The following is a 144179-nucleotide window of genomic DNA, read 5'->3' on the forward strand; positions in this document are numbered from 1 at the left end:
GCTACCTCCGAGCGGACGGCACACCAGTGCAGCACGCAGCCTTATTGGACAGGGTGATTAAGGCACTACAGCTCCCAGTGGGCATAGCGGTCGTGAAATGCGCCACCCATACTCACAGGACAGATTTTTTGTCGCGCGGCAATCACGCAGCAGACACGGAAGCCAAGCAAATGGCATCCAAGAGTGAGACGATCATGGAAGTGGAAGTGGCATACACTCAGGAAAGAATGATGGTAGCACGAACCACACAAGAAGCCTATAGTAATATGAGGCAGACACAACTAATGGAGCTTCAAGGGGAGGCACCGCAAGATGAAAAGAACCTTTGTAAATATCGAGGGTGTTCTTTAAACCCCTCTGACGGATTGTGGCGGCAAGACAGCACTGGTAAACCAGTCATGCCTGTAGCCCTACTAAATATAGCATTGGAGCAATTGCATTACCCAATACACATGTCAAAAGAGAGTCTAGTTGCAACGCTCGTGGAAGACTGGTTTATACCGAATTTAGAAGAGCAGGTTGCTTTCTTTATGGTGAACTGCATAATCTGCCAGCAATTCACTGAGGAAGAAGGACGCATGAGCAGCAAAGCCAAGACAAAGAACCCGTTTGCAAGTTGTGGCTTAAACTGGACAGTTCCTCTAAGCAAAAAAGGGGATAAGGACATAACGGACACTCGATGCATCTCAGTTGTAGGGTGAAGAAGACAATTGCGCATCTAAGCCACAACACGTTTGTTACTTCGAACTTGTAAATCGTTGGTGAGAACAAGACTCAAATAAAGCATGATCAAGGACTTTCGCCCTAAAAAAGAGCTAAAAGATAGCATCCTGAACTTTAATCAAAACATTGCTTTGCAGCATTTATGGTGTCACCTAGCAGAAATATCACAAGGGATGTGCTGTCCTGTTTCCAATTAGTGCTAGAGACATATCCATCACTTGTAAGGAGAGTCACCAGTATCACAGACTTCATCCACGATCCTGCCAACAAGAAAGTAATTTGGCAACTGCTTACTGACATCTCGGAAGCCTTCATTGTGTTACCAGAATAGAGCGATAAGGAAACAAATGCTTCCACCGCAGGCAATTATAGATGAACTCGTCAATACACTCTTCTTTCGCATCATAGAGGAGTGCCCAGCTATTGTCGGAAGAACCACAGACACGCCAACTTTCATTAGAAATCCAGCAAACCCTGAACATTTGAGTCATCTGTGGACTAAACTAAACTACTAAGTAGCAATCCATGCAGCAGGAAAGTGCAGGGACTATTCACGTCACTGACTTTCCAGAAATGGTGGGGAGACCTGCCGAGGTTGATGTCATCACCTTCATCAGAGAACCAGTTAATGTTGCGCATCTGGGAACGCTCCTCCGTGGCATCATGCTCCAAGTGGAGCTGTCCAACTTTTAAAGAGAGTATTTGAGGAGATTCCAGTGAACTTTCCGCCGAGGGACAGATCGAAGGAACAGAACCAACCAAGTCATCTTTCTGCCGAGGGACAGATCGAGAGGACAGAGACAAGAACTTCACCTTTTATTTTTTGATTAACTGCCATTTTTTCCATTTTGCATCACACTGAACAGATTTCAGCATGTCTTCAGGATTGAAGCAGATTCGGGGGGTGGACTGGGAACTCACCTATTTTGAATATGCCCAATGAGTGTGACTCGTCGAAGGTGTTAGGGTAATCTATTTTCCATAATCTAGCATGGGAACTCTATCCTGTATCCAAAGACAATCATCACCCGCAAGAGGGGGGACACTTGCGAAGCACCAGACACTTTATGATACAAACTTTCGAGAAACAATAATGGAATGAGCGAAAATAATAAAACATTGACATTTTTGTTATGATTGAAATGGGGGCCCAGAACAGTAACCTGGTCATCCCACCAGCAGGGGGGCGCCCCCGCTTCCCTTGAAGGAAATGCTGCCACCTGTCGTATCGTACGATTATATGATATGCACAGTGATTATCATTGTCTTTCTGTCATTGACAATCAGGACTGCATTCTTCATTGGTGCACAAAACGGTCTCATTGCAGTGTATCCACCTGATGATCTACACTTAGGTCCCACAAAAGCGCCTAGACCCTATGTAGTTATTCCAGTCCGGAGAAAATCTGATGGTATGGTAAACGAATTAAAATTGAACTTGATTAGCAGTGAGTTAACGAGTAAACAGAAAAGCTGGAGACAGGGTCAGCATGGAATGAATCAAAATATAGCAGTGACCACTACACGCACCCACACACTAAATGCACACGAACCTGGGCAAGTGTCAATGGCTGCAGAACCTCAAGCAAAGGCAGAAGAAAGCACAAGACTGCCTACCAAGCAATCAGCCCCAGGAAACAATGAGAGAGACCGAAAGGAAACAAGTGAAAGGTCGACTAATGTAGACATACCAAAAGCCCTCGAGAAGATAGAAGCGGCTACGAGAGAATTCACTGCAAGGACACAAATGTTGATAGATCATTTATTCCCGTTCATAGCTAGAGCGAAGAAACTACATGAGGAACTGAAAAAATAAACCCGCAGAGACTGTATCGACAAACACACAAGTTCTAACCCAAGGGACAAGCATCAGACCTACCATACAGCCATATACATGAGAAGTGTCATGCTGGTTAGCATGGGCACTTGCACACAAAAAAGAACAGATGCATGAGGACCAGGAAAGAGCAGACAGAATCGTGTCCACTCGAATGGCACAGAAGAAAAAGCCTGCACCATGGACTGAAATGCCCAAGAGTCTTCCAGCAAGAAAGAGTCACATAGACGCTTTTAGGGATGTAGTGATAGCAAACTACAGGAAGACACTAAGAATCAAGAGAAGCCCACATGAAGATAACAATGTACTGAACGAATTCCTGGACAGCACAGCACATCTGGGGAACAACATTTGGTACCAACACATGAAAGAAGTTGGGAGAAGGAAATCAGAAGGAGATTGCTTCGTGTGTGCACTCCTACCGTACAGCATGGGAAAATCCAAGATCTTCGTGGCTGTAGAAATTGTTGTCCCGACAGCGCACTGTTTGTCACATGTGGCAATGTGCAACACCAGAAGACAGTTCATGGGAAGTGATGCCTCACTGATATGGGCAACTGAAACAGCATATCCCGATGAAGATGATTATGTCCAGGACATTAAGACAAGAAACAGAGCTCATACTAGGAATCATGTGATCAGGTATGAAAAGCCAGAAGTGAAAGGAGCAGGAACAAGATGGGAAATTAACCCGGTACTGAACGTCCAAGGAAAAACCTGAGAAGAAGCCCAAATTTGGAAGATCAGAGGCCAAATGCAGATTTGGGGAACAGTGCTTTCACCAGACGGATGGGAAGAAGGAGTAGTGATCTGCCGAGCCTGGATGGTCTTTGGAGCCTGCAAGGAAGCAATAGAAAACTCACAAAAATTGTACAAACCTCTACGGCCAAAGTTGGTAAAGTTACTAACATGGGTCGAAGACAGAGGAGAACCCTTGCAGATAGTGCTACTGGAAAGCCCAAAATTGTGCTTCAGGAACAATGGCACGAGGATGATGGGAGAGAATCAAAACCGCCGGAGAATCTTTGAAGCTCCAGGAATGACTGACGGAACTGCAGTAATTATGGACCATTACTGGGCGTGTGGATCCAAAGCATACATAAGGCTGCCGAGCAACTGGGGAGGCATATGCACAATAGTGAATGTCCACGTTCCTGCACTAGTGATCCCGAAGAGTGACCTGAACATTGACAGTTTTCCGAAAGCAGATGGCCACTTGAGGAAAAGGAGATCTGCAGAACTGATATCCCGAATGAAAAGAGAAAATTACTTCTCAGCCAAATCAGAAGAAGCATTCCATGCTATCCCATATGTTCAGCCTCCCCTCATCAGTGTTCACGAAAATCATCATGCCAAGATTCCAAGTTGGAACAAACACTAAATGTTTACAGATAACCAGATGGGAGTTTTTGCACACCATTAACACTGCCATAAAAGGATTCAATGCTATTAAGGAAGGACTAAGAGCAATCCGATTAATGACCCTCCAGAACAGGTATGTACTTGACATGATCACAGCGATGGATGGAGGTGTTTGCACAAAAATCGGAGAATCAAGTTGCACATTTTATACCTTCGTATGATGAAGAAAATGGAACCTTAACAGAAGCCATAAGTATGCTGACAAACCTACAGAACCAGATGATCAATGAAACTGATGAAGTTGATGATGACAGCTGGTTTGGGACACTGTTTTCATGGGTCCCACAATGGATGGCAGACATATTCAAGTTTCTGGGAGCCCTGCTATTGATGATACTACTAGGGTTTTGTGGTATCAGGATAATCATCACACAATTCCAGGAAAGTGCGAAGAAAGCCATTGGGATGAAGATCATGATCGATGTCAAACCAGGATGGAAACCTAGAGACCTGACAGATGAAGAAATAAGAGACTTTGTGAAGGCCAGCGAATTTGCGCCAGAAGGAACAAAGTATGTGTATCCTACAAGACGTAGACATTATGACGGAAAACGGATCTAGTGGAGCCCAAATAGACATTGTCAGCTAATGACCTGGAACAAGGACGAACATGTAAAAACAGCAGGAAGTCTGAAAGGAGTGATAAAAATATGGACTCCAAAGAAACACACGTTCACACCATCATGTACAAACCCAGAAGACGAAGATTTGGATGCAGAAGAACCAAGTAAGAGTAATCCAAAGGAGGAAGCAGAGGTGGTCGATAAACCGACCAGAGGGGGTGTGTAGAGGAGGTCCCAAATATGGCCTGCACTCCAGCCACCCATTTTGAGATACCAGAAGCATGCTCGCCAAGATATGTAATGTATAAGGAGCAAAATAAACCAACAGAGAGCCACAGTAGGGCTCTGTCCAGTACCCATCAGAAGGACTTGTATACCTATTGAGGCGCCAATAACCATACAACCGAAATGAAGACCACTTGCAAACTGTCCCTGAAGAGACCAAAAGAGCCCTTATTGAAGGCGAATGGTGCCGACACAATGGCCGGGACAGATGTTCAGATGAAAGAAATGACAACCAAAAAGGTGATAAACAAAGACGAAATGTTGTGAATAATGATGGAATGGATATAGAAGAAGAAACGATACTGAACTTTAAAGAAACATAACCATTGAAAGCAGGCTGGAAATATGTAACTGGCTAAATGCCTGTAAATAGGCTTGGAACGCAAGAAGCTAAGGAAACGGTACCGCTTGCAATGCTTAGTAGAAGGATAGAGCAGCAAGCGCCAACTCTATATCTACCTCAAGAAGCACAGTATACAAATGCGACTCCATTTTGCAAAAGCAGAATTACCTGGATGGTAAAGGACCAACAGGCCAGGATTCATAAACTAGCTCAAAGTCAGACGAAAGAGCGGAATCGAAACTCAGTAAGAAGCAGCTCAGGGCTAGGATTTCAAGGTCAACCCAAGGAAGGGAGGAGAGCAGAAACTCTGAAGAATCGAAACTTAAGAGCATAGAAGCCTGCCCTGTGAAGGTCGAGATAAAGAGGCCCATGCAGGTGGCGAGGCAGAGCAAAGACTCAAATACACAAATAGAGGGAAAATTAATCCGAATTACAGTGTAGAGACACGTGACCAGCCTGGCGCGTAGAGGTACCCACATCTGATGTCATCCAAACCCAGAGGTTGCCATAACCTTTCCGGATAAGAAGCTACAGTTTGAGGCCACTCTCAGCCAACTAATTGACACATAGGCCTAAGGATGTTGATTGATGGAAGGGAGGCAGGGTGAATCTTGGGCCATCCCGCACCTGGTTGACCATTCTGCATGCTGCTAATTAAAGTGGAGATTTATGCCTAGGGGTGTAACCGACCCAATCACAATGGACCAAATAATCTAGGGTCCTATAGCTAGTAGAACCAATGAGACGTCGTACTTTTAGTGATTTCTATCATGTGTAATGTAGAGGGATGGGCGTAGACGCCCACCCGATAAGAGTTATCCAATCCCCACACTTTGTTACCATATACAGATATAGCACCTATACTTAAGTTACCTTTTCCAACCAATAGAATTGCACGTCAAACTTATGAGTTTTACACATCAATGATGACAAGAATTTGCTATAAAAGTTACTGTTTGCATGAAGAAGGGGGAGTTGAAACGAGACAGGCGATCGCAGCTCTGATGATTTCCATTTGTTTCCCCGTTTTTTGTACTTGTCATTAAACGGACTTCCATTTGCCAAACCATTGACTTGTCCTTATTGATTGGTGTTGGAGTAAGAGAATCCTGCACCCCATCCTCCTCAAGGTGCAGCTATCTCATCTTAAGGTGCCGGAGGGCGAGCTCCGAATCTCATGGGCCCATTCAGAGGTTGCTCTGCCCTCCTGTACAAGACGATTGATACAATATATGATGAAATGTGGCTAGAACAAGTACCCCAGGGGGAGGGGGAAGACGAGCGCCTGGAGAGCACTCAGCTTTACAACACTGAGGACGTCTCCTGAAGTAGTGGGAATAGAGAACTGTCCCTGGACAGATTGTAAATAAGTAGGAACAAAAATGATGCAAGAAGTTGCACGAGTTGGGCGCAGACAATGTCTGATGCTGAAAGAGAGGAGCAAGAGGAAAAGGAGAGAGAAAGAAGGCACGGAAAACGAGTCCCAGGAGGGAAAGGGATATGATGGTCAGACTCTAGGGGGCCTGCATCAAGGGCGTCAGAAACAGCCGCACAGTCAGACTGACACAAGGACGTATCTCACGGTCAGAGGGGGGTGTCGCCACCACCCTATATGAGCCGACTAAGGTCATTGCCCCGTAGGCGGTGATGCGGAAATATTACTCCTGCAATAGACAGGAGAACAATGAGAGAAGAGAGAGAGGGCTATGCATCCCAATTTCCGTTACTCGAGAAAAGTGGAGCAAGACCACAGTATATTCCATAGCCACACATGGATCGGGAAAACCTGAAAAATAAGCTTCCTATGCTGATATCGGGAGCCGGAAAATGGATACTCGAGCTAGAAAAAATGACAGGAGGGAACACGTTAGCCATAGGGGATATCAAAGGTCTCTTAATCGCCATTCTTGGTGATAGAGCTGACGATGTGTGGACACGGGCCGGTTACCCTGGTGTGACCACAGTTAATACTGCTCATGACAGAGCTCCATTTAACAATTGCAGAGCCGCAGTATGGAAAGCATTATGATTATTATATCCGGATACTTCCGACCTGGGAGCTATAATGACATGTAAAATGAAGGAGTTGAAAGACCTGTTGATTTACATTTAGAATTTCCAAGACGTGTGGGTACTCGAGATGCGGGAATCTTGGGGGAAATCTATAGCCGTGTTCTACCGTATATTATGCCATGGATTACCAGAGCAGGTACAGAAACAGCTCAAGAAATTGGTAGGAATTGAGGCCAAGCCGTGGTCGGAAATACAGTTGACCATCGCGCTCTATTGCAGGCTGCTGCAAGAAAAGAATCGCAAAAAAGATGCAGCATGAAAGGGTGAAGAGGCAAAATTAGTACAGAAAAGATTGTCAAAATACGCCCTTGAAGGAGCAATGATAACTAGCACAGATGGATCGAGCACTCAACAAGTTAATAATCCACAGCAGAATAATCAGGGAAGTATGGGGTTTTATCCCAGGAGAAGAGGATTTAGAGGGAGAGAATGGCAGAGCAATCAGGGAGGTTTTCAGAGCAATCAGGGAGGTTTTCAAAACATACAAAATGGCAACCAAGATATGTCAAATGGGCAAATGATCAGACCACCGCCAGTATGTTGGTTGTGTGGGATGACAGGACATATAGCATGCACATGCAGAAAACAAGGCATGATGCAGAACGGCCAAGGAACAGGAGCAGGCATGATAAATCCACAAGTGTTTACAGCAGGGAGGAAATGGAGTTGCACAGAATCACACGGTGCAACAGCAAACGCCAGGAGCACAGCAAGGCTCACAACCCCAGAATTTGATGAGCTTTCCACAAGGACATTTTCAACAGTCACTGATGCAACTGTCACAGACAGTAAGTATAGCACAGGCCATGAACCCTGGAATGAGGAATAACACTGGTGATGGGGGAAGTCCATTCACACAAGGTGGGACAAAATTATATATGGACTAGGATAGCTCACTGGGAATCCTGATGTGTTCTATCCTATCAGTGACACCAGACCCTCACCAGGAACCAAAGGTGGTTGTTGTTGTAGGGGATAAAGAATATTCCTTCCTAGTTGGCACGGGTGCAACACGCTAGTGTATAAGTGAAGGTAAATTTTCCTTGTCCGGCGAGGCTATAAATACTCAGAGTTTCACAGGAGCTGCTAGTCGTGGTCCTTTTACTAACGCACGTCCAGTCTCTATGGGAGAATGTGACATGAATGTACCTTTGTTATATTCATGACAAAACCCAGTAAACATCTAGGGTCGAGATCTAATGACGAAGTTGAACATGACGGTCTCGTTCACGGAGGAGGGCATAGTATGTTCGACTCCAGGAATGCATTATTTGAACGTATGCAAAATTATTAGAGCATGCGCAGGACACACAGCTATGAGGGCTGTACCATTAGAGCCCGAAATATTTGCATATGGAATATGTGTGCTAATGAAAGGGCTGCCAGGCCTTGCTGAGAAAACTATGGGGAACCCAGGTGAATTTCTGTTCAGGCCAAGAATACCTATGCACGAAGAAAAGGGATGAGTATTTCCCTTAGTGATACACACAGCCGCGATACGAGGGAAAATGGCTCTGAACGATGGTTGTGATGATGAAGGCTGACAATGGTGCACAGTAATCGCTATTGAAGAAGGATACAGATTGACTGACGTCACTGATGACAAATTAGGTTGATGAGCACACAGATGAGGGAGAAACAGCAGTTGAGGTGAACCTCACCTTTTGGGTAAAAATTATCAAAAGAGAAGTGCCTCAGAGAATGATGCTAGCACAGAACCGTCCTGAACATTTCGAGGATGACATGGCCCAGGTGACTGTCTCAGTGTGGACCACAGGCCCCTATGATGTAGGCTTACTGAAAGGGGTTGGAGAAGTGAAAATCAAACTGAAGCCAGGAGCAATTTTACCGAAAGCACGACAATATCCCATGTCAAGGGAGGCAGATGAAGGAATTTGTAAGGCAATTTCAGCTATGATGAAGCAGGGCATCTTAGTGACGTCCGAGTCACCATGTAATACTGCAGCCGATAAATGATATTGTTGATGCCGAGTTCACTTTAGTTCCGAACCCGGCTACAATCCTATGTAATATACCTGTTGAGGCAAAATATTTCACAGAGATTTACTTGAGAAATGCATTTTTCGCAGTCCCACTGCAAAAAGACTCACAGGATCGGACATCATTTACTTTCAGACAAATGCATCTGAAAAGCACAAGGGTACCCCAGGGGTACTGTGAGTCTCCTTCTATCTTTAACAGAGTCCTGCAGATGGACCTAAGCAATATTGCATTAGAAAGTATTGTCCTACAATATGTGGATGACATCTTAATTTGCAGCACGACGGAGGGGAAATGCAGACACGATTCTGTTCAGCTACTAACTATATTAGCTGAAAAAGGATATAAGGTTGACAAAGGGAAGTTACAATAGTGTCAACAAGAAGTGCTGTACATAGGCCAGCTGATCTCTCATGAGGGGAAAAGAGTTACCCTGGAAAGGGCTGAAGCCATATTAAACATAGCCAAGCCACAAACGGTAAAGCAGATGCAGAGTTTCTTAGGCCTTTGTAATTATGTCAGGGCATGGGTCTTTGACTACAGCTCGTACACCAAGCCTTTGCTTCAGGCCCTAAAGAAGGCACAAGTGACAAAAGGAAAAATTGAATGCTCTGAGATCATGGAGGAAGGATTTGCGGAACTCAAAAGAACCATTTGCATGGCACCAGTTTTAGGGATTCCCAATTATGCAGAGGTATTCTACTTGTTCTCACACATGAATGGCAGCGTTATGACGGCAATGCTCACACCGAAAACCACATTGGGGTACAAGCCCATGGAATACTATAGTGGAGATTTTGACCCAGTGATGTGGGGCCATTTCCCATGCGAACAAAGTTTAGCTCCCGCAGTGTTCGCCATCGAGAAGGCTACTACCATTGCAATGGGATGCTCAATTACGTTGTACGTCGAGCACTCGCTATTTGCTATTCTAGAGAAACCGAAGGGCACACTGACATCTCAGAGAGCTTCTGCCCATGAAGTGATCATATCAAATCCATCGGTTAAAATTGTCTGATGCAAAATAGAGAACCCAGCTATGTTCATAGCCGAGCCAGTCACTGAAGGAGAGCCAATGACTGTGCGAATTATGAAGAATTCTATGATGAGATTCCCAGAGTGAAAGAAAATGTGTTGGCAGCAGGAGAAATTGTCTTCATTGACGGTTCTTCAAATAATCGATCAAAATGATGGGCAAAGATATACAGGCATTGCTGTGATGAAGCACACAGCAAATGGAGAATTTCAAAGTACTTCTTAGTGCACGTTTACCATTTCATTATTCTGGGCAATCTGCAGAATTATTAGCATTGATACTCGCTGTTGAGAATCACGCCGATCAGGAAGCAACTGTGTACAGTGACTCCGCATATGTGACATCAACAGTGCACGCAGTTTTAGCGCACTGGGAATGGAAGGGCTACCTCTGAGCGGACGGCACGCCAGTGCAGCACGCAGTCCTATTGGATAGACTGATTAAGGCACTACAGCTCCCAGTGGGCATAGTGGTCGTGAAATGCACTGCCCACACGAAAGGGACAGATTTTATCTCATGAGGATATCAAGCAGCAGACACAGAAGCCAAGCGTATGGCATCCAAGAGTGAAACGATCATGGATGTGGAAGTCACTGACACAAATGAAAAAATGATAGTCGCACCGAGTACACCTGAAAGCTACAATGATATGGGACAGATGCAGTTAATGGAACTCCAAGGGGAGACACCACAGGAGGAAAAGAACTTATGGAAATGGCAAGGGTTTTCTTTAAACCCCTCCGAAAGCTTGAGGCAACAAGACAGCACGGGTAAACCAGTAATGCCTATAGCCCTGTTAAAAATAGCACTGGAGCAGTTACACTATCCAGCACACATGACTAAAGAAGATCTAGCGGCAACGCTCGCTGAAGACTGGTTCATACCGAACTTAGTGGAGCATGTTGCATTCTTTATGGTGAACTGTATAATTTGCCAACAGTTCACAGCTGGGCACACATTAAAAGTAATTAGAGGAGTTATCCCAAGACCCAATTGACCTTTTCAGCGCTTGCATGTCAATTACATCAATATAAATCAAGTATGTAATGGGTACAGGTATCTAATTGTTGTGGTGTGTCAATTCTCTAGATGGATAGAATCAGGTATATGTACACACTCAGACTCTACCTGTGTGGCCAAATTTCTAGTGAGAGAGGTATTTCCCAGGTGGGGGGTATGTGAAGTCATGAGATCAAATAATGGGACTCACTTTGTAAACAAGGTTTTTGAGCAGATTAGCTTGTTGCTTGGTATAAAGCACATGTTCTGCTCAGCGTATCATCTGCAAGGTAACAGGATCTGTGAGAAGCTCAATGGCATGAATAGCCAAGTTGAAGCTTACTGTAAGAAAGGGATGGTTGAATTACCTTCCCTTGGCACTGTTTGCACTCAGAAACCACCCTGGTTCTGACCACCATCTTACACCGCACGAAATAGCGACAGGTAGAAGAATGTGCACTCCACTGACACCCCAAGACAGAGCTAGATGTGATGCCCAGTCGACAGGAGAAATATTAGGGTCTGAAATGCAAGAGCACTTGAATTGCATGACATCTTGCCTTACTGCAATTTCAGGCCAGCTGCAGCGATGACGAAAAGGGTGCAGGGCAGCACAGAACACAGAAGGAGAAACTACTGCCGACACAGCACAAGGATTACGTGTACCATCCATCTTCCCTGGAGATACCGTCCTGGTAAAGAACCACACGAGAAAAAAGTGGGACAAGCCAAGGTTTAACGGTCCCTTTACAGTGGAAGACCGTACTCCCTCTGTAGTAAAACTACAGGGAAGAAGAGCTTGGATCTTTTTGGGTGACATCAAGCCATACATCGGAGAAGATGCCCTGCCTGCACCCCTGTGCGAAGAGACTACAGACAACGGGGAAGAACCACAGCATGTGCAGACGAGATCCATGACGAGGAAGAATGACGCATGAGCAGCAGCAAAGCAAGGATAAAGAACCTTTGTGTAAATATTGTGGCTTCATTTTGGACATTCCTCTGAGCTAAAAAGGGAATAAGGACATAAAAACGGACACTCTGTGCATCCTAGTTGCAGGGTGAAGAAGAAAATTGCATTCATTAAACCACAACATAGTCTGTTGACTTCGAACTTTGGACTGAGGCACACTGAAGCCTTGATTAGAAAAGGATATGCCAAATTTTGATCTAGGACACATAAATTGGAAGAAAATACAGTAGCCAGATTCCTTCCACACAGGGACTTTGTTCGGACTCACTCATGGTGTTCCACATTAGTGACGTCACTAAGGACATTTTAAGATATTTCGAGCTAGTACTGAGGTCATACCCGTCAGTGGTGAGTAGGCTCACCAGTGTCATTGACTTTCTTCAAGATCCTGAAAACAAAAAGATTATAAGGTGGCTGCTTACCGTAAATTGCCGAACAGTTCCTCCTAATTCCGGAATACAGCGAGGTAAAACCAAATGTCCCAAGTGGAAGAAGAAGCGAATACACTCATCAATATGATATTTTTTTGTCTAATTGAAGAGCACCCAACCTTTGTCGGGAGGCACACCGATGTATTATTATTTCTTCGAGATCTGGCAAACACAGAAGGCTTCAGCATAATTTTGAACGGCATAATAATCCAGGTCACTCTGCACATCAACCTAGGTCATAGATGCCACTCACAGTGAGTACCAAACTGTTCCAAACCTCAGCAAAGACAGGACAAATGTCCCTGTCACCAGAAGATAGCAGATTGGCGAACGTCTTCTTTCGCCTTATTGAGGACTTTCCAGAGCTTATGGGGAGACCTGTCGATGTTGACGTCCTCACGTTCATCAGAGATCCAGCAAAGTATACCCAGCTAAGCATGCTCCTGCATGGTATTGTAGCGCAAATTAAACTCTCCAATCTCCATCAGAGGCTCCGGAGGAGACAGTGAAGATTTCCGTCAAGGGACAGATCGAGAGAGTAACACCGGAAGGTTCTATTTTTTATTTTGGCAAAGACACAGCATGTCTTTGGGAATGAAGCAGATGAGAGGCATGGACTGGGAGCTAATATATTTTGAACATGCACAGTAAAGAGACTTATCAAATTATTGCTTGATTTTGGCACTTCCCATAGCCCGACAAGAGAACTGTGTCCAGAAATAATAGACAATGCAGTATTCAAACAAAGAGAGATAATTGGGTAGTACCTACAGCCCACAAACAGAATCCAGAGATAATATTCTGTAGAATGTATATATTAAAAAAAGAAAATTAGTATTTCTCAACAGATGATCGAGATGGGGATTCAGAGCAGCAATCTCGTCCTCCCCCAGGTGGAGAGACGTCCGTCCCTTTCTGGAAGTAAATGCGCCGATGGACTTACAAGGGCATAATGTATCTCTGTATTATATTTATCATTATTTTGCTGTCGCTGACAATCAGAACTGCATTTTTTATTGGTGTACAAAGCGTTCCAATCCCAGTACCTCCACCTGATGTTACATACATGAAACCTACGAAAGCACCCAGACCTTACATAGTCATTCCAGTCCGTAGAAGATCTGATAATGGAGTGAGTGAACTTGAGATGGATGTGATTAGCAATGACACACACACACTTGTGGTAGAAAACAAATCGAAAATCCAGAGACAGGGTTGGCAGAGTGTGAATGTAGAAAGGTGACTGACAACCACACGCATGCTAACATTGAATGCACACCAGCCAGGCCTAGTGTCAATAGCTGCAGAGCCACAATCCGAAGCATGGAAGAAGAAGAGACTGCCCACTATGTGAAGTTCCACTACAAGTGAAGTGAAAAGACAAAGGGAAAAAAACAGAACTCCTGAAGAGACAAGAGGAGCTGGAGAATAAACCACCAGAGACAACATTAACAAACACATATGTTCCAGTGAAGGGGACAAACACATGTTCTACAATACAGCCATATACTAGCCCAATGACTGAGTGAATATGGACACTCTTGACCAAAAGTGAAGGAATGCAAGAGAATTTGGAGAAGAAACCAACCGAAATAACATTAATGAACACACCTAATGCGACACCGATGGAGGAGAAAAAGAGCTTGAGGGAAACTTCACGAGCACAGCTGATAGCAGAATCGATTTGGCTATCATTAGCCAGAGCCGGGAAGAGGTAGGAGGAAATAGAAAGGATCGCCAGACTTTCCTCCACTCAACTAGCACAGATGAAGGTACCTGCACCATGGACCAGGATACCCGAGAATCCTCCAGAAAGAAGGAGCTATACAGATGCATTCAGAGATGTAATTATAGCAACCTACATGAAAACTCTAAGGATCAAGAGAAGCATACACAGAGATGACAGTGAAATAACCGATTACTTGGACAGTACAGTACATTTGGGAAACAACATCTGGAACCAGCACATGAAAGAGGTGGGAAGACGGAGTTCAGAAGGGGAATGCTTTGTTTGTGCACTCCTACCGTATGGCATGGGAAAGTCCAAGATCTTTGTAGCTGTAGAAGTTGATGTCCGGACAGCATACTGTCTCTCGCACGTAGCAATGTGTAAGACCAGAGGCCAGTTCATGGGAAGTGATGCTTCATTGAAATGGACAACTGAAGCAACTGATCCTGATGAAGATGATTATGTCCAGGACATAAAGACAAGGAACAGAGCTCATACGAAGAACCATGTGATCAGGTACGAGAAACCTGGAGTGAAAGGAGCTGAAATCAGATGGGAAGTGAACAAGAAGCTAAATGTCCAAGGGAAAACTCAAGAAGAGGCTCGTGGATGGAAGAACAGAGGCCAAATGCAAGTCTGGGAAACAGTAAAACAAAGGGGGGTCTGGGAATCTCTCTACCAGCACGAACCCAGCCCAATGACCTGTTCTTGGGTGAATAACCCCTGGGAGAGACTCTACCAAGTCTTTAGCTCACTGTCCCTTTCACAGAGAAGACATTTCCCCGCATATCAGTCTTTGTCCTGCCCAGGGGCAGTCCAGCACCGAAATGCTAGGCAATTCTCCTCTGAACAAGAGTACCAACAGCAACCGGATACACGTGTTTCAGCCTTGTTGGGCATCATCAGTGAGGTGATGCTGTGTCTTTCTAAGAACAGTGAGCAAGGGGTCCACGTCTGGATCGCCCTGTGAACTTAGGGTGAGACCCAAAGTTAATTTATGCAAAACAAAGGGGGGGTCTGGGAATCTCTCTACCAGCACGAACACAGCCCAATGACCTGTTCTTGGGTGAATAACCCCATACACGTGTTTCAGCCTTGTTGGGGAACAGTACTTTCACAAGATGGATCGGAAAGAGGGGTGGTGATTTGCAGGGCATGGATGGTCCTCGAAGCCTGCAAGGAAGCGATTGAAAATTCACAACGGATATGCAAGCCATTATGGCCAAAGCTTGCAAAACTATTGACATGGGTCGAAGACAGACGGGGACCCTTGCAGATAGTGCCATTGGAGAATCTGGAACTGTGCTTCAGGACTAATGCCACAAGGAAGATGGGAGAGAATGATAACTGTGGACACATTTGTGATGCTCCAGGGATGGTGCATGGAACTGCAGTCATAATGGATCATTATTTGGCATGTGGACCAAATGCACACATCAGACTGCCGAAAAACTGGGGAGGTATATGCACACTAGTGAATGTCCACGTTCCAACATTTACATGAAGATTCTGATGGTACCAGAATGCCTCTCTCAATGAGGGCATTAATTATCTCATAAATGCCCTCATCTGCCTCCTTGGTTAGGGGATACTGTTTTACTCTTGTCAAAATCGCTCCTGGTTAAGTTTGATCTTGACCCCTCCTATGCTCTCTATGCACCCCGTGTCATTAGGACTTGTGGTCCAAAAACTGTTCGGTACCTTGGCCATGTCCTCCTCCCAGAATGGGATTGGCGCCTCCAGCGCCATTGCCATTCTCTGTGGCACCTCTCTGTATTGGATCTGTAACCAAAATGTTAAACTCATTTCAAACACCATCTCCAATTCCTGTCTCTCCTCTCCAAATAATTCATCATCTGTCACTGTTGTCAGCCTTCACCCTTCTGCAACTGCAATTATTGATCTCCATGCCATTCCTGTGTCATCCATCGCAAGTACTGCAATCCAATCCTCTCTTGCCAACACTGCCTTCATTTCTATGGACACTATTGTTCCCTCTGGCTCATCCAATGGTGTCTCTAGCCTGAACAGGTATTCGATTGGAACCCGCCACACCTTCCCTGCAATGCCTGGCATCCATGCAATGGCAATGTCAGTCCCTTAGTGAAACGTCTCTGGGTCCACTGGCACCCCTCTCTGTACCGTGCATCCACAATATGCTTGAACAATCTGTTTTACATATAACATGTGTATGCCTGGTGTTGAGCACACTATGCCCTTGTCTGTGAATGAAATGGTCATGTTTAGTCTGCTCATGATGTCTCATCCCAATATGTTTACAGGTGTCTGTCGAGAGAAAAGTAAAGATAGTGATGAGTCGTGATCTCCTATAGATAGTGAGATGTTATCAGTAAAAGTAACCACTTCTCGAGCCTCAGAGAATCCAGAGTGTTCATGGCATTGCCTGACAACTTAAACATTCCTTCCCTAATACATGGCCTAGTCACCCCAGTGTCAACAAGAAAGGAAAACGTTTTGTCACCTATCACCAGTCCTATGCGAGGTTCCTCTGCAGGGTTGGGTGCGACCAACAGGATGGGACACATCAGGTTCATCTGTGAGCTGTCCTATTGGGGATACATGGATAGTCCGTTTCCTGTAAAGGGGGTTTTCCCCACCATGGTAACGTGTGCTGGTGTGTCATCGTCCTGTATTTCTGCTAGAAGTGTGCTCCCCCTCATCTGTGGTGCTTGTAAATACTGTGGTATTGGTGCTCCCATTTGTGGTACTTGTGTCTGTGCCAGTGGCGGTGCATGTGCTTGTGCTTGTGATTGTGATTGTGCTTGGGGCATTTGCTGATATGGGCCTGGCATCTGCCCCTGTTGCTGTTGATCCTGTACATAATAATCTCCTTGTCCCCCTTGATATGGCTGCTGGCCTTGCTCTCGCCAATTTTGTTGTGTCCCTCTAAATCGGAATGCTCTTAAAATGTGTCCTAGCTGGCCGCAGGTCCAGCACCGTCGTGGCTCTCTTACTTGTTCTTGAAAAACCCCTGAAAAATCCCTTGGGTTCTGCTGCATCTGCTGTCCATACCCTCGAAATCCTCCTGAAAACCCCCCTTGGTTATGATGCATCTGTGGTCCAAAGCCACGCCCCCTTGGTAAACCTCCCCTTCCTCGGAATCCCTGCTGTGGGCTGCCACGCCCCATGTACCCTCTTCCCATAGGTGGTGCAAATTGTTGTGGTTGTTGATACTGTGGCTTTTTTCGTGGGGTAGGGTTGGTTATGACTGCCCCTTCCATTGCATATTTCGATAGCTTCCGCTGCACCAGTTTGGCCTCATCTGCCTTCCTATCTTTTGCCTTTTGTTTAACCTTCACCTGCCACAATCTACAATGGTGTACTATTGTGAGCTGTATTTCTGGCCATCCCTTCACTTCCATCCCCACTATTTTCTTCAAACTCTTCTGTACTGGCTCTGGTAGTCCCGACACTAAAATGGTATAAAATGTTGCTATTATTTTGTCCCAAGGCTCTTGTGTTTCATGGCACCAAAGCTCTTGGATCTCCTGAATGTACTGGATGAGGTCTTCATCTTCCCTCATTTTGCATGACGTAATTGCCCCAATGTCTGACATGTCCGGTTTTTGTGTTCGTAATGCTTGCCATACTGCTGCCCTGCAGTTCTCAAATGGTTCCCCATCATGCTCTGTGTTCTGTGTCATAACTCCTGGGAAACCCGCCCTCTTCCATACATCATCAGCTACATATCCTAGTATCGATACCAATAGTCCCTTTACGTCACCCACTGCTAGCCTATGACCATCTGTCATCATCTCCATTCCCTGCTCCTGTGCTCAATGATGGTAACCTACACTTCACGTTCTCCTTGTCTGTGTGCTTCCAATGCACATACTGAGTTCTCAACCCTTCCCTCTTTAGTAAGGGCATCTGTGAATATACCACCCTCTCCTCCAGTGGCCTTTGGTATAGCCTAATTTGTCGAGGGCCCTCTCTCGTCCTCAATGTCTGCTTGTTCTAATGTGGATGCTCTTCTGTTATCGTAATAGGCTGTAGATAATTGTCCTCTCAAGCAAGCCATCACTGTCTCCCCCCTTCCTATGTCCTGAGAGATCCCCTAATCTATTAACATAGTTGTTGTGTGTGGTGCGCATGTTTGTTCGTTGTGCTTGCACTTCTGCATCGGCCCCTCTTTCTCTTTGTCCTTCAGCCCTTCCTTCCCATGGTGCCCATCTGTTCATCCCCGTGGACTGTGACCGACCTTGCTCCCCCATCTCATCCCCACTGTGTTTATTGTCATTGTCAGATCCTGTGTCCATGTTACTACAAAGATCATCAGCAAAACATAGTCTTCTCGATGCCGAGTCTGCATTAGATTTTGTGCTAAGATCGATGTCCACTAAATTATACCTGCTGCCTTCTGCCCTTCCCGCTTGGCCCGCTCCACATCCTTCTTTCATGCTCCTGCCCCATGAATTTGTGCTATCTGGCTCAGATCATCTGTCCATCTCGCACCTCTTCTTTTCCCTATCCAACTCTGCCTGCATCCTTATTGCCCTTAATGCTCATTCATCTTCCTCTCTGCATGCTCGTTCTCGTGCCAGTCTGTCCAACCGCAACTTTCTCTCTCGTCCCTCTCTGCCAACTTGTGTTTTTCTTGCTCTGTGATCTCCCTCTGCCTCTCTGCCTTCTCCAGTTCTCTCTCCCTTTTCTCCCTCATCTCTCTTTCCGCTCTCTTCTGTTCTTTGAGATCCCTCTCTATCCTTTCATCCCATTCCCTTTCCAACTGCTCTTTCTCTTCTTCCGTTCTTCATTCCCTGTCTTCCCACTCCAGTTTCTCTTCTCTCCTTTCCTTGAGATCCCTCTCTATTATTTCTTTTTGTTCCTATACCAAATGTTCCCTTTCTTCTTCCCTTCTTCACTCCCTGTCTTCCTGCTCCAGTTTCTCCTCTCTCTTTCTCTCTCTGTCCTCCATCTATAACCTCACTTCCCTATCCTTCTCCCTTCTGTCTTCCTCCTCCATTAGTTCTGCCTAGTCTGTTATGTCACTGTCCCTTTTCATCTCTTTATTGCCTCGGTCGCCCCTCCTGCCTCCACATCTGTCTTCCCTTGGAGTTTTAAAAGTACCTGTGCTGCTATCCATTTGTTAGTGCGTATGTCCTCAAATTCCTCCTTTGCACACTGCTGGGCCTTGCTGCTTGCCCCTGCATCACTAGTTGACTCTGCAGTGCTCTTCTGCTTGTCATCTTTAGAGTATGGTGGTGGCTTATATGTCCGATTTTAGTACCCTCTGCTGCCCTTAGTTCCCTCATTGGATACATTCCCTGCTCATCGTCTGTGTCATCAGATACTACACTTGGAGGGGCAGGGGGAGGTGCGGGTTTGATGGGTCCCTTGATCCATCACCTCCTGCTGGCTTAGCATCCACTGACGACTTGCGGTGTCTCCCTCTCCTTCCTGAAAAATAGACAACAACTTGAATATGGCCATGCGTTTGGTTAATTAATTCCCCTTGTAAGCACCCTATCTGTGTGTCAATAGTGATTGCTGCAGGTCTTTGGAGAAACTTCCACAGGAGTGGGTGTGGTTTTGTTAATTTACCTTCTGTACTTTTGGACCATTCTATGCTATATTTGTGAATGTTCTCCCTGTAAGGTGGAAGTGTCTTACACAAATGCAGAAGGGGACTAACCCGCCAACTGTTACTTTGATACATTTCAATACCTCTTACCAGACTTAAAGTCGAGGGTTTTGATAATCTGCTGTTCAGGGGTAAAAAAGGTCACAATGCAAGGATAATCCAGGTTCTACGAGCCTCTACAACTTATCAGGCGTGCTCCACGCACCGGCCCGCCTTCACAATCAATGCCTCCTCAGGCACTCCACCACAATCCTGCGTATGAGCCTTGCACGCATCGCCACTGGTTCACCATATCGGCAAATCCGAAGTTCCCAACATTAGCTCCTCACCTTCTCAAATTGTCTGTGTCCTATGTGCAAATCTAAGGGTGCCATCACCAAGCTATCAATACAATATAGGTAAATCAAATATCGCGCGCACATTGTAATAGCCTGTTAATCCCAAACCTACACAACCCCCACAGCTGTTCCTGCTCTCCTGGAAGATTATATATATATTCTCTTGTGACCGAATTGCACCCGTTCCATCTCCTAACGTGTGAAACGCCTCTTTCCAGGAGACTTAACCTGTCGATTCACCTTCCGCAATCTAAGCTAGCACCAGCTAACTGTCGCAGGGATACCGTCATCTATGATCGAGCTAAAACGCCCAACCCACAGGAATACCTTTTTTACACAACTTTTTGTTATCCAAGTCTTTAAGTCAATAGTCTAGGTTATTCACCAGAAGCTTTTACCTTGAAGATTGGGGGTGCCCTAAACACAGAAAAGGGACTTTTACCTCTGTTCCTTTCCCTATTCACTACAACAGTGCTAAACGATGCTATGACACTACTAAACGATACTCCATCAATACACGACTATACTCCACAATACTTAATACACTCCCTGAAACAAACAATTGCTGCCGGTCTGGATCAATACTTACGTTCTGTGCTGTGCTGGCGCTGCTTGGCTGCCGGCTCCATGTCAAGACGCTCCCCTCCCCGTCCTGATCTGCATGGACAACGCACCGATCTCGGCGGGATGATTTCCAAAGGGGCTCGCAATGACCTTTAAACGGGCACGCGTGTGAGGGTCTTACCATTGGTTCTTGCCCATTGCTACCCACCTCTAGGAGTCTGAACTTTGATTAGCTAGAGCTGATCTGCCCAGGCCTGGGATCCATAATGATTCTCAGCTCTTGGTGTACCTTCTCAAGGTAATAAGAATGACTATGTGTCTGCATTGTAACTTGTGTCCACCACCTTAGACTGTGAGAGTGCCTGTTCACATTGTGCAACACTTGTCTCACGTTGTAACATCTTTGTTGCAAGCTTCTGTCGGCGGTGTGAGATCGACTCTCTTTCCCATCTCTGGTTTTGATTCATCATCTGAGTCGGCCGGGTCACGTATTCAGAGACCATGATTTTAAGCTTCTGCAGCTCCGAATTATGAGGATTTATTCATGTTTATTGCAGCTGGTGTTACTGTCGTTCAGGGAATGGAATCATTCATATCTGGTGGCCTTGGCAGTGAGACTTGTCTCACACGCTTGCTCTCTTGATCAGCCTGAATTCACCTCAGCTCAGCTATTGCTGAGAGGCTGCTGGCCTGCTGTAATTTTTCTAAGACATAGCATGGCTTCTACATTGTTTGTGCTATTCTATATTCTCCATATGTTAGTCACACTAAACTGTCAGGTCCCATAGGTGCTCCTGCAGTTCCATGAGTTTAATTGATTATAAGCATCTGCAAGCCTTATTCAGGATCTCTTGCTTCTTGAAGTTTCTGCGTTGCTGCGTTAAGCTAATGACAAAATAATAAAAGCAAATGGCAGTATGTATATGTTTCTGTCCTCCAACTATAGGACGGTACGCATGTGTTCTTCATGTATTCGAGTGTGTGTTTGTGTCCCGATGTGCAGATGGCACGTGTGCTCCCTGTCTAACTCTGATAAGTCGTGTTTTCTCTAACGACGTCAAGGACTTTGGCTTCTCAGCGTTTTAGTCAATACTGTCAATTGAGGTTTCTTTAATTGCAGCCTAAGGGGCTTCATCCACTCTAGGTAAGGTCTGTGCCGCCCCTGGTCTGTAGGGTTGGCTGAGTGTGTACCTCTCGACATACATATCGATTATTGGAGCACTAGGAATTGGTCCAAAATAGTGTGGGTGTTCACAATATCTCCTGTTCTTCTTCTGTGCCATGTACCTTATATGAGGGGGAGGAGGGGCAAATTTGACCATCCCTCTTCAGTATTGTAGAGGAGGAGCCAAGTACCCCCACCTCAACCGACCCACCCCTTTTACCTGTATGCTGGAAACCAGAGTATGTGACCTACACAGAACAGTTGAATCAACAAAGAGCAGAGTATGGACTCAGTCCAGTACCAGTGAAAGTGCCAGCACCTAAGAGACTCTGGGAGCCAAGTTACTCATTGAGAAAACCATATCTGTATACAAGGAAATATGATAGCCATCTGAATGGAATCCCTGAAGAAGCAGAGCCAATAAGCAGCAAGGATGAATGGTAGTGTCACTAACCATTGCCAGTATATATTACATGGAGCTGAAAATGACATACGTAGAAGATATGCAGTGACTAGAGAATGCCGATATTATATAAGTCATCAAGAAAGTAATAAGGATAAGTGACATCTTGGGATCAAGGTGAAGAAGTTCATGCCGCAGAAACAGGTGAAGATATCAAGTATTTTTTACATGTGTACAGATTCAAAAGAAACGCAAGCAGCAAAGTAATTGTGAAGCTAGCTTTAAGCTTATAGTGAATAGATTGTGGCAAGCACCAACATATACACTAACAGTGTATATGTAACACTAAACGTATTATAGCAGGTTGGACAGTAGCAAAGAAGGCCTCATTTTAGTGTATTGCAGTTAAAAAGCAAGTTGAATTACAAGTGAAGTTCAGAAGGTGAGGCTGGACGAACCAAGAAGCCAAGGTCTTATCAAACTGGAGGGAACTGACATTGGCTACAAAGTTGTGTGAAAGAACAAGACTCCTGTTCAGAAGGCACGAACATAACAAGGAAGACGTCAGAGGTTTATTAAAAAATAATATTAAATGCACGAAAAGGCTCGATTCCATGGTCTCCAGTCACCTGGAAGCATGAAGTTGGATGAACGAGGTGGTCACACCGACGCATGAAGGCAGACTGTGCTCCTCACTCCCTAATTTTCTCAGAGCTAAGAACACTTTCAAGGACGAGCTTGAAAAGCCTGAATTAACAGTAGACCACTGAGGTGATGACAGATTGTTATGCTAATTGGTGGGAACCTAAAGTTAAGGCGACCTCACCAGCACCTGGATGGCCAGCCTGGAGGCTGCTAACGTAGGTGGAAAAATACTGAAGGAGGAAAGAGTGCCAACCAATTGTAGATGACCTGTGTATGTAGGGGTCCTATAGTGTTAAACCAATGGGACGTTGTGTATTTAGTGACGTTCATAGTCATTTTTAGGGGAGAGCTTATATGCCCCACCTGATGTTAAGTAATCAATCACATAGGTACACTTTTTTAGACTAGCATGGATCATATTCTTAGATGTTCACTCAGAGCCACTCACTAATGCTTATATGTTTTTGGAGTTTGCCACGTAGGATGACGATAGCACACACGTAGGTTAACGTCATTGATGATGAATATTGCTTATAAACGTTCCGTTTTTTCTTAAATGCATTGAGTAAGAGGACTGAGCGATTGCGTTGATGTTCGTTAGGCTCCCTGTTTTATAAAATTGATATTAAACCACTCTTCCTTTTGTCAACTTCCTGAGTCGGCTCTATTATTGATGTATGAGTAAAGTCTGCAGCCCCATCCATCTCCAGGGTAATTTCTACTCATCAAAGGGGCTGGACTAGCCAGTTCACTCGAATCAATATGAAATGTACAGCTTCACATGCCCGGGGGCTGCCATAATATGCCACCTACAACTACACATGCTAGGTATAGTCAATATGAAATATACAGCTTCACATGCCCAGGTGCTGCCATCATATACCTGCTATAACCACAATGGCATGGTAAAGTCAATATGAAATGTACAACTAACGTGCCCAGGTGCTGCCATCATATGCCACCAATAACCACACATGCTAGGTATAGTCAATATGAAATATAGAGCTTCACGTGCCCAGGTGCTGCCATCATTTCCCACCTATAGCCTCACATGTTAGGTATGTGTGAAATGTAAAGCTTCACATGCCCAGGTGCTGAAACCATATGCCACCTACAACCACACATGCTGGGTAGTCAGTATGAAATGTACAGCTTCATGTGCCAATGTGCTGCCATCATATGCGAGGTACATCCACAAATGCTAGATATAGTCAATTTGAAATGTACAGCTTTGCATGCCCAGGTGCTGCCATCATATAATCATCACTCTACTCCAGAAAGCCCCTGCCACTCTCCCTTACCTTCTCAGAGCAAGCCTAATGTTGCTTCTATTAGGCATTCTGACAGACTGTCCCGTCCTTTTCAATCTTTGATCTCTTTCAAGATGGCTCCTATAGGCAATAGGGATGCCACGCCACCTTCTTATACTGACAACCACAGCCCCGATTTAGTTTCTTTCTGCATACAGAGGAATGGTACTCAGTTAATGGGTGATTTCAAGGGTTGAGCCAACGTTGCGAATTTGACTAGTGAGGACAGACCTTTGTATGTAGACGAACCTGTCTACTTTGTTTGTGGTAATGTAGCATTTCCATGGTTACCCAGGGATTGGCAGGGAACCTGTTATTTGGGGATTCTGTTACCCGGGGTATTCATTGCTAGCACTGTAGAAATTTCAAAGGCTCGTCCACGGCGGGACGAGAATGGCGATACCTCAGCACAAGTTCTGGGCGATGTAGCTAAATCCCTTGTGCCATTTTGGGGACAAATTCTGAACTCAGAAGATATCAGGAGACTAGTGAGAGTACTGGAGAGGACCATCAACCGGACCACTGACATACTCTATAATATGACGTTAGAACAGAAAGCAATAAGGTTAGTGGCACTTCAGAACCGGATGGCATTAGATGTTATTCTGGCTGAACGTGGTGGGGTATGTAAATTAGTGGGGTCCACTTGCTGTGTTTTTGTGCCAGATTCCTCCCCAACTATCTTTAGGGCGATTCAAAATCTGCTTGTTCTCAGTTCAGAAGTGCATGTTCCCGAGGGAAAATGGGATCTTAGTGCTTGGTTCTGGGACTTCCTACGATCTTGGGGATGGAAGCTACTTTCGGTCTTGCTGATTATTTTAGGTATCCTGGTGTTTTTCTGCTGTTGTATACAATGTCTTCCTGGTATGTGTTCGATGTTAGGAGGATGTTGTGCACAAGCGATGGGTACATTAGGGCACAAGGTATACGCCCCAGAGAAAATATCCAATGAATTTGTGCTGAAGGAAATCTCAGTATCGGACCTCATGGCAATTGACATCTCCGATAGTGATTCAGGATGTATGGACATTGAGACGTGGAGTTACTCATAAAGTGACTAGAAGTAGTTTAGCGCTTGGCTTAGGCCAAAAGGAGGGTTTGTTAAGTGGGATATGATATTGTGCCTCCTTTATTGTATATATTGGCATAAGCCCAGTCGCTCTGCAAAGAAATCTGTGTTACAAAGTTCCGATCTTAGATCGATTTAGCCGCCATTTTAGGTCCATTCGCCATTTTGATTTCCACTCCAAAGTAATTCTGGGTTCTAAAATGGTGGACAGTGTTTCCCGCTTGTAACTCAGCCGTCCTGACCTTTGTACACAGGTTAATGTCTAAACTGTCCGTTGGCCGAATGTTTAGGTCGAGTAAAGAGACCTTGCTCCATGCCTGACTTGTAGACAGAGGATTAAGGGCGCCAAAAGTCTGATCCGCGGACATACATCAACTACAATGCTCTCTAAATACTGAATGTGGACACTTGCTGAACTACATTGTATAGGACGCTTGTTAAGGCTTAATGTTAGATCCGAGAATACACTGTTGCCATTGTGACTTGTTTACATGTAGACTGAAGATGATCCACATGCATGTAGTTGGACAAACGAGAAGTGGACTCGGCACGAACCCCAGACCGAGTATCATTGACCTGTGGAGGGGCTGTAGATTATGACTGGAAATGTATAAAATGAACAACTGTTTAGACGTCCAGTACCTCTCACTTCTCACACTGAAAGGGCTGGTATTCGCTGTGATGTACTGAGGGCCAGATAGCTATCTGATACTTTGTTTCTTTGTAACTGTACAGTTTTAGAAAAAAGATCTGTGAATCTTTATAAACCCGTGTTTGGTGTATTTCCTTTTGGGGTACTCAGCCTCCATATTTCCGTTTGCTTACAAATGGGCAACTTGAGATTTTAGTGATCTGCTCTGTGCTGTATTATCCAAATAAAATCCTTGGTTTTATCATTGTTTTAAGCATGAATTTGGCTGGTTGGTGCACATTTTAAGAATAAAGTGTGCGGTATCACAAAGTAAAGCTTTTTTTTATTTACTTTAAGGGCAGAACGCTATGGAAAGTGCGGTAGTTATTTACCCTGCGAGCTGCAAATTCATGAAGTGCAGGCGGCCCATCACACGGTCACAATCAGCGTGTTCCAGGAAGATTTGCAACTTAACATGCGCAGGGTCAGCGAAGAGGGCCGTGTCTCTGCAGGCCTTTCTCGTTCATGCCAGCCTCAAAGATCACAGCATGAAACTTGAACATGGGTGCACTGCAGATGCGCCCTGAAGGAGCTCACGCTCGGCCGAACCAATCTTCCCCACACCTCACAGAGGAGCAGCTGCGCCCTAGATCGCCACAGCAGCCACACCGACCCGTTGAGTTACCTCGGTGGGATGGTAATATCTGAAGCGCTGGGCAGAGACACAGCTGCGCAGTAGTGTCTTTAACACGCGGGGCTATCTTCGTGAATTGGAGCGTGCATTCCCCTATGCTTCTTTGATTTCGTTTGTTTCTTTTATGTGAATGCTTTTATATCAAGTTTTCATCTCGCTCAAAGCGCTGCTCAATACCTCCCCTAACCCACATCCCCTAACACACATCCCCCCACCCGCGTGCCCCCGGCTGTCTGTGTCCGTGAGAACAAACAAAATCGAGCTGTTATACGGAAGTCAGAACTACTGGTGCGTCAGTGTGTCTCCGCTCCTCTCACTTTCTTACCGCAAGTTGGTTGTGCAAAGGCTGTTGCCTGGGGAAGGCCGTGTCTTCCTTGTCTTGAAGGACAGCAAACCAAACACAAGCTGATTTGGAGTGCATTCTTTTTTCTGCAAGCTCGTGCTGCTGGTTAGTGCTGGTTTTTTAATCTGAAAACAGGTGTAATTCTCGCCTGAGGCCAGTTTCCCGCTCAAGCGATTGTATTTTTAAAGATGCGGAGTTGTTCCCTTGAACTTAAACTCTGCCCGGCGCTGATTGGCGCGGAGTCTTCAAAGGAAAGCCAGTTTTTCCGGCTCCTGGTGACCAGAGGAGGGGGCGCTGGGGGAGGGGTGGCGGGAGAGGCAATAATACCGCCTGCCTCCTTTGCCCGGACACATTTCGCGAGGTCTAACAGGAGAGGCATCAGCGGCGTCAGTCAGGAGCTAGAATCAGGCGAGGAGCTACAGGTAAGCCGATATTAATTGCTGGGATATTCTGCTATAATATTGGCGTGCACGTCCCTGCCAGGTGCAGTGCCTGCAAAGGGGGTGCTCGGCTGCGCACCTGCCTTCAGACTAGGTTAACTATACATATATATATATTGTTTTTTTTATTTAAAAGAAAGCGTATTTGAAGAACCAGCCGCGTGATTTCAAAAATGTACGCCTGGTGTTTCACAGTTTGCAGGAGCAGGCGCTCAGTTTACTGAGCTAACTTACCAGCTACTGAAGCCCACGCTCCAGTTCTTCGGGTGGGCTCGAGAAAGGGCGCCATCGTTTGAAGTGGGCGCTATCTTGTCCCACAAGCAACAGAAACATGTATTTTATTCTAATTGACCTCCGTAAACCTCCAGCGGTGCCCCTCTCCCGCCGCGGTCCTTTACGTCGCATTAATGCCAGGCAAAAAACTACGAAAAACGGAAATGTGGATTTCAAATTCGCTAACATCGAGCCTAGACCCGGGACAAGAGCTTCGTGGTCGCAGGCCCGTCCAAGGGTCTGCTGTTGTCATACAGGTAGGGTCCGTCTGTCACGGCGATTGTATGATGTCACGGTCATGTAATGGCTTTCTTTTGCCTGCCTATCGTATCCCCTGATTGGCAGCTAAAGTGATGCCCACAAGATCCTCTAATGTGCTTATTAGTGGGTGACAGAGGCTACTGGGACCCGTGTGAGTTGCACGGTATTACATTTAGTAATACCGCCCAACACGTTTAGCTTTGCCGCATGCGGTATTAGCATTACTGCATACGGTCACTTGGCGGGCCATGTGGACGTTTCATCTATTACCCACTTTGGGTTTTTACATGACCCCATGTGGAAATGCCATATTACCGCATGTGCGGATTACCGCGTCCGGTAATCTCATATGCGGTAATATAGCCTTGCCTACAGCAATGCTTTTGTATCGGGGATATTTCACCCACACGAATCCATGGGTACATGTAGAGTTGCAGTAACGAAACGTGACGTTTGTTGGAGTGGTATTACGTGCAATATTACCACTACCGCCACGCTTTAATCACCCCGTATGCGATTAGAGGGCCGCTGAGCTGAGTGATTGCCCGCTTGGAAATGTGTCACAGGGAGTGCTGGAACTCGAACCCGGGGTTCAAGACACTCACTTCACGGGGCAGCGAGGTGGGGTCACCGCGCAGAGCGGCGACACTCCCATCAGAGTGTCAGGAGCCGCCGCGGTGCGTCTCTGCACCGAGTGACAGCTCGGCGAGTTCATGTCTCTCTGGAAGAGAGGGGCTGGAATGTTAAGGGGTGGCAGGAATAACGTTGGGCGGTGTTCAGTAACTATACTACCACATCTTCCCTGTTTGTTTGTTTGTTTGTTTATTTGGTAATGCGCTCCGAGCCCGTGGGCATCTGGGCGCAGCAGTACAAGAGGACTCGAAACTTAGTTACAGTGCCTGACACAGGCTATTACAGAAAAACAATGATTGCTTACAGTGGGTGATACAATGCATATAAAATATCAAGTTTAAGCGCATAAGAACAACATTTTAACAGGTTGTGCCGTTTCCACTAGGGTGAGGGTCGTTGCATGTCGTTGTTGTGCAGCCATTTGAGAGCGTAGGATCTGAATCTTGTGTAGGGTAAAGGGCATCTAAGGTCGGGTGGGAGTGTGTTCCATGATTGTGCAGCTCTAACTGGGAAACTAGCACCGCCCGCTGTGGTAAGTTTGAATCTGGGGACTTCCAGTAGGAAGGTGTTGGCGGATCTCGTCAGTCGGTTAGAGGGTCTCCAGTTGATTCTTTCCGCTAGGTAGTGGGGTGCTTGAATGTTGAGGGATTTAGAAGTGAGGGAAATAGTTTTAAGTAGAATTCTGTCCTTTATCTTTAGCCAATGGGCTTCTAACCGGTGTTTGGAGATATGTTCTCTGCGTGGGATGCTCAGAGCTGCTCTAAGAGCGTTATTTTGCAATCTCTGGAGTTTGTCAGTGACCGACATGTTGGCACCTGAGTATAGGGCGTTGCAATAGTCGAGTCTGGACATGACAAGGGCATTGGCCAAGGTGAGGCAGCTAGCACTGGACAGGAAGGGTCTGGCGGCATGGATGAGTTTACACGTGTAGGTGGTTGAGGAGGCGAGGGAATTCACTTGCTTTTTGAGGGTGAGGGCTGAGTCGAGGTAAAAACCCAGCGTTTTGACCTCGCGCATAACCTTAATAGTATTGTTATCAATGTTAAATGAGGTGTAGTCCGGGGTGAGTTTGGATAGTTTGTGGTCTGAACCAAGGAGCAGGATTTCAGTTTTATCGTCGTTCAGGCAGAGGCCATGTGTGGCCATCCATGCTTGAATGAGGATGTAAATTTTATTCACCAGAGCCAAGTCCACTTCATAGTTGCCCGAAAGGGGTATGAGGATCTGGGTGTCATCTGCGTAATTAGTGTAGGTGACGCCCAGTCTGTCCAACTTGTCGAACAATGGCTTGGTGAAGATATTGTACATAGTGGGTGAGACACAGGAGCCCTGTGGGACTCCACATGTGATTTGGATGGGGTCAGCACAGGTGGTGGAGGAGAACACTCTCATAGTCCGGTTGGCTAGAAAGGATTGGACCCATGCTATAGCATCTCCTGTGAAGTTGGCAGCCAGCTTGAGGTGGTTGCATAAGACTGCATGGTCCACCAGATCAAAAGCTGCTGACAAGTCCAGTAAGAGTAGCAGCGCTGTTTTCCCATTATCCTTAAATTCCTCCATTTTGGTTTTGAGATCTATCAGGGCAGTTTCCGTGCCATGGAGAGGGCGGAAGCCCGATTGGCGCGAGCCTAGTAGATGATTAGCTTCTAGGTACTCTTGAATTTGGAGATAGGCTACTCTGTCGATAATTTTTAGTAGGAAGGGTACCGTGGTAATGGGCCTATAGTTAGTCGGGATAGAAGGATCGAGGGTTTGATTTTTGAGGAGGGGGAGGACCCAGGATTCTTTTAAGTTGGCTGGCACTGTGTTAGATTTGAAGGATGAGTTAATAAGCTTTGAGATGAAAGGGGCTAAGTCTCTGGCAGCGTCCTTTATTATTTGAGCTGGGCAGCTGTCGCCCTTACAGTTAGAGGGCTTCAGTGAGAGGATGGCCTTTTCAGTGTCGATGATGGAGATGGGTTTAAAGCTAAAAGGGGGGATAGTGGTAGGTTCAGTTACTGGAGGCAGTTGTTGATCAGTAAGAGAGAGGGTGTCTTTTTTGTTCATTATTTTAAGTTGGAGGGTGGAGATTTTGTTTGATAGGGCATTCTGTATATTAGTGCACCATATCTTGTCCTTTGGGACCGTGTCAGATGGTTGGATAGGGGATTCCATTTCCCGGAGGATGGCAAATAGTTCCTTGGTATTCGATTTGGCATTGGTAATTCTGTCATTGAATACGTTTTTTTTGGTGTTGATAATTTCAGACTTGTAATGTTTTGTAGCTTGGGTTAGCTTGGCTTTGTTGTCGTTAGTGGGCGAATTACGCCAGATGGTTTGGAGTTTTCGTTTCTGCTTTCTAAGGTCCTTAAGCTGGGGGGTGAACCAGGCGTTGAGGTGGGCTTCTTGCTTAGCTTTGCGTAGTTTTGCAGGTGCAATGGTGTCTAGTGCGTGAGACATAGCTTTGTTAAAGGTGTCTACTAGTGTGTCTGGGTCGGTGTTGTCCTTTAGACCGTTGATAGTGGGCAGGAGGAGGGGGATAAGTTTTTCTGTAGTAATATCTTTTTTACTTCTGGTAGGGAGTGGTGGTATCATTTTGATAGTCTTGGGGCTGGGGAGGTCAAGTGTGGCAGTGAAATTTATTAGAAAGTGGTCAGTCCATAGTTGAGGGGTGATGGAAGTGATGACTATGTTACAGTTGAGTTCTGAGACCCAGTCAAGGGTTCTGCCTTTGGCATGTGTGGGGGAGAGAATTTTTTGGGTAAGGCCTTGGTCATTTAGGATGGCTGTTATAGAAAGGGCATTTTTATTGCCTGGCTCATTGAAGCCGATGTTGAAGTCGCCCATCAGCAGCGTTTGCGAGTGTTTTTGGGTATTGTTCGCTATGAGGGTAGTAATGTCATCTTCAAAGGTTCCCAGGGGACCTGGGGGCCTGTAGATCAGGTGAATGGCTAGCGTGCGGTTATTGGAGAGTTGCATTTTTGCTGAGAGTACTTCGCAGGAAGTGCAGGGGTGTGAGGTGGTGAGTCGGATAGGCAAGGTGGTTTTCGCGATGATTGCTAGGCCACCGCCTTTAGCATTGGGTCTGTCTACTCTGTGGATCTGGTAATTGTCAGGTATGGCTAACATCAGTGAAGGTCCTGCTGCCTCGTGAAGCCAGGTTTCTGTTACGGCAAGGAAGTCAATGCTGCTGTTGTTCAGTATGTCAGCAATTTCAATTTCATGGGCTACCATGGATCTGGCATTGATAAGGGATCCAGTAAGTGATAGGGTGTTCTTGGGAATAGGATGACTTGCAAGTGTGTCTGTATGCTTATTTTGACTCTGGCGTATCTTTTGGTAGAGGTGAGTAGGAGTTAGGGTTGGAGTTAAAGGTGTCGTAGCTAGGGTTTGCTTATCCATGTGTGTCTGTATAGATGGGAATCTAGCAGTATTGTTAGTACTGTTTCTTTTAGGTTCGTAAATGCAAGGTAGCCTTGCCCTGAGTCTCAAGTTTCTATCAATGGGGGGACGAGAGCTGAGGGTAGCAAAGGTCATGATTGTAGCTAGGAGGGTCAGGGAGGTCAAGTTACTGCACATGGTAGTTGGTGTGGTCCGCTGATGCACTTTACTTCCCTTGTTTGGCTGAGATGTCTGGCTAGTGTGGCGCAAAAGTGTAGTGCAGGTGGCTAGTTGAAGCTGGGGCTGCGCCTAGTGATAAAGGGCGTGATATTCACGAAGCACAGTATGGGCTAGAGTGCATGGTCTGTTAATGATGATAGGGCACAACACAATCAAGGTGGTCCAATTAGCGACCATAAGGCACAGTACAGTTAAAGTGGTCCGTTACCGACCACAAGGCACAACACAAGTTAAAGTGGTCCGTTAGCGACCATAAGGCACCACACAGTTAAAATGGTCCGTTAGCGACCATAAGGCGCAACACAGTTAAAGTGGTCCGTTAGCGACCATAAGGCACAACACAGTTAAAGTGGTCCGTTAGCGACCATAAGGCACGACGCACTGAGGTGAACCATGAGCACCTGGGTATAAGTAGCACCAAGAAAACTAGGGTCTAAGTGCGTGGACACAGCTATGGTAGTTATAGTGGGTACGGGTGTAGATCAGATCATGCAAACATGAATCGATACATTAGCAACGCAATGGGACGCAAATTTAAATGCATAGGTTCATGGGTACCTAGAATCAAATTTAGCAAGAGGATAGGTGCAGTACAGGGGCATCTAGATGCAAAATGGCACAATTAGGCAGCCAACAGTAGTGCAACACAATTTACTAGGCACAGTATAAAGTCTTCTAGGTACAAAATGGCAATTGGGCGGGCATTGCAGTCTGTGTCAGGAGATGAAATGCGACGTATCCAAGTGGCACATTATAGGCAAGGACAGCATAGACATGTGCAGCCGTGTGGGGTGGCAGCATTAGTAGACAAGAGCGTAAGTAATGCGTTGTGAATTAGACGCTTCTAGACAGCAGGTGGTGTTATGCATGTGGCAACACTGGCTTACCTGGAGCAGCACGGGCAGAGTTTATGGCCCCTGGCTCCTGTGGCTCCAAACAGGCACACAACAGGCCTTAGTATGGCCTTCGGATTGGCCGGCGATCCGCCTGCCGGCGGTTCCTTCTAGTGAAATCGAGGTTCAGCCTCGATTTCGTGCCGCGATGCGCCCGGCATGGGCAAGTCAGGCACTTTGTGGGGACAGGGTCAGGCAGGCCTGTGTGTAAATGTACGGGAGTATAACAGGGCAGGACGTTATGATCTTCCCTGAGGCGCCCGATTGTCACTTTAAATCCTGCCCGACTCAGCCCTTCATTTTTCCCCTGAGGTCGATAGCTTCTGAAGATGCGTGATAAGGGAGATAGTATGTCAATCCGCTCTTAGAAGGGGTCAGGATCTGCCAGGAAGTGCTAGAACGAAACTTGCCGCTGTTGTTCTTTGGTCCATGAGAAACACCTCTCACACTACAGTGAGTCGTTTGTTGACGCCTTTTAAGTCCTCCTTTGAGATGCAGGCTGCCCTCCTGCTGCCTGTCAGTTAGCACCCTCTCAACCCGTGAGAAGGGCACAGGATGGGGTGGCCTGCCCGCCCTATACCCCCTCCCCCCCATTTCTGAATTCAGACGCAAACAGACGGGAACCTCTCCCCAGTCAGCCGCATGCTGCGCGCGCCTCCTGTGTTCAAGAGATCGGGGATCATTATTTATTTACTCTGGTCAGGTTGTGGAGGCGAGTACATGGAACAACAGTCCCCGGACTATAAGGCACAACGTTGTTACATCGAAAGACTTTTTTAAATAATTGTTAACGTTGTTTTTATTGGCATTGATTTTTTTTTTTAACAATAACACCCAGGACCTCATCACTCCCAATATACCCCTCAATATGAATAAATAATTGCTATATAAATGAAGCTGCTTTCATTTAATTGTAATTCAAGTACTTTACAGAAGAAATCTGATGTGAAAGCACAGCTGTTGCTGCCCAAGTAAATGGTTTTCCTGTCATCTGCTCTTGGGGAAGTCTTTGCCTGAATGCAGTTTCAAACTGTCCATATTGGCACACTGGTGTGACCAGCGTGCCGGGGTCTGAGGGCCCACTGACCTGGCCCTGTGTTGCGGGTATTCTGTTCATACCACCTCACTTGTATTTCGCAAGGGGCAATCATAGACCAACCATATTAATTTTTTTCTGATAGAAGGTTATCTTTCCAAGATGGACAGTCTGGTACACTCCTATTGCACTCATTCAAAATACCCCTATGAGAGCGGGGAAGAGGAGAAATAGCACCAACAAGGGTTCCTGTCTGCTTTGCATTAAAACACAGAGCATTACTCGAATATAACAGTGATCACCGATCTGTATATTTGATAAACAGGTCTCTTATTAGTGCTGGCCAGCAGCTAGTGAAAATCATGGGGTGGCAGTGTAGAAAAGGCGTCTGGCCTCGGGCATGTACAAATTTCCGGCAACTTGTTTGGTTGCGCCATCTGGTATGCGCAAGGCAGTGGTTGGCTTATTAAAAAAATTAAAAGACCTTTGATGCTAAGCGGATGCATTTAGCCCATGTCCCAAAGCAGCCACTAGAATCCTCAAGCAAGAAAATTACACTTAACCTTCCCAGGCATGCGCCACATGCAATTAAGAAGTAATATACAACAAAATAAAAGTTTTGCTTTGTCAAATAAAGAGACATGCAAATAAAGAAAATAGGTTACAACTTTTTCTGTGTGGCAGGTGTATTCCCTTTGCAGAATGCCTAGGTCTGGTCAGCTAACTGATACTTGTTCTGGCCTGCTAAATAAAAACTCCCCATGTTCAATTCTTAACACTGAAATGTTAAGCGCATACTGTCTACAAACAATGGCTTGTTAAATGAGCCTTCACTTATAAATGGCCCCAGTTGAAAGGCTGTCAAAGCAAAGCATGAGGGGCACTGCACCGGGTGTGTGACGCTGAGTTTGGGACATGCATTCCTTTGCTTGCATGTTCCCAATGCACCCAACCATCCACAAGCCAGCAGAGAGCGGCACGCAGGGTGGGCCCCTTCCCGCGCCCTCCTCCTGAGCCATTTACCTGTGGGCCCGCTCTGCCCGGGCCAAGAACCGGTCCTGACTGGGACCAGCTAATGCGTTTCTGCTGAGGTCCGCCCCCACACCCCCCACTAAGGCGCCCTGCCCCTCTATTTCGCCTGCAGGTGGAGGGCAAAGCCTGGCTCACCTCCGGACGCTCAGTCTGTCACGAGCGGGGCTAATATCCATGTGTGACCGTGGGACACGTTTAATTCGTGCGTGAGGCAGTTTTCCTCCCAGGCCGACCATATCCCTGATCATACCGACGTGCGTGCATTCAAACCATGACAACGTGGACCGGAAATTGCCTGCAGCGGAGCGCAGCTGCGGGCACTTACATGGCCGCTGCCTGTCTCTGTGCACTTTTGATTGCTTTTCTTAATGGGTGTAACTGAGAGAAGGAAATCCGGTCTGTGCCCCGGTTTTTTTAGCGCCCCTTAAAGTGCTTCCTCGCCGCCAGCGCTGTAAGCGGCCTCAGAGCAGGATAAACGCTAAGACGCTGTGCCATCCACGACAGCAGACCCACGTTCAGTCCGGCGCCCTCTTCAAGGGTGCAGAAGTCTAAACACGGGCGTTCTCTGTGCTCCCACCCACCCTCTGGAACTCTCTCCCGCGTTCTATTCATTCCACCCCTTTAGTCAACTCATTTCAACACAAAATGAAGGCCTGCTTCTTCCCCTCGGGTGTGCGCTCCCCTCTATTAGACCCCAGCGCCACGAAGCCACGTGAAGTGCCTCGCAGGCTATACGAAATGGTTTAGAAATATAAATACATGGACTGTACGCACAGAGAATTCTTTTATCAATGACACTTTCTATGAATTGATGTAAGGCTTGGAGTCAGGCAGTAAAAGGAGAGGACGCTGTTGAAAGAATTCTTTAAAGCCCTCTCATTGCCTGGATGTCAGATGAGAAGTAAGTTTCACTCCTTCCACTGATCCATCTGCATGACTGCCCTTAAGGAGGTCTTAGAGAGCCCGACTCTCTCTCCCTCCTGATTTTAGAGTGTCATTAGCAGGTCTTCCTCACACCCTAGAAAAGCTCAATCCCATTGACATGGAAAACCCTTTAGGTATCCCCAAAAGTCACATCGTCACTTCCTATGTCTGATGGCATTGAGGGGGCCAATCCTCTTGACATCCAATCTGTGCCCCATTATTAAGAACAACTGGACCCCCTGGAGACCAACCCCAGCAGGCGTTCGGTCCTAACTCTCTTTGACAAGGGTTGGACTTGCCTTCATTGGGCCTTTTTCCTGATGCATGGTTCCAGCCATATTCTTTCCCAGTCCCAGCACACAGTCCACCACATCAGAGGTTGCACTCGTCTCATCCTTCCTTGACTAAATCAAGTGGTATCCCCTCACAGGGGGCCCAGAAAGGAGATCAAAGGATCCTTTAATCCACTCCTTTCTATGATGCTTCCCTTTAGGAAATAAAAGCTAGTGCAGAGAGTCTGATGTACACGTCATCTAGAGCGCCTGCCCTTCACCTCCGACATATTCGTAGAACAGCAAGAGAGCGCTGTGTGTGTCACACCTGGTATCATCCCAATACTGCATAGAACGTATGAGAGACATCATGCACTCAGACAACCGTATCAAATGTACCCATTGTCAGAAACCAAAGGGTGTCTCACCCGCTAGTCCTCAGGGACTTGTCATCCAGGTGGCCAGGAAACGGCCATCACTTTTGGATTCAGTTCCTGGGGGTGGCCCAGTGCTGGAGGATCACCTGGGTGAGGGGTCTTCCGGGAGTGGGGGAGAGGCAGGGGATGGTGAGTGACTGTAATCCCCCCCTTTTTTTCATCTAACCCGTCCCAATTTTTAGGATTCTCGAGGTTCCAACCACCCCCCTTTTTACACAAACACTGGGCCGAGGAAGAGGGTGACGGAGAGTAACAATACAAAAACTCATACATGGTACTGGACATGTCCCGCTAATGGGGTCAGGCAAAACCAGTCCCTTGACTTTAAGTGCATGCATCTGACACCCATTGGCTCCTCTCACACAGATAAAGTACAGACCAGAGACACACACTTTGAGCAAGGGGGAACACGAGTATGAGCAGAGCCCCCGGGACAAAGGCAAACCTACTGGAGTAGAGCAACGGACCAAGGGAGGAGAGCAGTGGGTCAAAAGCCCCAACCAAGAGTTCCCTACTCCAGCTTTTTGCTTCCAACAGGCCGCAAAAGACATGTGGACGAGTCCAGATCCCACCTCCAAAAGCTGCATTGTGGTGAAGAAAACCATATACATGGATAAAATAAGTGACAAGAGATGTAGTAGATGTATATATGCAGAAACGTAAGGTAGATAAGACAACGTAGAAGCTTGCTAAAGTAGGAAATACAACGCGAGTAATGCAGCCATGTTAAGAAAATGGACGGTGGCATTGTGTAGAGAATCAACAAGCTAACTGAAAAAAGCGAAGAAAGGCTGCAGAGCTGAAAGGGCATTTGCTTGGCTCAGAATCAAGGATGCCACAGCAAGAAGCAACTTCAAGGAACACAATGAGTTCAAGAGGATAAGCCATGGACGTCAGACATATTTCTCTCAGATTAAGTAAAGGAGTGAATAATTATGAATGGCAAGTATTGAACAATCAAAGATGCAGAAAGCCAAGGTTGGCTCAGAGCAAAGGTGCTATTTTGAGGGATAAGTGCAAAGCACAAAGGGAGTACATGGATAAGCTATGAATGTGGGAAATTCTTTATAGATGCAAGAAGACGAAAACATCTATGAGAGCCAAATTGCTGGTCAATTAAAGGTGAATAAAGTTCTTATGAGATAGAATGAGTAAATCTCTAGAGGCCAAGAGGAGCAACAACACTCTACATAATTAAATCAAATAGCAGTAAATAGATGGCTGAAATTGACAAATTTGTGGTCTTTTCACACGTGACTCAGAAGTCGAAAACAAAGGCTTTTCATTAGAGCTTTAAGCTAAGATAGTGGTGTGCTCACATTCCATTGAATGTTCCAGAACAGTGAGCAGGTCAACTAAAACGGAAGACTTTGGCTGATGGCCTAACGATGACAGATGATTGACTTCTTGGGGCAATGGGGAGTAGTCTGATGCACACCTGGGTTTCATTTCACTACGTGCTGCTAAGGAGCTAAAAGTTCAAGGCCAGTGGGGCTGGAGGACAAACTAACATGCCAAGTTACAGGAGCCAACCCACTGATGTTTTGTTCACTATGATCAGTACTATATGTGTTTAGAGGTAGTTCAAGGCGTGCCCTACAGACAAGGGGTAGCCAATGAAGCACTGACCCTTATATATTCTATAAGTCGATATGTTCCCTTCACCAATCACTTCCCTTGATAGGTTTTGTATTTTGCCAGGTAGAATGATGTCATAGATGACGCATATTGAGCTATAAGACCTCCATGTAAGCAAGCTACTGCGTGAGTGTGCAAGCATCAACACGTGATGCTTAGAAGTAACAGGACTGGAAAAGAGCGGAGTATGCTTTCACCCACTATTGAGTTCCCTCGTTGTCCCACCCAACCCCTGCCGTGATAGTAGCCTAGTCTCTTGAAGGCTGCTTGGGCTGGGGCGGAGTCATTCACTGCTCATACATATGCTGTCTGCTTCCATTTTAGAGAAGTGTCCATACTCCTAGGCCTTCCTAAATGGATCACAAGAAGCAGTTTGGAAGAGCGGCTTAACCTAAGGGACATGCCTGCTGTCTGAACCTGACAGATCTCTCTAATATGAGCAAGTGTTATATTTTTATCTCAAATTTGCTTCAACAAAATATTAAAAGTAACCATACTACCAACAATTACATTAACTATGTCCCATGTCAATGGGGTTGAGCTTTTCTAGGGTGTGAGGAAGACCTGCTAATGACACTCTAAAATCAGGAGGGAGAGAGAGTCGGGCTCTCTAAGACCTCCTTAAGGGCCGTCATGCAGATGGATCAGTGGAAGGAGTGAAACTTACTTCTCATCTGACATCCAGGCAACGAGAGGGCTTTAAAGAATTCTTTCAACAGCGTCCTCTCCTTTTACTGCCTGACTCCAAGCCTTACATCATGAAGCAAACATAATGTCAGAAAAGGTTAGAGGTCACATCAAGCCTCGGATCACCAAGATGCTGGACTCAAGAGTGATTGAACCCTCCTAGACTCCTTGGCCCAGTCCTGAAGTTTTCAAGAACAATGGCAGAAACACATAACTCAAGTCCTGCATGTATGAGAGGGGCGTCAGTGGCAAGACAGAGGCCACACCATTTCCCAAGCTGGTGAGCGGGTGGACTTGTTGGGAGCTACAAAGTGTTGCAGCACCTTTTTTCTTTGTACTCCTTCCACTCCGCCTTAACCCATCCCTGAACAAAGAGACAAATGTGCTAGCGGTGGCACGCATTGGTTGGAAACGTCCTCATGGGTGCCCCACGGCACACTGCGCTTTCTCAGAAGTCTGATTCCTCTTCCCAGAGGCGTAACATGCTTGCGTGACAGGCTGAGGTATAGGCAGGGGGCCAATTAAGGCAATGTTTTGGGTTGAGCAGTAACTTTGATGGTCTGGCCTTTTGTTGTTTTCACTTCCGGTGGTGACTTTGGGGCCACTGGATGGCACGCTATTGCAGCTGTATTTCTACTTCCTGATAATGGGCCTCATTACAAGTGTCTGGAAATAAGGGTGCCTGTCGCAACGTACTGGCACACATTCCGGACCTCCACGCCACAACTCTGTGGGCGGGGGCCATCTGATCTGCTGTGTGTAACGGCACCTGCCCTCAGAGTTTTCACTGAAGCACCAACACTGTTGGCAACAATGCCGCTTCCGTGTCCCAGTGCAACCGGGATCTCGGGTGGTAGAAATGGTGCTACCAGCCCGGCGGCAACCCACACAAGGGTGTTTGCCCCCCCACCCAACTTTTGTGGCACACTATTTTGTCCCAATCATTTGGCAGGTGCCCCATTCATTTTAATGTCATGCCAACCCCCCATCCCCCTCAGCCCCCCCCCCAACATTTTCAGCAAAGTTACTCCAGTGTGTTCGAGACCAGGGCTTTACCCACTTGCTAGCCATCCAGTTGGCTTGCATATTGAAATGGGGTTAGGGATTGCAGGGGTGTTATATGCAGCAAAGGCAGAGTTGACCAAGAATCGGAATGATTGGGGGAGACGGCAAGTCCCTGAATTCATTGTTGCCCCGTAAATACATTCTACACTATGTGTTCATATGTAGCGCTTCCTGTCAGACTCCTCCGGCTTCTAAGTGCTGTATTAACAGGTGTTATTATTACGCAATTATAAGAGTGCTTCATGTATCGATGTTAGAGTGGTGAAGGTATAAGTCGGCCCTTCTGCTGCTTTTGAACTTATGAGGTGCAGGCTGCCCCCATGTTAGAGGCAAGCATTGTACCAGCGCCGCTTTCCAGCCATGGCATTATATGTGGCACCATACAGCTACTGATTGGTTGGAGACACCACACCGTTATTCGACGGAGGCATCATAAAGTTATTGCATGGGGGCCAAATACGTAATGTACTGTTTCACACAGTAGTTATTGCATAGGGCACCAGATAAATATTGCATACTGGCACTATGCAGTTATTGAATGGGGTACTCGAAAGTTGCACTCGGCACCATCCATTGGTCATGTGATCATTTACTCTTGGGGATAGGAAATGGTGTCCTACGTGCATGTGTAGAAAGAGCCAGAGCACAAGTTACTTTATTTTTTATGCCTGGCCAGTATCTACGCAATTTGCATTTTTTAGCCATCGATTGCATTTGTTCACCATACAGTTATTTGTGGGGCTCGGGAAGGGCTACAGTGAAGGCACTAACTCACCATGCAGTTATTATACGGTGCACCATAAAAATGTTAAACAGCTGCAACACACCGTTATTGAATGGGGTCTATTAGCGAATGGCCTGGTGCATTATGCAGTTATTGCATGGGGAAGAGTGGTGACAGTGAAGGCACTGATTCTCTGTGCAGTTATTATATGGTGCGCCATAAAGATGTTAACCAGCAGCAACACCAGTTATTGTATGGGGGCCCATCAGCGAATGGCCTGGTGCATTATGCAGTTATTGCATGGGGAAGAGTGGCTACAGTGAAGGCACTGATTCTCTGTGCAGTTATTATATGGTGCGCCATAAAGATGTTAACCAGCAGCAACACCAGTTATTGTATCGGGGCCCCTCAGCGAATGGCCTGGTGCATTATGCAGTTAATGCATGGGGGGGGGTGGGGAGTGGATCCAGTGCAGTTAGTATTTTCGGCATCATGGAGTTTTTGAACTTGAGGCATAATGCATTTATTAGACGGCAGCATCTTAGGGTTATTTGATGGCTCTTGGATTGGCGCACCATACAGTTATTACATGGGGGCCGTTGGCTGCTGTTAATGTACGTGTGCCATTACCACAAGGCGTGGTTTGCAGCAGGCACGGCGATGGCACATTTCGTTGGGAAATGTTCGCGGATTTTCATGGGCACACTGTGTTCTCCCAGCGGACAGTGCAGAGAGAGACTGTCTGTGTGCACTCCCTGCTTCTAGGTGCCCCCAGCCATGGCAGGAGGAAGATGTAATTAGATGTAATAGGGCTTGTATTTCCTAAACAAAGGCGCTTGGCATCGCCCAGTCACAGCGGTGCAGTCATCGAGGAGCGTCTGGCGCCTTGCCAGGGAATGGGCTGGTGAGGGGTGGAGGGGTTACACGGAGGTGAGATTTATCAATCTCCAGGAATAAAGGGGGGGTCTGACAGACCTCCACCAGACCCCTGTCCCTAGAGGCCAGGGCAACCCCCTTCCTCCCTTTCTTCAGTGCCCTTTCCTTATTTCTAGACCATCGTCTGTGTAGTCTCCAGCTTTACTCTGCCAGCCATACTGACCCAGTTAAGAATGCAAACGGCTGTGCCAGCTGTGATTAAGAAGCAGGGTGGGGAAAACCCAGGACTGGGTACCCCGGCAGTAATTGGGCGGCACAGTAGCATTGCATGGTGTTTATAATGTTTGTATTTTTTATATTTTAAAAGCACATTACATTTAGGGGTTACAAAAAGCAATTAACCTAGGACTCAAAGCAGGTAGTTATACATATTTCTAAAAGAGCTACAGAGCCAGGGGGTTCCAATAAATAAAATATTAAATAGATGTTACACTATGACCACTTGCATGTGTTGTAACCCATTCTGTTTGTATAGACTGCACTCTACAAATGACTTCCAGGGATCGCATTACGTCATCCTCAGCCGCACCTGGTGCCGCGCAGACAGCTGTGCCAGCTCCAACCCGAGACATACAACCAATTAATAAAACACTCAGCTGCTCCCGAAAGCGCGCGCACAGCACCTAGAAGTGGCACCACTCCGGCCCCCCACTTCTTTTCTTAGAGTTGCCCTTCCTAATACACTGGTCGAGTCAATGCCCAGCCTTACATTGCACTGGGGCAGGGATGCCCCCTGTTTGGCTGCACCAACTGTCCCAGAATGCTATCTGGGTCAAATCCTGCGCTTTTTTTGCTATGCAAAATGATGATAAGTTTCTCTCGCAGAAAGTGGGCTCTGCTAAGCGCTTTGAAACAGTGTGTACTTGCTGTATAAGTGCCTAACAAGCGAACGATAAATAAATAAATAAGCAGGCCCCGCTTTCAGAATGCTCCATGCTGAAAAGTATAGTTCATGCATATATCCGCTGGCCCCCCATCTACTGACACACTAGCAGCTGTGATGTGAACTGGTAATTCCAACAGCAATGGGTGGGTTGCCTTTAAAATGGCTGGCGCCCATGTCCAAAATACTTGTAAGCTCATCTCATTGCCTTCTGGCAGCTCTTTGGTTACAAGTAAACATAACTTAGTCATTCAATGTATCCCTTTGGTTTCCGCTGAGACCTGCAGAGCCATTTCTGTATTGCGTCTGGCCTGGGGGGTCTCACCCGGAACATGTGGTGAGCCTGCCCACGGGGGCCTTATGTTCTCGACTGCGAAGTCATTTGTCCTAGCAGGGATTAGGGCATACCTCCTCTAGGGGTGGGCTGTGCGCTTTAAAGGAACCTCCGCAACACAATGGGAAAGTCACACCAGGGTGATAATTACTGGAGTCCTTCAAATAGGAAGTAGGCAGTGTCGCTGGGGAAGGGCCTACACACTGAAGAAACAGCCAGCCATCTTGGATTTGTCAGGCCCCCACGTTCTTCCTGAGCACCCCTCAACTTTCTACCGATAAGGCACATTTCTGGGAAGGTTGTCCAGTATAATCAGTAACATTTGTTAACCAGTGCAGTTTTTACTTTTTTGCAAAAGGTCAGGGTGCAGGAAGGTAGGTAGTGCCAAAGGGGGGGGGAGCGATGACGGTGAAGCTTGACCCACCGGCTCTCTTTCTTGTGAATCTGTGTGTAATTAATGAGGTGGAGTAGGCAGAGCGCAAGCTGCGCAGGCGGGAGTTTTTTGAGATGCGATGGGTGAGGTAAGGGAGGCAGTGTTGTAGAGACAGTGATGTGTGAAGGATAGGGTTTTGAACTCAATGTGCGCCATACGTGGTAGCCAGTGAGCTTCACGTCTCGCTGGTGGGATGTGACCTGAACGTTTCATGCCCTATACTGCCCTGAGGGTGTTATTTTCAATCAGCTGTAGTATGTTGAAGTTTTTAGACACGGTTCCTGCAAGGATGGCATTTCAGTAATCTAGTTTAGTTCCAATTATGGTCAATTACTGTGTGAGGCAGTTATTGGTGGTAAGGAATTTTCTGGATAGGTTTATGAGTTTGGTACAGTAGGCAGCGGACGGGGGAATGGCTTAACATGTTTCTGCATGTTTAGCTCTGAATCGAGATAAACTCCCAATGTTTTAACGTGAGTAGATACGGGGGGTGATGTTCCCGTCAATGTAGAAAGAGGTGAAAAAGCAGGGTCATGGTGTTAGAGCCGGTGAGAAGAGCCAATGATGAGGAGCTCCGTCTTGTCGTCATTCAGGCAGAGATGGTGTGTAGCCATCCAGGCCTGGATGATGCTGTAAATATGGTTGATGTTGGCCGAGTCAAGTTCGTGATTACCAGTGATTTTGAGGAATGTCGGTTTTGTTGGGAAAGTTTGCATACAGGATGTTTAGGCTGTCCAGATGGCCAAAGAGAGGTTTGGTGTACATATTGTACAGAGCTGGAGAGAAGCAGGATCCATTGGAGACGGGGATAGAGTTGGCTACGTTGGGCCCAGCAAAGAACCTGGAGGATCGTCCAACCAGGAAGGGCTTGATTCAGTTGGCCGCTTCGCTGGAGAGGTTGAAAGTGAAAGTGAGGTGGTGGCATAAGATGTTGTGGTCAACGAGATCAAAGGCCGCTGAGAGGTCAAGTAAGAGGAGGATGGTGAGATGTCCAGCATCCTGAATGGTATCGAGCTGCATCTTTAGGTCAAGTAGGGCTCATTCTGTGCTGTGTCTGGGCCTGAACCCCGATTGGCGAGTGCCTAGTAGATTGTGGGTTTCAAGGTGGGTTTGAAGTTGGGGATAGGCGGTACAGTCATGAATTCTCAGGTGATAGGGTACTGTTGTGATGGGGTGGTAGTTGGTGAGGAGAGTAGGGGCGAGAGAATGTTTTTTTTTAAGAGCGGTGTAACCCATGCTTCTTTGATGGAGTTGGGTACTATTTGGAAAATGAAGGCTGCGTTGATGAATTTGGCAAAGGTGGGGGTGAAGGCGTTGGCGCACCTCTTCATGAGGTGGGCTGGGCAGATGTCACCTGTGCAGTTGGATGCTTTGAAGCGTTGGATAGTGGTGAGCCCATCCATCAGGGATATGGGGGTGAAGTGAAAAAGGGGGTCGTGGGAGCAGGGGAGGTGGTGAGAACAGGGAAATCTGATTTTCTGGAGGTGAGCTGGGATTTCTTGAGAATAGATTTGTCTCTAAGGTTGTTGGGTTTGTTGCTTAGGGCTGGTTGTATAAGGGAGCACCAGGCTTTGTCTTTTGGGAAACTAGCGATGGGAGGGGCAGGAGTTTCCAGCTCCTACAGGATGTTAAAGAGCTTCCTGGTGTTAGAGCTAGCTACATTCATTCTGGTGTTGTAGATGCTGTCTTTTGTAGTAAGTTTTGTAGTTCTAAACGATTTGGCAATGGTGCTAAAGGCCACCTTCTTGGTGAAGATAGGATTTCTTTCTCCAGCGATGTTCTTTGGCACGTTTTAGTTTGCAATGTGATGTTAATTCCCATGTGAACCTGTTGTAGTGGTTACTTTTTTTTGCATACCGTGTGTTTGAGGAGTGCGTACTGGTCTAGTCCGCTAAGGAGCGCAGAGTTGTAGGCAATGAGAATGCCTTCAGGGACGGTGCTGTCAGGTCCCGACTCAAGGGTGGCACAGATGGTGGGCTCCAATAATTCCTTGGTCAATTTGTGAGTGTGTCTAGCAGTGACAGGCGGGCGGACACCCGTTTTAGGGGTTGGGTAGATGCCAGGGACATGGTAAAGCGGATCAGGGAGGGGCGTCCAGTGTACAGGGTCCATGAAGGTTATCTAGACAGGTGTGTTGATAAATAGGCTCTTCCACCCCCTTCGAGCTACCTCTACTCGACATGTGTTACCTGTTCTAAGTTATTTGTGGGTTATGGGTGTGACTGAGGGCAGGAACGGAGTGGGAGAGCTTTTAAAGGAAGTGTATTGAGGATGTTTGATGTTGCTAAGTGCGGGTGAATCCTTATATATGATGGCAAAGCAACCACCGTGTTTGTATGGGCGGTGTCTGTGAGGGATGAGATACTGTGGGGGAGCATGTCAGGGATGACAGGTGTGTGGTGGAGTTTGTGCCTGTTAGAAAGAGTATATCTGGTGAGGATGTGCTAATTAACGAGAGAGAGAGAGCGGGAGAGAGAGAGAGAGAGATGCAGGCGCGCAAGTGCAAAAGTAGCAGTTGTGATTAGTTATTTCAGGGGAGTTGTATGTTGGATTTGGACTTGAAATGGTTTGTGTGCGATGTGTGATGTTTGTTGCACCAAGTGGTAAGCAAGGGCTAACAGAGGTCAAGGAATTAACCAGAGAATGATAATAGCGCAAAACGTTAGCTCTGTCTGCTCTGGACGCACTGGCGAATGGCGCCCCAAGGAATGCGATTATATTCCCAGTATAAAGTAGAGGTAGTCCCACGGGAAACAGATATAACCAGGGAATAATATTGTGGACCTCCTTTCTGTCTCCCCGAAGCCACTGTGGGATCACAGCAAGCAGGTAAGGAGCTGGAGAGTGTGGACGGAACTAGCAACAAGTATGTAGGCTGCCCCAAAAAAGATGTCACACTCTCCTGCTGGCTGCCTTCCAAGACGTCGTTCGTATAGCACAGCGAGTAGAGGAGGGCTTGCCTTGACATCTGAGTAGAGCCTGCTGATGTAGGTTCGAATCCCGGCAGTGCCAAACTCAGCCTTTCATCCTTCCGAAGTTGATGAGCACCGCACACCGTGGGTTATAATATGCAGCGCTCAGATACCTGAAGGTTCGTAGCACTATATAAACACTGAATTATTAAGAGTCCTAGCATGTTTCTACACATGCATGGAAGGCTGCTCAAGAAAGGTGTTCTCTTTTACATACACGGAATGCAGGGCCCTTTTGCCTTTCAGGAATTCCAAGACACGTCCATGCAAGCAACAAGTATGTGGCCTTCACACAAAAGAATGACGTATGTGAAAGCCGCAGGTATGTGGATTGCCACAATAAGACTGCACGCTTAGTGGCCAGAGAATAAAAAGCTGATTATGAGTTTGGGGGTAAAGGTAAAGTATGAGGCAGCGGCAGCTCGGTCTGTTGAGGAAAACAAGAGTTTGAGAAATAGAAGTATGGCATACAAAAATGTGACATAGTCAAACAGGCACAGAGTGTGAAAGACGATACAAAGCGAGAGAGAGAGAGAGAGTGGACACACAGAGAAGGTAGAGGCATACATGGGCAAAGGAATGGAGGCAAGAGAGACAGAAAGGGGACAGGGATCATAACGATAAGAGGAGAGACAGAAAGGGGACAGGGATCATGATGGAAAGAGAAGGAGAGACAGAAAGGGACAATGATCATGAAGGAAAGAGAAGGAGAGACAGAGGGGGGACAGGGATCATGGCAGAAACAGAAGGAGAGACAGAAAGGGGACAGTGATCATAACAGAAAGAGAATGAGAGACAGAAAGGGGACAGGGATCACAACGGAAAGAGAAGGAGGGACAGAAAGGGGACAGGGATTATAACGGAAAGAGGAGAGACGGAAAGGGGACAGTGATCATAACGGAAAGAGAAGGAGAGACAGAAAGGGTTCAGGGATCATGATGGAAAGAGAAGGAGAGACAGAGGGGGGACAGGGATCATGGCAGAAACAGAAGGAGAGACAGAAAGGGGACAGTGATCATAACAGAAAGAGAGTGAGAGACAGAAAGAGGACAGTGATCATAATAGAAAGAGAAGAGAGCGACAGAAGGGGGACAGTGATCATAACGGAAAGAGAAGAGAGCGACAGAAAGGGGACAGTGATCATAACGGAAAGAGAAGGCGAGGCAGAAAGGGGACAGTGAACATGTTGGAAAGAGAAAGACAGAGAGCGGCAGGGATCCTGACGAAAAGGATGGAGAGACAGTAAGGGGACAGGGATCATGATGGAAAGAGAAGGACAGACAGAGCCAGAGCAGGAGAGAAAGGATAAGAAGGCAGAATAGTTGTGAACATGTTCCATTCCATTCTGTACGCGCTTCTCAGGTCCTGTTTTTTTCTTTGCATTCTTGGACTTGTAGTCAGAGTTTTATCATGGGAGAAGGAGAACTACGGATCCCATAATGCAAAGGAAAACAAACAGTACTGGATAAGCACCTACAGATTGGAATGGATCATGTTGGCAACTATCAGGCAGAGAAAAATTGACACAATGGGAAGGTGACAAAAAGCTGAGATAGAGGGAGACAGGAGAAGGAAACTGATAGAGAGAGAGAAGGATTGGTGGCCAAGAGAAAGAATTGCATGGCAAGGGGTGGAGAAGAAAGGGAATTGCATACAGAGGCGGAACAAGCAAAGAGGGACAAAGACAGGAGGGTCTTAAACTTACCATGAAAGGCAAGGAAACTAGAAAGTTCTGGTATATGAAGGCAAAAGGGGAGACGGCCGACGTACAGGCGTTCTGTGGCATGGCTAGCAAGTAGAGCTGATGCAAATACATCTGTCATATCACACTAAGTGTCAAGAACTGCTGTATGTATTGTATGTTCCCAGTGCTGCCAGTCATGTTTACTCACAGCATTGAGGGCAAGGATCGAATGGGCATGCAAGGTCTACCACACCAGGTAACTTCCGGTGTAAGTATAATGCACACTGAAGGCTAATGGGCAAAGCAACCAGCACTTCTTAGCAGAGCTGCAAGAAATGTGGCTGCTGTAATTCGAATTGTCATTATTTATAGAGTGCTTATGCACAGGTGGAGTGCTTCAAAGCGCTTCAAGGCGGGAGGGGATCAACTAAATAAGGGAATACAGTAATCATTCTTAGGCCTTGAAGTTTGCAAATTAATCTAAACAGAAAGAACTAGCATACTAGGCCTGATGGCATTTCTCCTAGTGCAAGTGCATGAAGTGGTGCTGTTGGGGGGGACAAGACAGACGCAAATTAATAGTCCTAGTACAATTAGGTCATGCATGCGCATACGGACGGAGCTGCAAGGAGAGAGGAGGGGTGGGGGGGCACAAACGCATCCAGTCCAATAAGGCCCTGGGTTAAGTGCAGAGAGGTTGCCTCACTCGTGCAGTAATGCTGAAAGTGCAGTGTCTCTGAGGCAAGTGCAAAGACTGGCGGGGGGCTGGGAGGGGGTAAGCCTGGGACCCGTAAGGCTCTGAGGTGAACACCACTCACTCTCACCACTTAAGCACTGGGACGAAGAAGATGTCGACAAGGAGTGAAGGTCAGGCATGTCGTCTTAATCAGAGTCAGGCAGAATTGAATGTTGGAATACACCTGCAGCCCATTAAAGAACCACAGGTGTATATAAGGCAGAAGAGAGAAGCTGGGAGGAGTAGAGACCTGGGGAACTTGGGCCAAGATCAACATTGCACCCCGGAAATCCGGAGGCAGCCGTGGTAGGACCCGAGGATGAGACGGGACGCCGACTGACAATTCCAGACGAAGGGAAGCCTCCCGTATGCAGAGGGAAGCTTCCCTTGTGAAGTGGGAGCAAAAGGAGCTGCAGCATGGCAAGAATAGACAGGACACTACGTCCGCCTCAGAGAGGCATTGAATGATAATGATGAGTTATTTATATAGCGCCTTAATCCAAAGCGCTTTACAGAGCACATATTTACATACAATATCACCCAACTGAAAGTGGTACTCATTTATCAACCTCGGAAGGATGAAAGGCTGAGTTGGTCTTGCTGGGATTCAAACCTGCAACCTGCAGATCACACTCAGATCGCAGCAGTGAGCGCTCAACCCGCTGAGCTATTTTGAAGCTGGCTACGTTGGTTGAGCTCCTGCTCCCATGCAAGACGAACTTGCACAATCTGTAGCAGCTGGCAGAAGACGCCTTGAACCAGTGAGTGGTGGGGAAGTTACCCAGAGATCGGGGCACTCCGGTTTGGCTGCGAACACGGAGCACAGCGCTGGGGGAACAAATACTTTACTTAGCAATGGAAACATAAAAGATTATGAATGAACGAAAGGCAAGAGGTGCGAAAAGCAGCAAATCTACTAATCTTAAATAATTAATTAATGATACCAGCAAACTTCTTAAGAGCAGTGACATTTCAGTGAGTCAAGAGCATTGACATTTCAGAGACTCCAGAGCAGTGAGTCCAGAGGAGTGACATTTCAGAGAGTCCACAGCAGTCACATTTCAGAGAGTCCAGAGGAGTGACATTTCAGAGAGTCCAGAGCAGTGAGATTTGAGAGAGTCCAGAGGAGTGAGATTTGAGAAAGTTCAAAGTAGTGTGATTTCAGAGTCCAGAGCCGTCACATATCAGAGAGCCCAGGCTGTGAGATTTTGGAGAGTCCAGAGCAGTGACATTTCAGAGTCCAGAGTAGTCAGATTTCAGAGGGTCCAGTGCAGTTAGATTTCAGAGAGTCCAGAAGAGTGAGATTTGAGAGAGTTCAGAAGAGTGACATTTCAGAGTCCAGAGCAGTGACATGTTAGAGAATCCAGATCAGTCACATTTTAGAATGTCCACAGCAGTGACTTTTCAGAGAGTCCAGAGTAGTGAGATTTCAGAGAGTCCAGAGCAGTCACATTTCAGAGAATCCAGAGCAGTCACATTTCAGACAGTCCAGAGCAGTGACATTTCAGATAGTCCAGAGCAGTGACATTTCAGAGAGTCCAGAGAAGTGAGATTTGAGAGAGCCCAGAGCATTCACATTTCAGAGAATCCAGAGCAGTCACATTTCAGACAGTCCAGAGCAGTGACATTTCAGATAGTCCAGAGCAGTGACATTTCAGAGAGTCCAGAGAAGTGAGATTTGAGAGAGCCCAGAGCATTGACATTTCAGAGAATCCAGAGCAGTCACATTTCAGACAGTCCAGAGCAGTCACATTTCAGATAGTCCAGAGCAGTGACATTTCAGAGAGTCCAGAGAAGTGAGATTTGAGAGAGTCTAGAGCAGTCACATTTCAGTGAGTCCAGAGGAGTGAGATTTCAGAGCGTCATCCCTACCACCCTTGGACACTTTGACAGGACGACAAGATAGGAGCCAGACAGAGAGGAGGGGGCGAGAGGACCATGGACTGCTCTTCACCCCCATCCCTGCCTCGTGCACCATGAGACCGGGCAATCCCTTTGTACTTGGCCGGTCACGGGAGGGCCTTCTTTGGCACAGACCTAGGCATGGAGAATGTTCTCTCAGAGGACCCGATGAACCCGCATGTTGTGACTCTGTAACTGATTGGCCGGCGTTCTGTGACGTGTGCATGTGCATGAAGGTGTACACTCCAAGGAACGCAAAGCCTTCTTGAGTAACTCTATAATCAGACTGTGCTGATCTACTCCTCGTCATAAGGCGCAGCTGGGTAGGCGCGTGCTTCCGGCATTGCGCGCGCCATTTTCTCTGGCACGTGCAATCGGCTAGAAGTGTTCTCTGGCACTGGAATTGCCAGTGGCATATCGCATAACACGTCCTTCTCTCACACGATCATCATTTCTAATTCTTGCTCTTCAAGGGTGCTTCGTTCTGGATTGCTCATGCTTCTAAGCACTTTAATGGCAGGTGCTAGTGTTAAGCACTTTAATGGCTCCCAATGGCCGATAGCTGTTTACCCCTGGACACATTCCTATGGAATGTGGGGGGCGGGGGTATTATTGGTGCTGTGCATGCTTTTTTCGGCTTCCCGTTATTTCTACTGGTAGTGTGGGCTATTTTACAGAATAATACTCAGTGAAGTAAACCGGTTGTTTACACTGAGCAGCCGTAACTATAGGCCCAGCATGTTGGATGGTGAAGTACTGACTTAATTCATAAGCATTAGCACCGCCACCCTCTGTAAAACCTAGGACCTTCGAGGCACTATAGTTTAAGGAGCACGCCTTAACGTGCACCATTAGCAGTGGATTTGAAATGAAATGCTCAGGGAAAGTAGCATGCGCCCCTCCCCTACCCCTTCCACCCCACCGCACCCCACCATACCACGCAAGATCAGCTTTGTATTCTGTCGTTGCTACTGGTATATAGACTGCTGGCTCCCTGCCAGGCTCTATCCCTGGAACAGCACTAGACAAGAGTTGGTAAAGAGAAGACGGGGTTTCTGAGACTGGCAGGAAGTGCTGTAAGGTTTGGGCCCTTTCTTCCTTCCTCTTATCTCCAGGGCACACATACAGCACGCAGCTCTGCCCCTGTAGACAGCACGCTCTTGTAGCACAGCACCCGCATGCGCATACGGGCTCGGTCACTGGCTAACGTGTGCTTCTTGCTCTCCCTCCACGCTCTAGTGAGAATATGCGGATCGCTGCGTTCAACGCCAGGAGGTTTGGGATCAAGAAATGCACCAACGAAGAAGTCTTTAAAATCATTACACGGGTAAGTGACAGCATACTCCAAAGATGGCAGCTTCTGTGAAGGCAAGCCCGCGTGGAAGAAGTAGGGTGACAGCCTGCCTGGTGCCCAGGGTCACGTGTTGGGACCACCTCTGATAGGTGAATGGGGCAGAGATAGGAACACTGAGGGCTTATCTCTGATAGTTCTATAGGCCTGGGACAGAGTCAGTCATGTGATATATTCACCTCTGGAAGGCCGATAGGGTTGGGGCAGGCTACGTCACGTGTTAGGACCACCTCTGATAGGTGAATGGGGCAGAGTTAGAATAATTTGGGCTGTATCTCTGATAGTTATAGGCCTGGGGTAGAGTCAGTCATTTGATATATTCACTTCTGGAAGGCCGGTAGGGCTGGGGCAGACTACGTCACGTGTTAGGACCACCTCTGATAGGTGAATGGGGCAGAGTTAGAAACATTCGGGGCTTATCTCTGATAGTTATATAGGCCTGGGGTAGAGTCAGTCATTTGATATATTCACTTCTGGAAGGCCGGTAGAGCTGGGGAAGACTAAGTCACGTGTTAGGACCACCTCTGATAGGTGAATGGGGCAGAGTTAGAAACATTCGGGGCTTATCTCTGATAGTTATATAGGCCTGGGGTAGAGTCAGTCATTTGATATATTCACTTCTGGAAGGCCGGTAGAGCTGGGGAAGACTAAGTCACGTGTTAGGACCACCTCTGATAGGTGAATGGGGCAGAGTTAGAAACATTCGGGGCTTATCTCTGATAGTTCTATAGGCCTGGGGTAGAGTCAGTCATGTGATATATTCACCTCTGGAAGGCCGGTAGGGCTGGGGAAGACTAAGTCACGTGTTAGGACCACCTCTGATAGGTGAATGGGGCAGAGTTAGAAACATTCGGGGCTTATCTCTGATAGTTCTATAGGCCTGGGGTAGAGTCAGTCATGTGATATATTCACCTCTGGAAGGCCGGTAGGGCTGGGGAAGACTAAGTCACGTGTTAGGACCACCTCTGATAGGTGAATGGGGCAGAGTTAGAAATATTCGGGCTGTATCTCTGATAGTTATAGGCCTGGGGCAGAGTCAGTCATGTGATATATTCACCTCTGGAAGGCCGGTAGGGCTGAGGCAAAGTGACTTAGTAAGTTTACCTTTGCATAGGGTGGTGAGCCCGGGCAAGTGTTATTCACATGGGGGGACTGCGCCTGAAAGCACTGTGGAGCGGGGGACGGTTGGTGAAACCTTTGAACGTTCATGTATCCTTCCTCCTTTTAATTCTGCTTTATTTTGATCTGTTGATATGATTTATTAATATTGTGAAAAGCCATTTAAATGACTAACACAATAAAATAAAATAAATACAAAATTAAAAAAAAAGCTGGGGACCGAGTCACTCACACTCTAGGACGAATGAATGACAGCGACTGGCTGCAAAAGACCTCAAGGCATTTACAGGCTGTGTTGACATGTCTAGCTTCCACAGCTTCCCTGCAAGCCAGACAGTCCTTTTGGAGATTGTTTTTTCCTCATCTGATCACGTGTCACCCAAGGCTCCTTATGAAAGCCATGACCGCGCTTGGCAGACAGGACGTCATTGAGCAAGATGACCACCACAATGAGTGCTCACAACAAGGCAATGTTTGATTTACCATTGACCGTCTACAGAGTGAGCCGCCCCTTTCCCCTTGAACCTCAGTCGTCTCCAAGCATACCCCCTGTCCCACGCCAAGCAGCTAAAAGCAGGGTGAAACATGTCAGTGCTTAGTTAACATGGCTTTGTAAAGGTCTGTCTACGTATTTGTATTTTATAGAGCGCCTTAAGCCAAAGCGCGGAACATTTTAAAACAGGATACGGTACAATAAAAAAGGTTAAGCAGTTAAACAATCAAATCCTGGTAGCAATCATTCAGGGACGCTGAAGGTGATGGGGTTTCAAGGAAGCGCGCAAGAGAGAGTAAACAGTGATAGAACGAAGGGAAAGTGGGAGAGAGTTCCGGTTGAGAGGAGCAAGAAGCTCAAAGGATCAGAACCGAGACTGGGCACAGGGAGGACGAGGAACCACAAGTTTAAAGAGAGAGGAGCGAGCGAGACGGAGTATAGAAGGATAAAAGCACAGCCAGGTAGGTAGCAGCAAGCCCATAGAGAGATTTAAAGACGAGGCAAAGGAAGGGACATTTAGTTTGAGAGTGGAAAGGTAACCAGCCGAGTGTGGCGAGAGAGGAGGAAATAGAATCTCGATAGGGAACAATCCTAGACTCCTCCTCCATCAAACAGATGTATCTTCAGGGCTTTCTTGAATTGGGCAATTGACGGCACCTATTTTAGAGACTGTGGCAGATCATTTCAGACCCTCGTTGCCCAAGATGCATGACCATTGAATGGCAAGGAGTTGCATTGTGGCAGGCGAGATCAGGCTTTTGCCGTGTCAGGGTGGTCGTTGGTCAAACCAGACTCAATGTGAAAAGGAAAGTTTCAGTTGCTTCCTGAAGGACCAGTGTGATGGTCTGATCTTAAGGCAAGAGGTAAGGAGTTCCATTTTTTGGCCGTGATGACAGGGAAGCTCTGACCACCAGACCTTTCCCTCCTGAATTTGGGGATTGTGAGCTGGTTGGATGTAGAGGTAGCGAGTATGTTTGGTCAGGTGGACTTTTTATATTTTTTCCGAGTGGGCTCTCGAGCTGGATGCGACAGGCATTTGTGTGTAATGGCCATTGTTTTGAAAGCCATTCTTTCTTGGATAGGCAGCCAATGTGCCTTCTTCCTGGCCGCGGAGATGTGATCCCTCCTGGGGATGTTTAGTGCTTCTCTGAGGGCATTATTTTGGAGGGCCTGAAGTTTCTTGAAGATTAGTGAAGGGAAGCCTGCAAAGAGAACATTACAGTAGTCAAGCCTGGAGCATATCATGGCCGGGGCTAGAGTCGTAAACTGTCGGTGGAGAGGAACGGTCTGCAGCGGATGCCGCTGGAGAGGCGCTGGCATTCACTTGTCTGGTAAGGGACAGGGTAGCATCTAGATGAACTCCTAAGGTCTTGACAGATTTGGATGCTGAGAAGGTGTTGCCTTCGATCTGTGTGGAATGATTCGTAGGCATGGCCAAGTTTGTCGAGGCTGTGGTGTGCGCCGATGAGGAGGATCTCTGTTTCTTCATTGCTTAAACAAAGATAATGCAAAGCCATCCAAGCTTGTATCTTCTGAAAGACTGTTTGTTAGGAGATTAGGTCAGAAGAGTAAGTTCCAGTAAGGGGTAGAAGATTCTGCGTGTCGTCCACGTACTTCATGTACGAAATGCAAGAGGAGTCCAGCAGATCAAATAGAGGCTTTGTAAAGATATTGTACAGTGTGGGGGAAATGCAGGATCCTTGTGGAACGCCACTCTGCACTATGGCAGGGGGTGCTGGGGCTGAGGCCGAGAACACCCCGGTAGACATGCCTGACAGGAAGGAGCAAATCCAGGAGACAAATGGGATGCTGAAGCAAGGTGTTGCAGAGGATTTGGTGATCCACCAGGTTAAAGGCAGCAGATAAGTCGAGAAGAAGGTGAAGGGCCACTTTTTCAGAGTCTTTGATTTCATCCTTTTGGTTTTTTTAAGTCCAATAGGGCGGTTTCGGTGCCGTAGCCTGGCCGAAAGCCAGATTGGCATAACCTTAGCAGGTTGTTGGATTCCAGGACTGCCTGGATCTGTACGCATGCTACATGGTCCAGGATTTTAGCAGAAAGGGAACCGTTGTGAGAGGTCTGTAAATGGTAGGTGTGTCCGGGTCTATAGAAGGTTTTTTTAACAGCGGGAGGACCCAAGCCTCCTTGAGGCTAGAAGGTGCTAGACCGGCAGAGAAGGAGGCCTTAATGAGAGTAGTGATGAAGGGAGTGAGGGGTTCAACACATTCTTTAATCACTGGTACTCAGCAGATATCACCTTGACAGCAGGAAGGTTTAAGGCGTTTAATGATCTCAAGGACTTTGTTTTCAGAGACATGGTTGAAGTGGAAGAGGGGTGCGATTTGGCAGTAGTTGTGTTTTCACTGGTATGTGGGGCTGCCGGGCGGTCGGTTTTCCATGAGTTTAGATGAACTAAAATCTTCTTTTGGAGCAGGTCTATTTTCCCTGATAAGGCATCTTGGATGTTGGAGCACCAGGCCATATCCCTGATGCAAGTAGTTGGAGGAGAGGTGGGCGTTTCTAGTTTGCGCAAGATTGAACTTCACTTTGCATTTGTGATTCTGCTGTTGTAGGTAGTGCTTTTTGTCAGTCATATCTCCTTTTTGTAGGCACTATCTGCAGCTGAGAAGCTGGCTTTCTTACATGTTGACGGGCTGTTTAACCATTTGGTTTCTGCTACACTTTTTTGTAGTCCGAGGGCTTTGAGCTCAGCAGAGAACCAGGTGTTGAATGTGACGCGGGTTTGGGTGTTTGTGTGGTGAGGGGAGCTACTTTGTTAATGGCGAGTGTTAGGGTTTGATTATAGAGGTCTACCAAGGAGGGTGGATCAGTGGCAGAGAAGTGTGCTGATACTAAGTTGTCCAGGTGTGGTAATAAGGAGGTTTTGGAAATTTTAGTCGTACTTCGGGTGGCTTCCGCAGGAAGCACAGTGACAGCAGGGGTGAGGTTGGTCACCGCTAGGCTGAATTGTAGGATGTTGTGGTTAGTCTAAGGGACATGGCAAGTGAGAGGTGATAGAGATATTACCGTTCAGATCCGCAAGCCAGTCTAGGGTGCAGCCTTTGGTGTGTGTAGGGCTACAAATGCCTTGTGTGAAGCCTAGGGAAGCCAGCGAGCTGGTTAGTGAGTGTGCGTTCTTGCCTGTGTTGTCGTGTAGGCCTGCGTTCTTGTCTACGTCGGCGTGTAGGCCTGCGTTCTTGTCTGTGTTGTCGTGTAGACCCGCGTGCTTGTCTGTGTTGTCGTGTAGACCCGCGTGCTTGTCTGTGTTGTTGTGTAGGCCCGCGTGCTTGTCTGTGTTGTTGTGTAGGCCCGCGTGCTTGTCTGTGTTGTTGTGTAGGCCCGCGTGCTTGTCTGTGTTGTTGTGTAGGCCCGCATTCTTGTCTGTGTTGTTGTGTAGGCCCACGTTCTTGTGTGTGTTGTTGTGTAGGCCCGCGTGCTTGTCTGTGTTGTTGTGTAGGGCCGCGTTCTTGTCTGTGTTGTCGTGTAGGCCCACGTTCTTGTCTGTGTTGTCGTGTAGGCCCGCGTTCTTTTCCACGTCGGCGTGTAGACCTGCGTGCTTGTCTGTGTTGTTGTGTAGGCCCGCGTTCTTGTCTGTGTTGTTGTGTAGGCCCGCGTTCTTGTCTGTTTTGACGTGTAGGCCTGCGTTCTTGTCGGTGTTGTCGTGTAGGCCCAGGTTCATGTCTCCTGAAATAATAGTTTTTGATGAGGGCTTGGCGTCGGAGAGCAAATGCAGGATGTCCTCTTCAAAGGTGAGGATGGGGCCCTGGGGCACGGTAGGTGAGATGCAAGGTGATGGTAGATTTGCGGGATACATTGAGCTTGACGCTAAGTATTCCGCCTGCTGTGTCAAATGCATTCGGGATTACTCTAAGGGATAGTGAGTCTCTAGTTATGAATGCAACCCCTCCAGCTTTTGCAGGTGGTCTCTCCCTTGCGGTAGATTGCGTTATTTGCTGGGAGTTGCTAGTGAGAGGTTGGGTGTCGGTGGCTGGATGTAGCCAAGTTTCTGTCACTGCGAGGAGGTCCAGGTCATTAGTAGTTAATAAGCCCTGTATAACCAGGGAGGGTGCAGTGATCGGTCTGGCATTCACGAGGGCTCCCTCTAGTGGTGTCTGCGTATGGTTGCTGTCAGGATTGTTTTGGAGCTGGGGGGCGGTGGCACCTTTTTCATAGGGCTTGTTCTGCGGGACCTGATTGTTGATCGGTAAAAGACACGAGCGCAAGGGCAAGGCGATACTTGTACGGTTTGAGATAGGTGGGGCAGCGAGGGTGGACTTAGGCTTGGAAAGCAATGATGCATGTCTGGTAGTTTGCAGGACAGGGTTGGCAGTTGGGTTCAGGACAGTAAGCTTCTGGGGTAAGTCGATGTGCAGGTGTTGAGTAGGCAATGTGGTGCAGGCTAGGCTTTCTTTGTTGCCCCTCGGGGTAGTCACATTACAGCCAATAGCAATTTGTGGCAAGGCAGAGTGCAGCTCCTGATGCAGCAATACACTAAGTGCACACTAAATTGGCGGATTTCCGAATGGACATTTCACATGAGGTAATTACCATTAGCGCAGGTGGTATTCCTGGAAATCTGCCTACGGAGGAAAAAGCCACCTGGTTGGTGAGACCGGATCCGCATTTCCAGAAATATCTGGGCATCTGCGTGCCATATTCTTCTGTTTTTTGCACTCTCTTGTGAAAATATAAAAGGTTTGGCTAGAGTAGGGGTTCATGCATGATCAATGAGCGTTTTATGGCAGGAGCCCTCATAACTACCCAACCTATCAGTGAGCTCACCAGATGCCTCCATGTCACACAACACCATGCCCCAATACTGTGATTTCATTCCTCCATGAATTGCATCCTGGGTATTGTAGTCTTTGGTGAGTGCAGTTTGTATAGAGATGGTCTAAAATAAACTGAAGTAAAAGCAAAGAAACGAACTGGAGAAGGGTATTCCTGGTGGCATGGAGTGTTCTGTTGGTACTGCCTATCACTCGGTTGTTGAAATACCCCCTACTATGCCCCCCCCCGCCCTGTGACCTTTTCAACGTAAAATCTCTGTATTAACTGCTACCCAAAAGGATCCATGTAACAATGCAGAGTGGTCCGCAACCTCTGGAGCGCCAGATGTTTAGCACTACAAATCCCATCAGCCCTAGCCACTGTAGTCAATAGTGAGGGGTCATGGGAGAGGTAGTCTAAAATAGCTGAAGAGGTTCAGGCTGCAAACTCCTGGATGGGAGGAAACACTCGCCACATTATTCCCACAGGACGCCCTCCAGACCCAAAGCCCCCGCAGAGAGATGTATTTACATGTATTTACTGAAAGGTTAAGACATCTTGCAACAAACATTCCGGGGCGTGGGGGTGGCAGATGTTTCAAGGATTGATAATGCACTGAATTGTGACGTGCACGAGATGTACAAGGCAACTTTTATTTAACCATATTTAGATTGTGTTCGTTTCCCATAATGCTCTGCTGCATGAGGTACGGGGGTAGGTGACTGGTTGCACAGGTGTGGCGGCAGTCAGGACGGTTCCTTGGTTTCCTCTCATGACGACGTCTCGTCTTCTTTTCAGATTGCTTTGCGTTATGACATCATCGTGATCCTGGAGGTCTTCGATTCCAAGGAGAAGGCGGCCAAACTACTCACAGACAAGCTGAACAGGTGCGCCATCAGAGTATTGTGTAGTGGTGCAGCGGGGTGCCAACAGGGCCGTCACGAGGGGGGTGCAGGGGGGGCAAACTGCCCCGGGCCTCGCGCTTGCTGGGGGCCTCGCGGCCCCCTCTCCTAAGTGGAAGGCAGCACAGTCTCTCGTGTCCTTTATTCACACGGGGGACTGTGCTGCCCCTGCAATGATTTTGCTGTTTCTTGTGAAGCCGTTTGGCTCCGCAACAAACAGCAAAATAATGGCAGACAGCAGGGCTCAGAAGTGAGCTCTGCTGCCTCCCGTCATTCCGCTGAAAACGTAGACATGCTGAATGACAAGAGAGGACTCCTCTCCTGTCAGTCAGTGTGTTCACGTTGCTCAGCGTGACCACACTGACTGACAGGAGTGGAGTTCTCTCTTGTCAGTCAGTGTGTTCATGTTGTCAGTGTGACCACGTTGACTGATGGGAGAGGAGTTCTCTCTCGTCAGTCAGTGTGTTCACGTTACTCAGCATGACCATGCTGACTGACAGGAGAGGAGTTCTCTTTTGTCAGTCAGTGTGTTCATGTTGTCAGTGTGACCACGCTGACTGATGGGAGAGGAGTTCTCTCTTGTCAGTCAGTGTGTTCATGTTGTCAGTGTGACCACACTGACTGATGGGAGAGGACTCCTCTCTTGTCAGTCAGTATGTTCATGTCAGCGTGATCATGCTGACTGACAGGAGAGGAGTTCTCTCTTGTCAGTCAGTGTGTTCATGTTGTCAGTGTGACCACGCTGACTGATGGGAGAGGAGTTCTCTCTTGTCAGTCAGTGTGTTCATGTCAGTGTGACCACGCTGACTGATGGGAGAGGAGTTCTCTCTTGTCAGTCAATGTGTTCATGTTGTCAGTGTGACCACACTGACTGATGGGAGAGGACTCCTCTCCTGTCAGTCAGTATGTTCATGTCACCGTGATCATGCTGACTGACAGGAGAGGAGTTCTCTCTTGTCAGTCAGTGTGTTCATGTTGTCAGTGTGACCATGCTGACTGATGGGAGAGGAGTTCTCTCTTGTCAGACAGTGTGTTCATGTTGACAGTGTGACCATACTGACTGATGGGAGAGGACTCCTCGTCTGTCAGTCAGTATGTTCATGTCAGCGTGATCATGCTGACTGACAGGAGAGGAGTTCTCTCTTGTCAGTCAGTGTGTTGAAGTTGCTCAGCATGACCACGCTGACTGACAGGAGAGGAGTTCTCTCTTGTCAGTCAGTGTGTTCATGTTGTCAGTGTGACCACGCTGACTGATGGGAGAGGAGTTCTCTCTCGTCAGTCAGTGTGTTCACGTTGCTCAGCATGACCATGCTGACTGACAGGAGAGGAGTTCTCTCTTGTCAGTCAGTGTGTTATGTTGTCAGTGTGACCACGCTGACTGATGGGAGAGGAGTTCTCTCTTGTTAGTCAGTGTGTTCACGTTGCTCAGCATGACCACGCTGACTGACAGGAGAGGACTCCTCTCCTGTCAGTCAGTGTGTTCACGTTGCTCAGCGTGACCACGCTGACAGATTGGAGAGGAGTTCTCTCTTGTCAATCAGTGTGTTCACGTTGCTCAACATGACCACGCTGACTGACAGGAGAGGAGTTCTCTCTTGTCAGTCAGTGTGTTCATGTTGTCAGTGTGACCACACTGACTGATGGGAGAGGAGTTCTCTCTTGTAGGTCAGTGTGTTCATGTTGTCAGTGTGACCACACTGACTGATGGGAGAGGACTCCTCTCCTGTCAGTCAGTGCGTTCATGTCAGCGTGATCATGCTGACTGATTGGAGAGGAGTTCTCTCTTGTCAGTCAGTGTGTTCACGTTGCTCAGCATGACCACACTCACTGACAGGAGAGGAGTTCTCCTGTCAGTCAGTGTGTTCATGTTGATTAGAGAGGACTCCTCGCTTGTCAATCAGTGTGTTCACATTGCTCAGCCTGACCACACTGACTGATGGGAGAGGAGTTCTCTCTTGTCATTCAGTGTGTTCACGTTGCTCAGCGTGACCACGCTGCCTGATGGGAGAGGAGTTCTCTATTGTCAGTCAGTGTGTTCACATTGCTCAGCGTGACCACGCTGACTGATGGGAGAGGAGTTCTCTCTTGTCAGGCAGCATGTCTACGTGTCGGCTGCGTGGATGCTTTTTAAGGGTGCATGGAGGTAAGGTAAGTGTTTTTTATTTTAAATTAAAAGTGTATATGTGTATTTAAATTAAATTAGTATGTATATGTGTATGTATGTATGAATGCATGCGTGCATGTTGATGTTTGTGTCAATGCTGTGTTTGGTTTTATGTATACATGAATGTATGGAGTTGTGTAACTGGTGGATGAATGCATGGGTGAAAGTGTTTTTGTGAGTGTGTGTTCAGCACCACCCCTAAATGTAGCCACCCTGGGGGCCACTTCATTAAGGGGTGGGTTCATGGCATCAGAGGTGCACCTAGACTAAAATGTCAGGGGGGAAAGGGGACTAATACTTCAAATGTTGGGAGAGGTGCTAACGTCAGTAGCTGTGAGGAAGGGGCAAACTTCCTTGTGTGGGGGCACCTAAAATCTTTCCACTTTTCGAATGAGACTCTTCTGGTGAAGCTTCGATGTTACAAGCAGCTACCTCTTGCCTTCATTTCTGAAACATCACACTTAAGGACTGCTGTGAGAATGAGATGTCTCATGTCACCACTTCCCTTCTAATCACTCCCCTAGCATGCAAGTGCTAACCCCACATCACAATTTCAATTACCTAAAAATGTATGGATATGAATGCAGGTGCTAACAGTGAAATGACTTCTCATGGCCATGCTAATCCCTACGGCAATTCTCACCCAGTTCCTGCCCTCCCCACCCAAAACACCTCCTCACTGGAACTCTTTGGGCTAGCTTTAAACATGGCTAGCCATCAAACTTTGCCCTCAATGTGCCTGCAAGTGTTTCCTCAAAGGAGTCTTCTAAGAGTTCATGACTTCATTGGAGTTGTAAAGACGTAACTGGTGTAATAAAAATGTCTTAATCAGGTCTGCCTTTGGCCACTCAATTTAAAAACACCCTGCATGTCTTCGCTGAAATTCTTTTAAAAATAAGCATTGGCAAAGCCAACAGTTTTGGCTTGTGTATAAGTATTAGGCATTTACGAAGCACTGCTATTAGCTGCTCAGGTACTCAAACCATTTTGCACTGGCACTATCAATGGCCAGCTAATACCAATACAGAAGTGCCTTTCCCATGCCTACACGAATGCCCAAACTGTTAGCATTGCCAGTGCTCTTTTTGCTTTACCCTTGATGCACAGGACTATGCATCAAGGTTAAAGCAAACATACTACTTGGCTAAATTGGCCCACTTTGAATGTAGGCCAATCTAGCCAGTAATAACACTTATGGTACACAGTCAGCTCTGATATACTTTCTGTGGCATGGCATTTTTACTGGTTGGGAATCCGTACATGGTAATAATGGCAAATATTGATGCAGCCTGCTTCAACATAATTAGAACAACCAGCATGAATATATGTTTATACTAGCATATCCCGCGTGGAAAGGCAGCATGAAATGTATTGGAAAATGTTCCTATGCACAATTTGTGATTTGCATCTATTGGGAATTTCCATGTGCTTCCATACAAAACCAATTACAAACTGTGTGGATTTCTACCCAATTTTGCAAAGAAAGTGCTGTAAAATGCATACTTTTAACCCAATGTTTCATACATTTTCTTGGGAGTGAGAACCCCCTCACCCCCCCAAGCCACCCTTGTTTGGTTTGGGCTCCCTCACTGTGCTCTCTTGATCCTGACTAATTCGAACAAACACTTAAGCCTCTTAAGTTCAGAAATGTACCAGCCTCCACTTTACATCATTTGTCAGTGTGTTCATGTTGTCATATGATTTAATGATATGAAATGGCATTTATAACGTGCCTGTACGCAAGTGTTTCTAGGCGCGACAAGGCAAGGAGGGAGAAACAAAAGAGTAGGACAAAACACAGATCTTACTAGGCCTTGTGTCATTCAGATCGTGCAAGAGCAGGGAATGGGGAGGGGAGAAGTGCTGAGGGTGGGGTAGGATGTAGAAGTGCAGGAACAAAGGAGAAAGAAGAGTGCAGCCAACCGGTGGCAAGTGTGAGTACTCATAAGTGCAGCCAACGGGTGGACAATACGAGCAAGAGCGGGGACTGTAGGGTTACAGATACAGACCACAAGTGCAGGGGAGCCAAGAGGCAGTGCGGGATTGCAACAGGACAGGCAGGGACCTGGGCCCGAATTCAGAGCTTGACCAGGTGACCAGTGCATGGATCAGGCAGGTGATCAGCAAGGGAGAGGAAGAGAGAAGGCAGAAGCAAATAAACAGGTCTTGAGGTGCTTCCGGAACCGGAGATGGTGCTCCTCAAGTTTCAGCGAGGCAGGGAGGCTGTTTCCAGAGGGAGGCCCCAGCTGAAGAAAGAGATCTGCCCTCAACTCTTTGCTTGGAAAAGTGATTGACCCTCAGAGAATTGGAAGTGGCACAGTGGAGAGCTCATGCCATCTTATATATATTCATTAATATGATAAAAAAGTTAGTCTGGCATGAACCTTTCTTCAGTAGAGAAAGTAGTAATAAACCATATTTGGGATCCTGCACACAAACTCAAGGGTAGATTTCTCAAGTCTCCTGTGTGCGGATATGCCGCCGCTGGCCGAGTGCAAAAAACTGTAAGGGGGCCTCACCAAATGTTTTGCCCCGGGCCTCACCACATCTTCTGACAGCCCTGGGTGCCAACAGCAAGGATGTCAACAACCAGTATAGCGCCTATGTTCTGTCATGTTAGCGCCCTGCTTAAAACGTTCAGGTTTGGTCAGCCAATCGAGAAAGATGGGGGGTTGGGGAGAGGCGCCAAACTAATTCTGGCCACAACTCCCTGGTATTCGCTTGAAATTCGTTTATCATGCCGGGCTCAAGCAACCAGTACCCTTCCCGCCTGTCCCTTCATTGCTCCGCAACGTAACAGACTCTTCCCCCCCCCATATCCCCCTGTCAACAGCAGCCCCATACACGCCGCGGTACCCCCAATATGGCCATGTTGCAATGACTGCTTTGAAAAAGCAGGGACGCTGAAGGAACCCCTCATTTTTTGGCTACACTTTTCCAAACCACATTGGAGAAGGAATTATCAGGTATTAGGTGCCCGGAGCCCTCATTAACGGCCCCCGTTTGTTCGGGACGCAAATGCCTGGGAATTCCCACACACCCTTCCCCCTGTTCACGAAGACCACATTCTGTTACAATATGCGACGCATATCATGTAGCATAATATCACGGGCAGGGGTGCAGTAAGGGGTGGGGGGGGCATATCCCCGTAGGAATCAGGGCGTGCCGCCTATGTGACAGGTCTCTTTGCACTGCACTATTGGTTGCCTACATCCATTGCCACGCACCACTGGTCCTTCATCCAGACGCTCACTGCACTCTCAGTAGAAAGCATGAATTTGTGTGTTTTTTTAAATTTTAATACTCAAGTTACATTTGAGGTTTGGGGTAAAGCTAAATCAAACATAGGTGATCTAAAGGGCAACCTACTTAGGCACACACATATGGGAAGGTAACTTTAAGACAGCCTAGGAAACTGATTAAATACAGATGCGTACAAATTATCGCATTTACAGAATGAAGGCAAAATAACAAGCACTCCTCCTTAAGGCTGCAAAAATGATCATATTATCCAACACTCCAAAATTACCCGCAAGATCATACAGCACTTCAAAGGCGTCCTCCAGATCTAGATACAACACTCCAGAGGAGGCCTCATATCTGAATACAACACTTCATAGGTGACCTCCTGATCTAGATACAACACTCCAGAGGAGGCCCTCATATCTGAATACAACACTTCATAGGTGACCTCCAGATCTAGATACAACACTCCAGAGGAGGCCCTCATATCTGAATACAACACTTCAAAGGGGGCCTCCGGATCTAGATATAACACTCCAGAGGAGGCCATCATATCTGAATACAACACTTCATAGGTGACCTCCAGATCTAGATACAACACTCCAGAGGAGGCCCTCATATCTGAATACAACACTTCAAAGGCGTCCTCCGGATCTGGTTACAACCCTCCAGAGGAGGTCCCCATATCTGAATACAACACTTCAAAGGTGGCCTCCGGATCTGGTTACAACAGTCCCGATGTGGCCTCCAGATCTAGATACAACACTCCAGAGGAGGCCCCCATATCTGAATACAACACTTCATAGGTGACCTCCAGATCTAGATACAACACTCCAGAGGAGGCCCTCATATCTGAATACAACACTTCAAAGGTGGCCTCCGGACCTGGTTACAAAACTCCAGAGGTGGCCTCCAGATGTATATACAACACTCCAGAGGAGGCCTTATATCTGAATACAAAACTTCAAAGGTGAACTCCAGATCGGGGCTCCAGATCTAGATACAACACTCCAGAGGAGGCCCTCATATCTGAATGCAACACTTCAAAGGTGACCTCCAGATCTAGATACAACACTCCAGAGGAGGCCCCCATATCTGAATACAACACTTCAAAGGTGGCCTCCGGATCTGGTTACAAAACTCCAGAGGTGGCCTCCAGATGTAGATACAACACTCCAGAGGAGGCCCTCATATCTGAATGCAACACTTCAAAGGTGACCTCCAGATCTGGATACAACACTCCAGAGGAGACCCTCATATCTGAATACAACACTTCAAAGGTGAACTCCAGATCTGGTTACAACACTCCATAGATGACCCCCAGATATAGATACAACATTCCAGAGGTGGCCCCCAGATCTAGATACAACACTCCAGAGGTGGCCCCCATATCTGAATACAACACTTCAAGGGTGGCCTCCAACACTCCAGAGGTGGCCTCCAGATGTATATACAACACTCCAGAGGTGGTCTCCAGATATAGATACAACATTCCAGGAATGTCCAGCATACTGAGAGGTACTCTGGGATAATGCTTGGGGGGATGACAAGGCCTTGTTTGGTGTGGGCGCTGGCAAGATTAGTACGCTATAATTGCAGTTACTTGCTAGAACTGTCATCTAGTGAGGATCCAGTCTTGAATTGAAATACAATCTAGTGATAGTCCAGTCTTACGTTGAGTTTCATGGTGTTTCATTAGTGTTCAGATACAACATGATCCATGTGGCATCTTGTGCCAGGAAAAAAAAACAAAAAAAAGTGAAACACAAAGCCAACGCGCCTTTCGACCGAAGTCTTTTTCAAAGGCAAGGCAGGAGTGGTAGTTGGCTCGAGGTAGAGCTGGTGGGCTCTTAGTCGAGCTTGTAGATAAGGAGTCCAGTTGCTGGTGCCTGGGGAGGCTTGTTGGCCTCATCTGATGCCGGAACGATGTGGATTCTGCTGGGTTCAGCCCAGAAGTGGCGTATGCAGCCATGTTATGTCGCATACTCTGGGATAAGGCCATGTGGTGGGCAGGAAACCTTTGGATGCCGAAGAGAGATATTGTGTTCTGGAATAAAGTGAATGAGGCTTCCCCATACTAAGGGAGTACTCTTACAGGAACATTGGTGGCGGCGGTATTCTGCAATATGTGCACTTTGGGGTTTAGAAAGGTAAACGTTCCATAGGCGGGATCTTCTGGTATATGTAAAGATTTGGGAGGAGTAGCATCCGCCTGACTGAGGGGGATTTATGGACCATGTAAATATTCAATCATATAGCGATTGCCCATGCCGAAGGGCGTCCAGCATCACGTATGCATAAGAGGGCAGGGGCAGGGGTAGCCGTCATGCATTCCTGGCACCTGCAAAGATTGGCATGGAGCGTAATGCCCCCATTCCAAGGAGTGTTCTCAGATATGAATTTGTGGAAGTTCTGGGTTACTTAAACCTGAGAGGGCAGGGTGACCTGCTGTTTGAGGCTCTGTTGGAATTATAAATATTGGAGGCAAGTACAATCTGCCATATTGCCGGGGGCTCTGGATAGGTAAACATTGGAGGGCAAGGGGGAACCACCAAACAAGGGATGTTTTTTGCCAGGTGGAGAGTTTATGTGGGTAAAAAGACTGGCCTCTGCCATGTAGCATGAGGGTAGCCTGCTCTTCACAAGTTTGAGTCATAAGGCAGCGCTGATATGCAGCATCAATCCTCTGGAAAGCACTATATAACATCACAAATTCTTCTAACTATAAACTTAGTAGAATAAGAGATTCTTTCATGAATCTCTGCATTCTCTGAAATGGAATCTCTGAACTGGAAATTTCTGGAGATTCTTTCATGAATCTCTGGATTCTCTGAACTGGAGAGTTCTGGAGATTCTTTCATGAATCTCTGGATTCTCTCAACTGGAATCTTTAAACTGGAGATTCTTCCTGGAGATTTCTCGAAATTCTTTCATGAATCTCTGGATTCTCTGAACTGGAATCCCTGAACTGGAGATTCTTCCTGGAGATTTCTCGAAATTCTTTCATGAATCTCTGGATTCTCTGAACTGGAATCTTTGAACTGGAGATTCTTCCTGGAGATTTCTCGAAATTCTTTCATGAATCTCTGGATTCTCTGAACTGGAATCTTTGAACTGGAGATTCTTCCTGCAGATGTCTCGAAATTCTTTCATGAATCTCTGGATTCTCTGAACTGGAATCCCTGAACTGGAGATTCTTCCTGGAGATTTCTGGAGATTCCTTCATGAATCTCAGGATTCTCTGAACTGGAATCCCTGAACTGGAGATTATCCCTGGAGATTTCTGGAGATTCTTTCATGAATCTCTGGATTCTCTGAACTGGAATCTGGATTCTCTGGACATGAATCTCTGGATCTCGGGGTGTATGGGGCATGTAAACATTGGAGGGGTACTCTTGGATATGTAAACATGGGATGGCAGGTGGATTTGCACCTGTGATATCTTGGACATATTGTCATTACGGGGCAGGAATACCTGCCCCATGGGGGATGTTGTGGGGTATGTAAACTTTGGAGGACAGGGCGACCTTCTATTACCGGGGCAGTTTCTCGGATATGGAGAGAGGGCGAGCAAATCTTTCGAACCTCTTTGAGTTTCTGATGTATCACAGCCCATATTGCACAGATGTCCACACTTAACCACATAGGCCTACTGTACCTAACCCATGCCTTTCTTCTCCCTAGCTGTGCAAAGGGAGGCCATTACCAGTACCTCCTGAGCAAGCCTCTGGGGCGTGGGGAATACAGGGAGCAGTACCTCTTCATTTATCGGTAAGAACTTTCTGTGTACACGGTTTTGATGAGTGTTAGCAATGATATAACCACTTGTCAGTCTTATATGTAACATAATTAGAGGCAGACTTTCAAGACAAAAATCTACTGTATTCTATGTGTCTTGCCCTATCAATGAAGGAATGATGTATATAGAAAAGTCACTGGTTCTCTTCAAAATGGCATCATGTTGCTGGAAAGAAGGTGAACAAAGGTTTGCAAAATGGCAGAAACCATCAAAAAGTACACGAGCAAAAACATGAGCATTGCCATTTAAAAGAGTCAATATTAGGAGAAGCATCAGGTAACCAATAAGGTCACAGCAGGAGGACGTGGATTAGCAGAGAACGTGCCCATTCATTGAAAAGAGAATCGCAGTGACAGGTCCTCAACAAACATGGTACCCTCCCTCCCGCTCGAGATGAAAAATCCCTGATGAGGTGGAAGAGAGGGCCTCTTGGCACAGTGGGGGTCCCTGCATCCAGCTGTTCTATCTTCTTTCCAAGTGGGACAGAACAGCTGGAATATCAGACGGAATAATGAAATGAAGAAACGAGTCAATATACACTGGAATCTTCTGGCATGTTCATACTCGCCTCACACACAAGGCATTTTCGTCACTTCCTTTTCTCGCTCCTCCTCTTCCTCTCCCTCACCCCCTTACGTACAGAGTCTTTCCAGGGGCACAACGTCTGCCCCTGCTCTTATCTGTCCAGGTCTACATCTCTTCCCCCCATGCAGAGTGTCCTTATAATTCTTCCTGACCGGCCTTGATGTGCTTGACTTACATCTTCACTAGATGTTGAATCTCTTATACCTTTCATGGTGGGGTCACCGTCTCGTTCTTCTTCAGTTGACTGTATGATGTTATCATTTGCTCAGACATTCTCTCATCTTCTAAAAGCTCTCAAATGCAGCGTGTTTCGAGTTATCTCTCTGCGATCAGATTTGGTTGCTACCATGTTTCCTTTTTAGGGTGTTATGATGCCAGTTTCAGGCACATACCATGTATCCGTCTTCAAGGTGTCCTTTGTTGCATCAGAACTTCGTCTCCAATCTTAATCTCTTTGTCAGTTGCATGCCTGTGTTTGGCTGCATATTCTTTGGACGTCAGTTGCATGGCTGTGTTTGTCCGCATAGTCTTTGGCCGCTGCCTTTCTGTCTGTATCTTCCTCGTCCTTGGTGTGCTTAAAAACACCTTGGTGGGCTAACTTAGTGGTCAATGGTCAGGAGCTCTGCTGGTGCCAGACCTGTAGCAGCATGTGGAGTGGCACGATATTGACGCAGCATCTTGCACTGTAGCAGCATGCAGACTAGCACTATAGTCACGCAGTATCTTGCACAGTAGCAGCATGCGGAGTGGCACGATAGTGACGCAGTTTCTTGCAGTGGAGCAGCTTGCAGAGTAGCACAATAGTAACACAGTTCCTTGCAGTGTAGCAGAATGTGGAGTAGCACGATAGTAATGTAGTATCTTGCACTGTAGCAGCATGCAGGGTAGCGCGGTATTGACACAGTATCTTGCACTGTAGCAGCATGCAGAGTAGCACGGTATTGATGCAGTTTCCTGCACTGTAGCAGCAGGCGGAGTAGCATGATATTGACGCAGTTTCTTGCAGTGTAGCAGCATGCAGAGTAGCACGCAGTATCTTGCACTGTAGCAGCATGCAGAGTAGCGCGGTATTGACGCAGTTTCTTGCAGTGTAGCAGCATGCATAATAGCATGATATTGACACAGTTTCTTGCAGTGTAGCAGCATGCGGAGTAGCACGATAGTAACACAGTATCTTGCACTGTAGCAGCATGCAGAGTAGCGCAATATTGACGCAGTTTCTTGCACTGTAGCAGCATGCGGAGTAGCACGATATTGACTCAGTATCTTGCACTGTAGCAGAGTAGGGCGATATTGACACAGTATCTTGCACAGTGCTTGTTGTATTGACACATTGTCAAGTTCCGCTCTTTGCATTGTCCTTTTAATCGTAGCCAGGAACCTCTCTGCTGTGCCACTGGCCTGTGGAGAGTGGTGAGCAATAGCAAGGGCATGTTTGATTTTCACACGTGGTGTGAGTGATAGAGCGTCCGTGGACCTGCATCTTGCAAGGTAGGAACCAGGCGTGGGTGGGCGGATTTCACCTGGTCCTGCAATAGGGCATTTCAGGTCCGTGGGAAACACCTGTCTGCATCGAAACGCTTGTGTACAGGCACGTTATAAATGACATATCACATCATATCATAGCTTCTGGTGTGTAGTGTCATTGGGCCTAGAAATGATGTTGTCTATGGTATGCTGCACCCCTGAAGGTGGGTACTAGTTTTGAGGTGGGGCCTAGTTCTTTTCCCTCTTGGTGCAGAGTTTAGAGCAGTTTCTGAAACTGCAGGAGGGGAGCAGAGCTTGCATTTGTTTCCGGCACCCCGAGACTGCTGCTCCCTGATTCCCTCAAGAAGGCCCACCTACTTGTTCCATTGGTTTTACATGGGGCACAAAGGCGGTTGGAATGACCCTCGTGGTCCTGGAGTGTAGGGGCCCACGGTCCTTAAGGCCATTATACTGCCTGCCATCATCGCCAATCAGGGAAGTTTGTTACAGACCCCATAAGAGTTCTTCAAATCATTAGGTTTCAGACTGTTGCTGCTCCTCCAATCAATATCACCTCCTGATGGTGGTTAGCTACGACCACTAGCAACACGCTGCCGTCACCAGGTGGTGGTCAGCTACGGCCACTAGCACCACGCTGCTGTCACCAGGTGGCAGTCAGCTACGGGCACTAGCACCACGCTGCCGTCACCAGGTTGCACTCAGTTATGGCCACTAGCACCACGCTAGCATTCCAGGTGGCGGTCAGATACAGCCACTAGCACCACGCTGCCATCACCAGGTGGCGGTCAGATACGGCCACTAGCACCACGCTGCCGTCTCCAGGTGGTGGTTTGCTACGGCCACTAGCACCACGCTGCTGTCACCAGGTGGGAGTCAGCTACGGGCACTAGCACCACGCTGCCGTCACCAGGTGGCGGTCAGCTACGGCCACTAGCACCACGCTGCTGTCACCAGGTGGCAGTCAGCTAGGGGCACTAGCACCACACTGCCGTCTCCAGGTTGCGGTCAGATACAGACACTAGCACAACGCTGCCGTCTACAGGAGGCGGTCAGATACGGCCACTAGCAACACGCTGCCGTCACCAGGTGGCGGTCAGATACGGCCACTAGCAACACGCTGCCGTCACCAGGTGGCAGTCAGATACAGCCACTAGCACAACGCTGCCGTCACCAGGTGGCGGTCAGATACGTCCACTAGCACCACGCTGCCGTCTCCAGGTGGCGGTCAGATATGGACACTAGCACAACGCTGCCGTCTCCAGGAGGTGGTCACAAACGGCCACTAGCACCACACTGCCGTCTCCAGGTTGCGGTCAGATACGTCCACTAGCACCACGCTGCCGTCTCCAGGTGGCGGTCAGATATGGACACTAGCACCACGCTAGCATTCCAGGTGGCGGTCAGATACAGCCACTAGCACCACGCTGCCATCACCAGGTGGCGGTCAGTTATGGCCACTAGCACCACGCTAGCATTCCAGGTGGCGGTCAGATACAGCCACTAGCACCACGCTGCCGTCTCCAGGTGGCAGTCAGATATGGCCACTAGCACAACGCTGCCGTCTCCAGCAGGTGGTCACAAACGGCCACTAGCACCACGCTGCCATCTCCAGGAGGCGGTCACAAACGGCCACTAGCACCACGCTGCCATCTCCAGGTTGCGGTCAGATTAGGGCCACTAGCACAACGCTGCAGTCCTTGTACATGTGTGGTGGAGTAAGTGCCTTTTCCTGTGGGACCACACGTGCTGAATGGTGAAGCAGTTCAGGTAACACCAGGTCCAACAACTTGTTGCTATGGTGTGAAAGCATGCCTGCTCTGAAGAGTATTTCAAGGTATTGCTGCATATGTGGAGGGCCTCCGGGCATGTTGGTGATGTTATCAGCGTTGACATCTGATGTTACTTGTGATGTCATATGTGCGGCCATTAGTGGCAGGAGCAGTGCCTGATAGCATGATAACCATAAGTATCACATTTCAGCGTTTTTATGTTTCGGATGTAAATATAATGTTTATGATTACGTATACTGCATGAAATATATTCCTGTTAATTGCAGAGCCCACAACTGCAGTCAGTTGCTTTGGCGTGGCTAGTCGCATCTGAAGTCTTTACTTTCACGCCACCTTTTAGCTCAGATTCCCACAACCGAAATATAGTTCTTATGTCAGTCATTCACTGAGATAGTCAAGTGAACATTACTGCACACCCAACACATCATAACTGTTAAAGACACTGGGACAGTACTCACAATCTCTGCCACAGTAATTGTTATTTACCTGCCATGTAATGTAGCGTGTATCATGTAATATGCCTTCAATGTAATGTACAGATTATCATGCTACATCAGAGCCCATAACTGCAGCCTGTTTCTTGGGGGTACAGTAGATGGCCAGGTCACCAGTCACTCTGCTCGCTCCAACTTTTATCACAGCACCTCCATAATTGCTGGCAGAGCCCCACAAACCAAGCCCCGTTCGCAGGTCAGCATTTACAAACCCAGTAGCATAGTCCAACACACAGGACCCCACACCCCACACATAACAGATGCTCAAAATGATGCCACAGACCCAGTATCTCCGCCAAACGTCCTGCAAAGTAATGCACAGTGGATCATGTAATGTCCAGACCATGGTCTACTGAGTTCCCATAGTGCTTTGCGCCCATAGCAACTAGCTGTACAAATGTCACAATTTAAGCATTGTTTAAAAAAGTTCATTTTAGAAACTATATGTATGTGTGTGCATTTCCCCCATAGTTTATACAGATCCAAAACAATCTTGCGATTGAAATATTGTTCAAGGTGCTGACCGCTCATGTCTGTGTCATTTCCAGAGATGACGTCGTGCAAGTGAAGGAAACCTACCAGTATGAAGACAACCAAGAGGGCGACGTCGACGCCTTCGCAAGGGAACCCTTCGTCGTTAGGTTCAAGTCTAAACAAACAGGTGTGTGAATGAGTTCTGGTTTAAAGCGCACACTGCAAACTGTTTCTCTTCTAAGCACGTGAGTTCATTATACTGGATTGATGCTGGTTTAGGAGGCCGATTCTGTGGTAGGAGGAATCCTACCCTCAGATGGTTTAATGCCTTCCCTTCTGGGGAAGGCATTAAACCATCTGACCGAAAGGCAAAGAGGTATTACAACGAACAGGGTATCTTGACTTTTCATCGAAATCCAAGGCTTCTAAGACCTTTCCAACGAATTTTACTCAACGAAAATACTTTCCATCAAATGCATTATCATTGAATACAATTCGATGGAAATTCGATGTATTTTTAAATTTAAAATGAGGGTTAAGGTATGTGGTAGGCAAAGGGTTAGATTTAGGGTTAGTGTAAGGGGTTGGGCAAAGGTTAGATTTAGGGTAAGGGGTAGGGCAAGGGTGAGATTTAGGGTTGGGTTAGTGTAAGGGGTTGGGCAAGGGTTAGAATTAAGGTAAGGGGTGGGGCAAGGGTTAAGGTAATGGGGTAGGGCAAGGGTTAGGGTTTGAGTTTGGTTAGGGTTAGGGGGGGGTGTTTTCGGAGTTGGGGGGTTTTGGAGGAGGGAACCAACCCACACAATTATTTTTTTTAAAAATGCAACGTTACATGAATCTGGCCAGTACCCAAACCCTTTGAAGATTTCAGCACTGGACAGCTCCATGTATTGTTTTAATGTTACCAAAAAAATGCATCGAAATGCTATTTTTTTACATTTAAAAGTCCATATCCATCTAAACTTGTCCATTTATATAATCGAATGACTGGCTTCGATGCAAATGCACTTTTACATGTAAAAGATAGCATTTCGATGCATTTCCATGGATGGAAAAACATAAACAGAGCAGCTGGGCTAAACTCAAAGGAGGAGCTAGACTTGCAGTAAAGTAGAGTTACTCCCAATAGTCACCCCTAGAGAATACAGGACATTGGTACTTTCAAAAACGGTATATTGTATTATTCACACAAACATAACATGTTTAGAAGGTCAAATAAATACTTTGGGTTACACTTAACACGTAGATAAATGTCTGTAAAAATGCCGTAATGTCCTCACCCACTCCTAACCTGTACCCCATATATTATGTATGGCACCTGGGAGGGGGGGTGGGGGGGTAATGCTTAGCCTAAAATGCCCAGAGGGCTTCCAAAAATTAGGATAACATCAGGCTTACAACAACAGAGGCAAAAGGTTGCATTACACCCCTAGAAATTCAATTATATTAAATATCCAGCAATTAGACAGGAGTGTAATGCTGAGATTTAAAACTGTGCAAGAAATCCATTAACAGAATATCCTGTAGAAAACTCCAGGGACCAAAGTGGGGGGGGGAGGGGCAATGAAAAATGTCTGTGCTCAGGTAAGTACCTCTTAAGTCACTTTAGTAGAGAGTCCACGTTGGTAAACGTGCTGCAGATGACATTTCGAGACAAAGTCAATAGGCAAAGCCAAGGTTAGGTGGAACAGTTCGGTAAGTCTGAGTGGTACCTCACAGGTGCATAGAAGTTAGACACCTACCCCAAGGGATGCCAGAGGAGACCCCCTCAAAGAGTTCTACTTACAGGTTTGACCCCCCAGAAACCCCAGGAACATAAGAAGCAGAGCAGGATTTGGGCCAATGTAAGTCTAAAGCATTTGAGGCATACATAAAGAAACCCACGACCATGGACCTAGGGTACCCCTGCGGGTAGGATTGAGGAATAACCACCAGCCCAGGACTCAGGTAAGTACTCATAGTCCCAGTTTCTGAGAACAGACCTCAGAACGGTGCAACAAGCCGGGGAGTAAAAAGCTACTCTTTAAGCTTGGATGGAGGATCCGGTCATCCAGGCACCTCTGGATCAACATTGACGCAGACGGTCAAAAAGAAGATGAATCGTAGTTGACCCACCAGCCAGGAGTGCAACCCATGGTGCAGAAGGCACCAGGGAGACAGAGGAACCTGACCAGCCAGATACAAGTGGCTCGGTGGGCAAAACAGAGCAGCCAGCCAGCGTTACATGGTCCCGCAATGAGAACAGCAGTGCAGGGGACCAAATCAAAAACAGAGGTGGGGTAGTGGTAGGACCCTTTTGGATCACGGCACATTCCTACATCAAGGATCATGACAAGGAGGATATTTGGGGAAAAGGACAGGAACCCATTCAGAAACGGTCCCACTGTGGGATATCAGCAAGCCCAATGGGGAGATCTAGAGTGGTGACAAGGGAGCGCCCAGATTGGACGTCCGACAGCCCAAAGATGAAACCGGAGCTAAGGGAACGGACACAGGATCCATGCAGTTGGGCAAGATTTGGTCCTTAAAAGCAGCAGCATGGCTTTCTGGTGAAATTCTCCGGCTATAGGTATATAAACCTGCTAACATTCCGAGAGAGTGGGGTAAGGGTTAGGGTGGCTCCCCAGACATACACAATCAGACAAAAAGGAAGCCACATAAAGGTTTTGGTGGGCAGCCAATCAGGCCGAGCCCTTAAAATGACCAAACATGCCTGGCCAACCACACAGTTTATGTATTGGCCTGTCTACGGTAAGGGATCTCTCTACGTGACTTCGAACCACTACAGAGTGTAGGGCGGGGCTCAGAGTGAGTCTATGTTTGCACAACAGCCATTTTAAACCTGCCTCGTAGTTTTCCTATGCAAAGGAAGTCCCAAAAACAAAACGGCTGAAAGTAGGACTTAAAGAAGAACGTTAGAACCTCAATGGCTACTATAAACATTGGGCTACTAATGTAGTTGAAGCGTTTGCATCCCTGGTGAAGCCAAGACTAAATTATACCTGGCAACATCCTACCTTACAAAACGAATGTAGGCCTATATAATCATCATTGGACTGACATGGGGTGCTTAATAAGCAACCATCTCCTAGGTGCCCAAACGACTACCATAGGACCATATACTAAAAAAGGATTGCAGTGGCAGCGTGCTTCAGTAGAAGTCCCTCTGACCACCTTAATAAATCAGACCCCCTCAAAAACTAAAGGTTGAAAAGAAAAGGTAAGGGCCCCATAAATGGGACAGCAGCCGTGCACCCTGTCTAGTGGTATGAACTGGTTTAGACCAGTTCCTGGCCCCCAGCAGGCCATCATACATCCTGTGGGGGTGAGGGTGGTCCTGTGTGTCTGGCAGTTTCTTGGGACAACCTGATTGGCCGATCAGCAAACCATGTGTGGACTAACTGATCAGCCCTGCCAGCCCTCCTTCCCTCTTGAGCTGATGCTTGACTGCTCCAGGTCCGCCCCTATTACACAGGTATGGCCGCCCTTTTGGTTGCCATCTGTTGTTCTGCCATTTTTCTAGGTGGTTGTACAGCCATCTCCAGAGTTCTGCATAAAAAACTCCCCATCAAGGTTTAGGCAATGTGGTACTGACACAGATGCTGTTATTTCATTTCTCCAGCTCTTAAGGACTTTGCACTAATTCCAGTGCACACAACGCCTTTGGACTCAGTCAAGGAAATCGACGAACTCTACGATGTGTTCCTTGCGGTCAAAGAGAAATGGAAGATGCAGGTAAACAATGGCAGAGGGAATATTACAGGCTAGGTGGGCGCTTACCAATGGCAGAGGGAATATTACAGGCTAGGTGGGCGCTTACCAATGGCAGAGGGAATATTACAGGCTAGGTGGGCGCTTACCAATGGCAGAGGGAATATTACAGGCTAGGTGGGCGCTTACCAATGGCAGAGGGAATATTACAGGCTAGGTGGGCGCTTACCAATGGCAGAGGGAATATTACAGGCTAGGTGGGCGCTTACCAATGGCAGAGGGAATATTACAGGCTAGGTGGGCGCTTACCAATGGCAGAGGGAATATTACAGGCTAGGTGGGTGCTTACCAATGGCAGAGGGAATATTACAGGCTAGGTGGGCTCTTACCAATGGCAGAGGGAATAGTATTACAGGCTAGGTGGGCGCTTACCAATATCTTTGGAAATATTACATGCCATGGGTTTATAGTCATTTTTGCATCGAATGCAAGACCATCGAATGCCTTACCATAGAAAAAAATCGCATAGAAAAAAAACCCATCAAATGCATTTTTTTTCTTATGGGGGGGGGGGGGGGTGTTCCCTCCAGCCGCATTTTTTTAACCTTTCATACCCATTTTAATTAAAATAAACCCTTTACCTTTTAAAAAAAAAATGTGTTTGATGCTTTTTTTCGATGCATTTTTTTCTATGGTAGGGCATTCGATGGTCTTGCATTCGATGCAATGACTAGATACCATTGCCATGCTGGCTCTTACCAATGGCACAAGAATATTACGGACCAGAGGGGCTTTTAACAATAGCACTGGGAACTTTACAAGCCAGGTGGGCACTTACCAATGGCACGAGAACATGACAGGCCGGGAAGGCTCTTACCGATTCACAGGAAATATTAAATGCCAGGCACGCTCTTTCCAATGCCACTGAGAATATTACAGCCCAACTGGCTCTTACCAATGGCAATGGGAATTTTACAGCCCAACTGGCTCTTACCAATGGCAATGGGAATATTACAGCCCAACTGGCTCTTACCAATAGCACTGGGAACATTACATGCCAGGCGGGCTCCTACCAATGTCACAGGGAATATTACAGGCCCGGTGGGCTCCTACCAATGTCACAGGGAATATTACATGCCAGACAGGCTCTTACCAATGTCACAGGGAATATTACCTGCCAGCAGGCTCTTACTAATGTCACACGGAATATTACATGCCAGACAGGCTCTTATCAACGCCACTGAGAATATTACAGCCCAACTGGCTCTTACTAATAGCACTGGAAACATTACATTCCAGGCGGGCTGTTACTAATGTCACAGGGAATATTACATGCTAGACAGGCTCTTACTAATGTCGCTGGGAATATTACATGCTAGGTAGGCTCTTACTAATGTCGCTGGGAATATTACATGCTAGGTAGGCTCTTACTAATGTCACAGCGATATTATAGGCCAGGCAGGCTCTTACTAATGTCATTGGGAATATTACATGCTAGATAGGCTCTTACTAATGTCACAGGGAATATTACATGTCAGGCAGACTCTTACTAATGGCACTGGGAATATTACAGGCTAGGCAACCTCTTACCAATGTCAAAGGGAATATTACATGCCAGGCAGGCTCTTACTAATGTCACGGGTAATATTACATGCCAGCGGGCTCTTACTAAGGTTACTGGGAACATTGCATGCCTGGCAGGCTGTTACTAATGTCACAGGGAATATTACATGCTAGACAGGCTCTTACTAATGTCGCTGGGAATATTACATGCTAGGTAGGCTCTTACTAATGTCGCTGGGAATATTACATGCTAGGTAGGCTCTTACTAATGTCACAGCGATATTATAGGCCAGGCAGGCTCTTACTAATGTCATTGGGAATATTACATGCTAGATAGGCTCTTACTAATGTCACAGGGAATATTACATGTCAGGCAGACTCTTACTAATGGCACTGGGAATATTACAGGCTAGGCAACCTCTTACCAATGTCAAAGGGAATATTACATGCCAGGCAGGCTCTTACCAATGTCACAGGTAATATTACATGCCAGCGGGCTCTTACTAAGGTTACTGGGAACATTGCATGCCTGGCAGGCTGTTACTAATGTTACTGGGAACATTGTATGCCTGGCAGGCTCTTACTAATGTCACTAGCAATATTACAGGCCCGGCGGGCTCCTACCAAAGTCACAGGGAATATTACATGCCAACAGGCTCTTACCAATGATGTCACATGGAACATTACATGCCAGGCAGGCACTTACCAATGTCACTGGGAACATTGCATGCTAGGTAGGCTCTTACCAATGTCACTGGGAATATTACATGCCAGGCGTGCTCTTAGTAATGGCACTGGGAACGTTGCATGCCAGGCAGGCTCTTACTAATGTCACTGAGAATATTACATGCCAGACAGGCTCTTACCAATGCCACTGAGAATATTACAGCCCAATTGGCTCTTACTAATAGCACTGGCCATTTACAGGCCAGGCAGGCTCTTACTAATGTCATTGGGAATATTACATGCTAGGTAGGCTCTTACTAATGTCACAGGGAATATTACATGTCAGGCAGACTCTTACTAATGGCACTGGGAATATTACATGCCAGCGGGCTTTTACTAAGGTTACTGGGAACATTGCATGCCTGGCAGGCTCTTACTAATGTTACTGGGATCATTGCATGCCAGGCGTGCTCTTAGTAATGGCACTGGGAACATTACAGACTGACCACTCATAATTACTTCCCCTTGAAGCAGGCGTGACTTACCGGAGGTAGCCGTGTTGTGACTCCTAGTGCAGGACAAGTATCTACAACCGAGCATATATTAAGGGGCAAATGACACGGTACGAATGACACGGTACGAATGAGTGCTGGTCCCTTTGGTGGGCGGAGGTCGGCGGTGAGCCCTGACTTCCCGGAAGGAACCCATCCAACTATTCTTACCACCCTGAGACGATCCTACAGTCTCCACCAAGGAAATGAGCAGGCATCGTCCAGGATTAGCCGCCATACATGACACGGCTGCCCACATATCCCACATCAGCATAAAAGGGGCTCTCCAGAGGCCATCACTGCACCACCTGGGGGTCCCAATGGGCCCACCACAGTACCAATAATAAGACCATCCTTAACATCAATTACTCAGGCACACTGAGAGAATGTGTTGAACTCGATAAAAAGGCATCATCATTCATTGGGGCCCCCATAATGAGGAAATCCAACCCACGCTGACCTTGAAGTTGAGTCTGCAGGCTGAGACCTGGCTGCATCACAAGAGTAAACATTTCTGAACCCCTTCTTCTCGAACGATTGGCACTTTATAGGTGCCATTTTTCAGCATTTTCTGTACACACATGAATGGGGGAGGGAGGGCTCTCGTGGTTCCTATGCAAGAAGATCCAGCTCCTGACGCCAGATCAGCGGGAGGAAGCGGGACACATGCACCCAGCGAGAATTCTAAAACACAGCATCTGCTCATCCAGTGCACCTGGATAGGATTCCAGGTGGGAGGAGTGACTCTTGATCCCCCAGGATATGCGTACTCCAATTCGGTGACCTTCCAAACTGGATAGGGCAGGCAACCTCCACCTTCGTGGGTGCACACACTGGGATTTGGGTTGAGGTATCCAGCAGTGAGAACTGATAGCCACTCACTCAAAATAACATATGTGGGCTCTGGAGGGCTCGTCTAGACAGAACAGGCCAACATGGCTGTTTCCAAAGGTAGCAAAACCAAGGCCACCTCAGAAGAAATGCGAGGCCACAGAACTTAACAGCCTTGAGTACTCACTTTGCTCATGCTTCAGGATCAAGCGGCTTCCAATGCCGTAAAAGGCTACACTGCTGTGCCACCCAGACCAGCATCCGACACTTACACACATTCAGGGGGAGAGGAATCGCCCAAACACACAACACGGCTTTATTGTTACCTCCCTGTAGCCATATACCTTCTCGTTTACAGAGCCGCCAGAGCCTCTGGGAACCAATTCCGTTGGTGACGGTGAGCTATATAAGTACCTTCAACATAACATATATGCTAGGTAGGGCGCAACAACAAAATGCTGTGAGAGCCTCCCGGGGGCCGCAGTAGTAAACCTACGGTAATGTAATTTGTATAGCAAATGTGTCACCATTGGTATGGTCCCAACGTGCTCTAGGTTGAAAGCCCTTGGGGGACAGAAGTCCAGGTATGGGAACTTCGTCAGAGAGTTATAGAATGCGTGTGTGCATTTAGCCCATACGAAGGAAGGCATGGGTGGGTAGGTCCCTGCTAGTCACCCAGGTCGAGCAGGCATGTGGATGGGTGCAGAGAGGTAGTCTGGAGAGTATGCGAGAGAAACGTTGTGTGCAGCTGGACCGAGTTTTCATTGTGGGGGTTAGCGTCATTCTAATGGCAGAGGTGTTGTGCAGTCTCTTAGAGGAGTGCGTATAGTTGATGGCTGCTCTGAGGTAGTCTGGAGAGTATGCAGTTATAAATAGCTGCATAAATCAACAAAAATTGAGGTAACAACACAACCACAGGTTCAATGTGGTGCACATGGCAAAGGGTGACCAAAGAATGAGGTAGCAACACAACCACAGGTTCAGTGTGGTGCAAAGGATGATCAAAGAATGAGGTAGCAACACAACCACAGGTTCAATGTGGTGCACATGGCAAAGGGTGACCAAAGAATGAGGTAGCAACACAACCACAGGTTCAATGTGGTGCACATGGCAAAGGGTGACCAAAGAATGAGGTAGCAACACAACCACAGGTTCAGTGTGGTGCAAAGGGTGATCAAAGAATGAGGTAGCAACACAACCACAGGTTCAGTGTGGTGCAAAGGGTGATCAAAGAATGAGGTAGCAACACAACCATAGGTTCAGTGTGGTGCAAAGGGTGATCAAAGAATGAGGTAGCAACACAACCACAGGTTCAACATGGTGCACATGGCAAAGGGTGACCAAAGAATGAGGTATCAATAAAATGAGGTAGAAAACCAATCACAGTTCAGCACAATTACGTTAGGATTTAAATAAAACACAGGTCAACACCGACAGTGTTAGCAAAAAAGGAATATAAAAATGAATCTCTGACCACCAAGCACATAATCCCTTCATCTTTTCCCATTGTCTGTGTTCCTCTAGAGGGTGATGATCCTGGGGGATTTCAATGCGGAAGGATCTTACGTTTCCAAAAAGAAAATGAAAACTCTTCGTCTGAGGCAAGACACACGCTTTCACTGGCTGATCTGCGACGAGAAGGACACTACAGCGGGCAAAACAACCGACTACTGTTATGATCGGTGAGGACACCTACCGTACACCTTAGGGGCCAGAAGGGGGAAGAATACTCGTGAAAATAATACTAGTGCTAGCACAAACACAGAGTTACAGACTAAGCAGGTTAGCATTAGAGGCAAAGTATGACTGGGATAGATACCAAGTAAGGGATTGTTGAGTACCTAGTATGGCTGGGCTACAGACAAGTATGGGATGGTTGAATACCGAATATGGTAGAGCTATAGACAAGTAAGGGATGGTTGAATACCTAGTACGGTAGGGCTATAGACCAAGCAAGGGATGGTTGAGTATCTAATATTGTAGTACAAAAGATAACATAGAAACGTGCTAGGGACCTAGTGTGGTTGGGCTAGAGTCCAAGGTAAGGGATGATTGAGTACCTAGTATGGTAGGGCTATAGACCAAGCAAGGGATGGTTGAGTATCTAATATTGTAGGACAAAAGATAACATAGAAAAGTGCTAGGGACCTAGTGTGGTTGGGCTAGAGAACAAGTAAGGGATGATTGAGTACCTAGTATGGTAGGGCTATAGACCAAGTAAAGGTTGGTTGAGTACACAGTATATCAGGACAAGAGATCAAATAGAGAAGTGTTAGGGACTTAGTATGATAGGGCTATAGACCAAGTAAGATATGGTTGAGTACCCAATATGGTAGGGCAATAGACCCAGTGAGGGATGGTTGAGTGCCTAGTATGGTAGGGCAATAGACCCAGTGAGGGATGGTTGAGTGCCTAGTATGGTAGGGCAATAGACCCAGTGAGGGATTGTTGAGTGCCTAGTATGGTAAGACTATAGACCAAGTATAGGTCAGATGGGTAGCGCCTATGTAGGGTTAGAGACCATCTTTCTCAGACGCAAAAAGAATGTTTCTACTTTTGCGTGCTAATTGGAAAAATCCCAAATATGCTCCAGAATTTAATCAATTCACAATGCTCTTTCGCACTTGACCAGTTTGTGCCGAGAGAGTGCAAACTGTGCATGTGTGAATGCAGTGGGCCAGTCACACGCTGTACCTAAAGTCAAGTGATTATTATTATTCATTTGGGCAGGAAATAAAAGTGTCCTTTCCCAGGCAAACCTGCATGAAGGGATGCATTCAACCATGTTAAGTGGGGGCTGCTTGCCCAAGATGAAACTTGGGCAATCTTTCTGCCATGATGTAATAATATCTTTCTACCAGAGCTGCGTAGCAAGGATTCATAAAAACACCCTTCTGCCAGTGGAACTTCTGAAAGCACGAAACAAGGCTACCCAGCCGCTGCTGCTGTCAATTCAAACATCACACAGGCTGTTATGGGGATGTTATGTTATTTTAAAGATATTTGTACTGTGCACCGTCACCAATGGAATTGGTCCCCAGGCGCTGTAGTAGATCTGAAAAAAGTGGGTGGGTGGGGGGTTTGTAGGGTGAAGTGGGAGTAGGAAAGTGAGAGCAGTGGTATCCTGTTGGCAACTTCAGTTCGGATTTCACAGTGCACTGAGCTTGGGTGCGATTAGCAGATCGAAGTGGGTCCCCGTGTGCTGTTGATGCAAGTTATGTGTTGTTTGTTGTTGCAGTGCGGTAAAGTATGTGTGGTTTGCTGTGTAGAGAAGGGGTTGTGGTGGATTCTGTGTGAGAAACATATGAGTAAAATTGAACTTTGTTGTTATTTATTTATTTTTCCCTACTTTTTATGTTTTGTATTTATTTTTCCCACAACTTAGATTGGTCTATAGGGTTGCTATTGTGGTTTGTCTATCTGTTTGATGGGTGTGATGGGATGGCAGCTTTCTTCAGCGCTATTTGGAGGTTTGTGTCCCCGGTTGAGGCAAGCAATGTTCCCCGTCTTGGTATTGGCGTTGTATATTTTACAGGGTTCTGCTCCCTTCCTATGCATTTCCCTGTTGGTGATCCTTAGCTGCCTATGTTTCCTCTGTGGATTAGAGGTTATGCTGACATGTCATCCTTACTGTTCCTGCCAGATTCTTCTATAGTCATTCCTAATGGGATCCTAACCCACCTATGTTCACTTTTGGTATAGTGTTATAGGTGGAGTGGATCCTGCCCCTCCTCTGGGTATGGAAGCTAATTTAGGAAGTTTGGGTGGATCGATTTTCTCTGGGTTTTCGTTCCTCTGCGTATGTGCTCCATGGTTGTTCGTTCTGGTTATGTGGCAAAGAGACAGGTTTTGAGTAGTTACCTGAATAGAAGGCGATCTCTCATGTTACATATGTTTTTTGGTAACTCATTACAGGCTTTTGGTGCAAGGTGAGAGAATGAGGATCCTCCTAGTTTTCTCTTGCTGTATGGTTTTGGTTCTAGGAAGATGTCGCTTCTTGATCTGAGCGGTATGGTTGGGTGGTAGATGTTTATTTTCTCTTTTAGAAACTCTGCTCCTTGGCCGTGGATAGCTCTGTGCGTTATGCACATTGATTTGAACTTTATTAGCTGTTTTATTGGTAACTAGTGTAGCATTTTCAGTGCTGGTGTGATGTGTTCTCTTCGTGGTATTTTGAGCAGGAGTCTGGCCGCAGCATTTTGGATGCGTTGGAGTTGTTGTAAAAGTTGCTCTGGAATTCCTAGGTATAGGCTATTGGTGTAGTCTACTACGGACATGATGAGGGCAATGATGGTGAGAGTTTTGTGAGTGAATGAGAGGTATGGTAGGATCCTTTTTGCTGCACATAGGCGCAAGAAGCATTTCTTGATTAGAGTGTTTACTTGTGGCTTTAGAGTTAGTTAATTGTCCTTCAAGATTCTCAGGTTTTTTACTATCATCGGGGTGTAGTGATTGTTTGCTCCCTTTGTGGAGATGATCATTATTTCTGTTTTGCCCGGGTTGTGTTTGAGGTAGTTTGAGTTCATCCAGCTGTAGATTTCATGAAGGCAGCTCTCTAGTGTTGTTTTTTTCTTCTGGTGTGTCTTGTAATTTTTGTATCTTCAGCGTAGTTGTAGCCTGTGAGGCCATGTTGTTTAATGATCTTGATTGATTGAGCCAGGTATATGTTGAATAGCAGCGGGGAGAAGGATGATCCTTGTGGTACTCCACAAGTGGAATCTCTTGAATTGGATTTGAAGGGTTTGATCCTTATGGTTTCTGTTCTGTTTGGCAGGAAGGATTTAATCCATAGTAAGGCTAGATCGGTGATTCCTATTTCTTTCAATCTCCCGATTAGGATGTCGTGGTTGGCTGTATCGAATGCTGCATAAAGATCTAGAATTATCAGAACAGTGCTTTTGTCAGAGTCTGCGTTCGCCTTTAGATCGTCCCAGATTGAGAGGAGTGCTGTTTCCGTTCCTCTCATTGGTCTGAAACCTACTTGTGCCTTGTCCAGCAGGTGGTGCTCTTCTATTAATTCTTAAGTTATTCTATAGATGTATGTTTCGAGTAGTTTAGCTGGGTGCGGGATGTTTTAGATAGGTCTGTAGTTGGAGAGGTCCTCCACGTTTCCAGCTGTGTACTTGAGGAGCGGTTTGATGTATGCTGATTTGTAGGATTGTGGCACTTTCCCATATTGGGATTGATTGGTTGAAGAGGTTTCTGTAGTATTCCATGGGTGTTCCTTGTGTGAGTGTTGATTTGTATATGTCTGAGTGGCAGGGATCCATGGGGGAACCCGTTTTGTTGTTTTTGTTAACCAGCTTGACGAATGTCTCCACCGATATTTAGGGGGAGTTTCGGAGTTCGTTCTGGTATTCCTCGGACGGGTGGGTGGGATGGTCGCATGTTGGGGTCGCATAGTATGCTTTGTATGACCTGTTGGATGGTGCTGATTTGGTTTTGAAGTGTTCTGCGAGGTCGTTGCATAACAATATCAGTGATGGTATAGGGGTGTTGTTGCAGCCGGGGGCGGTGGGGTTTCATTTTGTTTATGATTTCAAACAGTTCTTTTTGGGTGTTGGGTGCTCCGATGATTCTGTTGTTGAAGTATTTCCTTTTGGCTTTTTTGGATTTCCTTTTTGTATGAGAGGATTTGTTGTTGAAATTGAAATTTCTTCGCACAGTTGTGTTTTTTTCTCCATTCTAGTTCAAGTTTTCGGTTTTTCTTTTCATTTGCTGTCGTTGTTTTGCATGATGGGTTAAAAGGTTTTTCTTTGGAGATTTCTTCTGCTATTGTGGTGATCTAGTTGTGAAGTAGTTCTATTTCCAAGTCAGCTTTGTCCATAGTTTCTGCTGGTGATTTTTTTGTTTCCAGTAATTCTGTTAGGTTGGAATTTTTGATGGTCCTCCAGTTTCTTTTCAGGATAGTTGATAGGTTGTCTTGTTGTTTTGGCGTGGCCAGTGTGATCATGAAGGGAATGATGAGGTGGTCGCTCCAGGGGATTTGATTTGGTGGTGCCGTGGTAATGAGGTTTTTGTTGGTGAAGATTGCATCTAGTGTATGTCCCGCCGTGTGGGTTGCTCCTTTGACTAGTTGATGTAGCTTATTTGTTTCCCGTTGTTTGGCTAATGATTTGTGTGTGATTGTGGTTTCTTCATCAAACCAGATGTTGTAGTCACAGAGGATAATCAGGTGTTCCTGCTCGATGGCTAGGTTTGTGATTGCTTCCGTGAAGTCATCCACGAAGTTCGCATCATAGGTTGGTGGTCTGTATATCAGTACGAATTTGAGGTTTGTTTTGGGGTTTGTTGATAGGTGAAGGATTAAAGATTTGCAGTTTTTGATGTTTAGAGGGTCTTCCACTTTTATTTTAGGTGTTCCTTGTGGGCTATTGCCAATCCTCCACCTCTTTTATTTTTTCTGTTTGCTTGCACTCACTTGAAGTTTTCAGGCAGGCAGTTGTGGAGTGTGATTTTGTAGTTGTTGTCTAGCCATGTTTCAGTTATGAATAGGATGTCAATGCCTCCGTCGTACAAGAGGTCATAGATCTAGGTGGCATGTTTGACCATAGACCTAGTGTTGATTAGATTGCAATGGATCTTTGTGGTGTGGTTGGGTTCATTTATTGATCCATGTTTTGGCATTTTGAAGTTTCGTTGGTGTATTTCTGTGATGTTGTCCCTGATTGGATGGGGTTCGGTGGAGGCTGCTTCATCGCTGAATAGGTCAGTTAGATTTATGGTTGGGTTGCTGAATTCTTCGGATTAATCATCTTTCTTGAGTTGATGCAGTTGTTGGTATTGCATTTGCGTTTCTGTGATATATGGGGTGAAGGTGTTGATATCATGCCATTCTTTCCCTAGTTGCTCTCTTCTTTTATTGTGGGGTTCCAGATGGGTCTTAGTTTGTCTGGGCATGTCAGTGGCATTAAAGAATCATGGTCCTATGCTTATAGGGTGGTATGGAGTGAGGTATATCGATTTTTCTCTTGTTATGGTTGTTCTGTTGGTTGTATTGTTTGATGGCATGCAGTCTGCGGTTGTGGCTTCTTCTGTTGGCAGCGGTTGACGGTATGGATCCGTTATGCTTGGTCCTTGTTCCGGTTCTCTTTGGCGGCGTCCAATTCTTCATCTGTGCATTTTGTCTCCTTCATAGGATTGATTGGGTATTGAGTTCACAGGGGCAGTAGCTCACCTGTTTGGCCTTGCATTGGTATAGTGCTCAGTTTTATCCTCTTATGTTGTGATTGCTGAGGTCTCTTTGATGGTGTCTGTCTGCTTAATAAGTAGGGTTCCGGTGTAACTCTATCTGGGGCGAGCAGGGTAGTAAGTGTGAGAGGGGATAGTGCGGAGTTGGGAGGTATGACTATGGGTTACTGTTTAACTGGGGTAGATATCTGTTGTATGGTTACTAGCTTTCGCTGATCGCTGGCTGATCTTGGGGATGGGAAATGTCTAGGAATGAATGATGGCAGACAGTGGTAATATCCACCTAGATAGAGATACCTAGGTATTCTGGAGGCTAGGTTTCGTAGAGAGGTTTACCGTGAGAAGGTACTCTTAGAGTTCGGATCTTTGATAGTGGGAGAGAGGTCTAGATTTCACAGATCGCAGGCAGTAAACCAGAGGGACACCCAGATTTGATACTGAATTCACATGTTTCTTGTTTGCACATGTTGCTTACCACCACCACCACCACCACAAGGCAACACAACTAAATCCTTGAACTCCTGGTTCAGGTGAATGGCTATGGTCGCATTGCTGGCTACAGAATTAAATGGTGCAAATCTAATCTTATGCCCATCTCTCGAAACAGTACAATGTTTGCACCCTGAAAGGGGTAACCTTAAGAGATTTAATTAATTGGTATTGCAAACTTGATGCAACAGACATTCTGAGCTGCAGCATTGCAAGGGCAATGCAACAATTACTATGTGACGCTCCAGACTAAATCTGGGTAAATAAGGCCCGGAATGAATGCCACGCAAATGATAACAAAGTCAACATTTTTGTACCTCTTCTACCATCAGAATAAATCACAGAGACCAACTGTGGCTATCGGTAAATGGGGAATTGAGGGGATATCATCATTCTTGCACTATGTATGCATGTGTCATTGCTTTGATCCCATGACTTTGGAGACCCCGTATGGGGCAATCAATGGCCTACACTCACTCAACAACCAGGACTTGTGTGCTCTCTTCGAGAATAGAAAGTTGACTTTCAAAAACATCTACAATACATTTGAAATCAAAGCAGCCTGAAAACATATGTGTGAGTAAAATATCAGGGAAATAATCTCATAGCCATCCGTGACTCTGCACCTACTGGGCAACTGCCTAGCAATCCCTGACTCTGCTCCTACTGGGCAACTGTCTAGAGATCCCTGACTCTGCAACTACTGGGTAACTGCCTAGCAATCCCTGACTCTGCACCTACTAGGCAACTGCCTTGCAATCCCTGACTGCCCCACTGGGCAACTGCCTAGCAATCCCTGACTCTGCTTCTACTGGGCAACTGCCTAGCAATCCCTGACTCTGCCTCACTGGGTAATAGCCTGTCCCACTGCCTAGCAATCCTTGACTCTGCTCCTACTGAGCAACTGCCTAGAGATCCCCGAATCTGCAACTACTGGGTAACTGCCTAGCAATCCCTGACTCTGCTCCTACTGGGCAACTGCCTAGAGATCCCTGACTCTGCAACTACTGGGTAACTGCCTAGCAATCTCTAACTCTGCACCCACTAGGCAACTGCCTTGCAATCCCTGACTGCCCCAATGGGCAACTTCCTAACAATCCCTGACTCTGCTCCTACTGGGCAGCTGCCTAGCAATCCCTGACTCTGCTCCTACTGGGCAACTGCCTAGCAATCCCTGACTCTGCCCTACTGGGCAACTGCCTAGCAATCCATGACTCTTCCCCACTGGGTAATAGTCTGACCAACTGACTAGCAATACCCGACTTTGCTCCTACTGAGCAACTGCCTAGCAATCCTTGACTCTGCAACTACTGGGTAACTACCTAGCAATCCCTGACTCTGCAAGTACAGGTTAACTGCCTAGCAATCCCTGACTCTGCACCTACTAGGCAACTGCCTAGCAATCCCTGACTCTGCCACACTGGTTAATAATCTGACCCACTGCCTAGCAATCTCTGACTCTGCACCCACTAGGCAACTGCCTAGCAATCCCTGACTGCCCCACTGGGCAACTGCCTAGCAATCCCTGACTCTGCACCTATTGGGCAACTGCCTAGCAATCCCTGACTCGGCCCCACTGGGCAACTGCCTAGCAATCCCTGACTCGGCCCCACTGGGTAATAGTCTGACGCACTGCCTAGCAATCCCTGACTCTGCTCCTACTGAGCAACTGCCTAGCGATCCCTGACTCTGAAACTACTGGGTAACTGCCTAGCAATCCCTGACTCTGCAAGTACTAGGCAACTGCCTAGCAATCCCTGACTCTGAAACTACTGGTTAATAATCTGACCCACTGCCTAGCAATCCCTGACTCTGCTCCCACTGGGAAACTGCCTAGCAATCCCTGACTCTGCAACTACTGGGCAACTGCCTAGCAATCCCTGACTCTGCAACTACTAGGCAACTGGCTAGCAATCCCTGACTCTGCTCCTACTGGGCAACTGCCTAGCAATCCCTGACTCTGAAACTACTGGGTAACTGCCTAGCAATCCCTGACTCTGCAAGTATTGGGTAACTGCCTAGCAATCCCTGACTCTGTACCTACTTGGCAACTGCCTAGCAATCCCTGACTCTGCACCTACTTGCCAACTGCTTAGCAATCCCTGACACTGCACCTACTGGGCAACTGCCTACCAATCCCTGACTCTGCACCTACTGGGCAACTGCCTAACAATCCATGACTCTGCCCCTACTTGCCAACTGCTTAGCAATCCCTGACACTGCACCTACTGGGCAACTGCCTACCAATCCCTGACTCTGCACCTACTGGGCAACTGCCTAACAATCCATGACTCTGCTCCTACTGGGCAACTGCTTAGCGATCCCTGACTCTGTTCCTACTGGGCAACTGCCTAGGGATCCCCGACTCTGCAACTACTGGGCAACTGCCTAGCAATGCCTGACTCTGCTCCAACTGGGCAACTGCCTAGCGATCCCTGACCCTGCTCCTACTGGCGAACTGCCTAGCAATCTGTGACTCTGCTCCTACCAGGCAACTGCCTAACAATCACTGACTCTGCTCCTACTGAGCAACTTCCCAGCAATCCCTGCCTCTGCTCCTACTGGGCAACTCCCTAGCAATCCCAGACTCTCTACCTACTGGTCAATTGCCAAGCAACCATTGACTCTGCTCCTACTGGGAAACTGCCTAACCATCCTTTACTCTGCTCCTACTGGGCAACTGCCATGCTATCACTGACTCTGCTCCTACTGGACAACTGCCTAACAATTGCTGACTCTGCTCCTACTGGGCAACTGCCTACCAATCCCTGACTCAGCTCCTACTGGGCAACTGCCTAGCAATCCCTGATTCTGCACCTACTGGGCAACTGCCTAGCAATCCCTGACTCTGCCCCACTGGGCAACTGCCTAGCAATCCCTGACTCTGCTCCTGCTGGGAAACTGCCCTAGCAATCCCTCACTCTGCACCTACTGGGAAACTGCCTAGCAATCCCTGACTCTGCACACCTTGCAAGACCAGAGTCTACATATGCCATGTGCTGTGACTGTTTTCCCAGTAGGTACTATGAGGGGTCAGTACCGCAAGGCGGACAACAGTTTGATAATTTCACAAAGCATGCCATTTTATTCTTAAAAGAAATATGATCAAAGTGCCTCACTATGCCTACTCTGCTGAGGATTTCCATGCCTAACCAAAGCTAACGTGAAACACTCTGATAACTGGCCATCACACTAAGCAACAAACATACAAAGAAAACATATGGCAATACAACATAACATGAACAACATTCACAGTTTCTGAATAACCTTCCGATGTTCTGGGTGCACTCCCTTCCCCGGGATTTGAGGTCCACACTGCTAATGTTCAACCAAAGAAAGAAATGTCTCTAATCAGTTCCTGATATTTCAATGTCAACGTACAAGTTTGTTAGCCAAATTTCCAATGATAACAAGTCTCTTCTCCTTGGAGAAATATCCACTTTCCACTTCCACCAAATTGCACCAATGGTAATCCTGGCCACAATGCTTTGTCACCTCTTCAAGAAGACTTGCCAAAGTTCAAAAGAAATGTAATTTCCACAACTCTCATTGATACACAGTTCTTGGTTAACAGTGAGTATTTTCTTAGTTACAATTTTAGAATTTACAATGATATATTTGTCAGGATGACTTCTGAGTGCTGCTGCTTCCACTTCAACAACTTCACTTCTACTTTCCACTTGGTTCAGACTACTACAATGTTACATCCACTGACAACCAGGTATAGCACCACAGATTCAGTACTTTGGACTACTACCACAGCGTTAATGATTTGAACTTCTAGGCAGGCTTCGACAAGATATACTATATCTCTCTTCAAAAGGGGTAGACACTTTGCCTCGCTTGTCTGCCACAATAACAACCTGGGTTTGCCTTTAAGACTCACTTATCATTGTCTTGCACAGTCTTTGGCACTACAGGTTGTGTCAACTTCAGAAGCAGCCAGTTTCACTTCCCCACATTTACCTGTACCTTTCTTCCAGTTAATAGCCCAAGTAATTACCCAGAAGCCTTGGTGCCACTCTCTTAGCTTCAGGTAATGTTTGCATACATGTATCTTAGGCCAATTGAACTGTTATTAACACCACAGTAAAGTTAGACTGCTATATAACCCTGAGAAAGGCTTGTTTCACAGTTAATATGGGGAGACTCTTGACTTGGGCAACGCTTGTTCTCTTCTTCAATAGTATATACACTTTAACTTCTTATTTATGATAGGTATGCTGCGTTAAAGTAAAAACTAGAGTTCAGTCTTCCTTAGAAATCACAATTAGGCACATGCAACCATTTCCTGATGTAGTTTTCAAGGTTTAAAGATTGGCATTGAATTGTATTCCTGTATGTACGTAAAGGATAGAGTTCAGTGCTCCTTTGGGAATCACAATTAGGCAAATGCAACTACTTCTTCAGATAGTTTTCATAAGTTAAAGGTTTCAGTAATTGTATTATTAGAGTTAGGTATTCAGTAATGATCGCTCACTCTTCTTAATTAGTGAACCGTGACAACTCCTTCAGACAGTAACAGTCTTTTAAAGATTGAACAATGGATTTAAGCAGCATTAGCTTTCTACGCAAGTAAAAGGACTTTCAGATTACACACAAGTGCTACATTTCCATTGTTCAGGTATTTTAACTTCAAGCAACACCTTCTACTCGCTTTAAACCATACACCAGTGAATTGGAAACTGGATACTGTTACTGTCAATGCTCACGCAAGGTATTAGAACATTGGGCTTCACTCACCGGCTTCTTTAGTTGCGGATCGCACTGCTTCCACAACTTCGGCTACAACTTCTACTGCTTCTGGCTTCTAAGGGACCCACTCCCTTCCTCCATAAAGGTGTCTCCAGTCTGGCCACACGTTTATGGAGCTCCTCTTGCTTCTGAGACCCACGGCTTGACAACAGCCTCTCGCCTCATTCTCCTGCACGTTCGCTGCACGGCAACCACGGCAATCAGGCTCACATGGGGAAAGACATTTCTCCTGCATGACTTCCGCTGTGCAGCCTCTGCACTTCCGAGTTTGAGGGAACAGGACCCTCTTAGAACAAGCAGATGAAATCTGCTGTCTCCACAATCCTGCATCCCTCTTGTTCTCCCACTTCTGCTTGGTTTGCCAGCCTAGTGCCTTCTTCCTTCTGCAGCTCACATTCCAGTCACATTTCCAGCTCTGTCCAATTGCCTGTACCTGAAGGAGCCTGTTATGCCTCCCAGGTTCCTTCAGGTGTGGACTGTTAGGCTAAATTGCCTGACTACTGTAACTGCATGGCTCTTCAGCCCTCTTCCTCTTTCCAGTACTCCTGGGATTATGGGATTTGTAGTCCCCTTAAACAAAGTAAGCACTTTTAACAGTTGAGTTCATTTTAAGGGTAGATTTATTTCCCTTAAACTAGTCAAAAGATTGAATGTTATAATTGGTTGTTACAGAGGAAGACATTGGATTTAAGGCATTTTCTCTAGATCCGTTTACATTATACCTTAGGGAGTAAGGAGGGTGTTTATCCTTAAAAGATCTTTCTGTTGACAAGGCCTGCTTAGATTTAACAGAGCGTGTACTCCTTGTCACAGATCTGATCTGTGGGCCAGGGACAGTATAATGACAATATATCATTAGCTTTTTTTGGCAACCCAGAAAGGCTGCATTTCAGAGGAGAGTTACTATGTCTCATCCCATGGGATCTCCTCACCACCCTGGGCCCTGTCTCCTCCCAGGTGATCCTCCTGCGGTACACCACCCCCAAGGTCAGGAAGTGTCTGCCTTTCCCTCGGAGGAGAATTTAGGGAGGATTTCAGTGAGGGATCCGTAGGATTCTTCACAGTACCAAAGGCACTCTCAGATTTTCATGCCTTAACTCTTACCCTTTTGAAATACCACAAAAATATATGTTTTAATGAAGTCTGATTTCAAACCCTAAATTGTCAACGAAGGTCTGCATTTTTCACGCCATGTAGAGACGTCAATATACAATGCCAGTGACTGGGAGATTTCAAGGATTTGGACCAAAACATTTTTTACTTGAAAATGTCCATGTTTAACATCCCACTAAAGTCTATTTCCTGTCTGGAGGACCATCTCTCGGTCACTCTGCACACTATTTCACTGTCCTTTCAAAAACAGCCAATAAGGTTTTCTCTTGCCCAGAAATACAACAGTTCATCCAGAATAACTGAAGAGAAATCATTGAAATGAAAGAAAGACTAAAACAATCCTACACAGGACCATGATAGCCAACAGTGACCAAAGAGATGTTGTCTAAAATGCGAATAGTTCATGATGTAAGATCTGCCAGGAAAATGTGGGGAATTTTCTCATGGAATGTCCAGGCTGAAATGATCACAGAAGACAGTTATTTTAAGTAGATTAAACATCAGTAACACCCCTCTGCCAAGCGACCTACATATGGCTACCACCAGGTTTCGTCTGGCATGGATATTATTAACCATCAAGTGGGTGAGGTAATTCCTTTGCATCCTCCCCTACCTGGAATCAGTGGAACATGTGGCAGCTGTGTATTAATTAGTCAAGTCTTGACCATGTAAATTCACTTTATTCAGGCATCCTTCATTTCCAGAGATCCTGTTTGGAGACAAAATGCTGCTGTTCACTTTATATTGAGACTGCCTTGACCGTGTTCTATTTCTCCTTACAGGCAATCTCGACATTGGCCATCTGGCAGAGAATCCATCTTAAACAGCTGTGCTTGGTTTTTCAATGTCTTCGTCAGATTGCTCAGCAGTATTCCTTTGATACGATGCACCTATAGCAGCCTTCTAGACTCTCATGTTTTAAAAGCATCTACTTGCTGGTTCCTCCTCTTCCTAGAGGCAAGGCCCCGCTTTTGCAACTCACTACCTGTGCGTTTGAGTGATTTCAAGTCTCTGCGTCTCTTCCTTAGAGCCTTGAATGTTCCCTTTTCCTCTTAGTTCTTTCTTCTATGGCACTTGACCATGACTTGACCATCAGCGTTCAGAGTCACTTTAGACTGCCCACCAAATTAAATGATCAAGCCTGCAATCGGCTACTTAAGAGAAGCACGAGGCAATAAGAGAAATAGTTTCGTTAAACACATTGGAATTAGATACAGCTCTCTGCCATCAAAGTACATGCATACATTTCTTGTATCTTGATATAATATGATATGGCATTTATAACGCACCTATACACAAGTGTTTCAAGCTGCGACGAGGCAAGGGAGGGGAGTGGAACAAAGGGAGGATGAACACCAATCCTACTAGGCTAGGTGTCATTCAGATTGGGCAAGTGCGTGGGAAGGGCGCAGGGACAGTGCAGTACATGGGAATAGAACATAACAATAAGTAAAGTGACGGCCAGCATGTGGCAAGTGCATGGTTAAGTGCAGACATAAGGTGTCAAGAGCTAGTAGGGGGACTGTAGCAATACAGGACAGTCCCCAAGTGCTGGGGGGTGCCAGGTGGGCAGTGCAGGTGTGCGACACTGGCAGGGGAGGGACATGGGCCCGAGATCAGAGGGTGTCCAGGTAGCCAGAGCAGTTCTGGTGACAGCCAGAAGATCAGCAGAGGAGAGGAGGAGAAAAAGCAGAAGCAAAAGAGAAAGGTTTTGAGGTGCTTCCGGAACTAGAGATGGTTCTCCTCAAGTTTAAGGGAGGCAGGGAGGCTGTTCCAGATGGAGGCACCAGCCGAAGAAAGAGATCTACCACCAAATATTTCTTTGGAGAAGCGACTGACCCTGAGGGAGTTGGAGGCAGATGAGCGAAGAGCTTGATAAGGAAGATATTTAGGAAGAGAGTGTTGAAGGTATTGAGGCACCAAGCCCTAGAAGGCCTTGTGGACGATGCAGAGGGTTTTGAACGTATTCCTCGCAGCCACTGGGAGCCAGAGCAGAGATTTCAGTCTTGGAGAGATACGATCCCTAGGCTTGATGCCAAGGACAAGACTCGCAGTCCTGTTCTGGATAAGTTGCAGAGGGCGGAGAGTAGAAGCAGGCAGATTTAGAAAGAGGATGTTGCAATTGTCCAGACTAGAGAGAACCAGAGCTCTGGAGACAGTGAGCTTCTGGTGGAAGGAGAGGAAAGGAAGAATACCTCTAAGGAGGTGCAGCTAGTAGTGTGACTTCTTAGAGATGTCAGAAATGTGAGGAGAGAAGGAAAGTGTGGAGTCAAAGATGACCCCGAGGTTTTTAGCCTTGCAGGTGGGAGCAGGAAGAGGACCAAAGAGTCCGTCCAGAGAGCTACAGGAAAGGAGGGAACGGGTGTGCCGATGAGGAGAATCTCAGTCTTACTGGCATTAAGGCAGAGGTCATTGTTGGCACACCACTCCTGGATAACAGACAGACAGTCAGAGATGAGGGAAGGAGAGGAGGAGGCCGAGGGTAGCCTGAAAATGAGCTGGATGTCATCCGCATAGCACTGAAAGTTGGGGCAGAGAGCAGCGATGCGGTGGGCAAGGAGTGCCAGGTATTGGTTTAACAGCCACAGGTATAGAAAAAAGATAGCGAAGAGGAAGGACCCAAGTTGGACCTGGGAGTGTCGGTCAGAGAGGAAAGAAGTCAGCAACACCAGAGCCTGACCAGTGATACCCAGGTTATCACGGAGACGGTTGAGCAGGATGGCATGGTTGACAGTGTCAAAGGCAGAAGAGAGATCAAGCAAGATAAGAATGTAGGGGATGTTAGAGTCAAGGTTGGAGAACAGGTCTTCACGGATGTTCAGGAGAGCAGTTTCCATGCTTCTGGCAGCTCTGAAGTCAGAGTGATGGTCATGAAGACAACCAACAGATTCAGTGTGGAGAATAAGCTGGGAGATGGCCAGTTTCTCTAGGAGCTTTCCCAGGAAGGGAGTGATGAAGATTGGGCGATAGTTAGCCGGGCAGAGGGGTCGGCAGAGGGTTTCTGAAGAAGAGGGTGCACAAGGGAGTGCTTCAGGGGGGATGGGAAGACTCCAGTGGTGAAGGAGTGATTGCAGAAATCAGCCAGGGCAGGAGCATTGAGTCGATGTGGTCCTTGATAGTTTATGAGGAACAGGGGTGAACCTGTTTCAACAAGACTTTCATAGAGTCTTGTTGAGTCTTGTTGAGTCATAGGCTTGTCTAGAAAACTTGACTGCGAAGAACAGGTGAAAGGCAGAGAAGGAGGGAGGAGAGGTGGCTGCAGAAGGGCAAGAGGAAGAGCAGGGAGTAGAGGGAGGGAGGGGATAGGAGGAGAGTGAGGACAGGATGTCCTGAGTTTTAGAGATAAAGTGAGAAGCCAGTGCCGTGCAGAGGGCCTGGGAAGGAACAAGAGAGGTAGAGACTGCGGCAGAGTTGGCAGATTTTAAAGTGTTCAGCCGAGTTGTTAGATGCCGCAGAGACGCGGGCTTGGATATACGCTGTCTTCTTGGTTAGGACAGAGAGCCGGTATTGCCTTTGCAGCAGGCGGCAGGCCAGTTTGTCAGAGGATGTACCTGAAGCACGCCATTTCCTCTCAGCCACCCTGCACTTGCGTTTTAGGGTGACGAGGTCTGAGTCGTACCAGGAGTTGCACTTGGCTTTGGCTTCAGGCGGATTCTCATGACAGGCAAGGATATCAAGAGTATCAGACATAGCAGAGTGGAGAAAGGAGAGGGCTGTGTCAGGGTGAGAGTCAGCCAAAGTAGCATGGGGGGGGAGGGTGAGAAGGTGGCAGTGAAATCTTGTAATTGGATTTTTAGAATTGCTGATATTGTAACGTTTGCATCCCTTCTTGCCCTATTTTAAACTTTTCCAAGTAGCTTCCTGTCCCACTGATGCTTTAGAATTACTTGTTGGCTGAACTGCTCTTTACTTTTTAAAACTGTTCTTAGTGAATTTCCTTAAATTATTAGCATTTTTGTTTGTTCTTTGTACCTTTGTTTAGCCCGAAAATTATGTCTAGGCAAAACGCACATCTATTATCAATGGCAAACACAATAGGAAGCAAATAACACATTTCTCAGTGTAGTCCAGACATGCTGCACAGTGACTTCATTTGACCTCGGATCTGACTCTACTTTACTTTTCCTTTCAGAATTGTGGTCCACGATGACATGCTCGAGGGAATCGTGCCAAACTCTGCAACGCCTTTCAACTTCCAAGAGAAATATGACCTCACTGATGAAGAGGTAAGTAGTGAAGCACATACCTACCTGTTTTTAAATATCAAGACCATCCATTTCTAGCCACCTACGGCCAAATTACAGAAACATTGCACCAGTGCAAGTTCAAATGTGCACAGTATCATCACTAGAGCAAAGTTTACCCTAGTGTAATAAAAATAAACTGGATACATATTGGAAACGCTTTGCTCAACGACACGTGGATTTTTGCATTGTATTGTCAATAGGGCAAAGTGTGATTTCGGCAAAACATTATTCTTAAAATGCATTTTTGCACAAGGACATAGTTTGCGTTAGTGCTATTACAGAATTGAATCAGCACTAGGACAAACTTTGCCATGGTGCAAAAATGCATTTGTAGTATATTTTTTAGCATTAGTGCAATTTTTGCCGTAGTGCCAATACCGGGCAAAATTGCATTGACACAGAGGAAACATTTCTGTAGTCTAGCCCAAGGCGACCATATAGCATATCCTATAGCATATCCGGCCTCCACTACGAGACCTGAGTTTTCCATTCACCAGCACTTTGCATTCTGGGACTGACATGATTATTATCAGCCCTACCTCCAGAGCCTGTCCTCTTTGGCCCTTTGAAACACAATTCTGTTGTATAAGGTGCATAACAAATGCTCAATAAAATAAAATACAACCCCAGGGGACATCCAAGCTCCCCAACCCCCCAGCTGGGGCTGTGATAGGAGTAGGGCTATTGAAAAGCATGTACCTGTCACTGTACAACAGTAAAGAAAGCCGGCAACAGCTTCTGCAGTGGATGGATAATCTCATTCCTCAACACAGGAGAGGCTTACCAATGTTGCATTATATTTTATTTATAGTGCACCACTCATACCTTACAGTAACCATTCATATGTGTAAAAAATATATGTACCATGTATAACACATCAAAACACAAGACTTTAAATAGATACTGCACACTTAATGTTCACCGTAAAATGTTTCTTGATAAAACACTCAATAAAGAACACTCGGTGAATGCTTCTTACGCTCTCATGTATAAAATACATCTTTTAATTATGAGAAAAAGAATAATAAAGAAGCATTGCTACCATAATGATCAAATGCTCACTATGCACAACACACTTAAAATGCAGAAATTCATTAATGAAGAGCAGCAATCACTGTCATTGCCTCTGTCTACTCAAGACTTAAGACTGGGTAACCTTCTCCAAGATAGTCACCTGAAAAACAACGACCCGCCTCATCAGGTCTCACCTCACAAATCATGCTAGGCAATCTTCATCCAACCACCTAAAACCACTTCCCCTTTCAATACCTCAATACCTTGTGAAATCAATGAAGGGCAGAGTACCTGCCATACTCACTATCCGTAATAGGCCGGTAGATGAGAGCTGGAGGAGCCTAGAGTGATTTACATAGTCCAAGAAAAATTTCAGAAAATAACCAAGAAAAATATCATGGACTTTTTCATCAAGAAGCACACAAATTAACAATACATGTTTCAATAAGATTTAATGTCAATTGGGAAATTGGGAGTGGCCATGGTGGCAGCATGTAGCCAATTAGAATTGAGGTTGTGAGTTGTCTTGCCTTGAGTGTACAAGTAAAACATATTCTCCATACAGCTCAATAAAAAACAATGGTTCTGTTCAAAAGTCAATAGACAGTCCTCTGGGGACTCCAAAGACACAGAGAAACCAAACATTCTATTTAGTGGCTTTAAAACCTAGCCAGGAAAAAGGAGGGACTTGACCCCTGCCCTCTACTCCAGTCCTGCTCTCTCTCCAGCCTTCTGTCTGCCTCGCTTCGTCTTCTTCCCAGCTCCCGGTCTGCGCACACAGCAAAAATCTCCCTCTGAGGACTCAAATGCAGCCCTTTTTATATTCTCTGGGATTTCACTGTCAACGCCTATTATTTGCATATCTATCAGCAGCTTGAAGTTTGTCAGCAGCTTGAAGTTGGTTAAACAAAAAGCTTTCAAGCTCCCTGGCTTCAGCATCAGTGCCCAACATCTTTCCTACGATGTAAAAAGATTGTTTGCGTTACAAACAAGGGTAACATACCTTTCACCCACTTTAAAAATCTCCCCAGGAAGTTCTGTAGTTCTTTCTTAGGTTTGTAGTTCTTTGATACTGCAATCTCAGTTTTGTTTACTATTTACCAGAACACTTGGCCATCATCCGAGAAAGCCTGGAGAGCAGTCAGATGGATTGTTTACTGAAAAACCCAGTGTGTTCTATTTACAAGGTCACTGGTGCCCATCCAAAACTCCTAAACCGAAACACTATTTTCTTTTCAATGTACAATTATGAACGCTTTTGCTTAGCCTCACCCGCATGTAACTCAAATGGCATTTCTTGCATTTATTGAATAGGCCTTTGAGCTTGCATCGAAAGCTTGCAACTATAGCTCAAATATCCTGCCCTTACGCATAGCCTAGGAATGGCTTTAACTGAGGTGACACGTCAGGACTTATAGATTTGTTTCCTCAAGCCCCCACAAGCATACTGCTTTTGAGTAGAAGGCCAGTTCTGCCTGAAGGTGCCATACATGATGTGGGGTCACTTGAGAACTATATCATTAAAAAGACAGAAGAGAGAGAGGAAGAAGAAGTGGAGTAGTCATTTCCGTGCCTAGATACCTTGAAACTGTATTTGTCTGCTATATAAATGTATTTTATGTCTCACAATGTCTTGGATTTGCGGTGGCCGATTCAAGTTAAACCCGGGATCTGATGTTTGAAATTGAGACAAATCCACAAAAAAAAATTCAGAATATCAATACAAAGTAAATGTGAATACAAGAGGAGGATCTAAATAAACTAAACTTCATAGTCAGTGGCCTTTCTGAAAACCTGGCATGGTTATTGCTCTCAAGCACCACATTTTAGGATTAAGTATCTACCAGGATTGCCAGAGCGTGCTTGAGTGCCTCATGCACCCAGCATTACTCAATCTCTATCTTATAGTACTCCAAAACTACCTTGGAGTCCCAGTGCGTCTATATTCGCTCAACATATACTCTTCTGTGCTTCCTCGCTGTATAATATAATGAATGAACACGCATCCACACTAATACAAGCATTTAGCCATGCCTAACCCCGCCTGTGTCTACCAACTCCTTACCCGCTTTGCCTCCCTCTTGCTTAGGCTATTCTCCCAGAGGACTGTGCTGCACCCCGTTATCACCAACTTATAGAGCACAGAGTGAGCTACCTGTACAATGCACCCGGTGCATGCCTAGACAGGTCCGAGGAACAACCGAGGCTCTGTAAATTCTTCACTTTGATAGCGAATGTTCTCCACCCATTCCTTGAGCAGTTTGGCAGTAATGTTGAGGGAGATGGGCAGCGGTTCCGCCTTCACCCGCAGATCCACCACATTTGTTAAATTGCCTTGTTTGAAGGATACCTGCAAAATTTACAGCTGGATCACATTTTGACAGCTCCTTTTACATCCAACCAGAACATTCTGCTGGTCTTTGTCGCACTGAACAACAATGGACTGTAGGAAAGCATTGGGTGCAAGCCATGCGCAACAGCAACTGTGGCGTTTCAGTGTTGAATTTATCACATGTATTAGCAATGGATTTTGCTACATCCGAATATCCCTATTAAAAAAACTGCTTTTCTGAACATTTAGTGGCTTCTGCAGAAGTCATGCCCTACAAAACTCCTTACCTAAAGGCTTACCTACCTCTAAAATATGGCATGTCCATATCTGTGAAAGATATTTAAAGAGAATACATACCCTGAGATCTGTGGTGAGTAAGGGTGTGCCTACTCGTCAGCGTTCCTTTTCACCGTACCACTCACCTATTCCTTTACCCGCATACAATGGGCACCCACCCAACATACCCTATTCCTCAACCCACTCTAAAACCTTGAATTGGGGGTCTGCCCCTATAAACTCTGTTCCTCCTGCACCCGTCCCCAAATCACCACTTATACGATGCCTGTCCCCGTGCCTTGCTTGCCGATGCAGTGAGCAGGCAAGTGGCGGCTCGGGGATTATACACATATACTGTGTGGACATTACATTACTGTGCTATTACACTGCCTTTTATCCACAATTCACCCCTCCTGAGAGTACGGCCTTGACTGGTCTTCTCCATCCACACCTTGGAGAGTCAGGCACATACAAGGAAACATGGGAGCGGTGTGGACAAATCTGCCTGTTCCTCTAACAGAGGGCACCCATCTGTTCCACTGTAAAGATAAATCCTGTGGCGGTACATGTTAATCCAGCCATGACCTAGTGGGTTAAATTATCTTTTTACCGCACATAATGTGCCTTTAGGTAGTCGATTTACATGTACCCTCACAGATGGCCTTAATTATCTCAAGTGTCTGAAACATGGTCCAAGCGTTTGTATTAACACTTTAATTTAGATTTTTAAAAGTTCTCGAGACTGCAGCTTAGACATGACTAAGGGGTGTTTTTGGCTGGTCCCTTAATCTCCTGAGGGGTTTGCCCTAACCCGGGAATCCCTAAAACCCCACTCAAGATTAGCATGGATTATTTGGCTCTTTGGTCCCTAATGCCTAGGATGGCCTATCTGGCTTGGGTGGGCCTAAAAGCTAAGCCTCTAGCTAGCATGCCCACGGGTTCGGTGCGCTCTATAAATTGCAAAATAAATAAATAAACACAGCCTCAGGGCTTCCAAAGGGTTTCCTATTCTAACTGCATTGTATTGTCACACAAGAATGGTCTCAGTAGTGCTCTGAAAGGTGCCAGAATATTCTGTAAGGGTGCAGAAGGAGAAGACTGGCACAGAGGTGGCATGGTGGCTGACGAAGACTTGTATTCTTCTCTAAAAGAAATAAAAAGGCCAGTTCTGAGGGGTTTCCCTGCCTCAACTAAAGACTAAATAGGAGCCGTCAGAATGTCAGTTTAACTTAAGTATCCACCGTCCTGTGTCAAAATCCCATTTCCTGTCCCTCACGCTTATAACTAAAGTAAATCATGCTGAACTGTTTGTTGGCTAGGAGAATGGCTCCCTTCTCCTGGGTTTGCGACCACAGTTCAGTTCAAGAATTTCAAACATTCTCACCAGGAGGAGAATGACTCCCTTGCCCTGGTCCATGGATCCTTAGTATGGCAAAAGTTTGAAACAATAAGGGTATGAATCCCTTCACCTGACTGGAAGCTTGAGGGTTTCTTCTGCAACTTTATATGAGGAGGATGACTCCCTCCTCCCGATCCTTCTTGGCATAACTTGACAGCTATATTAGGCACAGAGGGAATTACCCCTTTCCCTGGATACTCCATTGTCTTTTGTATTCAAATTCTCATAAAGTTCCAAACGTCGTCGGGTCTGGGGTCCTCGACCCCATCTTCTCTTTGATTTGGGTTACTTGTTTCCCTACCCTGCCAAGTACTGCCACGAGGAAGATTACGCTAAGTTAGTGAGGTTGGATTTGTTTTCCGCAGTGGGGTTAGTCTTCCAGGTGTGGTGAGCCTTGGCTTCCTCTTTCCTGAGTAGTTTGAGCTCAGGGGTGTACCACGAGTTCAGATGAGCTTTGGGTTTAGCTTTGCATATTTTCAAGGGGGCAACGGTGTCCATTGCTCTGGCCATGGAATCATTGAAGGTGTCGATCAGCAGGTTTAAGTCAGCGTTAGCTGGGAGAGCGTTGAGGGTAGGTAAGACCAGTGGTAGTAGGGCTTCAGCAGTGATGTTGCGTTTATTCCTGGTGGGGCATGCTGGTGCCATGGGGTGCTGATTTGGCGGTACCTGATTGGTGTTAACCTCGAGGGGGATCATGTGGTGATCGGTCCATGCCAGAGGTTGGGGGTCTTTGCAGGTTGTGTTGCAATTGTGGGTTGCTACCCAATCAAGGGTTCTGCCTTTTTGGTGGGTAGGGAGTACAATGAGTTGAGTGAGACCATGATCAGTTAGGACATTGGCTAGGGATGCAGCAGGTGCATCGTTTGGGTCTTGGTAGCCGAGGTTGAAGTCTCCAAGGATCATGATTTGTGCTGTTGGTTTGGAAATTTCAGTGATGAGGGATGTGATGTCTTCTTCGAAGGTCCCTGGGGGTCTATATATGAGGTGGATGGTGATTGTGGCTGTGGGGGAGGTTTGTAGTTTGGTTGTGAGTAGCTCGCAGGATGTGAATGCGACTGTGTCGGTTGGTCTAAGGCCTAGGGCGGATTTGGAAATGATCTCTACACCTCCACCTCTGGCGTTAGGTCTGTCTGCTCTGGAGATAGTGTATTTGTCTGGGATGGCCAGCGATAAATAGGGTCCGGACGCGTCATGAAGCCAAGTTTCTGTTAGGGCTAAGAAGTCCAGGTCATTGGTAAGGATGATGTCTGCAATTTCTGTGGGGTGGGCAGCCAGGGATCTGACGTTGAGTAGTGCGCCTTTTAGTGGGGGAGGAGTGGGCTTGTTTGGTGCAATGTGCTTTGTATTAGTTTTGGTGTAAGGTCTGGAGCTAGGTTTACAATTTGTGGTGGGGAGCCTGGAGCCTAATCTGTCATTGCGGGCTGTGATGTTGGGAATCAGGGAGAGGGGGGTTGGCCCGGGCGGCTTAAAGCGGGTGGGAGGTTTGGTGGTCATTTTGGTTTGGTTAGACTTAGCAATGGGACTGTGGTGGCTGTTGGTGGGTAGGCCATGGATGACGAGGGATGTGGATGTGAGAGGGTGGTGGTAAGTGGAGGGGAAAGGGGGTGTGGAGGGTAGGAACGGAGTGGGGCAAGGGATGGGGTGGTGTCTGGGGCACCCTAGTTTAGCCAGGCCGTCCTGGTGGGCTATGTAGCTATTGTTGCTACAAGGTACATTGTCCTGTATTAAGCAGAAAGGGAACATGGTTAGGGCGAGCCAGAGGATCATGGTCTGAGAATAGCGGTGGAGTCTAGTGGCGCTGGTGGGGAGCAGGCCAGACTAAGATAGATGGTGGCTGGTTAGAGTCGGGTAGAATTGGTAGGGTACAGCCTGTGCACTATAGTATCTAGATTGGATACAACTGGTTGAGAGGTTGGAGCATAGGGCACCTAGATGTGACAATTCCTGACATTGACTAGAATGCATACATCAGAGGGACTGTTAGCAACCATAGGGTCCGACACAATTCTAGTGGTCTGTGTGTATCTGTATTGCATCACAGTATGGTTTGAGAGAGGTGTGCAGCCGTGAGCAGTGTGTGCGGAGGATTAGTACTGAATACAATGTCATATAATGGTTGGGCAGCTGCAGTGCCTAAAGCAGTGACTGTAAGGCACAACACAGTCTAAGTGTGGTCTACTGGTTACCATAGGGCACAACACAGTCTAAATGTGGTCTACTGGTGACCATAGGGCACAACACAGTCTAAATGTGGTCTACTAGTGACCATAGGGCACAACACTGTCTAAATGTGGTCTACTAGTGACCATAGTGCACAACACAGTCTAAATGTGGTCTACTGGTGACCATAAAGCACAACACAGACAAATGAGGTCAGTCAGCATTCATGAACCAAACAGGTATTAGGCTCTATAGATAGACCAGCACTTGCCACCGGAGTGAACGGGCGAGTGCAGAGGGAGGCAGCAAAAAGAAAAGGGTGTAGAAGATTGAGTGATATGTTGTGCGTTTTAGCAACCAAGGCCAGGTAGGCCGCAATCTATGGCTAGAACGCCTAAGATCAGAGTCCCTGTGGGACGCTATAGCACTTAAGACAGTGTGGTTGTCAAGACTGTGTTGTGCGAGCTGGATGACCATCCACTAATACACTGGCACAATGGGCATAGAGTGCTGGGTATAGTAGAGTGCTGGTTTACTCACATGGCCAGCTGGGTATATGGATGCTGAAAGCATTGGCTCATCAGTGACGCTTCGTTAGTCGGTAAAGCATATATCGGAGGGCCAAGATAGTTCTGCAGACGGGGTAGCGAGTGTTCCGGAGCCTTCACTTGCCAGAAATAAGGGGCAGTATCTGTGGCCCAGGCCCACAGTGCTCCGAACAGGCGCAGGAACAGGCCTTTGTGTGGCCTTCGTGTGCGCCGCCGTCGGTTCCGCCTGCCGGCGGGGAATTCGAATGAAATGCGAGGCTCAGCCTCGTTTTCGCGCCGCGAAGCGCCCGGCATGCGGGGGTCAGGCAGGGCGAAGAGACAAGGTTAGGCAGGCCTTGTAGTATGCCTCCGATGGTGCCGCACAGCTAACAGCTGTGATCCTGGCTTCTGAGATGAGGAATGGGCTCCTGCCCTCTTCCCTTGGCGAGGGGGACGGAATGAGGGTCCAGGGCGCAGGAACAGGCCTTTGTGTGGCCTTCGTGTGCGCCGCCGTCGGATCCGCCTGCCGGCGGGGAATTCGAATCAAATGCGAGGCTCAGCCTCGTTTTCGCGCCGCGAAGCGCCCGGCATGCGGGGGTCAGGCAGGGCGAACAGACAAGGTTATGTGGAATTGGGTTGCCCGTAAACTGCCTAGTCTCTGGGGTTCCTCTAAGGCACAGGTGCACAACTTACGGCCCGCAGGCCAGTTGAGCCCGCCATCCCATTTTGTCCAGCTCGCGAGGAACAAAGACTTTCCTAATGGAGTGCGGCCCGCAATCAGCATCGGCCGCTCTCCATTAGGAAAGTCTTTGTTGGCTTCCGGCCCGGACAAAACACTGACCCTCATTGGTTCGGTTCAGTGCACACACACCACGTCGCTCCAATGAGCCACGTAGTGCATGTGTGATGCTCCAATGGAGTGCCAGCACTACGGCTGGCGTGGTCAGTAAGGCTTGATGCCAGAAGGCATTTCAGCCTTCCCATATCAGCCGTAGTGCCAGAAGCCTCACCAGCGTTCCAGCTAGCCTGTTTTCCAGCATGTCTGGTAAGTAAATATGGACATATGGGGCCGCAGGGGGAGTGGGGGGGGGGGGGAGTGTATATTTGTGTGCGTGTCTCGGGTCTGTCCTGACTGTGTTTTTTGTTTTTGTGTGTATGTTGAGATTTTGGGGGGGGGGGGGGTGTCAGGTCTGTATGGGTGTTTGTATTTGGATGTCTGTGCAGTGAATGTTGAGATGGGGGGTGGGGGGTGTCGGGTCTGTATGGGTGTTTGTATTTGTAGGTCTGTGCAGTGTATGTTGAGATGCAGGGGGTGTCGGGTCTGTGTGGGTGTTCGTTTCTGTATGTCTGTGCAGTGTATGTTGAGATGTGGGGGTGGGGGGTGGGGGGTGTCGGTCGGCCAGTGGGTTTTTTGTGTGTATGGACAGTGTATGCTGAGATGGGGGTGGGAGGAGTTTGCGTCTGTATGGTGTTATTGTATGTGTGTGCAGTGTATCAGTGTATGATGAGATGTGGGGGCAGTGTGTTGTTTTTGTGTGTATGGGCAGTGTATACTGAGATGGGGTGGGAGGGGTTCAGTCTGTATGGTGTTATTGTATGTATGTGCAGTGTATGTTGGTCTGTCAGTGTGTTGTTGGGTCATGGGGCATAGTGTTTGGGGGTGGGGGCCATGCGGCATAGTGTTTGGTTGTGGGGCGGGCGTCATGGGGCATAGTGTTTGGCTGAGGGGTGGGGGCCAGGAGGCATAGTGTTTGGTTGAGGGGTGGGGGCCAGGGGGCATAGTGTTTGGTTGAGGGGTGGGGGCAATAGGGTATAGTGTTTGGTTGAGGGGAGGGTTCCATGGGGCATAGTGTTTGGTTGGGAGGTGGGGGCCATGGGGCATAGTTTTTGCACTCCAAAAGTGAACCCAAAAAAAAGCTAAAACAGGCACAGTTAGGAGATGTACATCCTTTGCTTTTTGTGGAAACCTGACTCAACGAAGGCCATACTCATCTTGGGCAACCCAAACAGCAAACTATAGCAGTCCAAAATAACGGAATATCCAATCAAGGGTCAATAAAATATATATACTTTAATCAAACAGACGATATGCAATAACTAAATAGAAATAAATAACATTAGAAAATGTGTAGTACAACATATAAGTTTGAAATACAAATAAAAATCGTTACACCTCAAACGTATTCTTTTTCCATGTGTTTAATACAAATTGGGGGTTGAAAAAGCCTCCAGCCACGCCACGCCCCACCGCGCCTACCGCCCCACCCACATTTACTTTTCTGCCCTCTATAGCCATCATGTAAGGTACTTTCGGCCTTCTGTCAAAATCAGTTGTGCACCCCTGCTCAAAGGCATTCCATTTACACTCTAGTGTAAATGTGTCACTGTAATTTAGTTTTAGGCAATAGGTTGGTGGTGGCTGTGCTTTTATTTTGGCTTCTCCGACGGTGCAAGCCATTGTACCGCATTGGTAGCCCAATCCAACTTCTTGGTAGCCACTGGGGTACCAATGCTTTATTGTGTTTAAATTCTGCTCTGTGCCATTTTGTTATGTAGTCCTTCCCATTGACTTGGGGACCATGAGTTGGCCTCAAAATGGCTGTTATGACCATGTGAGCTCTTTCTGAGCCAATCATAGCAGCCTCCATATTAATCCTAACTGATTTCACCTAGTTTAAGTTCCTAGACTACCTCTCTCCTGTGGGTGTGGCTTTAGCAGAGTCGTAGTCCTGGTGACAAACCAGTGTCATTGATCATCTTGTGGGTTCAAGGACTGGGGCCCTCCGGGGTAGGACTGGCTCTAACATATGCCCTGGTGGGCTTCCTTCCCCAGGCCGAGGGGAGGCCCTGTTCCCCTAACAGGGTTTAACCCTGTCACAGTATTTAAATTATTTTAAATGTATTTGTTGTGGGATATTTGCTGCTCCACTGAAAACGAGAATTGTCATATGTCAACAATTTGCTTTTTTCTCTTCCCAGACTTTGGCAGTCAGTGACCACTACCCGGTCGAGGTGGAATTGAAGCCACGAGCAAAGAAATAACCAAACATCAACCTCATCCCCAAGAACATTTTATATTCAACGTGATGTTTCAGTGAGGCAGCAAATGTCGTTTTTGCATTTTATACTAATGTACTGATATTTCCTCAAGACACACACAGACACAAGTGCTAATGCTCTCATAAGCACACACAGTATTCTGATGTAGTTAACAAACCTCTGCAATTCCAAGTACAAACTCACTGTGATGTGTGTGTGTGTAGAGCAATTGCCATCATCAGTAAACTAAACGCTGCTAGTTTGGGTGTAAAAAAAAATGTATGTCAGTCTGGCCATGTATCTGTGTTGACAGATCGGGTGCACAAGACATTACTTTACCACCGTCCGGATGGCGCTTGCCAAGGACCGGGCATACGTCAGCAATCATAGCTTCATTTGCCCACAGAGGCAGGCATAACTCTCCACAACTACAGATTTGGAAGTCATTCCATTTTGTGGAAGTCAAAATATTGCAATGCTTAACAGCTTGGGAGGAGACCTCTTCTGTGACATAAAAATAGAAGCCGATAGTATAGTAAGAGGATGAATAGATTTTACCAGCAAACGTACCCAGCTTTTTAGTGCTGTGTACCACAAAGGGCGTCATTGCAAGCATGGCAGTATTCTGGTGGTAAATCTGCTGAAATACCTCCAAACGGAATTACTGTTACCACCACTTGATCGAGCGGAATTATTGATTATAATGGGTGGTTTGGCAGTTTTAGTCCCAATTTACAGACTCATGTGGATTTCAGCGTAATTACCGCTGGTGGTAATTATGCAGCGTAATTCTGCTGATTTTGACAATTCGTGGTGGTAAGGCGGCTGACTTACCTCCAGCGTTTTTGCTCCTCCTCACCCCCAAAGTTGTAGTTCGACGGTTCAGTAATGTGGCGGTAATGCAGTGGTACCCCTGCACTACCACCGTTTTTTCCCCACAATGCTGTATTTGTAAGTAGGCCCAAAGTCTTCACTTTCTCACCTAAAAATGTATTAGTGTAAGGATTATTACAGAGCTGGTGACCATCAGGGCTTATTTCCCAGATACAACTATGTACCTGGTATCTTGTTTTTACTGATTTTAATTTTTTTGTATGGGTTTTTAGGACACTGAAGCTTTTTTTAAAGATTTGGGCATGTTAAAAAAAAAATTACAAATAATGTTAAGGAATGTGTATTGTAGGGATAAAAACGTATTCAACTCTTTTGTGGACCTCAACAGATAATATGCACTAAATATTTGTATTTTTATTTAAAATCAACATGTACACACTGCACAGTCATATACGGGTAACATGTCATATATATTATCAAGCAGTGGACCATATGAAATACTTTTACTTACACGTAACTGTTCTGATGCAAACACATTTTAATTTGAGATGTTTACTAAATACAGTTGTGATATTACAAATGTCTGTATTGATTTATTTCATTTGTATTTTAATGCACCAAATACACCTGGTGGTGTCTTCAGTGTGATTTGAAACAAACAGTACTCAAATGGAAACCAATGGAGACTAAGAGACATTGCATGTTCGCACCCTGATAAGTTCTTGGGTTTTGTAGTGGACCAAATCTCTTTCCAACTTCATTGCATCCATATGGCTCGTCTCCTGTGTTTGTGTGTAGACGGATCAGTAAATGTAAACGATTCAAAGCACTTGTACATATTTTTCCCTTGAACGTTTATTCTAAGAGTTAATTTAAAGATGCTTGGGTTCATTGTTGCCAGATTAGGACTTTGGTGGGCTGGATAGGCTCCAGTAAGCAGCCCAGAGGACAGGCATGTGGGTGGGTGCTGTTGGTAGTTTAGGATATACTGCTAGTGTTGAAGATTCAATGTGTGCCCAGCTAAACCAATTTACTTTCGCTAGTAATCGCTGTACGCTAGTGGCAGAGGTGTGGAGGTACGTCAGGGTTTTCAGTGTAGACGGCTATGTGAGCTGCTAGATCGGAATAGCCTAGCCATAGCTGCATCCTGTGGTGCATGGATGGGTGGCTGTGCCTGTGGCCTGTGAACACAGACGTGGAGTGAGGTATACGTACCGAACACCTGGATGGAGTTCAACTGCAGTGTTCTTTTTCTTGGTCCAATGCGATTGGCTGGTCTTGGTATTCCTGGTCGCCCTGGAACGAAAGTCTAAGCAGTTGGAGAGGGACCCGTAGGGATGGGGGGAGCCGGGGAGGATGATAGTTTGTTACGGTGTGCCACCGCGAACGCTGCCAGCATCCATGGGATATTGGTTGGTAGGAGCATTGTTGTATTTGGGGAGGACGATAGTTTGTCACGGTGTAACACTGCGAACGTTGCCGGCATCCGAGGGGTATTGGTGGATAGGATTTTTGTGTTTGGGTCGGCATTTCTGTGTGCCTATAGAAAGTGTAGAGTGCAAGAGGGTTTCAAGAGGAGGGAGGGAGGAAAAGCCAGGCTTTGAGGGCCTTTCTGAATTCCAGATGATTGTCAATATTGCGAATGTGCAGGGGTAGGGGGTCCCAGATCAGTGCTTGGACCGAGAAAGAGGATCCATCCCTGTCCCCGATTGGCTAGTTAGACCAGCAATTCAAACAGGGACCTTGTCCCTCCCCGATCCACCTCCAGCATGCCACTTTGGTCCCTGGCAATGCTGAGGTGGGGCTCCCTGCACCACTGTGATAATTTTGTGGGGGGGGGGTTGTACATTTGCGGCCTCGAAGTGCCCCTGTGATGTGTTGTGTCCTGCCTATCCTGTGTTCTTGTCCTGCCCCTGTCCCCAACTGGCTAGTTAGACCAGTAATTCAAACAAGGACTTAGTCCCTCTCTGATCCACCTACAGTGTGCTACTTTGGTCCCTGGCAATGCTGCGGTCAGGTGAGGCCCCATACAACCCTGTGATAATTTTGTGTGGTTTTTAGTTGTAAATTTGCATCCTCGAAGCGCCCCGGCACTGTGTTGTTGTCCCTGCCTCCCCTTCCGTGTTCTTTCTCCGTCTGGTGTAGCGCCCCTGTCCCCAATTGGCAAACAATATCCCATTAATAGCATAGCTCTAGGGCAGCCCTCTGCCCGTAGCAGCCCCTGCGGCTAAGGCAAAGGGCTGCCCCAAGAGGCAGCCCAGGAGGTGTCTGCAGGTGTCAGCAAGGGAAGCAGTCACCCACTAATGAGATGGTTGCAGTGGCATAAATCCCCTTACGAAAAAGAAGTAGCAAGCAGCTGCAGCACCCAGACACGTCAAACGGGGAACAGAATGCTGTCAACAAACACCAACGGATAAGGTAGGCGCCATTCTCAGACATTCACAGTGTTACCTATAACCACTTTAACACATAGGCCTCTCTCCCACTACCTAGGAGTCTCAAATGCAAATGTATTTATATATGCCTTTTGGTGGAACATAAGCCTCTCGCGCTATATCAGACTCCCCAACTGCCCTGACTAAGTGCCGTCTCTTCCTCCTCTCCCCCACACCCAGGGATAAAGTTTGGTTGGCGTCCAAAAACATTCCATTGAAGGGTCCTCGGGCCTTCCGTCCAAGATACCTAGGACCTTATCCCATCAAAGCCATTATTAACCCGGCTGCCATGAAATTGGAATTACCAATCAACATGCAAATCCATCCGGTGTTCCATGTATCCCTTCTGAAACCAATGAAACCTGACACTCGGATCTCAACACCACCTGAACCAGAAATCACAGAAGGTGAACCAGAGTAGGAAGTCGAGAACATTCTGGATTCCAAAATAGTGTGATGAAAGCTGTACTACTTGATTGATTGGCAAGGTCAAGGACCTCAAGATAGTACATGGGAGCCCGTCGAGTTTGTCCATGCTCCACGACTAGTCAAGCGATTCCGTCGAGACAATCCCACCAAGCCAGGACCAGGAGGAGGAACACCCTTGAGAGGGGCCTTGAGAGAGAGAGTGCCGTCATGACCACTAACCCAGGGCCATCACTTTCATCCTCCAAAGGGTCCAAATGGACCCTGTCCTGGCGCCTTTGGCCTTTGGCGCCAGGCTCATAAGAAAGTGTGCTCTGCACACTTTGAGTCCAAAGAACGTGCACCCAGGCCGGGTGTGGCCATTAGAAGGCATTGAAAGGCACGTGCAGAAGTCAATGGGAGTGGGGAGGTGGGGCCACAAGGCAGAGCTAAAGGGGAGTGGCTGGAGCCAGGCTATTTAAGCCAGCCCCCTCGCATGTAGAGGCTTCACGTTAGTCTGCTCTGTGCAGCGTAAAACTTACCACCGTCTGAAGCTCTCACCTGTTTCCAGCTGAGCAAGCATTCCATCAGGGCCTGGACATCATCTTCAACGCCCGCATCTTACCTGAATCCAGCCATACCATCGCTCACAGCACAGCGCGCATCTTACCTGAATCCACCATACCATTGCTCACAGCGCAGAGCGCATCTTACCTGTTTCTGCAAATCCATCACCTGCAGCTCATTTCATCCTCACCAGTCCGAGCGCACCTACATGGGAGTCTTCTTGTCATCCAGCATCTTCATGGATCTTCCATCTACCAGCCGCTGACATGTTCTCGGATCGTCGCTCTCCATCATTCGTCGTCAGGCTATCCCTCCAAGAGAAAAGGAATGTCCAAGGTTAGAAACGGCATAAACATTTAACGCTTGGCCGCGCAATACCGAAGCCTTGTGCATTACCTAGGAACCCAATTTACCCTCCAGTGGGGCCGCTCCATTTCCCTTCTGGCACCGTGCACGCCCGTTTCCAACACTGCAACACAGCGGGGCCATCTTCACATCTATTGGGAAAAGGGAAGACGTTAGAATTACAGGTAAGACTCATTGGAAAAGACATTACAAAATCTTAAGGACGATATTCATTGTTAGGAACACTTACCTCAAAAGGGGATTGGTCACAGCCTGTCTGGGCCATCACGTATATGGACCAGTGAAACAACTAGGTCTATCTACAGCAGAGGTCGCCAAGATACCGAAAAATAAACATTTTCCTAAATTATATTATTTAATGGTGTGTTCAGGATCCGAACCCTGGTCGTCCCAATTGCGGGCAGAGAGCTTGGCTACTGTGCCACTTGGAGCTGCTTGTAAATCCACTGACAGATGTCAGTATCACGTTCTACTTCTGCAGGCCGCCTGTAGTACCACAGTTGGCCTTGTGCGCCCCCACGACACTGTCTTGCTTAAGCAAGCTGCTCTTGTTTGCCAGAGATGTTGGCGGGGCTGGGACAGGATCAGGATCATTGGGACCACGTAATGAAAATATCACAGTAGCACTGCCACTCGCCTGGAAATGTTCAAAATAATATTTATAAAATGGTGCAATTTCCTTCATGTGGCTTCTTTCCAAATTCCACACTGTACATTTCCAATTTAAATCACTTCCATGACACAGGTACACCCACTTTTAGTACATTAAGCGATCCATAGACACGCTGTACAGTAGAAGCCTACCAGGGTAGCTCAGCAGGTTGACAGACCGATGCTGAGATGTTATATATTCAAAACTACAGGTTGTTACTCGTATGACTTTTTGCAATGCCTTATAAAGAAAAAATTACTATACAATGTGTTTGCCAGGGTATGGGTTGGGCTGGGCTGGTTGCTTGCTTATATTCAGGGCTGAGGTGGGGATATTTCTGCCCCTGTAGTGAAAATCAAAAGTTGGCACCCATGAACCCACAGTTTAATTTCCTAAAAACTGCTGTCAGCATGACAGAAGCATTTATTTGTGATTAACCAGTTTGACAAGCATATAACATCTTCATAAATATAACTTGTGCTAAAACACAGAGGGGCACACAAATAATGATAATGATGTGTTATTTATATAGTGTCATGCATGCTGGACGTGGTTCTACCTCTTACGCTCATAGAACAGCTAGACCATTCTATTCCAAATGGCGGTTGTTCGATGCATTGCCGGGAAAACGACGTCTGCACTTTTCACGTCGCTAAATTCATGTGAATTCTGCTTCGTCACGTGAACTACGGCATTACGTATATAAGTAGCGTGGAAACATCACTCGCTGCTTCTGATCGAATCATTTGGCGTTGTGTGGCTGAACCTCCGATCTGCGTCCCTGCAGTTCCTCAGTTGCTTCTTGGGCCTTCTATAGCGTGTTTTCTGCCACACGCTGATTCCTGGAGCTGTTTGCTCGCGTGCAATTCCACAAGCGCACGCTGTCTTCAAACTCGGCTGGCCTGGACTGCGTGAATCCTGTTCGCGTGTAATTCCACACGCACACGTTGTCTTCAAGCGCTGCTGTCCTGGGCGGCGTGAATCCTGTTCGCGTGCAATTCCACAAGCGCACGCTGTCTTCAAGCGCTGCTGGCCTGGACTGCGTGAATCCTGCTCGCGTGTAATTCCGTACGCACACGTTGTCTTCAAGCGCTGAAGGCCTGGACTGCGTGAATCCTGCTCGCGTGCAATTCCACAAGCGCACGCTGTCTTCAAGCGCTGCTGGCCTGGGCTGCGTGTATCCTGTTCACGTGCAATTCCACAAGCACACGCTGTCTTCAATCGCGGCTGGCCTGGACTGCATGAATCCTGTTCGTGTGTAATTCCACACGCACACATTGTCTTCAAGCGCTGCTGGCCTGGACTGCGTGAATCCTGTTCGCGTGTAATTTCATACGCACACGTTGTCTTCAAGACTGCGTGAATCCTATTCGCGTGTAATTCCACACGCGCACACTATTTTCTTCGCGGCTGTTCAGAACCGCGTGTACTTTGTTTATTCCACAAAAGGGCGCTATTTCCAACTCCTGGCACTTGTGATAGTAACAGGTGGATTTATTCATTTCTATACTTTTCTCTTCGTGGGAAGGAAGCTTTTCAAGGACTGTTGGAAGGTGATAATGCACAGTACTTTGGACGCTATCCTGTGGTGCACCAACCCGGTATCTAGCGTGAGCCTCATGCCGTTCGGGATAAGTCTCCCTTACTAATCTTCCCTTCCTTGTCGTTTGTTCTATTTCTGGATTCTTCCTCAAGAGACTTCTGCTGGATTCTTCTACCCGAGTCATAAGGTCAGTGTGTGAATTAATGCCAAATACTGTTCTATCATAGAGAGTCGAATTGGGGCAGTTTCTTATGATACTTTATTTTGTTCTAGGCTGACTTCCTATTCTTTACCAACGCCCTTTCCAGTGATCCATCTCTCTGCCCGTTTCATCAGTCAGAGAGTTGTATCATTTGGAAGGTCTAAACTTGACTTCACAACTATCAAATCGTGTGAACAGGGATCCGGAAGACCCTACCACCTGTATCCTTTTGAGTACCGTATCCTTTTCAGTCAATACTTTGGTGCTTTAGGACATATAGCGCCTTAATTCAAAGCGCTTTACAGAGCACATATTTACATGCAATATCGCCCAACCAAAATTGGTACTCATTTATCAACCTCAGAAGGATGAAAGGCTGAGTTGCCCTTGCCGGGATTCGAACCTGCAGATCACGCTCAGATCGCAGCAGCAAGCGCTCAACCCGCTGAGCTATCTTACCAGCAAATAGCATGTGTGGTGTCTGACAAAAATAAAATGTCAAAGAAAACTTGTGAACGCAGGCAGCATTTTTCAATTAGGAGATAACTTTTTGTTTTTATTTAAATTTTTTGGGAAGTGTGAAATGCACATTTGGAAAACAATAGTGTGCCTAGCATGTAGAAAGACTGCATAAAATGCAAAGGAAGGGGCACAAAAATTACAAGATATTTGTGTGGTAGTCCAACAAATATCTGTCTTTTTTAGACAGCTACTAATAAATAATAATGCAACAAAGACGTTTTTGAAGTTCTTAATATATTCATGAAGGCATATGGTAGTCCATCTGTTTATAGAGGGGAAATAATCGAGCCAAAAAAATATTGGTAACAATTCTGAGGTTTATAAATATCCCCACCCCGATATCGCCCGCTAGTAGCTCCCCACTGTTGGCCTCTGCTACAAGTAGCTCTAGCTAACGTAAAGGTTGGAGACCCCTGATCTACAGCCTTCCTGCTGAAGAGAAGCAGGACGGAGAGCTCATCTTTACAAAACAGGTGAGAGCTTATGGGAAAACACATGCTCCTCTCATCCTGGCAAGAGGTGTCGAGGGGGATCACAATTCAACCGCAGCATTTTCACTGCCTCTTACCTTCTCCAAGGTCACTGCCAGCAACCAGAGCAGTTCACACTACAGCAGCTGAGGGTAGACCCGGATCCAGGGGAGCCAACTCCAGGGAGGGCCCCAACTGTGCCCCAACGCCCCGCAGAGATCAGGCGAGCATAAAACAAACACTGTTTACTAGCCTTTAAATGGATTGAGGTTAACTTGATCAAGTTCTTCTGCGTTTAATGTTTTTCAATATCAACTTTGTAAGAAGGGAACAACGTTTCAGTATTTGAAGTTCTATGTGAACTATAACACTAATAAAAACAAATATGGTCCATCAATACATTAACAAGGTTGGGGAGTAACAGACCTCACTTTTATGGACCCACTGAGGGTGGAGGCCTTTTGTTGATTTTTTTTCAGCCAATTGGGCACTATGACACCAATAAGCATTCACACATTGAAGGCCGGTGCACCTGTAAATGCAAGAGCTTTTCCATACTCAGTCACGCCCCAACCTTGCTCTGTGACACCCCACCACACCCCACCCCACCCCACCATAGCGATCCGTGGGAAAACAAGTGTTTTTGAGATGGAAATCTGGAACCGGCATTAGGCATTGTGGAACTTGTTCATAGGGATCAATGCTGAAAAAGGGTGGGGGGTGGCAACCAAACCTAGCAGATCCCAAAACCCTACATTTTAACAAGCCCTGTGAACAAGGTGAGATTTTGAACTGCCTTTCATTAGTGTGTAAGCTGCACTGCTTTTTCACTTACTACATGTTAAGAAAAGGGTACAATTGCTGAACCTAGGCCCCTACAACAGCATGAAAATTGAATTGCTGAGCCTCAGCCCCGTACTACAGCATGAAAAACAGAAAACAATTCATAGTTCTAGATTGTTGCAGATCTGATATTCATTGTTAGATGGTCTTCACAGTATCAGATCTATGAGAGCCGTCCAAAGGTTTTTTAAAGTTGGGTCATGACTTGGATTCATGCTCGGTCAAATGTTTAAGATACGTGCCCCCCTCTGTCACTAGCAACAAGGTCCTGCCTGAACCAAATGCACTGACTTGCATCCAAGGCCGGAAGAAATACACCAGGTAATGAAGTGGATTTCTAGCCTGCAACCGGTCGGAAATACAACACAAGCATGCTCAGTCGAAATTGTGCCATGGAATACTCGAGGGCACAGACATTGGCTCTCTGGATATGGTGCCTTAAAGTTGCAGAGAGCCATGGATAGCCTCCTATTCCAAGAGACATGGCACACAAAAAGAGGTGTATATCGATGGCTATGAAAGACATCAGCAACTTGCGGTTAAGGGAGCCGTAGGTCGACCTAGTGGTGGTCTTCCGGTTGTGGTCAAACATTCAATTCCATCACGTGTTGTTGACCTACCTTTTCCATGCAATATCTTTATGGCGGTTGAGATTTGCTTGAAAGTTATAGGTCATGATAGGAGAAATAAATTAATGTTTACAATCCTCATGATGGATCAGAAACACATTACACTATCAAGCAAATTAGGTCATCGAAATTAGATCTTACATTGGCTGTAGGCAACCTGAACACACACAACGAAATTGGGATTTTGAACGCTGACTGATTGCAGTCCAAAAGATCTATTCATCAGGGCAAATCATGGGTGAATGCCCTAAATGATTGGGGACTGTTGATGTTAAATGGTAGAACGACTGGCGATGTGCCATGAAAGCATACGGTGGTGAATAGAAAGTCTGGTTTGACCAAGTTTATGTCTTTGTTGACATAGACTTGGCTGCAGTGACGGGGAGTACGGCCACATTGCGTATATACCAACCTCAATCTTGCATTAAGTTGCTGCCAATGAGCAGCTAAAGCAATTTTCAACACCCTCTATTTGTAAAGAAAATTGTTCTGATTCATTTTGCCAAAAAGCACCATCATCAAATGACATAACCAATGTGACATAAATGCTTCAGTGAAATAATTGCTCTACGTTGTAAGATCAGTTAACCTCTTACAACACACTTCCAATTATACGTAACACATCATACCTCATACACTACACTCAAACTAATATATCAAAAAGGTGAACAAACAATGCAAGTAGGAACATCTACAACATCCATCGATCTCAAGCACTGCGCGAATGTGCCAATGATATTTGAAACCTATTTAATGTTTACCAGTTGCCTCTGCCTCATGCAGAATTTCCAGGTAATGTACAGGACTGACGAGTATAGTGATTTAATGTATTAAAGACAAACAAAAAGTCACAAGTTGGGAGTGTTAAATATCAAATTTTGTTAAGTTTCTTTAGTAAGAAGTCCAAACAATTCGTTCCCGAACATTCTGTTGGTTCTTCGGGACCAAAAATTTGTGGGTAATCTCTCGCTAACAGTTTCTCCCCTAGGGTGGATGCATGATGTTCATAATACACCAAAGAACAATTGCGTCCAATATGCAAAAATGGACCCATGGTAAATTATCGCGTAGGGCTATAGGGTGTTAGCTGGAATTTAACAGCAAGGTGTTACAGTCAGTTTCATTATGGAGTAAAGCTGCGTACCAACAACTCGCCATGTGACGGATCGAGAGAACTAAAAATGGCAGTGACTGTCGGTCACTCTGGCTTGTACAGTTTAAGTTGTGGTTACAATGATTCAACCATGCAAAGAATATGTCCAACAGCTCTATACTATCCTCCCAGATGAAGAAAATGTCATCTATATACCATCGGGAACTGCATATGTGCATGGCAAAAGGGTTGTTGTGAAAAATAACTTAGTCTTCAAAATCCGCTATGTATATTTTTGCAAGACGGGACAAAACGCGGCACCCATGGCAGTGCCATGTTGCTGAGAGTACAAGTGGTCTGAAAACTCAAAAACGTTACGACAGAGCAATCTGAAGTAACTCTAGAACGAAACTGGTGGGAATAGGGTGTGGGCATAGGAGGCTATTAAATCACTGTTCAACATGTCACATGCCTCCCTTTGTGGGATATTGATGTATAGTGCCAATATATCAAGCGTTACAGGAAAACATTTTGACTCATCAAAAGGCACCCCTTTTAACGCACTGATGGGCACCATTGTGTCTTTTCAAAAAGCTGGAGGGTTTACTGCTTTGTCGTGTATTACTTTTTCAATGTACTGCACGCATGGCCAGTACATGACGGGGAAGTAAGACTTGAGCAAACTAGATACAGTGATCATGCAATGCCTATAGTTATTTGACACGACTACGCACGGAGTCGAACAGGGTATGATTGGTGACAACATAAATTCTGCAAATAAGATAGCATGTACAGAGGGTAATATCAATAGGATGAAAGCCTATGTCGCTAAGCTCAACCAAAGTGAGAATCTCAAGAGTAAAACTGCTGATGATATTGACAAGTGGATTAGGCAGTCAACTAGATTCAGGGTGTAAACGTGAATGTATGTGGTCTCTGACCATAGTGGAGGGAGTACTAAAATATTCGATCAGGATATCAGGTCTGCCAAACACTCCACACGCAGGGAAGTAAAACGGATTGCAAAACGTCAACTAGATTTGGATGCAAACTATGGTCGCATTTAAACAGTAAATTGTTACAGGAAGATGGCAAAGAGAAGGAAATTTACTAGGGATAACTTGGGATGGCAAAAGATGGTGCAGGTATCGGCTAAAGGTGACCTTAGGACATCTGAATATGAAGAATGAAGTGATAGCTAAGGTCTTAAACCCTATCCAAGAAGTGGTGTGGAAATACTTGCACCAATTTGGAGGGATCGAAGACAATGAAGGAAATGTCAGCATTATTAACGCTGGGGACCCTGGCCTAAAGTACAATATAGAGACCCTTTTAGGTTTCATTAAGAAACTAAAAAGTTCAAAGGCGCCAAAGCCCAATGGACTGGCAAACATGGTCTTGAAATCCGACCCTTTACCATGGGCAAGTGTGGCTGAAAATTCAGTCATGGTGCACATCGCTTATAATTCCCATTAACAAAGCAGGAAATCGAGCGGGCCAATTCTTAGCTCCTGTCGATGCTTGATGTTACCAGTAAACTATTTGCCTCTGTACTACTAGGAGGGGAAAAATACAGCATTATACCCAATTGGGCTTCAGGAAGGGAAGTTCCACCATACATAATTTGATGTTGGACTGGATTGCTGGTAGAGCCAAAATCAGAAGTAGGCCTGTGTTCTATGCAGCATTGATAGATTTTTTTTGCTGCATTTGACACAGTGAATCGTTCAAAAACTATGGAGAAAATCGGCAGGGTTGGGCCGTCATGATCTTTTGTTGTGCTTAATGTATAAATTACATGTTCAGACAAGTGTAAACATGAGGTTGGACAGGGGGGCTGGAGGATGAGCCTTCACCACCAAAGTGGGGAGTGAAACAGGGTTGTGTGTTGGCCCCATCCTATTCAACCTTTACCTATCAGACTTGCCTTCTGCATGGAGGGACACAGTCAACTGCCCACCAAGGATTAGACGGGAGCAAATCAGTAGTTTGACATACAGAGATGACATTGTAGGACTAGATCACACACCAGGTAACAAGTCTGTTCAATCGGTAGGGTTATAGGAGGACTTAACGAACATATCTAACATATCAGACTCTTACCTGAGAACCATTGTTGTAAGAGAGACTAAGAGCAACATGGCTGAGATTGCTACAACAATGCCATACCCACTTACATTCTGTAAAGAGCTTGTTCCATTTACTCCTGAAATTTGATATATTATTGCAGGAGACGTGGTTGGTGGGCGAGGCGATCTTTGATGGCTATACCAGTTGTAAAACTCCAGCCAGAAGAGGGGCTATAGGTCGACCATTTGGTGGCTTAGTGACAGTGTTCAAACTCCCTTAAAACGAGAGAAATAACTAACTACAAGCAACCCCAATATATAAATAAATGAAATGTCACTAAGTAATGAAACCCACTTATTAGTGGTAAATATATATCATCCACCAGATGGGAGTTGCACCAAAACCTTGCAGCTATCTAGCCGGTTCTGTGGCTCAGTCGACTAATGCATCCACTACAGGGGCCTGTATTTGACCTCATGGCCACAAGTCCGAATCTCAGCAGGTCCACAACCCCTTCATCCTTCTGAGAACTTCATCATACATCCATCCTCACCACCATGTAACAAAGCAATATACCCGATAAAGAAATCAAAGTGTGGTTCATGGAGATTCCTACAGGAGTTATGCCCTCTGAATTTCCTGTAGTGCCAAACCCTGCTACAATATTGTGCAACATCCAGACAAAGGAAGAGTACTTCACAGTTTGACTTGAAGAATGCCTTCTTTTCGATCCCATGGCACCCAAATTTAAGATACTTGACCGCGTTTACATATCGCAGAACTAGAGCCGAACACACTCTGCTGCCCCAAGGGTACTGCGAGACGCGTAGCATTTTCAACAGAGTGATCCAGATGGACCTAGCAATGTAAAATTGGCAAGCACAGTGATCCAGTATGTTGATTTGTTACTATGCAGTGAGGCAGAGGATGAGTGTAGCACAGATTCAGTGCACGTTTGACACTGCTAGCAGACAAGGGATATAAGGTGGACAAAGCAAAACTGAAATAATGCCAGGAGGAGGTTGTGTATTTGGGACAGCTACACCAGAGAGGGTAAAGGCTGTTAACTCCACAGTTCACCACCGCGCACAGTGAAGGAAATGCAGATGTTCTTGGGCTATGCAACTATTGCACAGTGCATGGGGTGTTAGATTACTTCACATTCACAAAACCCGTACCGCAGGCCCTTAAAGAAGCACAAAAAGAGAAAAAGGATCAGAAATGGACATCAGAAATGATTGGGTGCTTCACAGAGCTAAAAGACACACTGGCCCATGCACCAGTAAAGGCTACCTCAAACGACAGAGGAAAAAAGGTATCTGTTTTCACATTCAGATGGCTCCGTGATGGCAGCAGTCCTCACACAAAGGAAGGCACAGGGACACAAGCCACTGGCATATTACAGTGGTATTCTAGACCCAGCAATGCAGGGACATTGCAAACAAGCGCTTGCGGGACAATTCCGAATGGGCTACACCATTGTACTGCATGCGGAGCACTCGCCATTGGCCATCAAGCACATTAACAACACTGAGGGTATTGGGATACAAGGTTATACCAACAAACCCAGCAATTGAGGAAGTAAGATGTTGCACGGTCAACCAAGCAACATTCATAGTAGAACCCATCAAAGAAGGGGATTATGTACACAATTGCACAGTGCACATGGACAAAATGGAAAGGAACATACAGGTAAAGGGGCAAGAGGTAGCAGGAGCAGACATGATTTTTATTGACAGGTCGTAGAGTACCGACCCAGAGACAGGAAGGAGACATACTGGATCGGCAGTAGTGTGCTATATAAATGAGGAATATATAACAGCATTCCAACAGCGACAACTCAGCACAGGCAGCTGAGTTAGTGGCAATGATCAGGGACTAAATGACACGCAGCTAACATTTTCCAACTCTATCCTACGTTACATCAACGATACACTTAGTGTTGGCACAATGGGAAAGAAAGGGGTTCAGGAGAAGTGACAAGTCCCCAGTGCAACACGCAGAGTTGCTTGGGCAACCAATTGAGGCACTCAATAATAAACATGCCACTAACACAAGAAAACATGACAGAATATCAATTGGAAATTAAATGGCAGACAGGAGCATAAGGACATGGGCAAAGGAGAGAACACAACTTATGGCAGCAGAAAGAAAGGTTGGTGGGGAGGAAGAGAGGGGAGAGTTTCAACAATACCATAGTCCAAATTATAGAGCTTCAAGGAGAGGCACCAGAAGAGGAAAATGGGTACAGCATGGGTGCTCACTTTCACCAACCGATATCTGGAGACAGAATAGCACATGGAAGCCTGTAATGCCCTAAAAACTGCTAAGTGTTGCACTAGAATTGCTGCACTTCCCGACCCATATTATCTAAATCAAGGAAAGTAGCAGAAATAAAAGGATGATGTGTGCCAAATTTGCATGAGAGAGTGGCAGAGTTCATGGTAAACTTTGTAACCCATCAACAAGCTCTGTCTGGTCATACTTTGAATACGGAATACCTCGGCCAGAAGGGTCCTTCCGGCACTTGCAAGACAGATGTGCCTCCTATAGGTACCTGATCACTGTAGTCTGTCCATTCTCATGTTGGCTTGAGGCAGGACCCTGTGCCCAAAAAGAGACAGTCAGCAGCCCAGTTCTTGTTGAGGGATTTGTTTCCAAGCTATCCCACAACATTTAAGACTTTTCCGAAGCATGTGTGTTCTTCACCTTGCTTCTGCTTCCCGGGATGCAAACAGCCACCAATGCAAAATTGACTCAAATAAAACATTACGAGCTGCTTAAATTGGCTAATGCTACTTCTTTGGAGTAAAGCGCTATATAAAAAAAGAAAAACACATTATCATTACAGAAAAAGGGCTGAATGTAGTGCGAGAAGAGCTCCGAGTCTGAGGGCCCTATAGAATCATTACATTTTGGATCCTAGGACTGCAACGGAGGGTGGCGTGGGCCACAGGATCGGGCACACAGGTTGCACAGCAATACCAGCCAGCGATGCTGCTAACGGACCACTCACAGAAGCTGTCGAGGAGATACAAACAATAATGAAAGAATCATAAGAGAGACACTTTACCACGTCAAACAACTTATTTGCCTGGGTTCAAGAATGGCTGGCAGCAATATCAACAGTCCATGTGCTTGTACTGATGCTTGTTGCCATCTGTGTCAGTTGGTGGCCATCAGTCTGTGCAAATGCTAAAGGAAAGCATGTTACACGACAGCAAATAAAATGGAGCTTAGATGAGGAGCCTCTAAGCGTGAATAAGTGTGAGAAAGATGTGGAGTTCATTTTTTGCAGCACCCCCACCAGATTTAGAAAACTAGACACTTGGACCAAATGCTCACCGGATGGGAAACTATATTAGTGTTTGGAGAATACCTAGAAGGTACAAGCAAGAGGGGGTGAACAGAGTGACAGGTGTGGGTGCACAAGGAAAGAGGGAAGAAATGAGTGGGAAGGTGAGGTCAATCGAAAAGATCGATCAAAGGGGGAATGTATTAAAGGTGCTACTTCAGCACCAGATAGGGAGGCACACATACTGGAATAAGCAGGAGGGGATGGGTCTCCCAATTGTGGGGGGGCGGGGAGGGTCATGCAAAATCTGCAGTTAACACCATGATTGAAGGCCTCGTGGAGAAATATGGGCGGGGGCAGTAGCATCGCACTGGGCATGCCATCAGCCCAGGGAGCGTTTGTACATTACTAAGAGATAAGGAAGGGGGGGGGGGGGGAATTCCCAGGGAACACTTAACAGGGATGCCCCCAGGTTGAGTCTCACCCAGTCTGAGCACATGATCAACACACCACAGATTAGGGAGGAGGGAGACATTGCTCGGGTTACATGTCACAAGCAGACTGGAGCAGCAGAGACAGCACTGGGTGATGTAAGGACAGAGCAGCAAGCTAATCACCAAGTGAGTAGAGGGGAAGTGGCCCTGAGCCAGAGAACCGTTCACATAGCTACCAGAGGCTCTCAGCAGGTGGATATGGGATTGGGGGAAGCTGTACAGAGCATCGTGCCTGGGAGGACCAGTCAGTATGTTTTTGACTCCCCGAGAGTTGAACCTTCAGAGTATCCAGCACAAGGTCTGCAAAGGGCATTATCCAGCAGGTGCCGTGTGAATGTCTCCCTTCCCACAATAAGCAGGGTGTCTTAATGTTTCTTCCACAACAGTGCAGACCAATGGCAGAGTAATCCCAACGGTCAGCACAAATGTTATTTTATTAATTGCCCATTGGTCATGGGAGGTGCGAGAAGCAATGTGGTGCCACATGGGGAAGTGATGTTTTGGGATACTGTTGACCGGTTTGCGTTAATCAAATTTCACAAATGCCAATGAGTTCCATGGGAACGCTGAAAAGCATGAACATTCGAGCTGCAACTGTTTAATGCCTTGACAAATACAAAATACCATTGTATTCGCAGTATAAAAACGAATGTTTGCTGCATGTCAGCTCTCAAACAGTGCTGGTCGACTGTTCCACTTGATTTGTGCTCGCCCAGTTGTGATGAACAGTTACTTCTTGCCCAGTGTGCACTCGTTTTTGGACTACCTGTGGCATTTCTTTATTACACGTTTTGATGGACCCTGATACAGGTCAATAAAAGGAGTACCACTGAGTAAGGTAAACATTGGTAATACCGCCAAGATGCCCCTCGGGGGAGGGCGTGCTTTACAAATACACCAGTTATGCTATCTACAAGTCCTTGATATGGACCCCAACCACGTCAGCCGATGTTGAAATACTGGTCAGGGTGATTCAACTCACCCTGTACAGAGTGTATTATGACAGACAAGGAAGCCTTACAGGAAACCGTTGATAAAAGAAAGACCAACCAGATTGGGTCAGCAAGTATTTGGTTTGAGTTTCCCCATGTTCTGGGTTTGCAGTGGGTCCGGAGGGAGGGGGGGGGGGGGGGGGGGGGGGGGGGGGGGGAAGTGTACCAGCTGCCAAGACGTGGAGAAACGTGAATACTAACTTCCCAATGAAAGTGAATCACTTTGTTCAAGAGTGGGAGTGATGTCCTTAGTAACAACTACAGCGATCATGCAATTTTTTGTATACATTTGGATCATGGAGGATAGGGCGGGAGAAGTGCTTGTGAACAAAAGATTTGAACAGAATTGGCTGGTCTGATAGAAACCCTAGGGCAATAACCAAATACAAATAGGTTATCTTGATACAGTCAACAAACCTAAAAATCCGGCCAAAATTATAGAACAGATCAGTTCCATTACCTACCGCTTTTTCACAAATAGTATGGGATCAATAACCAAACCAAACTTAAAACATCCACACCCCTTCCATAAAATAGTCCTAGAAAGGTCCATATTAAAGATATAAGAACGTTACAGCAATCAGGCATGGATGGTTTGGTGATTCACGAAGGACATTGAAAATTAGACAAAGGAACTAAAAGACCTCTTCTGGCAATAGCGCATGGCAGTACCTATATGAAGTCTTAAGAAAAAAACAATAGTCAGCAGACAGTGTCTATATTTAATAACAGAAATCTCTGCAGGTTGCAATGATTAAATTGCCAACAACAACTGGGAATCCTATCTAGGTGATACATTTAGAGTTAATTTGCCTTCCCTACCAACCCATTGAATCTCAAGTTTGAGAAAGATAAATCTACAAATGATTATGAAGAAGCTTAAGCAATCTACAGTACCAGGCCCTGATGGAGTCTCCAATATGGCTATCATAGCCAATCCCAACCTATGGGCGGACATTCAGTAATCTTATTTGAGAAGATGGCCAGCCGAGGTCATATTCCCAGGTCCTCGAAACAGTCCCATTTTATTCCAGTATTTAAGTCCAGGAAGATTGACAACCCATGTAATTGCAGAATCATATCCCTATTAGACGGGCCCAGTAAAGTATTTGCGGCCTGCCTGCTTCGTGACATCAACACATTGATTATAGGTAACCAGGTCTTGAGATATTGTCCAACAGGTTTTCAGAAGGGACTCTCCACCACCAATATACTGGTGGTTAATTCAACATGCTAATCCTAAATCTTCCTTGCCACTATATATCCTTTTTCTTGACTTTGCGTCGGCATTCGATACTGCTAACCACTCAGAATTGTGGTCTAATCTGAGTACATTTAAGATGCCTAGTCATCTTCTGTAGGGGTGCCAGCAACTTCATGAAAATAAAGTCCCCAGTCACAAACTAATAGCGCTGGCGACCTCACTCCCCCAATTCCGATTGGAACAGGAGTAAAACATGGGTGTGTTCCCACTCCTGTTTTGTTAAAAACTTTTTTCTGATATTGGAGCGTGCCTGGCAAATACAACTTTCCACCAAAACTGGGTAATACTAAATTCGTATATCTAGCTTACGCTGACTGTCTGGCCATCTTCAACATCACATATGTGGGACTACTGCAATCAGAGTATGCAGGACAAAAATCTGCAGATCAATTTTGGCAAGTCCAAATTTATGAGGTTTGGGAAGGACAAAAAAGATAAGACTCACCATCTCACCAACAGAGGGTAATATGAATAGGGTATAGAATTACTTCTGCTTTGGGTATGACATGTAATCCCAGAGAATCCTCTCTTTAAGGACTCCATACCAAGGCAGTGGCCATTACGCTCTCCATAAATACATTAGTGGAGTTCTTCTGGGTATAGCCTAATGGGGATTGAGACACTATACCAGGAACTGGAATGCACCTATTCAGATCACAACAGTGGGAGAATATTTTAGAAGGCTATATTTGACATCACATTCTGGACCCATCCAAAGCAACCCCAATACAGGCAATTGGAATAGAACTTGGTATAGTTTCACCAAGCATAGTGGTGTGAATGAATAGAGGGCACTTATTCAGAGAAATCACAAGTGCCGTTCAGAAAACGTGCTTCTCGTCAAGATACAAACTGCTCAAAAGGATCCAGTCAAGGACCGCGGGACTTCACAACTACAAATTAAGCTTTTTTTGCAAACATTTCTTGGAACCCCGAATCACATTTGGGTCCTCCTGGGGTTCTTTAAAAATAAAAGGGCAGGACTTAAGCATGAAGGCCGTCATCCCTGTGCACTCATGCAAAGTTACATTTTGCCCGGTCTTAAGGCACAGAAGCACATAGATCAGTTGTCTTGCACATCTGATGTGAATCTTCATGGTCATGAGATTAAACAAGTTACTGGTTGTGGGCGCTTGGCCATGTATGCTAAGGAGGGACGGTGCCACTTAGTAGCGATTCCGATTAAATCAAATCACTGCAAGTGCTAACATGTAGCAGCATAATAAAACAGGGACACTATCTGCATCCAGGAGGATCATAAGCGGTGCAGTGTGAATTGTTCTGGGTTAATGGCCTATGAGGATGCAGTTTCACTATCTATAGCATTAGGGTTTGGCAAGCCTTTGAACAAGGACTGGTTTAGCCTCTAAGGAAGAGGGTTTTCAAAGGAATTGATCACAATGTTCAGTACTTTTTTGCGCGTGTAACAGTGTCATTAGGGATCGTGACTATCTGGAATAATTATTTTTTCTTTACATGTGAGAAAAGGGTTCAAATAATATTTTAAAATCGACTATGCAATTCTTTTTTGTTTGGCCGCAATCCTATAGTGGTTAGTACTCTATCGATCTGTTACTTTTTGATATGTGATCCACAATAATAAAAAGGTACTTATTAAAATCATGATGAAATAAGATCAGTCATTAAAATAAGTGTTTAGCATATGGTTATTGATTGTACGAACATATTTTATGTGAAAAGCTTCTTTGAAACTGAAGCACACTAAAGAAGCAATTACTCAGCATCGTCCCCCTACAACAGCATGAACACAGAAAGGAATGACTTTCCCTAGGCCACCTACTACAGCATGAAAACAGTATGTGCTTTAGCAAAAGCTTTGGATGGCAGCATGGAGAAATGCAACAAAATAAAAATATTATGGCTCACCTGACTGAAGAACAGGAAATGGTCCCACAAACACTCGAAAATAATCCAGATCTAAATTGTGAACATTCATTAACATTTCATAAATGAACAGAAACAAATATTTGTAAGAACTTTTAAAACTGATAATACAACACGATATAATGTACAACCTCAAATGAGTAGCTCAATGTAAGGCAAGAGATTAAGTCATAAACGTTCGATCAAATTATTCCATAAAAACATTTAGAATGATAAGTCATCCAGGCTTGGAATCCTGCAAGATTTAAGGTTTTTAGGGATAAAGACCATTCTTCAGCAGAATGAACATTCACAATTTAGAAGTGGGCAATTTCACAGTGCTCGAGCATTCAATAGGAGGTTTTCTGTTTATTACATTTATTAGCCTACTAGCTGAGTCATAGTGTATGCACACAGAAAACTTTTTTTTGGAACCATTCAATAACCCAATACTTGTTTGTTTGGCTCACTGTCTTTTTGCAAGGTTAAGAAGACAGCAGGGCAACAGTTCAAGTAAAACATAAGTCCAACATGCAGCTAGAGCGCGCTGCACAAAAATCATCCTAGGTCACACTCAGTCGCAAATAAAGTACCATTAAACTGGATATTAATAACAGCTGTTATACTGCTTCACTCACAATCGCAAATCTATGCTACTTGTCCCTTTCGAGTATGTCTGCACTGCCCTACACTAAGTGCCACCCTAATATTATTTGCTCACGCTGCGAACACCCGCGACTATGACATTTATTTATTCGGATTTGTAAAGCGCACAACAGCTCGAGAGCATCGTGGCGCTGGTTACCTAAGGGGGTGAACAACTTAGTTACATAAGTAGCAGTAAAAAGAGGTCACAACTTAGTTACAAGGAACAGAAAACAAAACTGAGTTACAATGTCGAAAGCAGCGATGAGCACTTATGGAGGAAACAGTTTGTATCTTTAATTAAAGAGCACTTTTGAACTTTTTGCGAAAAGCAAGGAGGAATGTTTCTGCTCCAAGTTCAGAAGGGAGCACATTCCATAGCTTGGGGGCTAGGTATGGGAAGCCTATTCCTCCAGATTTGGCCATCTGGATGCGTGGGATGGTAAGTTTGTTTGTGTAGTAGGTTCTAGTGGGCCTAGTGGAGGTGGGTCTAGATATTGTGTCTGAGAGGTAGGATGGTGAAGGTGATGCATTTGTGTGCAGTGGTGAGAATTTTAAGTGTGATGCGGTCTTTGTCTGGGAGCCAGTGTGCATTTTTTTCTAGCTTGCGAGATGTCCCCTCTTTTTGGCATGTTTAGGGCTGCTCTTAGAGCGTTTTTTTTGAGTGGTTTGGGCCAGTTTATGTTTTTTGTGGAGGAGCCAGCGAGGAGGGCGTTGCAGTAGTCAAGCTTGGCTCCTATTGTAGCTCTAGCTATAGAGAGACCGTTGACCTTGGTTAGGAATGGTTTGATGGCGTTGAGTTTGGTGCTGTGGGCGGAGGCAGAAACTATTGCGCAAACTTGCTTGTTCATGGACAGCGTGGCATCTAGAGGCACCCCTAATGTCTTAACAGATGATAGCAATGGAATGGTACAATTGTCAATGTTGACATTAGTGTAGAGACAGTCTAGCTTGACTAGGGTGGATTTTTGGCCAAGGATGAGGATCTCAGTCTTATCCCCATTGAGGCAGATGCCATTGGTGGCCATCCACGCTTGTATGGCGGCGTAGATTTGTAGAAGGGTGTTGGCATCTTGGGAGTATGAACCGGTTACGGGAAGGAGCACTTGGGTGTCATCAGCATAGTTAGTGTATGCAATCCCAAGTGCATCCAGTCTGTCAAAAAGAGGCTTAGGGAAGAGATTGTACAGCATGGGGGTAGTACATGATCCCTGCGGTACGCCACAGTGGATGATCGTGGGCATAGTATGAGCCATGTTGGAAAAGACTTTCATTGCTCTCCCCTCTAGGACGGATGTGATCCAGGTAGCAGCATGCTCAGAGAAGTGAGCATCATGGGTGAGATGTGATGTGAGAGTTTTGTGGTCCACAAGATCGAACGCTGCCGAAAGGTCAAGGAGGAGGAGGAGGGCAGGCTTTCTGTGGTCTAGGATTTGGGTTATTTTTTTTTAGAACAGTGCGGTTTCTGTGCCATGCCCCTCGCAGAAACCAGACTGCCTTTTGCCTAGGATGGAGTTGGTTTCTAGGTAGAGATGGATCTGGGTGTGAGCGGCTTTGTCTAGTAGTTGGAGTAGGAATAGGACGGTTGTTATAGGCCGGCAATTGTTAGGTTGGGCGGGGTCTAGTGTGTTTTTTTTTTTTTGGAGAGGTGCACCCATGCCTCCTTAAGGCTGTTAGGGACGATGCCCGGTTTAAATGAGGCATTAATGAAAGAGGTAAGGAGAGGTGCCAGTGGCTCGGCACAATCCTTAATATTGGGGGGGGGGCATACAACACCCTTACATTGCGAGGATTTGAGATGTTTAAGAATGTCAATGACTTCTGTTTCCGTAATGTCTTTAAAAGAGAATTTTGGAAAATTGGTATTTTTGCTGTGTGGGGACCGAACTGGCTGGCCTTTATTCTGATTGAGAAGGGTTTGGTAAGGATAGAATTTTGTTCTGTAGCATTTCAATTTTTTTTTTAAGCATAGACGTTTGTATACTGTTACACCATGCTTCATCCTTAATAAGAGGGTCAATGAGTTCCTTAAAGATAGTTAGGATCTTTAGATTGGCACTTGGCTTGGGCTATTTGGCTATTGTAGGCTTCTGATTTGCTATAAAGATGGCTTCTTCGTTTTTTAGCAATATTCTTGAAACTTTCTTTGGCTGTGACACAGGGGTTAGTCTGCCAGTTTAAGGCCTGGCGTTTGATGTTACGTAGGTGCTAAAGCTCTTTTGTGAAACAAGAGTTGGAGTGTAGAGATTTTTTTTTTCCTTCTTCTCTTCAAGAGGGGCACCCAGGTTGACTGCTTGGGTGATATATCAGCTAAGACATTAGGGTCTTGAGAGAACGGAGGAGAAAAGCAAGGGATGTCGAGATGGGGCAGAGGTTGTCCGCAGTGAGCTTTTTAGTACTTCTATTTAAAGTGGCAGGGGCAGAAGTGATGATTTGTGGTGTTTGGAGCTGTGGGTACGGTGAATTCTATACAGGTGAGGTGTGTCCAGGGAAGGGCTGTGAAGTAATATCAGAGCCCCAGTTGTGGTCAACCACCCAGTCAAGGGTGCAACCTTTGATGTTGGGTGGGGATGGTGATTTTCTGGGAGAAGCCTAATCTAGCAAATCTTTGGCCACAGAGGTGGCAGATTTATCAAGAGGGTCAGTATATCCTAGGTTGAGGTCTACTATGAGTAAGGTTTTTGTGGATTTCTTAATATTTTCACCGAGTAGGTGCATGACGCGTCCTTGGAAATCGGCCATAGGGCCTGGTGGTCTCTAGATCACATGCTTATTTATGGTACTTGTGTAATGGGGATCGTTTGTGCGGTGTGATCCTGAAGGCAAGTGCCTTTTTGAATATCAAGACGACCCCGCCTCCTACTTTGGCGAGTCTATCCTGTCTGAGGATATTGTATCCGGGTGGTAGTGTTAACGCTATAGTTGGGCCAGAAGCCTCATGAAGTCAGGTTTCAGTAATGGCTAAAATATCCAGAGCCCGGCTTAGGATGAGGTTAACTTCAGTGGTGTGAGCAGTGAGAGCGCGGACATTAAGCAGGGCACATTTATAATGTGTGGCATCGCAATTTTTGTTAAATTGGGAGTGTTTTTTTATGTTTGCTGGGAAGACGTTTGGGGTTAAGGTGTGGCCTGGTGCTGCGAGTGGTGTTGTGTGCATTTGACTGGACAAGGTATCATTTGCCAATGGTGCGAGATCCTAGTCTGAGGCTCCTCCCAGATATATGCATTGGGCAGGAGTTGATGTGCACAGTAGGGGTGTGAGGTCTGAGGAGTTTGGAGTGCCAATTAGGCGAATTTGTGAGGGAGGAAGTGGTGAAGTGCGTTGGGACCGTCGGGCTCGAGGATGTTGTTCATGGTGGTGTCGTTGCAGCTGAAGGGGTTGTCCTGGTTGAGGGGCTCAAGCGGGGAACAGTAATGTGTTGGAAATGATCAGTGTACATAACATACTATGGTAGAGGAGTGTGGTATACATGCTAAGCCTAGCGTATACCATGGGTATTGCTGGGTTTGCAGCAGCTGAGTTAGGCCGGAGCGATGAAAGAGTCAGGCTGGTCAGGGGTACATACGCAGTGTGCAGAGGGCTGATTCAGCAGCACAATAGGCCAGTTATTGATCAAAACAGTCGGCAAGATCAGTGAGCCAAATCTAATCACCTCATAGAAGGATCAGCAGGCAGAATCACTACACATAGTTGGCAGGGGGCCGACTTACAACATATCATTTATCAAAGGCAACAGATTGACCAGCTGCAGCCTATGAGCTGAAAGCAGCTATCGAACGGCAGGGCCCATATGGGCAAAAGCAGCTATCACATGGCAGGGCAAAATGCAGCTATCAAATGGCAGGCACATATATACATAGCACACAGTGGGCACATCAGGCCAAATGGGCTGGTGCACATAAGCAGCTCTGGGCAGAGTTGGTATGCGTCAACTAGGTGGCAATGTATGTACAAGGTGAATGGCCCTAGGGTGCAGAGTTGGCGGGTTAGCATATATGCATCACGGCTGGCTGTTATATTTCAGTGCCTACTTCCGAGGGGCGGTGCACACCCACGTGAGGGCGGCCATTTGGGAACGATGTGTCTCGTGGGAGAGCAAGTATAGCGCAGAGCTCACCACTCAGCAATGCTAGGCGACCTGCATTACTTGTAGGCAGTAAACGAGAACGGTTGAGCAGGTGGTTGGCGGGACGATAGTGCGTATGCCCTTGGGATTACCTTGCAAGTCAATGGGTAATCAATGATGCGGTGCTGCTGCTGCCGCTTCACTTATAGACTCCGATGCATCTTAGGCTCTTCCTGGGAAGAGATGCGTTGGCAGAAGGAGAGCCAATGCAGAGATCAGAACTTTGCGCGCCCCATGCCCAGAACAGGCCTTTGTATGGCCTTCGTTTTGGCTGCTGGCGGATGCAGCGATTAAAAAAATGTGTTCGAGGCTCAGCCTCGTTTTGGCGCTGCGATTGGCCCAGCCTGCAAGGGTCAGGCAGGGTCAGGCAGGCCCCTGTGCGCATCTGATGCTGCGCTGCGGCGAAGAGCTGAAGCTTGGATGCAGATGCCAAAGTTGTTTGCGTTTTATTGCCCAATGTACCAATTGAACGCTATTGCATTGAATACTGTGAATGTTTTACTAAGCGTTGTTTCATCTTTGCGCGTTCCCAACCTGTGACTTTAAGCACTATGGTTACCAGGCTCGCATTACCCTGCACCCTGAAACAATCAATAGTGCGCCCAAACGCTACGCCCTCGATCCTGCCCACATCGCGATCAGGTCTGGGGATGAATACGCACCAGTTCCATCACAGGGCACCTGATGTTGCCACCTCACGGTGCTGCTAACAGGCTGCACCATACTGCATTGTACCTCTCTCCTTCTAAGAGCACCTCGCTGCAAATCCTCCTGCTGCACACTCTGATCATCTCCTTGATTACTGCCTCCGTCCTATAATCTCGACCTATAATCTGTACTGTATATATGCTAACTGTTCTGCCTGCCTCACATTGGGTCCACCTTGCGCTCTATACGTCGGTCTACTGCTCTGCAATACCCATGTGCCTACATATTACTGCATGCTCTCGTAATTATCACCTGGCATTGTCACTATCTTATGTTGCCTACGACCTTTAACCAACTGTTTAGACAGTGCCATGCTACCTATAGCTGGGTCCAGTGCTAGGCCCATATTGTTTTAGCCCACCTCTTCCCCTGTAACTGCATTACGTATTGCCTAGCCAACCACGGCACAGCACGCTGCCCGGTCACAACTTTGCACCTGCTCAGAAAGTAATTAGCCTCACGCTGCTCTGTACAACAGGATACTGGTAGCTTAGCACCATTGGTTAGATTGTACCCATTCATCCTTCTCACACTTAATGCCTGCCTGAAAAAAGAGTGGCGCCACCTGCATGTATTTCACACTATTGTCAGCAAAATCGAATTAGCCTATCATAGCAAACTTGTTGCTTCGCCCTCATCTTAGAAAACTTGCTTCAAACTGGCTGTCTCTCCCCTATTGTAGCTAATTATTGACTCGCCCCATCGTTCGCAAAATCGAACTAGCCTACCATAGCTGACTGTGCTATTTCACTAGCCTACTAGTGCACAGCAATTGATTTCAAGGGCAGGATGTTTATGACTGGCATATACACAATCCTGCTGCGAGTTATACTAGCGCAGAGTTCAGAGACCCATACACCCAACCTGCACCGAACCTAACCACTAGTAAAACCATCAGTACTTATGGATGCCCCATCAACCTCACTGGCACCAAGTAACCAGATTCAAGCTCAACTGCTAACTCTTGCTGTTTGCACCCAGGCTCTACCCATAACAGACCATGTAGCACCGTCTGCAGAAATCACAGACTGCGTTCTAGACTACCCAAAATATTTGAACCTCTCGCAAGGTCGAGGACCAACACGTATACCAAAAACAAATGGCAACTAATCAAATAATCTAACAGCAATATAATCGCTAACCATCTCACGCAATTGTTACCATTGAAGGAGAATGACCAACACATTAAACAAGACACTGCTACTCCATGATGAAACAACCAAACCCCATCAAAAGATAATATTCAGCACCTCAAGGGGGCTTTAATAAATGCCCGACCCTTAGTGGCTCATGCCAGAAATAGCGGACCTCATTCAGGCAGAAAAGTGATTTTCTAGCCATTACTGAATCCTGGTTGCACACTGCTGCCGGCCACGCCCTTATGCTCGCAGTCCCCGACGATTACACCATACTTTAGAGTAGATAGAACTGAGGCATAGCTCTTATAGCTAAGGCCAACCTCGCCTTGAGGTTGGAGCCCAGTCTCCGGATGTTAACTACTGCTAAACTACCTATAGCCGGATCCCAAACACTAAACATCAACCTAATATATAGACCCCCCCCCCCAAAGCCAATCAGGTCCTTTGAGGACATAACCCCTATTCTATCCTATTAACTACAAAAAATTCCTCACAAGTACTCGTTAGGGGACTTCAACTTAGGGTACAAAGACCAGCAAGCTGTCTGTGACACGAACTCTGTTTCACCCGCCCCCTGCTCTCATTGGTCCCTAGACCATGTGCCTGGAGTGGCCTGGCTCGCTAGCCTCCACCGGCTCCATCTGTGTCCCAGAGCACGGTGAGTGTTGCCCCCGTTTGTGAGGCCGTTTTGCCCCAAGGCCCTTAAAGAACCCCGTTGCAGCCCGATTCCCACCCTGCTCCCTCTTCCTGTTTCCCCGTCCCTCCCGCCCCGCCCCCTGCTCTCATTGGTCCCTAGACAGTGTGCCTGGAGTGGCCTGGCTTGCTAGCCTCCACCGGCTCCATTTGTGTCCCAGAGCACGGTGAGTGTTGCCCCCGTTTATGAGGCTGTTTTAGTAAAATGGTCTAGGCCCCAAGGCCCTTAAAGAACCCCATTGCAGCCCGATTCCCACCCCGCTCCCTCTTCCTGTTTCCCCGTCCCTCCCCCTGCTCTCATTGGCCCTCTCACTCTCTATCACTGGTCCTCCCAGGGCAGCCCACTGCCCGTGCAGCCCTACGGCTAAGGGCGGCTCCAACAGAGGCGGCTCCAGGAAGTGTCAGCAGGTGTCCACAGGGGAAGCCAGGGGCCAGACGTCAACCAGCAACTACAAGGACCCGCAAGGTAGGGTGGCTTGGGTTGGGGATGGGTACAACTCTACCCCCAGATACCGACCCACTAGACAAAACCAATACCGATCCAATGTAATCAGCGCCAACTGCCGCAAACAGCATTGATAGTAGGGCCTCTGTGCCCAAATTGCATTGTGTTACCCCAGACTGCACTGATAGGCCTCTCTCCCACTATAAAGGTCTCTCAAATCTAGCAGGGGCTCCGTCCCCAAAATGCATTGTATGTTTAGATTGCACCGACGGGCCTCTCTCTGTGTGGGTCTCAAATCTAGCAGGGGTTCTGTCTCCTAATTGCATTGTATGTCGTCTAGGTTGCACCGATAGGCCTCTCCCCCACTGTGCGGATCTAGCAGGGGTTCTGTCTCCTAATTGCATTGTATGATGTCTAGGTTGCACCGACAGGCCCCTCTCACTGTGTGGGTCTCAAATCTAGCAGGGGTTCTGTCTCCTAATTGTATGATGTCTAGGTTACACCGACAGGCCCCTCTCACTGTGCGGGTCTCCCAAATCTAGCAGGGGTTCTGTCTCCTAATTGCATTGTATGATGTTTAGGTTGCACCGATAGGCCTCTCTCCCACTATACAGGTCTCTCGAACCTAGCAGGGGCCCCATCCCCCAAACTGCATTGTATGATATTTAGGTTGCACCGATAGGCCCCTCTCCCACTACAGGTCTCAAATTTAGCAGGGGCACCCGTCTCCAAACTGCACTTTGTGGCGTTTAGATTACACTGGTGGACGTCTCTCCCACTGTGCAGGTCTCTCAAACTTAGCAGGGGCCGTGTCTCCGAACAGCACTGTGTGATGTTTAGATTGCACTGATAGGACTCTCACCAAATATACGGATCTCTCAAATAATCTAACTGCGCTTAGTTCAATACTCTACCAATCCCGGAAACCCACCACTACCTAACCCAACTAAATCCCATACCAGCAGACAGCTAACACCCTAACACCCACCCCCCCCACCGACAGTGCACCCTTAGGAAACATACCCTACCCACCGACAGAAAACACTGAGCCAGAGAACACCCCAGCGTACCAGAGAAGGAAAACCGAGGTCACTGCGACCACACAGCACAGCATAAAGTACCAACTACCATACCACACCACACCTGCACCTAGAGTGTAAAATGGCCCATACCAGAAAAGGACGGCAAGAAAGAGAACAAGATCATGCAAGAAGAGACGCGAACACACAACTCCGACAGAACCCACAAGAAATAGCCCCATTGGAAGAAAACACACCTAAAACAGCCACAACAGGAATAAAATCAACAAGAGAAAAATCCTTATACCTCACACCTTACCTTGCAACAACCACGGCACACCGACACCCCAACACGGAAACCCCAACACGGAAACCCCAAAACATGCAAAGAAGTTCCTGATACACGCGGAAAATAGGTGGTGGCACTCAAGAGAGTGGGAGGTCTCCAACCCCATTACCCCTTACATTACAAGAACAGAGGGGCAACATCGATTTCCACTACATCCCGCACAATACAGCGAAGTACCAACAACCAGCAACGCCACCCCCCACCCAACAACCGGACCCAATGAAGAAACCACTGCTGATCTTCATCCGAATAGCATCACAGCAGAAACACCAAGACTAATCAGCCCTGTTATCAACTTACTAGACCGCTTCAATGAAGAAGCAGCTGTCGCCGTTCTTCATCCTACCGACATCAATGCGGAAACTCCACGAACAGACAATTATAAACTCGAACAACAAATAACCTCAAAACAAAATCTCATCCAGAGAATCCACTGTAATCTAATAAACGCAAGGTCAATGTCCAAACATTGAACGGAAATATACGACCTACTGTCAGAAGGAGGCATAGACATCCTATTTGTAACCGCAACATGGCTAGACGACAACTACAAGATCACCCTCAACAACTGCCTGCAGACTTCAAATGCATCCAAACAAACAGAAAATCCAAAAGAGAGGGGGTGGGGACTAGCGATCATCCACAAGGAACAATTGGCCATCAAAATGGAAGATCCTCTAAACGTCGACAAATGCGAATCCTTCAGTAAACCCCAACACGAACCTGAAATACATACTGATATACAGACCACCAACCTACAATGCGACTTTCGTAGACGCTTTCACAGAAGCAATGACTACCCTAGCCATCAAGTACAATCATCTGATCATCCTTGGAGATTTCAACATCTGGTTCGACGAAGAAACCACAAAAAAATCCTTAACCGCCCAACTAGCAGCCATGAACCTACAACAACTAGTCAAAGGAGCAACCCACTCAGCAGGGCACACACTTGACGCAATCTTCGCCAACAAGGATCTCGTCACCACGGCACCCCAAATTCAAATACTCTGGAGCGACCACCTCATTATTCCGTTCATAATCACTCGCTCTGACAAAAAAGCAACAAGAAAAACAACCCATCAGGATGAAAAGAAACTGGAGAACCATAAAAAACTCCAATCTAACTGAGCTCCTAGAACTCAGTTAACCACAAGCATCCACCATGGAAGAAGCAGACCTAGACAAAAAAAGTGGCCCTACTTCATACCTGGATCGCAACAACCTGTGACGACATCGCCAAAGAAAAGCCCATCACGCAAGAAAACTACAGCAAAATGGTTCACCCCACTACTCAACACCATGAAAAGGAAAAACCGAAAACTAGAATCTCAATGGAGGAACAACAAAAACACCGCAAACAAACTGAAATACCTACAACAGATCCGCACATATAAAAAGGAAATACAAAAAGCGAAGAGGAAGCATTACGACAACCGAATCTTCAGAGCACCAAACGCTCAGAATTATTCAAACTCATAAACGAAATAAAAAACCCACCGGCCTGCAACACCACACCAATCCCATTGAAAAAAACTCTGCGAGGACCTCGGAGACCACTTCAAAAACAAAATAACCTCCAACACACCATACAAAACAGACCAAACGTTCACAGCTCAAACCCCACCAACACAGACAAACACGCAAACAAGCTACGAAACTTCCCAGAAATCAGTTGAGGCTTTCGTCAAACTGGTAAACCAAAGCATCGGGCTCTCCTGAAGACCCTTGCCCCCCGGACATATACAAAACAATTCTCAAACAAGGAACCCCCATGGAATACTACAGGAACCTCCTCAACATCTCAATCTCAACAGGTAAAGTACCGCAGGCCTTCAAATCAGCTTACATCAAGCCACTACTCAAAGACACAATAGGAAACGTAGAGGACTTAACTAACTACAGACCCATCTCCAACATACCCTACATAGCCAAACTGCTAGAAACGTACGCCTACCAAATAACCCAAGAATTCGTAGAAGAGCATTGCCTACTAGACCAGGCACAAGTCCTATATGAGGAACAGAATCGGCTCTCCTCTCAATACGGGACGACCTAAAAACAAACGCAGACTCAGACAACAGCACCGCCCTGATCCTCCTTGATCCGACACGGTCAACCACGCCATCCGCATAAAGAGATCAGAAGGACTAGGGATAACAGACACTGCCCTACTATGGATCAAATCCTTCCTAACAAACAGAACAGAAACAATATGGATGAAACCTTGTAAATCCAAACCCAGAGTCTCCACATGCGGAGTACCACAAGCATCATCCTTCTCCCCGCTTCTATTCAACATCTACCTGTACCTATTAATCAAACTCATCAAAAAACACGGCCTCACATGCTACAACTACGCTGACGATACTCAATCTTCAACATACAAGACACCCGAGAAGAAACCACACTAGAGAATTGCCTCCGACATATTCAACTGGATGAACCTCAACCATCTCAAAATCAACCCAGGAAAAACAGAGCTAAGGATTGTTTCAAAAAAGGGAGGAGACATCAACTACATCCCCTGGCCAAGAGAGCTCGGCACCACACCAGAACCATCATCAACTGTAAAAACCCTAGGGGTCGTAATGGATAACAACCTCACTCTGGAGCCACAAGTAAACTCTGTAATCAAGAAATGTTTCTTCCTCCTGCGAGCAGCAAAAAGGATCCTACCGTTCCCGTCATTCGCCAACAAAACACTCACCATCATCGCTCTGATCGTGTCCAGAGTGGACTATGCCATATGCCTATACTGGGCATGCCCGAACGACTTCTAAAAAAACTGCAACGGATACAAAATGCAGCAGCCAGACTCCTTCTCAAGCTACCCAGAAGAGAACACATCACACCCGCGCTAAAAATACTACACTGGCTACCACTGAAACAGCGAATAAAGTTCAAGGCCATGTGCATCACGCACAGGGCAATACACAAACAAGGCACAAAATTCCTAAGCGACAAACTACGCCTACACCAACCGACAAGAACACTAAGATCAAGCACCGGCATACGCCTGGAACCAAAACCCTACAACAGAAAAATACTCAGAGGATCGTCTTTCTCTCACCAGGCACCTAAAACCTGGAATGACCTACCTAAGAATATACAGAATACAACAAACCACCTAGCATTCAGGAAAATCCTCAAATCATGGCTCTTCAAAGCATAACCACAACAGAGACGCACTAGAATGCCCAGACATTAAAACAATGACGAAAATAACTCCAACCCGACCACTCTCAAATTGGACAAACACTCAAACCAAAGAACCAACCACTCGACAGAGCATAAGACATCATGGAAAATAGCCACAAAGGAAGGCTGCAGAGACTGACCACACACCTAGACCCACACGAAAGCCCAATCGACTCGCACGTAAATATCCAGACTGGCAGACGCTTCTAGATAGACGCTGGCCTGCGTTGCACCCGGATAGGATCGATTGAAGGATAACATGCCCGCACCTAGAAAAACGTGAATGCTAACATGGGCCACAGCTAGAGTTGTGAACACCAGCCTGCGTGGCGCTCAGATGGAGTTGTGAATGTTAGCATGCCCACACCTGGACGGGTCTCCAGACACTAGCCTGCGCCGCATCTGGGTGGGAGTACGGGTGTTGGCATGACCACACCTGGATGGAGTCCTGAGCTCTGGTCTGCGCCGCGTCTGGATGTGAATGTGAGGGCCGGCAAGTGCCACACTCAGACCTGTGAAAGTTAGCATGGTAAAGGTCAGGTAACCCACTAACCAATATAAGCTCAACCTCTGCATACTTATCCCACTCAAAAACTCTCAACCATCTCTCGCACAAGCCGCACGCACCACAACACTGCAACACCACATAATCCTGAACAACAGCACACGCTGACTGACTCCAATCCAATACCCGCACCAAAGCTCAGCACCCGGTGTATACCGAGTTGAAGCTGCCAACAGAACACCACTCCTCTCACTATCCTACTCCCTCCTTCACCTTACTAACCCATGCCACCTTTATCGTCCGCATGAGGACCAATTCCGTTGGCGACGGTGCGCGATACGAATACCTTTAACATTTATCATTCAAAAAGTGACACTTCAGACTCGCAGCAAAGGGAGAACTCTTGGGTGGCAGACTATAACTGCAATACTTCCATCAAATCTATTACACCCCAGTCATGGACAGAGCACCATCTCCTAGCATTCTCATTAGTAGCAAAAATCGCTTACAGCTAAAAACAACTCCCTGGCCCCCTCCATAGCAACCAGGGGAAGAAAAAAGCCATTGTGGCAAACTGCTCCCGCTTATATTTCCCACACTCTTCCAGAGTCAACTGACCCCACTATCCTAGTTAATGTAATAAAATTATGTCTGGATCTTTATACTATATCGCCCCACTAAAAACGAGAAAAAGTAAACCTGGAACGCATCTGAACACCTGGTTCACCCCAAAGCCCTAAAAAAGGAAGAGAAAATGCGAATCTATAGGGAGGCTACTACCTTCTGATAATAGATCCTACATTAAGAATATTGCTACCCGTTAGAAGAAAGAAATACTTCTTGCCAAACAAGATACCAACAAAAGAATTATGCAGGCTAATTCCAGTATAAAAGGAGCTCTTAATTCTAAAGGAACTCAAACACTGATTCCCGTGCCAGATAACTGCACAAAGGACAAAAACTGGTGTACGAATATGCAAAAAGCCTTAGCTAACAAAGTAGCACCACTCCAGGACAAGATTGCTATTAAAAAAAGCCAACCTCCCCAATACGACCCCACAACTTAGCAAACCCACGCCTTCACGCAAAACCTGCATGTCTGCTTTAGTTTCTCTAAAGTCTCAATCCTTGAGGTCGAGAAAGTCTTCCTCACCCTCAAACCGTCAAAACTGCCAGGGCGACAACTGCCCAGACCAAATTATTAAAGACGCAGCCAGAGACGATCACCTTTCATTTCAAAGCTAATCAATGCTTCTTTCCCCACTGGCACCATCCCCAGCAAC

General features: G+C 46.5%; 1 protein-coding gene across 2 annotated transcripts; it reads left to right on the forward strand.

The window, feature by feature from the left end:
• Positions 1–27489: 27489 nt before the first annotated feature.
• Positions 27490–110919, forward strand: LOC138566182 (deoxyribonuclease gamma-like). 2 transcript variants are annotated; one of them, XM_069643217.1, is made up of 9 exons: positions 27490–27601; positions 52214–52301; positions 59504–59592; positions 68699–68785; positions 73719–73831; positions 77264–77376; positions 82488–82645; positions 98644–98737; positions 109446–110919. In XM_069643217.1, exons 2-9 carry the CDS (start codon positions 52221–52223, stop codon positions 109506–109508), a joined length of 798 nt encoding a protein of 265 aa, XP_069499318.1. In that variant the 5' UTR covers positions 27490–27601; positions 52214–52220; the 3' UTR covers positions 109509–110919. The 2 variants fall into 2 exon arrangements, with proteins under 2 accessions (XP_069499318.1, XP_069499319.1); XM_069643218.1 differs by lacking the exon at positions 68699–68785.
• The last annotated feature ends 33260 nt before the right edge of the window (positions 110920–144179 follow it).

This window comes from Ambystoma mexicanum, chromosome 2p (assembly GCF_040938575.1).
Source record: "Ambystoma mexicanum isolate Mex_15411 chromosome 2p, UKY_AmexF1_1, whole genome shotgun sequence".
NCBI lineage: Eukaryota > Metazoa > Chordata > Amphibia > Caudata > Ambystomatidae > Ambystoma > Ambystoma mexicanum.

Excerpts from the sequence above, each read along its gene's own strand:
- LOC138566182 (XM_069643217.1), top strand. The coding sequence starts at position 52,221 with ATGCGGATCGCTGCGTTCAACGCCAGGAGGTTTGGGATCAAGAAATGC. Across the intron at positions 59,593-68,698 it reads CTCACAGACAAGCTGAACAG|CTGTGCAAAGGGAGGCCATT; the intron begins GTGCGCCATCAG and ends TCTTCTCCCTAG. Across the intron at positions 82,646-98,643 it reads ACCGACTACTGTTATGATCG|AATTGTGGTCCACGATGACA; the intron begins GTGAGGACACCT and ends TTTTCCTTTCAG.